Source organism: Homo sapiens, chromosome Y, assembly GCF_000001405.40.
Source record: "Homo sapiens chromosome Y, GRCh38.p14 Primary Assembly".
Lineage (NCBI taxonomy): Eukaryota > Metazoa > Chordata > Mammalia > Primates > Hominidae > Homo > Homo sapiens.
Genome location: NC_000024.10, coordinates 23078156 through 23200051, shown reverse-complemented (window position 1 = coordinate 23200051; position 121896 = coordinate 23078156). Strand labels below are relative to the sequence as shown.

The 121896-nt window shown below is 38.1% G+C and overlaps 1 protein-coding gene and 1 long non-coding RNA gene across 4 annotated transcripts; both read left to right on the top strand.

Annotated features, from left to right (window-relative positions):
* Nucleotides 958-70697, top strand: DAZ1 (deleted in azoospermia 1). Of its 2 annotated transcripts, NM_004081.7 has the most exons (28): nt 1044-1254; nt 7854-8000; nt 8275-8366; nt 8927-8978; nt 9415-9478; nt 9568-9707; nt 18702-18848; nt 19123-19214; nt 19775-19826; nt 20263-20326; nt 20416-20555; nt 29542-29688; nt 29963-30054; nt 30615-30666; nt 31103-31166; nt 31256-31395; nt 32796-32867; nt 35241-35312; nt 37632-37703; nt 40028-40099; nt 42411-42482; nt 44807-44878; nt 47184-47255; nt 56970-57041; nt 59355-59426; nt 60171-60205; nt 64779-64877; nt 68841-70697. In NM_004081.7, exons 1-27 carry the CDS (start codon nt 1252-1254, stop codon nt 64840-64842), a joined length of 2235 nt encoding a protein of 744 aa, NP_004072.3. In that variant the 5' UTR covers nt 1044-1251; the 3' UTR covers nt 64843-64877; nt 68841-70697. The 2 variants fall into 2 exon arrangements, with proteins under 2 accessions (NP_001375425.1, NP_004072.3); NM_001388496.1 differs by lacking the exons at nt 18702-18848; nt 19123-19214; nt 19775-19826; ... (6 more) ...; nt 31256-31395; nt 56970-57041 and having other exon boundaries at nt 958-1254.
* LOC105377238 (uncharacterized) lies at nt 90314-93655 on the top strand. 2 transcript variants are annotated; one of them, XR_938664.2, is made up of 3 exons: nt 90314-90496; nt 91159-91196; nt 93555-93655. It is a non-coding gene; the product is annotated as an uncharacterized LOC105377238 (long non-coding RNA). The 2 variants fall into 2 exon arrangements; XR_938663.2 differs by having other exon boundaries at nt 91159-91223.
* The last annotated feature ends 28241 nt before the right edge of the window (nt 93656-121896 follow it).

The window sequence follows — 121896 nt, the reverse complement described above, 5'->3', positions numbered from 1 at the left end:
TTTGAACAATTCATTGCTCTGGTTTTCAGTTGATTTTTGGTTCTTGGAATTTCCCTTCTTTTTTTATGGGCTTATCTGCCTATTGGAAACAAAACGTTATTTTTTTTTATCCCGCATTACTAGATGTCAGTAGTGAGACACGTCTCACGTTATAGCAGTCCAGCATTTTGCCAGTTCAAAAAGTCACATTTTAATTCTTTCCGTCAGTACAGAAGTGAAGTTTGAGGATAAAGGTCATAGCCACGTAGCCCTGTGTGCATAACCAGGTGCTGGAGTGGTCCCCAAAGTTATGTGATTGGCTCCACCACCTGCCCCACAGCTTGCTCCCGCTCTAGGCCCTTGCTCTGATCTTGAGAATGTTCTGTAAGTCTCTAGGCAGGCCTAGCGTCTTTCTGTAAGTCCTAGAAGGTGAAGTCTTCCATTAAAATGTAAAATCCCTGAGCAAAGAGATATTATTTTATTCTGTTCACTCCTGCATCTGCAGTACCTGGTAATCACAGGCACTCAGTAACTATCTCTTGAAAGAAGGAACATCCTGAATGTCAAAACTGGCGTTCCCTCCCATCCAACCCCTTATATCTCAAACTTGACAGAAAGGAGTCCAAGTTTCTGGCCTGTTGATGTCTCCCTCCGTTTTCCACAGACTTGCTACTATTTATTTCTGCAGGTACTTTAAAAGATTTTGGGGTGGGTGTGACGCTAACAGTGATTGTGCTAAACCTGTGCATTCCGGAAGCCATTTTGAAACTACAGCCCAGACACATTATCATTTTTTAAAACTATACCATATATTTCAGTATGCATACTTATTTCAAGGGTGTTTTGGAGGCGGTGCCTGCCTGGAACCCAGGCACTGGCCAGCACACACGCACGGCATACCCTGCGTACTCTACGCACCCACAGCGTGGGGGACGGCCGTCATCCCCCGCAGGCCTCCACCCTCCAGGGGGCGGGTGTGCTGCCACCCATTGGCTCAGGCCGATACCACGCGCCCCGATACCCGGCACAGGAGCCACCTCCCAGAGCCCCGCAGTCCATGCCTCAGTCGGCCTGCGCTCCTCAGCCTGGCGGTTCTACCTCCGAGGGTTCGCCCGCCCTTGGTTTTCCTTACACCTTAGCCTTTGGCTCCTTTGACCACTCGAAGCCCCACAGCGTGTTCCAGCGGACTTCACCAGCAGACCCAGAAGTGGTGGGTGAAACACTGCCTCTGTTCCTCCTTGAGCCTGTCGGGAGCTGCTGCCTGCCACCACCATGGTGAGTTGAAGGAAAGACCTGAGGGGCAAGGCCTGTGGGGTCTTCACCGGTGGGTGAAACCAGGCTCCGCCTTATCCTCGGTTTTCCTGTTTCGGGGCCACCCCGCTGAATGCATTAGGAGCCGTGGCCCGCAGGGTGGGGTGAGGCGGCCTGGCAGCAGCGCGGCCTATACAGAGAGGCAGGCACAGAAGTGGCGGGACAGCAAGCATGGCGTGGGTCCCCAGGACGCCCTGCCTCACAGTTCACTTACAAGGGCCACGGCCTCCTTGCGGAACCCATTTCCTGCCCCGGGTTCTCTCCTGGCAGCGGTTTGGGGTGCGGGTTCCCCACCCCCACGCGTCCCCACCCCCACTCCTAGGCGCCCTTTCCCCCTTCCCCCACTCCCACGCGCCCCCACCCCGCCAACTTCACTTCTGACGCTCTCCTGGTGGCTCCGCAAGATGGCGGCGGGCCTGCTGAGAGACTTGCCTCCTTGGATTGGGAGGGCCGGAACTTCTTCAGGAAGTGGTTCCCTCCTGGTCCTTGTACTACTGGGTGGGGTGGGTTGGTGGGGTTTGTGGGGGCCTGAGTGTGGCGGGTGGGGCGGCCTGAAGGCGCGGCCCACTAGCTGAGGGGGCTGGGTGGGAAGTGCCTCTGATCCTTTCGCGGCTAGCAGCTGCTGGGGGCTTGGCTGATGGCGGCTGGCTGATGGCGGCTCCCTACTGCGGCGGCGACAGGCACAAAAGCTCACTCGACGCCATCTTTGTGGCAAGAGGTTGGCTTCGGCAGTTACCATTGAGAATTTTAGAATTTTTAAACTCCAGGCACAATCTTTCCCCCGTAGATAAACCAGGAAACTTTGACTAAATGTCCAATTGGTAGATAATGTTGGGTGTGCATTTCTGTGAGTTTGGTAAATGCCCAGCGTTCATTGAGCGCCATCACAGATGTGGCTCTGAATACGCTGACCAAACACTGAGTCACAAACACGCGTGTTACATGCTGTGTGCGTATCTGCATTGATAATTTTGTCTTTTCGTTTTTGGAAATAAAAGGAGGAGTTTTATACACGGTTTATATTACCATGTATAAACATTAAAAATACATAAGCAACTATAATGTGTAATAAGTGTGCAACATGTTACCCATGCTAATGAAAAAATCACCTTGAGTTATAAGTTATAATTATTTACAATAATACTTTTCATTTTTAGAGGTAGAGGGAAGAAATGCTTATCGTTTCATTAGGTTTTTTTCCTGATTATAAAAGTAGTGTAGTATATTTACTCATTTGAAAACAATCACACTAAGAAAATAGCAGTCCATGTTAATACCAACACATAAAACCACAGTTAAGTTTTGATACATGAATGCCTTTCCAACTTATTTTTATGCATGTATTGCAATTGCATATAGATAGGCCAGCTTTTACAAAAGTTACATAGTGCTGCTTAATACTATTTTACAACTGGCAGCTTTCAATTAATGTGGGTATTATTCTGAAGATAACTTTAATTTTCAGTATATCATGTTAAAAATTGTACTGTTGTTTTACTGAATTCCCTTATGATGAATACTTTTTCAGTATTAAAACTATCATGGGCTGGGCGCGGTGGCTCACGCCTGTAATCCCAACACTTTGGGAGACTGAGGCGGGCGGATCACTTGAGGTCAGGATTTCGAGAGCAGCCCGATTAACATGGTGAAACCCCATCTCTACTAAAAATACGAAAAATTAGCCAGGCGTGGTGGCGTGCACTTGTAATCCCAGCTACTCGGGAGGCTGAGGCAGGAGAATCATTTGAACCTGGGAAGCAGGTTGCAGTGAGCTGAGATGGTGCCACTGCAGTCCAGCCTAGGCAACAAAGGGAGACTCAGTCTCAAAACAAAATTTAAAAAATGCCATGAATGTCCTTGTGTAAATATCTTGGCACACTTGTACTTAATTATTAATTCCTTGAGATTAATTGCTGTAAGTGGCATTGCTGGGTGGAAGTGCTTTTGCCCTTTCATAACAATTTTAAATTATGCTCCTCATTAGTATAGTGGTGAGTATCCCCCTGTCAAATTATGATACACCTTTTCCAAGGTGCTCTTGGTAAAGCATGTATCAGTATTTTCCCACTGATGGTGTGTAGAGTGATCTCTGTTGCACACCCTTTCTAATGAACGGTATTAGGATTTTGTACATCGTCAGCCTAATAGCTGGATAATGTTACACTATGTTGATGTGCACTTTTTTGAATCATCAGTGAAGTTGAGCATTGATCATTAGCTTTTTAAATTTCCTTTTTTAATTTTATTTTTCTTACTGACTCATAAAAACCCTGTATTAATATTCGCATTTGTCATACATAGTGGGAAAATATATATAGTAGTAATGATGAGGTGCCATGGTGCCCTTACCTCATTCCTATTTTCAGTGGAGATGGCTCTAGTATTTCACTGTAAGCTTCATGATAGGGTAGAATTAGATTGATAGAAAGCAAGAATCCTCTATTTCTATTTTACTTAGGTTTTAAAAAAATTTAAAAATGAATGCTGTATTTTATTAAATACTTTTTCAATGACGAATTAAAGTAACGTATCCTGCGAATGCAGTATTCTTGCATTGCCAATATAAACTATATTCTTTCCTACTGGAATTTTGCATTTGTGTTGAGGAGAGGGTTGGACCATCTTGATGAGGCTTTGTTGCTTATGTGTTGTTAACCTTTGTAAAATGCATTGAGAAGTACTTTTTTCCTCTTTGAAAATTGAAGAAAAGAGTTTACATTTCTTAATCTCTTCTTCTATCTTTACTTCAGGTTTCTGGCGTCTGTGTGCACCTCTCTGTGACACACCACATACACCCAAGTTACCTGTTTCTTTACAAGTTGAAAAAACTCCCAGGGAAACTAAGCCAAATACCATTGGGTGTTCTTTTTCAAGATTGTTTGGGAAGAATTAAAATTTCTGTACAAGTTGACCATGTCGTTGATTTCAAAATTTATTCCTATAGAGTTTGAGCATAACATTCTTTTATAACCACGGGCCACAACCCATTTTTCAGGTCTCATATATTTTTGCTTTTTCTTGCTTAGTTTTGCAAGGATTGTGTATTGCTTGAATTTCATCCTTGCCACCCACCACTCCCCGGGACTCTGTTCTTGGATTAACTTCTGATTTTCACGTCATATTTTCTTAATTTTAGCATTCTCTTTATTTGCTCCTCTTCCTATTGCTGTGAATGTAACTTTGATGACTACAAATGATAGGCTTTTTCCTGGCCAGTTTATGTAAATAACAATTTGCTTACATGTTCACATAGTAATTGCATTAGATAGTACTGGCAGAGGAGCTGACATGGCAGGAGTTTAATGATAATTTTTTCCAGCTTTTAGCTGTCTTTGTCACTTGATTGTCCGCATATAACAAGGAATATGTTTGCTAGAAATAGCAATGAGAGTTGTGATTATGACGGTCTTGAAGCTCACCCCTGTTTACTATTGCAACATTTCTCATTTGAAAATTCAACAACTCACTTGAAGATACGGTTAAGAAAATTACTTCTTGTGTTTTGTGTTTTTTTGTTTGTTTGTTTGTTTTATTTTATTTTATTTTTTTGAGACGGAGTCTCGCTCTGTCGCCCAGGCCGGACTGCGGACTGCAGTGGCGCAATCTCGGCTCACTGCAAGCTCCGCTTCCCGGGTTCACGCCATTCTCCTGCCTCAGCCTCCCGAGTAGCTGGGACTACAGGCGCCCGCCACCGCGCCCGGCTAATTTTTTGTATTTTTAGTAGAGACGGGGTTTCACCTTGTTAGCCAGGATGGTCTCGATCTCCTGACCTCATGATCCACCCGCCTCGGCCTCCCAAAGTGCTGGGATTACAGGCGTGAGCCACCGCGCCCGGCCAAGAAAATTACTTCTTTAATGCAGTTTGTTTTCAGGATGCCATTGACGGTTACGATGGTACTTTCTTTCAAACTAAACTTTTGCTTATCCGAAGCATTCATTTATATTTTTGGCCGTAGTTTAAAACTAACCAAAGTTTGTCTGTTGATTGTGGATTTTTATATATACATTATATAATTATGTATAAGTACACAGTCGGAATTGAACAATCCCTGCTACTCGAGCCATGGTAAAAGTGAAGTACGTTGCAGAAAACGAGGTACATTGCTTACCTTGTTAGCTTTGAGCGCCACCTGCTGGCTGAGGACTAGGACATGATCATTACTTCCTTCATTTAAAGTATTATGACGCTGTTAGAGAGATTCAGTGAATTTTATATGTACGATTCCAGTTAAGCAGGCAGCCGGTTTGTAAGATCCAAGCTAAAGTCAAACTTCTTAATAATATCAAATGCCTTTTTTCTTCTTTACCAAACTACGGTTATTTCGAGTATCCAAATGAGTATGAGAATCAGAAGAGACACCCGAGGTCTTTTCCGGCCATTCGTTTTCAAGCAAGGAAACTGAAACCGAGGTCATGAAAAGATTCACTTTAGTGAGCGATGGAAATCAGGTTCTTCCCAAAGAAGAATTTTCCTCTTCAATTCTTGTGGCACGGTGACAAGGTTTCTTAACCAGACCCTTTTCAAATTGTGCACCAAATACTTCCTTATGGTAGGAGGCTGTCTTTACACTGTAGGATGCGCAGTAGTGTGCCTGGCCTTCGGCCCATCAGATTCCAGGAATACATCTCAGTTGTGACAGCCAATCTCTAAACGTCGCTAAATGCCCCTGGGGCTCAAAAATCTTGCCCAGTTGAGAATCAGTGCATTTCCGTAACCTCTCGTAGTCTGACACAGTTTTCTGCCAGATGTTACATTTCTAAATTAAAATACATCCAAACACTATGGTGCAGAGACGATACTGTAATATAGCTTGTTTATCAAGGAAACACATACCCAAAGTTCATCCACAAATCAAGGAGGAATTGGAAAGGAGAAAAAGAAACTACAAGAATTTCAGAATTTGTTTTGTTTTGTTTTATTCTGTTTGGGATTTCTGAATGAACTGAGAAGGAATTGGTAAATTGTCTATAGGGAAGGGAGATCTAATCAGGTTCCCAGTAGTTCAAGGTAGTGCAGCTTAATGTCATTTGGAAAAAGCAATAATGTGAGACATTTTTGAAAGGAAGAACTTTAAAAATAGTGTTTTAAATTTTTCTTTCACATCATTGTCATGAAATAACGCTGTTAAAGGAAAGAATTAGGAATTAGTTACAGACCCAAAATAGCAAGTACAAGCACGAAAGAATAGAGAAATGCAGTAACCTCGGCTTTAGTTGATTTGACAATTTAGATTTGATCTCTAGTAAAGCTGTGTAGAATCAGTAACTTCTAGGCTCTAATTAACAAAGCAGGAACCCTCCTTTCTTATTAACTTCTGTAACATTACTGTGTTCAAAAAGATAACGCAGTTTCTTTTGTCTTTTGTTTTCTTTCAGACAGGTATATGTGTAATAGCTTTCTCTTTTGCAGCATTTTGTACTGACATTTGTGAAGTCAACAGCACTTCACCAATGATTTTTAAATTAATGATGTGTCATAGTTTCCTGATGTGTCAATTAGTTCTTAATTAAAATTTTTTCAAAATAAGTCAGCTAAATAGTGAAGCCAAAAAAGAAACTTGAAAACAAATCGGCTGAAAATAAATTCAAATAACAGGACACTAACTTACATTGGCACACCACTTGTACCACTTTATACGTACAAAATGAATTCACAGATGTGATCTCATGTCATTCTCAAAGCACTTTGCCCACAGATACATAGCTGGCAAGTAGGTGGCTTATAACCACTTACCTGTAAGGGACATAAACCTAGATCTCCTGACTGAATTAATTTTTGTTTCACTATGCTATATTGTTTCTCCAACGTATATATTACTTATGAATACTACTTCAGAAAATTTTACATTAACCTTAGAGTCTGCTGTGGAAAGAATAAAGACAGTTCTGATCAGAATCTAGAAAATTAGTGAGTTATATGTATGTGTTTTTTTATCTGAAAATAAAGATGGTATCATTTATATCTATCAGCCCACTGTGAAAATCAGAATTATCAGTCAGACTGATTCCGTGTTACTCAGGAAGAAAAATGTTATTTCAAAAGATGCTTTGAACACCCTAGCGTTAGGGAAGAGGATTGTAACAAATTGGTTTAAAACGTTGAGGCTTATTTTCTTTTTGGTGGGGCTTTTTTTTTTTTTTTTTTTTTTTAAGATTTATCTTTAGTCTACTCAGTAAAGTGAAAAGTTGTTTATGAATATAGAACAGGATGATTTTAATAACTTTAATTTTTACAAATCTAAACTCTCTAGTTTTGGGTGTCTTTTTTAACTACTTCACGTAGTACTTTCACAAATACTAAATGGGTATTCTTCCACAGCATTATACAAGACTCGGTGATGAGCGGCACTAGGTTTAAGAAAGTACTGTATCCTTCGGTTAAAATTCCATGCTGATGTACTCTGATAAGTTTAAATCCTGAGCCTGAACTGAGCTGCACTGGTGACTGAATTACAATGAAAGTAATTTATATAAAATATACTTAAAATACAAAAATGGTATTTCACATTATGTATGGGTTTTGCCTGCATACGTAATTATGATGTCTACTTTCCAAATTACAGTCTGCTGCAAATCCTGAGACTCCAAACTCAACCATCTCCAGAGAGGCCAGCACCCAGTCTTCATCAGCTGCAGCTAGCCAAGGCTGGGTGTTACCAGAAGGCAAAATCGTGCCAAACACTGTTTTTGTTGGTGGAATTGATGCTAGGGTATTGTATTCGTACCTCATTTTTACCTTAACATACATCATGAACAATGGGATGTGGGCCCTGTTACAAACTTAAATTTTTTTTTGTACTTCCTGGAGGTTTAGAATTGCTTTTAGGTTTGACCCATAGGTACTAAAAATATCTTTGACAAAGGGCTGCTGGTCATTCGGGGATAAATGGGGGAGAAATTTCCACCTCATGGTAGTAAAATTGTAGTAAAGTTGAAATTTTTGAATGCTGAATTTTTACTCTGACGTTCAGTTCTTTTCCATAGATGGATGAAACTGAGATTGGAAGCTGCTTTGGTAGATACGGTTCAGTGAAAGAAGTGAAGATAATCACGAATCGAACTGGTGTGTCCAAAGGGTGAGTAATTTTATCAAAAATATGTGAACTCCAGTCACCTATTCTATAAGTATCAGACAAGACTTCAAAACTGATATTCTGACCCTTGTATAAATGCAATATTCTGCAGTGTTAATTTCTTTCACGTAGGGGATAAAAGGCTATTACCAGTTCTTCTATTTGACCATTTTTCTAATGTTTGTATTTAAATGTCTCCAGTTTCTATTTCATACAGATGAGTTAATCAGTTTTCTCAAATAATTGTTTTCTTCATACACTGCAGAGCATCTTAAATTTTAACCACCTTGTCTTAGACAGTAAGTTAAACTCAGGTTCACAGATATGAATTCTTTGCTAATCAATAAAGTTGTCACACTGCCCTAATCCTAGCACATTTTGACATAGTTCTGCTTAAGAAAAAGTGGTATTTGTAGAGGATCTGTCATGTACATCTTAGCAAATACTTATCATGGTATATTATTCGTCTTTTGTCATGACCACTTCTGTATATAGAATAGTAGACCTTCTGAACCACGTACTGTATGATGGTGATTTTATGCTTCATTTGTCTGCCTTTATAGCTATGGATTTGTTTCGTTTGTTAATGACGTGGATGTCCAGAAGATAGTAGGAGTAAGTAATCTAATAGAAAAATCTCTTATTTATCTTATTGCTACAACGTTTAGTGTCAGTGATACACTCGGACTTGTGTAAAATTTGGGGAAAGACACACTTCCTGTTCAAAATCCAAACTCAGAGTAACCTCACGTAGCTTGTTTGATCCTGTTTATTTTTGACTGGACACCTAGTTTCATGAACTACAGACAGGAAGGGTTGGAGACAGGGTGATGGAAAGTTTTTGATCAACTTTCACTTGATGCCTCTTGACACTGATTAGAGTAGTAAGGGTAAGTAAGGTAGCTTCGTGATGACAAATTTTAATTTGGTGCGTAGTTGTCCCCGATCTTCTATGATGATAGGTACTTTAGAAGACTTCAGGTGTTTACCCAAGTCTTGGAAGCTAACACTTGAAAATTGATTCTAGTTTTGTTAACGGTTCTATTTTCAGTCACAGATACATTTCCATGGTAAAAAGCTGAAGCTGGGCCCTGCAATCAGGAAACAAAAGTTATGTGAGTAGGAAAAGAAATGGTTCTTTTCTGACCCGTGTAGCTTTTCAAATAACTAAAAATAGGCTTTTTTCTTCTTGCTTTTTAAAAAGGTGCTCGTCATGTGCAGCCACGTCCTTTGGTAGTTAATCCTCCTCCTCCACCACAGTTTCAGAACGTCTGGCGGAATCCAAACACTGAAACCTACCTGCAGCCCCAAATCACGCCGAATCCTGTAACTCAGCACGTTCAGGTAAGAACTGCTTATGTTCCTGTTCTCTTGTTTATTCTAGTCATCCTTCCCTCTGTGGAATTGTATCTACACTTTCCATAGTAAGTGGCAATAGAATCCCTGTTTGAACAGTGTGAGTAACGGGAAATCTGTTACTTTTGTTAGAAATTTCTTATTCTTCGTGTTCGTCATTTGAGCTAAGAATCTTCTGTATACTTGGCGAAGCTTTCTCTTAGAAATGACCTCTGTAGACACATGAACAAATCTCTTCCTATCTCTGCCTCTTTCACCTCATATAACTAGTTCCTAAAGTATTTGGAAGCAGCCCTCCTTATGTGTCTGCCTAGTTTATTGTTCTCTAAGGTTAGCAGTTAACCTAGCTATTCTTTACTTGCAGTGATTTCCAGATGCCTCCTCATATAAATTGCTTGACTTCTGGGTATATTCTGGTTCTGGGATGGGTAGATTTCTGATCTCTTTTGCTCTATCTAGAAATCCCGTGAGTTTCTGGCACGTAATTTCTCTGATGCTGGTTGCTTTGATATTTAAAGTAGGATTTGACATACTCTTGTCACTTACTGGTGATAAATAACGTTTAGTTTGTTCTTCGTTCATTTTATTTATGTGTTAGTTTTTAAAAAGAGGTTTTCTTCGATGGAAAATAAAGTAACCAAATAGTAGTGAATTAGTTCTTCAGTGTCTCTCATTTGTTGACATTTTCCGTGTACTTGAAACGTGTGGGGTACACCTCTTCTTCTTTTTCCTTCTCTGAGCAATGGCTAGAAGAAAAGCCCTACTTGTTTGTAGCATTTACTGTGAGCCATTACTGAATGTGGGTGTATTGATGAATGATGCTACCTGTATGTTTTTAATCAGTAAGTATTTATTGAAAAGTAGAAGACATTATACTGTCTCTTTTCCAGCTGTGGCTTACTTACTGCCCTTAATTTGTGGAAAAGAAGTACAGAGAAAGCCGTAACATCTGCCGAAGAACTACAGTATTACCCTATAATATCATCAGATAGCAAACAGTCTAGAAGTATTTTGCCAAAGAAAGAGCAAATGTATTATTTTAACTTACGTTGAAATCTATCTTAATAGAGCCTTATCAGCAGCGTAAGAAATAACTTCTGGGTGGGCATAAGTACACAGTATAAATATGGTAGACTTTGGCCGGTGCAACAGTCACTTGTTTTGTCATTTGTCTCTTCCCCCTCCCCGCCCAAAGGGTAGCACTTGACAGAGAATATTTGTTTCTTCATGTCAGTCATTCATTTAGAAATCTGTATTTCTGTATGTAGAAAAATAATTACCATTTCAAGGTTTTTCGTATTTTTGTTATTTTGGGAATGGTATTTCTTTCTAGTTAAAAAAAAAAACACATTTTACCGTATTAATCCATTCCTTCTGTAAACTTTATTCTCGGCTTATTCTCCTTATCCAAACTCACCAGGTCAGGTCATCACTGGGTATCAGTTGCCTGTGTATAATTATCAGGTGATTGAAGAGGGAGTAAAATGATTTACTTTCAGCTACTACTGAGGCCTTCAACTTGTTTATACAAATTGCCTGAATAGTTTGTCCTTTTAAACTAGTGAACTGTACCTAAAATTTAAGAAAACACTTAGAATTAGTGTAATGAAGACCTCTGTAGTATGTAGAAGTGATGAAATAATATTTTGACAGGAGGGTACTTAGCAGTAACTTTTCTGCAGAACAGTTTCTGAGATTTGGTGTTCCTGTCTTGGTTTCAGCATGAATTTTGTTATCTTTGCTGTCAAAGAGCTGAAACATGGCAGACTGTCTTTCGTGAATTTTGTAGAGATACAGAGTGAAATAAAAGCTTTACCCAATTCTTAGAGCGCAGAATTCCAATTGTGTTTTTATTTTAGCTTGCTGCTTCATGATAAAGACTTCTCTGGGTCTCTTTTCAACGATACGAGTATATCTATGACCAATAATCGTATCTGTGGTAACAAATTCAAAGAATTAGTATCTTTGAGAGTTCCACAATGCCATTTGCAGAAAATTGGGAAAAAGGTGAGGTTTTCTATGTAGAAGGAGCAACAAGAACTTCAGGGATTAGAAACCTAAAGTACTTCTTTTTTTCTATTCTGTTTCTTTCGTTATATTAACCAAGGAGCCAGCATGAGAAGTACTTCAGTATTGTGTATCTCATGTGTTTTTGAAAAAGTACAGGAATATTTGAATAATATTGGTTTCCTTTTTTTTTTTTTTTTTTCAAGTTGCCACCGCAGTGGCCTGTTGGGGAGCAAAGGAGTTATGCTGTACTTCAGATAAAGTGAATGCGCCGAACCTATACTCCCTGTTCTTTCTTTTTTTTCTGTGTCATATATGCCTATAAATTTTTTAAATCGTTCTTTGTATTAATGTGGCACATTTTGTTACTTTCTTTTTAACCCAATTTTAAACTCCTATGGGAGCAACAGTGCCTTTTTCTCTGTCAGGTTTTTGCGTGCTTAAGGAATGGCTCGTACACATGATGATAAGAAAGAATTCAGTAGCTTTTTGATAGACTATACACTCCATGAAAGGTAGTATTAATAGTGGCTTTAGAATGAGCATGTATCTGCCTGGAATCTGCCTCTGGCTTTACCCTCCGTAAAAAAAAAAAAAAAAAAAAAAAAAAAAAAAAGTGTTCAAGAGAAACAGAAATGTTTTGCTATTAATTACTCTTAAATAAGAGTAGGAAGAAAAAAGAGTATTACCTCTAAAACACCCGAACTGCTTTCCCCCCACATAACTAGTTCCGAAAATATTTGAAAGCAGCTGTCTTCGTGTGTCTGCCTAGTTTATTCTTCCCGAAGGTTAGCAATTCATCCAGCTGTTCTTTACTTGCAATGATTTCCAGATGTCTCCTCATATAGATTGCTGACTTCTGGATATATTCTGGTTCTGGAATGGGTAGATTTCTGATGTGTTTTCCTATATTTATAAATCCCGTGAGTTTCGGGCATGTGATTTCTCTGATGCTGGTTACCTTGATATTTAAAGTAGGATTTGACATACTCTGTCACTTACTGGGGATAAGTAATGTTTATTTTCTTTTTAGTTTGTTTTATTGATGTCTTAGTTTAAAAGACATTTTCTTTGATGGAAAATAAAGTAACAAAATAGTGGTGAAATAGTTCTTCAGTGTCTCTCGTTTGTTGACGTTTTCCATGTGCTTGAAACAGGTAGGGTATACCTCTGCTTCTTTTTTGTCCTCTGAACGATGGCTAGCAAAAAAGCCCTGTTTCTCACATTTACGGTGAGCCATTACGTAATCTGGGTGTATTCATGTGTGATGCTACGTATAGTTTTCAATCAGTAAGTATTTATTGAAACGTAGAAGACACCATACTGTCTCTTTTCCAGCTGTGGATCATATACTGCCCTTAGTTTTTTGAAATGAAGTACAGAAAAAGCCGTAACATTTGTAGGAGAACGTCGTATTACCCTATAATATTGTCAAATAGAAAACCCTTTAGAAGTATTTTAACAAAGAAATAGCAAATGGATTAATTTAACTTACAATTGAAGTCTGTCTTAATAGAGCCTTATCACCAGCGTAAGAAATAACTTCTGGGCGGGCGTAAGTACACAGTATAAATAAGGTAAACTTGTCTGGTGAAATAGTCCCTTCTTTTGTCATTTGTCTGTTCCCCTTCCCCAGCCAAAGGGCCTCACTTGACAGAATATTTCTTCTTCATAAAATCAGTCACTCATTTAGAATTCTGCAGTGCTGTATATAGAAAAGTAATGTTTTAAAACTTTTTCATAGTTTTTTATATTGGGAATAGTATTTCTAATTAACAAAATGTTTTACCGTATTCATTCATTCTTACTGTAAACTTTATTTATAGGCACACACTACTCACCCAAATTCAGCAGTTCACGGCATCACTAGATATCATTTGCCTGTATATAATTATCAGGTAATTTAAGAGGGAGTAAAATGATTTACTTTCAGATATTATTGAGCCCTTTGTTTATACAAATTGCTTGAATAGTTTGCCATTTTAAAGAAGTGAAATGTACCTAAAATTTAAGACAACACTTCAAATTAGTCTAGAATGAAGGCCTCTGTATTATTTAGAAGTAATTGAGTAATATTTTGACAGGAATGTACTTAGCAAAAACTTTACTGTAGAATAGGTTTTTGAGATTTGGTGTCCCCTTCTATATTGTAGCATGTTTTTTTTTTTTTTTTTTTTTTTTAAATCTTTGCCGTCAAATAGCCGAAACATCCAGACTGACTTTTATCAGTTTTTTAGAGAGACAGAGTGAAATAAAATTATTACCCACTTTTTAGAGCACAGAATTTGAATTATATTTTTATTTTAGCTGGCTGCTTCACAATAGTAGTCCTCTGTGTCTCTTTTCATAGATATGACTGTATATATGACCCATGATCATATCTATGGTAATACATTCAAAGAACTAATATCCTTGAGATTTCCACAATACCAACCCCAGAAAATTGGGAAAAAGTTGAGGTTTTACATATAAAAGTAACAACAAGAACGTCAGGGATTAGAAACTTGAAGTAATTCTTTTTTCCATTCTGTTTCTTTTATTGTAATAACAAATTAAAGGAACCAGCGTATGTACTTCAATGTTGTGTTATCTCATGTGTTTTTGAAAATGTGAAGGAATATTTGAATGATTTTTGTTTCCTGTCTCTACTAAAAATACAAAAAATTTAGCCAGGCGTGGTGGCGCACACTTGTAATCCCAGCTACTCGGGAGGCTGAGGCAGCAGCATCACGTGATCCTGGGGCGCAGATTGCTGTGAGCTGAGATTGTGCCACTGCACTCCAGCCTAGGCGGCAAAGAGAGACTCAGTCTCAAAAAGAACAATGCTGTGAATATCTTTGTGTAAATATCTTGGCACGCTTGTACTATTAATTTCTTGAGATGAATTGCTATAAGTGGAATTGCTAGGTGAAAGCACTTTGCCCCTTGTATAACAATTTTATAATGAATTCTCCTTTTTAGTATAGTGGTGAGTATCCCCGCTTATCAAATTATGATACAGCTTTTCCAAAGTACTCTTGGTAAATCACGTATTAGTATTTTCTCACTGATGGTGTGTAGAGTGCTGTCTTTTCCACACCCATTCCAGTGAAAGTTATTAGTATTTTTTAAATTGTCAGCGTAATAGCTGGAAAATATTACATTATGTTGATGTGCACTTTTAAAAATCATCATTGAAGTTGATCATTGATCTTTAGCTTTTAAAATTACCTTTTTAATTTTATTTTTCTTACTGATTCATAAGAATACTTTGTATTAGTATTCACTTTTGTCATACACAGTGGAAAACATATGCAGGAGTAATAAGGAGGTGCCCTGGTGCCCTTACCTCATTCCTACTTTCAATTGAGTTGACTCAACTATTTCACTTGTAAGCTTGATGATAGGGTAGAATGAGATTGATAGAAAATAAGATTCCTCTACCTCTATTTTACTTGGGTTTTTAAAAAATTTAAATTATGAGTGCTGTATTTTATCAAATGATTTTCAGTGATGAACTAAAGTAATGTATCCTGCGAATGGAGTATTCTTGCATTCCCAATGTAAACTTAGACTCTTTATATACTGCTGGAATTTTGCATTTGTGTTGAGGGCAGGGATGGATCATCTGGATGAGGCTTTGTTACCTATATGCTTTTAGCTTTGTAAAACGCGTTGAGAAATACTTTCTTCCTCATTGAAAATAGAGTTTCTGCTTAGCATTCTTCTATTATCTGTGGCCGCAACCCATTTTTCAGGTCTCATGTATACTTTTGCTTTCTTGTGTTTTCTTGCTTTGTTTTGCCAGGATTGTTTATTGCTTGAATTTCATCCTCCCCACGCACCACTCCCCGAGAATCTGCTCTTTGATTTGCTTAAGGTTTTGATTCTGATTTTCCTGTCATATTTTCTTAATTTTATCACTCTCTTTATTTGCTCCTCTTCTATTGCTGTGAATGTAACTTTGCTGACTACAAATGATAGGCTTTTTCCTGGTCAGTTTATATAAGTATCAGTTTGCTTACAGGTTGACATAGTAATTGAATTAGATAATACTGGCAAAGGAGCTGACATGCCAGGAGTTTAAATAACGATAATTTTTTTGCAGCTTTTAGCTGTCGTTGTCACTTGGTTGTCCACATGTAACAAGGAATGTATTTGCCCTATGTAGCAGTGAGAGTTGCGTGTATGATGGTGTTGAAGCTCACCCCTGTTTACTATTGCAACATTTCTCATTTGAAAATTCAACAACTCACTTGAAGATACGGTTAAGAAAATTACTTCTTTAATGCAGTTTGTTTTCAGGATGCCATTGACGGTTACGATGGTACTTTCTTTCAAACTAAACTTTTGCTTATCCGAAGCATTCATTTATATTTTTGGCCGTAGTTTAAAACTAACCAAAGATTGTCTGTTGATTGTGGATTTTTATATATACATTATATAATTATGTATAAGTACACAGTCGGAATTGAACAATCCCTGCTACTCGAGCCATGGTAAAAGTGAAGTACGTTGCAGAAAACGAGGTACATTGCTTACCTTGTTAGCTTTGAGCGCCACCTGCTGGCTGAGGACTAGGACATGATCATTACTTCCTTCATTTAAAGTATTATGACGCTGTTAGAGAGATTCAGTGAATTTTATATGTACGATTCCAGTTAAGCAGGCAGCCGGTTTGTAAGATCCAAGCTAAAGTCAAACTTCTTAATAATATCAAATGCCTTTTTTCTTCTTTACCAAACTACGGTTATTTCGAGTATCCAAATGAGTATGAGAATCAGAAGAGACACCCGAGGTCTTTTCCGGCCATTCGTTTTCAAGCAAGGAAACTGAAACCGAGGTCATGAAAAGATTCACTTTAGTGAGCGATGGAAATCAGGTTCTTCCCAAAGAAGAATTTTCCTCTTCAATTCTTGTGGCACGGTGACAAGGTTTCTTAACCAGACCCTTTTCAAATTGTGCACCAAATACTTCCTTATGGTAGGAGGCTGTCTTTACACTGTAGGATGCGCAGTAGTGTGCCTGGCCTTCGGCCCATCAGATTCCAGGAATACATCTCAGTTGTGACAGCCAATCTCTAAACGTCGCTAAATGCCCCTGGGGCTCAAAAATCTTGCCCAGTTGAGAATCAGTGCATTTCCATAACCTCTCGTAGTCTGACACAGTTTTCTGCCAGATGTTACATTTCTAAATTAAAATACATCCAAACACTATGGTGCAGAGACGATACTGTAATATAGCTTGTTTATCAAGGAAACACATACCCAAAGTTCATCCACAAATCAAGGAGGAATTGGAAAGGAGAAAAAGAAACTACAAGAATTTCAGAATTTGTTTTGTTTTGTTTTATTCTGTTTGGGATTTCTGAATGAACTGAGAAGGAATTGGTAAATTGTCTATAGGGAAGGGAGATCTAATCAGGTTCCCAGTAGTTCAAGGTAGTGCAGCTTAATGTCATTTGGAAAAAGCAATAATGTGAGACATTTTTGAAAGGAAGAACTTTAAAAATAGTGTTTTAAATTTTTCTTTCACATCATTGTCATGAAATAACGCTGTTAAAGGAAAGAGTTAGGAATTAGTTACAGACCCAAAATAGCAAGTACAAGCACGAAAGAATAGAGAAATGCAGTAACCTCGGCTTTAGTTGATTTGACAATTTAGATTTGATCTCTAGTAAAGCTGTGTAGAATCAGTAACTTCTAGGCTCTAATTAACAAAGCAGGAACCCTCCTTTCTTATTAACTTCTATAACATTACTGTGTTCAAAAAGATAACGCAGTTTCTTTTGTCTTTTGTTTTCTTTCAGACAGGTATATGTGTAATAGCTTTCTCTTTTGCAGCATTTTGTACTGACATTTGTGAAGTCAACAGCACTTCACCAATGATTTTTAAATTAATGATGTGTCATAGTTTCCTGATGTGTCAATTAGTTCTTAATTAAAATTTTTTCAAAATAAGTCAGCTAAATAGTGAAGCCAAAAAAGAAACTTGAAAACAAATCGGCTGAAAATAAATTCAAATAACAGGACACTAACTTACATTGGCACACCACTTGTACCACTTTATACGTACAAAATGAATTCACAGATGTGATCTCATGTCATTCTCAAAGCACTTTGCCCACAGATACATAGCTGGCAAGTAGGTGGCTTATAACCACTTACCTGTAAGGGACATAAACCTAGATCTCCTGACTGAATTAATTTTTGTTTCACTATGCTATATTGTTTCTCCAACGTATATATTACTTATGAATACTACTTCAGAAAATTTTACATTAACCTTAGAGTCTGCTGTGGAAAGAATAAAGACAGTTCTGATCAGAATCTAGAAAATTAGTGAGTTATATGTATGTGTTTTTTTATCTGAAAATAAAGATGGTATCATTTATATCTATCAGCCCACTGTGAAAATCAGAATTATCAGTCAGACTGATTCCGTGTTACTCAGGAAGAAAAATGTTATTTCAAAAGATGCTTTGAACACCCTAGCGTTAGGGAAGAGGATTGTAACAAATTGGTTTAAAACGTTGAGGCTTATTTTCTTTTTGGTGGGGCTTTTTTTTTTTTTTTTTTTTTTTAAGATTTATCTTTAGTCTACTCAGTAAAGTGAAAAGTTGTTTATGAATATAGAACAGGATGATTTTAATAACTTTAATTTTTACAAATCTAAACTCTCTAGTTTTGGGTGTCTTTTTTAACTACTTCACGTAGTACTTTCACAAATACTAAATGGGTATTCTTCCACAGCATTATACAAGACTCGGTGATGAGCGGCACTAGGTTTAAGAAAGTACTGTATCCTTCGGTTAAAATTCCATGCTGATGTACTCTGATAAGTTTAAATCCTGAGCCTGAACTGAGCTGCACTGGTGACTGAATTACAATGAAAGTAATTTATATAAAATATACTTAAAATACAAAAATGGTATTTCACATTATGTATGGGTTTTGCCTGCATACGTAATTATGATGTCTACTTTCCAAATTACAGTCTGCTGCAAATCCTGAGACTCCAAACTCAACCATCTCCAGAGAGGCCAGCACCCAGTCTTCATCAGCTGCAGCTAGCCAAGGCTGGGTGTTACCAGAAGGCAAAATCGTGCCAAACACTGTTTTTGTTGGTGGAATTGATGCTAGGGTATTGTATTCGTACCTCATTTTTACCTTAACATACATCATGAACAATGGGATGTGGGCCCTGTTACAAACTTAAATTTTTTTTTGTACTTCCTGGAGGTTTAGAATTGCTTTTAGGTTTGACCCATAGGTACTAAAAATATCTTTGACAAAGGGCTGCTGGTCATTCGGGGATAAATGGGGGAGAAATTTCCACCTCATGGTAGTAAAATTGTAGTAAAGTTGAAATTTTTGAATGCTGAATTTTTACTCTGACGTTCAGTTCTTTTCCATAGATGGATGAAACTGAGATTGGAAGCTGCTTTGGTAGATACGGTTCAGTGAAAGAAGTGAAGATAATCACGAATCGAACTGGTGTGTCCAAAGGGTGAGTAATTTTATCAAAAATATGTGAACTCCAGTCACCTATTCTATAAGTATCAGACAAGACTTCAAAACTGATATTCTGACCCTTGTATAAATGCAATATTCTGCAGTGTTAATTTCTTTCACGTAGGGGATAAAAGGCTATTACCAGTTCTTCTATTTGACCATTTTTCTAATGTTTGTATTTAAATGTCTCCAGTTTCTATTTCATACAGATGAGTTAATCAGTTTTCTCAAATAATTGTTTTCTTCATACACTGCAGAGCATCTTAAATTTTAACCACCTTGTCTTAGACAGTAAGTTAAACTCAGGTTCACAGATATGAATTCTTTGCTAATCAATAAAGTTGTCACACTGCCCTAATCCTAGCACATTTTGACATAGTTCTGCTTAAGAAAAAGTGGTATTTGTAGAGGATCTGTCATGTACATCTTAGCAAATACTTATCATGGTATATTATTCGTCTTTTGTCATGACCACTTCTGTATATAGAATAGTAGACCTTCTGAACCACGTACTGTATGATGGTGATTTTATGCTTCATTTGTCTGCCTTTATAGCTATGGATTTGTTTCGTTTGTTAATGACGTGGATGTCCAGAAGATAGTAGGAGTAAGTAATCTAATAGAAAAATCTCTTATTTATCTTATTGCTACAACGTTTAGTGTCAGTGATACACTCGGACTTGTGTAAAATTTGGGGAAAGACACACTTCCTGTTCAAAATCCAAACTCAGAGTAACCTCACGTAGCTTGTTTGATCCTGTTTATTTTTGACTGGACACCTAGTTTCATGAACTACAGACAGGAAGGGTTGGAGACAGGGTGATGGAAAGTTTTTGATCAACTTTCACTTGATGCCTCTTGACACTGATTAGAGTAGTAAGGGTAAGTAAGGTAGCTTCGTGATGACAAATTTTAATTTGGTGCGTAGTTGTCCCCGATCTTCTATGATGATAGGTACTTTAGAAGACTTCAGGTGTTTACCCAAGTCTTGGAAGCTAACACTTGAAAATTGATTCTAGTTTTGTTAACGGTTCTATTTTCAGTCACAGATACATTTCCATGGTAAAAAGCTGAAGCTGGGCCCTGCAATCAGGAAACAAAAGTTATGTGAGTAGGAAAAGAAATGGTTCTTTTCTGACCCGTGTAGCTTTTCAAATAACTAAAAATAGGCTTTTTTCTTCTTGCTTTTTAAAAAGGTGCTCGTCATGTGCAGCCACGTCCTTTGGTAGTTAATCCTCCTCCTCCACCACAGTTTCAGAACGTCTGGCGGAATCCAAACACTGAAACCTACCTGCAGCCCCAAATCACGCCGAATCCTGTAACTCAGCACGTTCAGGTAAGAACTGCTTATGTTCCTGTTCTCTTGTTTATTCTAGTCATCCTTCCCTCTGTGGAATTGTATCTACACTTTCCATAGTAAGTGGCAATAGAATCCCTGTTTGAACAGTGTGAGTAACGGGAAATCTGTTACTTTTGTTAGAAATTTCTTATTCTTCGTGTTCGTCATTTGAGCTAAGAATCTTCTGTATACTTGGCGAAGCTTTCTCTTAGAAATGACCTCTGTAGACACATGAACAAATCTCTTCCTATCTCTGCCTCTTTCACCTCATATAACTAGTTCCTAAAGTATTTGGAAGCAGCCCTCCTTATGTGTCTGCCTAGTTTATTGTTCTCTAAGGTTAGCAGTTAACCTAGCTATTCTTTACTTGCAGTGATTTCCAGATGCCTCCTCATATAAATTGCTTGACTTCTGGGTATATTCTGGTTCTGGGATGGGTAGATTTCTGATCTCTTTTGCTCTATCTAGAAATCCCGTGAGTTTCTGGCACGTAATTTCTCTGATGCTGGTTGCTTTGATATTTAAAGTAGGATTTGACATACTCTTGTCACTTACTGGTGATAAATAACGTTTAGTTTGTTCTTCGTTCATTTTATTTATGTGTTAGTTTTTAAAAAGAGGTTTTCTTCGATGGAAAATAAAGTAACCAAATAGTAGTGAATTAGTTCTTCAGTGTCTCTCATTTGTTGACATTTTCCATGTACTTGAAACGTGTGGGGTACACCTCTTCTTCTTTTTCCTTCTCTGAGCAATGGCTAGAAGAAAAGCCCTACTTGTTTGTAGCATTTACTGTGAGCCATTACTGAATGTGGGTGTATTGATGAATGATGCTACCTGTATGTTTTTAATCAGTAAGTATTTATTGAAAAGTAGAAGACATTATACTGTCTCTTTTCCAGCTGTGGCTTATTTACTGCCCTTAATTTGTGGAAAAGAAGTACAGAGAAAGCCGTAACATCTGCCGAAGAACTACAGTATTACCCTATAATATCATCAGATAGCAAACAGTCTAGAAGTATTTTGCCAAAGAAAGAGCAAATGTATTATTTTAACTTACGTTGAAATCTATCTTAATAGAGCCTTATCAGCAGCGTAAGAAATAACTTCTGGGTGGGCATAAGTACACAGTATAAATATGGTAGACTTTGGCCGGTGCAACAGTCACTTGTTTTGTCATTTGTCTCTTCCCCCTCCCCGCCCAAAGGGTAGCACTTGACAGAGAATATTTGTTTCTTCATGTCAGTCATTCATTTAGAAATCTGTATTTCTGTATGTAGAAAAATAATTACCATTTCAAGGTTTTTCGTATTTTTGTTATTTTGGGAATGGTATTTCTTTCTAGTTAAAAAAAAAAACACATTTTACCGTATTAATCCATTCCTTCTGTAAACTTTATTCTCGGCTTATTCTCCTTATCCAAACTCACCAGGTCAGGTCATCACTGGGTATCAGTTGCCTGTGTATAATTATCAGGTGATTGAAGAGGGAGTAAAATGATTTACTTTCAGCTACTACTGAGGCCTTCAACTTGTTTATACAAATTGCCTGAATAGTTTGTCCTTTTAAACTAGTGAACTGTACCTAAAATTTAAGAAAACACTTAGAATTAGTGTAATGAAGACCTCTGTAGTATGTAGAAGTGATGAAATAATATTTTGACAGGAGGGTACTTAGCAGTAACTTTTCTGCAGAACAGTTTCTGAGATTTGGTGTTCCTGTCTTGGTTTCAGCATGAATTTTGTTATCTTTGCTGTCAAAGAGCTGAAACATGGCAGACTGTCTTTCGTGAATTTTGTAGAGATACAGAGTGAAATAAAAGCTTTACCCAATTCTTAGAGCGCAGAATTCCAATTGTGTTTTTATTTTAGCTTGCTGCTTCATGATAAAGACTTCTCTGGGTCTCTTTTCAACGATACGAGTATATCTATGACCGATAATCGTATCTGTGGTAACAAATTCAAAGAATTAGTATCTTTGAGAGTTCCACAATGCCATTTGCAGAAAATTGGGAAAAAGGTGAGGTTTTCTATGTAGAAGGAGCAACAAGAACTTCAGGGATTAGAAACCTAAAGTACTTCTTTTTTTCTATTCTGTTTCTTTCGTTATATTAACCAAGGAGCCAGCATGAGAAGTACTTCAGTATTGTGTATCTCATGTGTTTTTGAAAAAGTACAGGAATATTTGAATAATATTGGTTTCCTTTTTTTTTTTTTTTTTCAAGTTGCCACCGCAGTGGCCTGTTGGGGAGCAAAGGAGTTATGCTGTACTTCAGATAAAGTGAATGCGCCGAACCTATACTCCCTGTTCTTTCTTTTTTTTCTGTGTCATATATGCCTATAAATTTTTTAAATCGTTCTTTGTATTAATGTGGCACATTTTGTTACTTTCTTTTTAACCCAATTTTAAACTCCTATGGGAGCAACAGTGCCTTTTTCTCTGTCAGGTTTTTGCGTGCTTAAGGAATGGCTCGTACACATGATGATAAGAAAGAATTCAGTAACTTTTTGATAGACTATACACTCCATGAAAGGTAGTATTAATAGTGGCTTTAGAATGAGCATGTATCTGCCTGGAATCTGCCTCTGGCTTTACCCTCCGTAAAAAAAAAAAAAAAAAAAAAAAAAAAAAAGTGTTCAAGAGAAACAGAAATGTTTTGCTATTAATTACTCTTAAATAAGAGTAGGAAGAAAAAAGAGTATTACCTCTAAAACACCCGAACTGCTTTCCCCCCACATAACTAGTTCCGAAAATATTTGAAAGCAGCTGTCTTCGTGTGTCTGCCTAGTTTATTCTTCCCGAAGGTTAGCAATTCATCCAGCTGTTCTTTACTTGCAATGATTTCCAGATGTCTCCTCATATAGATTGCTGACTTCTGGATATATTCTGGTTCTGGAATGGGTAGATTTCTGATGTGTTTTCCTATATTTATAAATCCCGTGAGTTTCGGGCATGTGATTTCTCTGATGCTGGTTACCTTGATATTTAAAGTAGGATTTGACATACTCTGTCACTTACTGGGGATAAGTAATGTTTATTTTCTTTTTAGTTTGTTTTATTGATGTCTTAGTTTAAAAGACATTTTCTTTGATGGAAAATAAAGTAACAAAATAGTGGTGAAATAGTTCTTCAGTGTCTCTCGTTTGTTGACGTTTTCCATGTGCTTGAAACAGGTAGGGTATACCTCTGCTTCTTTTTTGTCCTCTGAACGATGGCTAGCAAAAAAGCCCTGTTTCTCACATTTACGGTGAGCCATTACGTAATCTGGGTGTATTCATGTGTGATGCTACGTATAGTTTTCAATCAGTAAGTATTTATTGAAACGTAGAAGACACCATACTGTCTCTTTTCCAGCTGTGGATCATATACTGCCCTTAGTTTTTTGAAATGAAGTACAGAAAAAGCCGTAACATTTGTAGGAGAACGTCGTATTACCCTATAATATTGTCAAATAGAAAACCCTTTAGAAGTATTTTAACAAAGAAATAGCAAATGGATTAATTTAACTTACAATTGAAGTCTGTCTTAATAGAGCCTTATCACCAGCGTAAGAAATAACTTCTGGGCGGGCGTAAGTACACAGTATAAATAAGGTAAACTTGTCTGGTGAAATAGTCCCTTCTTTTGTCATTTGTCTGTTCCCCTTCCCCAGCCAAAGGGCCTCACTTGACAGAATATTTCTTCTTCATAAAATCAGTCACTCATTTAGAATTCTGCAGTGCTGTATATAGAAAAGTAATGTTTTAAAACTTTTTCATAGTTTTTTATATTGGGAATAGTATTTCTAATTAACAAAATGTTTTACCGTATTCATTCATTCTTACTGTAAACTTTATTTATAGGCACACACTACTCACCCAAATTCAGCAGTTCACGGCATCACTAGATATCATTTGCCTGTATATAATTATCAGGTAATTTAAGAGGGAGTAAAATGATTTACTTTCAGATATTATTGAGCCCTTTGTTTATACAAATTGCTTGAATAGTTTGCCATTTTAAAGAAGTGAAATGTACCTAAAATTTAAGACAACACTTCAAATTAGTCTAGAATGAAGGCCTCTGTATTATTTAGAAGTAATTGAGTAATATTTTGACAGGAATGTACTTAGCAAAAACTTTACTGTAGAATAGGTTTTTGAGATTTGGTGTCCCCTTCTATATTGTAGCATGTTTTTTTTTTTTTTTTTTTTTTTTAAATCTTTGCCGTCAAATAGCCGAAACATCCAGACTGACTTTTATCAGTTTTTTAGAGAGACAGAGTGAAATAAAATTATTACCCACTTTTTAGAGCACAGAATTTGAATTATATTTTTATTTTAGCTGGCTGCTTCACAATAGTAGTCCTCTGTGTCTCTTTTCATAGATATGACTGTATATATGACCCATGATCATATCTATGGTAATACATTCAAAGAACTAATATCCTTGAGATTTCCACAATACCAACCCCAGAAAATTGGGAAAAAGTTGAGGTTTTACATATAAAAGTAACAACAAGAACGTCAGGGATTAGAAACTTGAAGTAATTCTTTTTTCCATTCTGTTTCTTTTATTGTAATAACAAATTAAAGGAACCAGCGTATGTACTTCAATGTTGTGTTATCTCATGTGTTTTTGAAAATGTGAAGGAATATTTGAATGATTTTTGTTTCCTGTCTCTACTAAAAATACAAAAAATTTAGCCAGGCGTGGTGGCGCACACTTGTAATCCCAGCTACTCGGGAGGCTGAGGCAGCAGCATCACGTGATCCTGGGGCGCAGATTGCTGTGAGCTGAGATTGTGCCACTGCACTCCAGCCTAGGCGGCAAAGAGAGACTCAGTCTCAAAAAGAACAATGCTGTGAATATCTTTGTGTAAATATCTTGGCACGCTTGTACTATTAATTTCTTGAGATGAATTGCTATAAGTGGAATTGCTAGGTGAAAGCACTTTGCCCCTTGTATAACAATTTTATAATGAATTCTCCTTTTTAGTATAGTGGTGAGTATCCCCGCTTATCAAATTATGATACAGCTTTTCCAAAGTACTCTTGGTAAATCACGTATTAGTATTTTCTCACTGATGGTGTGTAGAGTGCTGTCTTTTCCACACCCATTCCAGTGAAAGTTATTAGTATTTTTTAAATTGTCAGCGTAATAGCTGGAAAATATTACATTATGTTGATGTGCACTTTTAAAAATCATCATTGAAGTTGATCATTGATCTTTAGCTTTTAAAATTACCTTTTTAATTTTATTTTTCTTACTGATTCATAAGAATACTTTGTATTAGTATTCACTTTTGTCATACACAGTGGAAAACATATGCAGGAGTAATAAGGAGGTGCCCTGGTGCCCTTACCTCATTCCTACTTTCAATTGAGTTGACTCAACTATTTCACTTGTAAGCTTGATGATAGGGTAGAATGAGATTGATAGAAAATAAGATTCCTCTACCTCTATTTTACTTGGGTTTTTAAAAAATTTAAATTATGAGTGCTGTATTTTATCAAATGATTTTCAGTGATGAACTAAAGTAATGTATCCTGCGAATGGAGTATTCTTGCATTCCCAATGTAAACTTAGACTCTTTATATACTGCTGGAATTTTGCATTTGTGTTGAGGGCAGGGATGGATCATCTGGATGAGGCTTTGTTACCTATATGCTTTTAGCTTTGTAAAACGCGTTGAGAAATACTTTCTTCCTCATTGAAAATAGAGTTTCTGCTTAGCATTCTTCTATTATCTGTGGCCGCAACCCATTTTTCAGGTCTCATGTATACTTTTGCTTTCTTGTGTTTTCTTGCTTTGTTTTGCCAGGATTGTTTATTGCTTGAATTTCATCCTCCCCACGCACCACTCCCCGAGAATCTGCTCTTTGATTTGCTTAAGGTTTTGATTCTGATTTTCCTGTCATATTTTCTTAATTTTATCACTCTCTTTATTTGCTCCTCTTCTATTGCTGTGAATGTAACTTTGCTGACTACAAATGATAGGCTTTTTCCTGGTCAGTTTATATAAGTATCAGTTTGCTTACAGGTTGACATAGTAATTGAATTAGATAATACTGGCAAAGGAGCTGACATGCCAGGAGTTTAAATAACGATAATTTTTTTGCAGCTTTTAGCTGTCGTTGTCACTTGGTTGTCCACATGTAACAAGGAATGTATTTGCCCTATGTAGCAGTGAGAGTTGCGTGTATGATGGTGTTGAAGCTCACCCCTGTTTACTATTGCAACATTTCTCATTTGAAAATTCAACAACTCACTTGAAGATACGGTTAAGAAAATTACTTCTTTAATGCAGTTTGTTTTCAGGATGCCATTGACGGTTACGATGGTACTTTCTTTCAAACTAAACTTTTGCTTATCCGAAGCATTCATTTATATTTTTGGCCGTAGTTTAAAACTAACCAAAGATTGTCTGTTGATTGTGGATTTTTATATATACATTATATAATTATGTATAAGTACACAGTCGGAATTGAACAATCCCTGCTACTCGAGCCATGGTAAAAGTGAAGTACGTTGCAGAAAACGAGGTACATTGCTTACCTTGTTAGCTTTGAGCGCCACCTGCTGGCTGAGGACTAGGACATGATCATTACTTCCTTCATTTAAAGTATTATGACGCTGTTAGAGAGATTCAGTGAATTTTATATGTACGATTCCAGTTAAGCAGGCAGCCGGTTTGTAAGATCCAAGCTAAAGTCAAACTTCTTAATAATATCAAATGCCTTTTTTCTTCTTTACCAAACTACGGTTATTTCGAGTATCCAAATGAGTATGAGAATCAGAAGAGACACCCGAGGTCTTTTCCGGCCATTCGTTTTCAAGCAAGGAAACTGAAACCGAGGTCATGAAAAGATTCACTTTAGTGAGCGATGGAAATCAGGTTCTTCCCAAAGAAGAATTTTCCTCTTCAATTCTTGTGGCACGGTGACAAGGTTTCTTAACCAGACCCTTTTCAAATTGTGCACCAAATACTTCCTTATGGTAGGAGGCTGTCTTTACACTGTAGGATGCGCAGTAGTGTGCCTGGCCTTCGGCCCATCAGATTCCAGGAATACATCTCAGTTGTGACAGCCAATCTCTAAACGTCGCTAAATGCCCCTGGGGCTCAAAAATCTTGCCCAGTTGAGAATCAGTGCATTTCCATAACCTCTCGTAGTCTGACACAGTTTTCTGCCAGATGTTACATTTCTAAATTAAAATACATCCAAACACTATGGTGCAGAGACGATACTGTAATATAGCTTGTTTATCAAGGAAACACATACCCAAAGTTCATCCACAAATCAAGGAGGAATTGGAAAGGAGAAAAAGAAACTACAAGAATTTCAGAATTTGTTTTGTTTTGTTTTATTCTGTTTGGGATTTCTGAATGAACTGAGAAGGAATTGGTAAATTGTCTATAGGGAAGGGAGATCTAATCAGGTTCCCAGTAGTTCAAGGTAGTGCAGCTTAATGTCATTTGGAAAAAGCAATAATGTGAGACATTTTTGAAAGGAAGAACTTTAAAAATAGTGTTTTAAATTTTTCTTTCACATCATTGTCATGAAATAACGCTGTTAAAGGAAAGAATTAGGAATTAGTTACAGACCCAAAATAGCAAGTACAAGCACGAAAGAATAGAGAAATGCAGTAACCTCGGCTTTAGTTGATTTGACAATTTAGATTTGATCTCTAGTAAAGCTGTGTAGAATCAGTAACTTCTAGGCTCTAATTAACAAAGCAGGAACCCTCCTTTCTTATTAACTTCTATAACATTACTGTGTTCAAAAAGATAACGCAGTTTCTTTTGTCTTTTGTTTTCTTTCAGACAGGTATATGTGTAATAGCTTTCTCTTTTGCAGCATTTTGTACTGACATTTGTGAAGTCAACAGCACTTCACCAATGATTTTTAAATTAATGATGTGTCATAGTTTCCTGATGTGTCAATTAGTTCTTAATTAAAATTTTTTCAAAATAAGTCAGCTAAATAGTGAAGCCAAAAAAGAAACTTGAAAACAAATCGGCTGAAAATAAATTCAAATAACAGGACACTAACTTACATTGGCACACCACTTGTACCACTTTATACGTACAAAATGAATTCACAGATGTGATCTCATGTCATTCTCAAAGCACTTTGCCCACAGATACATAGCTGGCAAGTAGGTGGCTTATAACCACTTACCTGTAAGGGACATAAACCTAGATCTCCTGACTGAATTATTTGTTTCACTATGCTATATTGTTTCTCCAACGTATATATTACTTATGAATACTACTTCAGAAAATTTTACATTAACCTTAGAGTCTGCTGTGGAAAGAATAAAGACAGTTCTGATCAGAATCTAGAAAATTAGTGAGTTATATGTATGTGTTTTTTTATCTGAAAATAAAGATGGTATCATTTATATCTATCAGCCCACTGTGAAAATCAGAATTATCAGTCAGACTGATTCCGTGTTACTCAGGAAGAAAAATGTTATTTCAAAAGATGCTTTGAACACCCTAGCGTTAGGGAAGAGGATTGTAACAAATTGGTTTAAAACGTTGAGGCTTATTTTCTTTTTGGTGGGGCTTTTTTTTTTTTTTTTTTTTTAAGATTTATCTTTAGTCTACTCAGTAAAGTGAAAAGTTGTTTATGAATATAGAACAGGATGATTTTAATAACTTTAATTTTTACAAATCTAAACTCTCTAGTTTTGGGTGTCTTTTTTAACTACTTCACGTAGTACTTTCACAAATACTAAATGGGTATTCTTCCACAGCATTATACAAGACTCGGTGATGAGCGGCACTAGGTTTAAGAAAGTACTGTATCCTTCGGTTAAAATTCCATGCTGATGTACTCTGATAAGTTTAAATCCTGAGCCTGAACTGAGCTGCACTGGTGACTGAATTACAATGAAAGTAATTTATATAAAATATACTTAAAATACAAAAATGGTATTTCACATTATGTATGGGTTTTGCCTGCATACGTAATTATGATGTCTACTTTCCAAATTACAGTCTGCTGCAAATCCTGAGACTCCAAACTCAACCATCTCCAGAGAGGCCAGCACCCAGTCTTCATCAGCTGCAGCTAGCCAAGGCTGGGTGTTACCAGAAGGCAAAATCGTGCCAAACACTGTTTTTGTTGGTGGAATTGATGCTAGGGTATTGTATTCGTACCTCATTTTTACCTTAACATACATCATGAACAATGGGATGTGGGCCCTGTTACAAACTTAAATTTTTTTTTGTACTTCCTGGAGGTTTAGAATTGCTTTTAGGTTTGACCCATAGGTACTAAAAATATCTTTGACAAAGGGCTGCTGGTCATTCGGGGATAAATGGGGGAGAAATTTCCACCTCATGGTAGTAAAATTGTAGTAAAGTTGAAATTTTTGAATGCTGAATTTTTACTCTGACGTTCAGTTCTTTTCCATAGATGGATGAAACTGAGATTGGAAGCTGCTTTGGTAGATACGGTTCAGTGAAAGAAGTGAAGATAATCACGAATCGAACTGGTGTGTCCAAAGGGTGAGTAATTTTATCAAAAATATGTGAACTCCAGTCACCTATTCTATAAGTATCAGACAAGACTTCAAAACTGATATTCTGACCCTTGTATAAATGCAATATTCTGCAGTGTTAATTTCTTTCACGTAGGGGATAAAAGGCTATTACCAGTTCTTCTATTTGACCATTTTTCTAATGTTTGTATTTAAATGTCTCCAGTTTCTATTTCATACAGATGAGTTAATCAGTTTTCTCAAATAATTGTTTTCTTCATACACTGCAGAGCATCTTAAATTTTAACCACCTTGTCTTAGACAGTAAGTTAAACTCAGGTTCACAGATATGAATTCTTTGCTAATCAATAAAGTTGTCACACTGCCCTAATCCTAGCACATTTTGACATAGTTCTGCTTAAGAAAAAGTGGTATTTGTAGAGGATCTGTCATGTACATCTTAGCAAATACTTATCATGGTATATTATTCGTCTTTTGTCATGACCACTTCTGTATATAGAATAGTAGACCTTCTGAACCACGTACTGTATGATGGTGATTTTATGCTTCATTTGTCTGCCTTTATAGCTATGGATTTGTTTCGTTTGTTAATGACGTGGATGTCCAGAAGATAGTAGGAGTAAGTAATCTAATAGAAAAATCTCTTATTTATCTTATTGCTACAACGTTTAGTGTCAGTGATACACTCGGACTTGTGTAAAATTTGGGGAAAGACACACTTCCTGTTCAAAATCCAAACTCAGAGTAACCTCACGTAGCTTGTTTGATCCTGTTTATTTTTGACTGGACACCTAGTTTCATGAACTACAGACAGGAAGGGTTGGAGACAGGGTGATGGAAAGTTTTTGATCAACTTTCACTTGATGCCTCTTGACACTGATTAGAGTAGTAAGGGTAAGTAAGGTAGCTTCGTGATGACAAATTTTAATTTGGTGCGTAGTTGTCCCCGATCTTCTATGATGATAGGTACTTTAGAAGACTTCAGGTGTTTACCCAAGTCTTGGAAGCTAACACTTGAAAATTGATTCTAGTTTTGTTAACGGTTCTATTTTCAGTCACAGATACATTTCCATGGTAAAAAGCTGAAGCTGGGCCCTGCAATCAGGAAACAAAAGTTATGTGAGTAGGAAAAGAAATGGTTCTTTTCTGACCCGTGTAGCTTTTCAAATAACTAAAAATAGGCTTTTTTCTTCTTGCTTTTTAAAAAGGTGCTCGTCATGTGCAGCCACGTCCTTTGGTAGTTAATCCTCCTCCTCCACCACAGTTTCAGAACGTCTGGCGGAATCCAAACACTGAAACCTACCTGCAGCCCCAAATCACGCCGAATCCTGTAACTCAGCACGTTCAGGTAAGAACTGCTTATGTTCCTGTTCTCTTGTTTATTCTAGTCATCCTTCCCTCTGTGGAATTGTATCTACACTTTCCATAGTAAGTGGCAATAGAATCCCTGTTTGAACAGTGTGAGTAACGGGAAATCTGTTACTTTTGTTAGAAATTTCTTATTCTTCGTGTTCGTCATTTGAGCTAAGAATCTTCTGTATACTTGGCGAAGCTTTCTCTTAGAAATGACCTCTGTAGACACATGAACAAATCTCTTCCTATCTCTGCCTCTTTCACCTCATATAACTAGTTCCTAAAGTATTTGGAAGCAGCCCTCCTTATGTGTCTGCCTAGTTTATTGTTCTCTAAGGTTAGCAGTTAACCTAGCTATTCTTTACTTGCAGTGATTTCCAGATGCCTCCTCATATAAATTGCTTGACTTCTGGGTATATTCTGGTTCTGGGATGGGTAGATTTCTGATCTCTTTTGCTCTATCTAGAAATCCCGTGAGTTTCTGGCACGTAATTTCTCTGATGCTGGTTGCTTTGATATTTAAAGTAGGATTTGACATACTCTTGTCACTTACTGGTGATAAATAACGTTTAGTTTGTTCTTCGTTCATTTTATTTATGTGTTAGTTTTTAAAAAGAGGTTTTCTTCGATGGAAAATAAAGTAACCAAATAGTAGTGAATTAGTTCTTCAATGTCTCTCATTTGTTGACATTTTCCATGTACTTGAAACGTGTGGGGTACACCTCTTCTTCTTTTTCCTTCTCTGAGCAATGGCTAGAAGAAAAGCCCTACTTGTTTGTAGCATTTACTGTGAGCCATTACTGAATGTGGGTGTATTGATGAATGATGCTACCTGTATGTTTTTAATCAGTAAGTATTTATTGAAAAGTAGAAGACATTATACTGTCTCTTTTCCAGCTGTGGCTTACTTACTGCCCTTAATTTGTGGAAAAGAAGTACAGAGAAAGCCGTAACATCTGCCGAAGAACTACAGTATTACCCTATAATATCATCAGATAGCAAACAGTCTAGAAGTATTTTGCCAAAGAAAGAGCAAATGTATTATTTTAACTTACGTTGAAATCTATCTTAATAGAGCCTTATCAGCAGCGTAAGAAATAACTTCTGGGTGGGCATAAGTACACAGTATAAATATGGTAGACTTTGGCCGGTGCAACAGTCACTTGTTTTGTCATTTGTCTCTTCCCCCTCCCCGCCCAAAGGGTAGCACTTGACAGAGAATATTTGTTTCTTCATGTCAGTCATTCATTTAGAAATCTGTATTTCTGTATGTAGAAAAATAATTACCATTTCAAGGTTTTTCGTATTTTTGTTATTTTGGGAATGATATTTCTTTCTAGTTAAAGAAAATGTTTTACCGTATTAATCCATTCTTTCTGTAAACTTTATTTTCAGGCTTACTCTGCTTATCCACATTCACCAGGTCAGGTCATCACTGGATGTCAGTTGCTTGTATATAATTATCAGGTAATTGAAGAGGGAGTAAGATGATTTACTTTCAGCTACTATTGAGGCCTCAACTTGCTTATACAAATTGCTTGAATAGGTTGTCCTTTTAAACTAGTGAACTGTACCTAAAATTTAAGAAATCACTTAGAATTAGTGTAATGAGGACCTCTGTTTTGTTTAGAAGTGATGAAATAAGATTTTGACAGGAGGGTACTTAGCAATAACTTTTCCGTAGAACAATTTCTGAGATTTGGTGTTCCCTTCTTTGTTTCAGCATGTATTTTGTTATCTTTGCTGTCAAAGAGCTGAAACATCCAGACTGACTTTCCTGAATCTTGTAGAGATACAGAGTGAAATAAAAGCTTTACCGAATTCTTAGAGCACAGAATTTCAGTTGTATTTTTATTTTAGCTTGCTGCTTCATGATAGCAGTTCTCTGGGTCTCTTTTCAATGGTACAACTATTATCTGTGACCCATAATTGTATCTGTGGTAACAAATTCAAAGAATTAATATCTTTGAGGGTTCCACAATTCTGTTTCCATAAAATTGGGAAAAAGGTGAGGTTTTCTGTGTAGAAGTAACAACAAGAACTTTGGGGATTAGAAACCTAAAGTACTTCTTTTTTCTATTCTGTTTCTTTTATTATAACAAAGGAGCCATCATGATAAATACTCCAATATTATGTAACTCATGTGTTTTTGAAAACGTGTAGGAGTATTTAAATAATTGTGGTTACTTTTTTTTTTTTTTTTTTTTTTTTTAATTTAAGATTCCACTGCACTGGCCTGTTGGGGCGCAAAGGAGTTATGTTGTTCCTCCGGTAAAGCGAATGAGTGAAACATATACCTGCTCTTCTTTCTTGATTTTTTGTGTGGCACATATGCCTATAAATATTTTTAATGATTCTTTATATTGATGTGTTAACGTTTTGTTACTTTCTTTTTAACCCAATTATAATCTCCCATGGGAGAAACAGTGCCTTTTTCTCTCTCAGGTTTTTGTATGCTTAAGCAATGGCTTCTCCAAATTATGACAAGTGTTCAGTTACTTGTCGATAGATTATTTAATCTAAGAAAGGTAGTCCTAATGTGGCTTTATCTAAGAAAGGTAGTATTAATTTGGCTTTAGAATAGCATGTATCTGATGAGAATCTGCATCTGGATGTACCAACCATAAAAAATTTCATAAAGAGAAACAGAAATGTTTTGCTGTTAATTACTCTTAAATAAGAATAGGATTAAAAAGAGTATTACCTCTATAACACCTGAGCTGCTTTCCCCCATATAACTAAAATATTTAAAAGCAGTTCTCCTCATGTGTCTGCCTGCTTTATTCTTCTCTAAGTTTAGCAGTTAATCCAGGTATTCTTTATTTGAAATGATTTCCAGATGCCTCTGCATATTAAATTGCTGACTTCCAGATATATTCTGGTTCTGGAATGGGTAGATTTCTGATATGTTTTAGGTATCTGTAAATCCCGCAAGTTTCTGGCATGTAGTGTCTCTGATCCTTGTTAGTTTGCTATTTAAAGTAGATTTGACATATTCTGTCACTTACTGGTGGTAAATAACGTTTATTTTCTTCTTAGTTCATTTTATTTATATCTTAGTTTAAAAGACATTTTCTTTGATGGAAAATAAAGTAACAGAATAGTAGTGAAGTAGTTATATTCAGTGTTTCTCATTTGTTGACATTTTCCCTGTACTTGAAACATGTACGGTATACCTCATCTTCTTTTTCCTTCTGTGAACAATGGCTGGAATAAAAGCCCTACTTCTATCATTTACTGTGAGCCATTACTGAATCTGGGTGTATTGATGCATGCTGCTTACCTATATGTGTTGAAACAATAAGTATTTATTGAAACATATGAGACATTATACTGTCTCTTTTCCAGTATTGGATTCTATACTGCACTTAGTTTTTCAACATGAAGTACAGAAAACGCCGTAAATTCTGCAGAACTACGTATTACCTTATAATATTGTCAAATACACATCAGTCTGGAAGCATTTTTACAGGGAAATAGCAAATGTATTAATTTAACTTACATTGAACTCTGTCTTAATGCAGCCTTATCACCAGTGCAAGAAATAACTTCTGGGTGGGCATAAGTACACAATATAAGTAAGGTTAACTTTGCCTGGTGTCATAGCCAGTTCTTTTGACATTTGTCTGTTCCCCCTCCACGCCCAACCATAGCACTTGACCGAGAATAATACGTTCTTCATAAATCAGTCAGTCACTTACAATTCTACATTGTTGCAGATAGAAAAATAATTAGTATTTCGAAATTTTTCATAGTTTTGTTATATTGGGACTAATTCTTCCTAATTAAAAATAATGTTTTAACGTATTAATTCATTCTTTCTGTATAATTTATTTTCAGGAATATCCTACTTATCCCGATTCAGCATTTCAGGTCACCACTGGATATCAGTTGCCTGTATATAATTATCAGGTAATGTAAGAGGGAGTAAAATGATTTGCTTTCAGGTATTATTGGGGCCTTTAACTTTTTTAGACAAATTTCCTGAACAGTTGGTCATTTTAAACTAGTGAAGTGTACCTAAAATTTAAGGAAACACTTAGAATTAGTGTAGAATGAAGACATCTGTCTTATTTAGAAGTAATGAAGTAGTATTTTGAGAGGAATATACCTGGCAATAACATTTCTGTAGAAGAGATTTCTGAGATGTGGTGTTCTCTCCTTTACTTCTGGATGTAGTTTTCATCTTTACTGTGAAATAGCTGAATGAAACATCCAAACTGACTTTCATGAATTTTCTTAGGGAGATAGAGTGAAATAAATTTCTGCTGCACTTTTCAGAGCACAGAATCCCAATTACATTTTCATTTTAGCTGGCTGTTTGAAGATAGTAATTCTCTGGATCTCTTTTCATAGATACAAGTATATCTATGACCCATAATTATATCTATGGTAATAAACTGAAAGAGGTAGTATCTTGGAGGTTTCCACATTGCCAACTCCTGAAAATTTGGAGAAAGATGAAGTTTCAAATATAAAAGTAAGAAGAATGTCATGGACTAGAAACATGATGTACTTAAGTTTTCCTTTCTGTTACTTTTATTATAATAAAAAAGGAGACAGCAGGATAAGGACTTCAATATTGTGTTTCTCATGAGTTTTTGAAAATGTGTAGGAATACTTTAATAGTTTTGGTGTCCTTTTTTTTTTTTTTTTTTTTTTTTTTAAGATGCCACCATAGGGGCCTGTTGGGGAGCAAAGGGATTCCGTTCTTGACGTTAAGTGAATTAGCCAAACATAGACTTCCTGTTCATTCTTGATTTTTTTCCATGTCATATATGCCTATAAATATTTTTAAGTGATTCTTTATATTAATTTTTTTGTCGTTGTTACTTTCTTGTTAACCCGATTATGAACTCCCATGGGAGCAAGAGTGCCTTTTTTGCCCTCAGGTTTTTATGTGCCTAAGCAATGGCAGGTCCACATAATGATAGACTATATAATCACAGAAAAGTAGTATTCACTTGACTTTAGAATTATCACGTATCTGCCAATAATCTGCCTCTGGCTTTACCAGCAATAGAAAATTTATAGAAGAGAAACAGAATTGCTTTGCTGTTAATGACGCTTAAATAAGAACAGGAGTGAACGAGAGTATTACCTCCAAATCACCGGAGCTGCTTTCCCCCTTATAAGCAGTTCCTAAAGTGAATGAAAGCAGCTCTCCTTATGTGTCTGCCTACTTTATTCTTCGGTAAGTTTAGCAGTTCATCTAGCTATCCTTTATTTGAAATGATTTCCAGATGCCTCCTCATATAAATTGCTGACTTCTGGATATTTCCTGGTTCTGGAATGGGTAGATTTCTGATGTGGTTTAGTATATATATGTAAACCCCGTGAGCTTCTGGCATCTAATTTCTCTGATCCTGGTTACATTGATATTTAAAGTAGGGTTTGACATACTCTGTCACCTACTGTTGATAAATAACGTTTATATTCTTCTTAGTTCATTTTATTGACGTGTTAGCTTTAAAGACATTTTCTTTGACGGAAAATGAAGTAACAAAATAATAGTGAAATAGTTATGCAGTGTCTCTAATTTGTTGATATTTTCCATGTACTTGAAACTTGTATGGTATACCTCTTCTTTTTCCTTCTCTGAACAATGGCTAGAAAAAAAGTCCTACTTTTTTCTGTCATTTACTGTGAGGCATCACTGATTCTGGGTGTATTCATGTATGCTGCTACCTGTATGTTTTCAAACAATAAGAATTTATTGAAACATGTAAGACATTATACTTTCTCTTCTCCAGTATTGGATCATAGACTGCACTTAGTTTTTCGTAATGAAGTACAGACAAAGCCATAACATCTGTCGAACTACATATTACCCTATAATATTGTCTGATACAAAACAGTCTAGAAATATTCTTACAGAGAAATTGCAAATGTATTAATTTAACTTACCTTGCAATCTCTCTTAATGGAGCCTTACCACCAGTGTAAGAAATAACGTCTGGGTGTGAATAAGTACACAGTATAAGGTAAACTTTGGTGAAGTAGTCAATTCTTTTGTCATTTGTTCCCCCTTCACACCCATAGTGTAGCACTTGACCTAGAATCTTTCTTTCTTCATAAAGTCAGTCATTCATTTGGAATTCTGCATTGTTGTACGTAGAAAAAGGATATTTTACCTTTTGTAATATTTTTGTTATATTGGGAATTATATTTCTTTGTAATTTTAAAAAGTGGTTTACCATATTCATTTTTTTCTGCAACCTTTCTTTTCAGCCATTTCCTGCTTATCCAAGATCACCATTTCAGGTCACTGCTGGATATCAGTTGCCTGTATATAATTATCAGGTAATGTAAGAAGGAGTAAAATGATTTACTTTCAGGTATTACTGAGGCATTCAACTTGTTTATACAAATTTCCTGAATAGTTGGTCATTTTAAATTAGTGAAGTGTACCTAAAATTTAAGGAAACACGTAGAAGTAGTGTAGAATGAAGACCTCTGTCTTATTTAGAAGTAATGAAGTAGTATTTTGAGAGGAATATACTTGGCAATAACTTTTCTGTAGAAGAGATTTCTGAGATGTGGTGTTCTCTTCTTTATTTCTGGATGCAGTTTTCATCTTTACTGTGAAATAGCTGAATGAAACATCCAAACTGACTTTCATGAATTTTCTTAGGGAGATAGAGTGAAATAAATTTATGCTGCACTTTTCAGAGCACAGAATCCCAATTACATTTTCATTTTAGCTGGCTGTTTGAAGATAGTAATGCTCTGGATCTCTTTTCATAGATACAAGTATATCTATGACCCATAATTACATCTATGGTAAGAAACTGAAAGAGGTAGTATCTTTGAGGTTTCCACCTTGCCAACTCCCGAAAATTTGGAGAAAGGTGAAGTTTCCAATATAAAAGTAACAAGAATGTCATGGACTAGAAACATAAAGTACTTAAGTTTTCCTTTCTGTTACTTTTATTATAATGAAAAAGGAGACAGCTGGATAAGTACTTCAATGTTGTATTTCTCATGTGTTTTTGAAAATGTGTAGGAATACATATAATACTTTCGGTGTCCTTTTTTTTTCTTTCTTTTTCTTTCTTTTTTTTTTTTAAGATGCCACCATAAGGTCCTGTTGGGGAGCAAAGGATTATGTTGTCCTTGACGTTAAGTGAATTAGCCAAACATAGATTTTCTGTTCATTCTTGATTTTTTTCCATGTCATATATGCCTATAAATATTTTTAAGTGATTCTTTATATTAATTTTTTTGTTGTTGTTACTTTCTTGTTAACCCGATTATAAACTCCCATGGGAGCAAGAGTGCCTTTTTTGCCCTCAGGTTTTTATGTGGTTAAGCAATGGCAGGTCCATATAATGACAGACTATATAATCAAAGAAAGGTAGTGTTCATGTGACTTTACAATTAGCATGTATCTGCATAGAATCTGCCTCTGGCTTTACCAGCAATAGAATATTTATAGAAGAGAAACAGAAATGCTTTGCTGTTAATGACGCTTAAATGAGAATAGGAGTAAACGAGAGTATTACCGCCAAATCACCGGAGCTGCTTTCCCCCTTATAACCAGTTCCTAAAGTGAATGAAAGCAGCTCCCCTTATGTGTCTGCCTACTTTATTCTTTGGTAAGTTTAGCAGTTCATCTAGCTATTCTTTATTTGAAATGATTTCCGGATGCCTCCTCATATAAATTGCTGACTTCTGGAAATATTCTTCTTCTGGAATGGGTAGATTTCTGATGTGGTTTAGTATATATATAAACCCCGTGAGCTTCTGGCGTCTAATTTCTCTGATTCTGGTTACACTGATATTTAAAGTAGGGTTTGACATACTCCATCACTTAATGTTGATAACTAACCTTTATATTCTTCTTAGTTCGTTTTATTTATGTGTTAGCTTAAAAGACATTTTCTTTGATGGAAAATGAAGTAACAAAATAATAGTGAAATAGTTCTGCGGTTGTCTCTAATTTCGTGATATTTTCCATGTACTTGAAACATGTATGGTATACCTCTTCTTTTTCCTTCTCTGAACAATGGCTAGAAAAAAAGCCTTACTTGTTTCTGTCATTTACTGTGAGCGATTACTGAATCTGGGTGTATTCATGTATGCTGCTACCTGTATGTTTTCAGATAATAAAAATTTTTTGAAACATATAAGACATTATACTTTCTCTTGTCCAGTATTGGATTATAGACTGCACTTAGTTTTTCGTAATGAAGTACAGACAAAGCCATAACATCTGTCAAACTATATATTGTCCTATAATATTGTCTGATACAAAACAGTCTAGAAATATTCTGACAGGGAAATAGCAAATGTATTAATTTAACTTACCTTGCAATCTCTCTTAATGGAGCCTTACCACCAGTGTAAGAAATAACTTCTGGGTGTGAATAAGTACACAGTATAAGGTAAACTTTGGTGAAATAGTCAATTCTTTTGTCATTAGTTCCCCCTTCACTCCCAAAGTGTAGCACTTGTCATAGAATCTTTCTTTCTTCATAAAGTCAGTCATTCATTTAGAATTCTGCATTATTGTATGTAGAAAAACAATATTTTACCTATTTTTGTTATATTCAGAATTATATTTCTTTCTAATTTTAAAAAAATGGTTTACCGTATTCATTTTTTTCTGGAACCTTTCTTTTCAGGCATTTCCTGCTTATCCAAATTCACCATTTCAAGTCGCCACTGGATATCAGTTCCCTGTATACAATTATCAGGTAATGTCAGAGGGAGTAAAATGATTTGCTTTTAGGTATTATTGAGGCCTTTAACTTGTTCATACAAATTTCCTGAATAGTTGCTCATTTTAAACTAGTGAATTGTACCTAAAATTTAAGGAAACACTTAGTGTAGAATGAAGACCTCTGTGTTATTTAGAATAATGAGGTAGTATTTTGACAGGAATATACTTGGCAATAACTTTTCTGTAGAACAGATTTCTGAGATTTGGTGTTCTCTTCTTCATTTCTGGATGTAGTTTTCATCTTTACTGTCAAATAGCTAAATGAAACGTCCAAAGTGTCTTTCATGAATTTTCTTAGGGAGATAGACTGAAATAAAATTATGCTGCACTTTTCAGAGCACAGAATCCCAATTACATTTTCATTTTAGCTGGCTGTTTGAAGATAGTAATGCTCTGGATCTCTTTTCATAGATACAAGTGTATCTGTGACCCATAATTATATCTATGGTAATAAACTGAAAGAGCTAGTATCTTTGAGGTTTCCACATTGCGAAATCCCGAAAATGTGGAGAGAGCTGAAGTTTCCAATGTAAAAGTAACAAGAATGTCATGGACTAGAAACATAAAGTATTTGAGTTTTCCTTTCTGTTACTTTTATTACAATAAAAAAGGAGACAGCAGGATAAGTACTTTAATATTGTGTTTCTCATGTGTTTTTGAAAATGTGTAGCAATACTTCAATAGTTTTGGTTTCCTTTTATTTATTGATTGATTTTTTAAGATTCCACCTTAGGGGCCTGTTGGGTAGCAAAGGGATTATGTTGTCCTTGACGTTAAGGGAATTAGCCAAACATAGACTTCCTGTTCATTCTTGATTTTTTTCCATGTCATATATGCCTACAAATATTTTTAAGTGACTTTTTATGTTAATTTTTTTTTGTTGTTGTTTCCTTCTTGTTAACCCGATTATAAACTCCCATGGCAGCAACAGTGCCTTTTTTGTCCTCAGGTTTTTATGTGCTTAAGCAATGGCAGGTCTACATAATGATAGACTATATAATCAAAGAAAGGGAGTATTCACGTGACTTTAGAATTAGCATGTGTCTGCATAGAATATGCCTCTGGCTTTACCAGCAGTAGAAAATTTATAGAAGAGAAACAGAAATGCTTTGCTGTTAATGACGCCTAAATAAGAAGAGGAGTAAAGGAGAGTATTACCTCCAAATCACCGGAGCTGCTTTCCCCCTTATAAGCAGTTCCTAAAGTGAATGAAAGCAGCTCTCCTTATGTGTCTGCCTACTTTATTCTTCGGTAAGTTTAGCAGTTCATCTAGCTATCCTTTATTTGAAATGATTTCCAGATGCCTCCTCATATAAATTGCTGACTTCTGGATATTTCCTGGTTCTGGAATGGGTAGATTTCTGATGTGGTTTAGTATATATATGTAAACCCCGTGAGCTTCTGGCATCTAATTTCTCTGATCCTGGTTACATTGATATTTAAAGTAGGGTTTGACATACTCTGTCACCTACTGTTGATAAATAACGTTTATATTCTTCTTAGTTCATTTTATTGACGTGTTAGCTTTAAAGACATTTTCTTTGACGGAAAATGAAGTAACAAAATAATAGTGAAATAGTTATGCAGTGTCTCTAATTTGTTGATATTTTCCATGTACTTGAAACTTGTATGGTATACCTCTTCTTTTTCCTTCTCTGAACAATGGCTAGAAAAAAAGTCCTACTTTTTTCTGTCATTTACTGTGAGGCATCACTGATTCTGGGTGTATTCATGTATGCTGCTACCTGTATGTTTTCAAACAATAAGAATTTATTGAAACATGTAAGACATTATACTTTCTCTTCTCCAGTATTGGATCATAGACTGCACTTAGTTTTTCGTAATGAAGTACAGACAAAGCCATAACATCTGTCGAACTACATATTACCCTATAATATTGTCTGATACAAAACAGTCTAGAAATATTCTTACAGAGAAATTGCAAATGTATTAATTTAACTTACCTTGCAATCTCTCTTAATGGAGCCTTACCACCAGTGTAAGAAATAACGTCTGGGTGTGAATAAGTACACAGTATAAGGTAAACTTTGGTGAAGTAGTCAATTTTGTCATTTGTTCCCCCTTCACACCCATAGTGTAGCACTTGACCTAGAATCTTTCTTTCTTCATAAAGTCAGTCATTCATTTGGAATTCTGCATTGTTGTACGTAGAAAAAGGATATTTTACCTTTTGTAATATTTTTGTTATATTGGGAATTATATTTCTTTGTAATTTTAAAAAGTGGTTTACCATATTCATTTTTTTCTGCAACCTTTCTTTTCAGCCATTTCCTGCTTATCCAAGTTCACCATTTCAGGTCACTGCTGGATATCAGTTGCCTGTATATAATTATCAGGTAATGTAAGAAGGAGTAAAATGATTTACTTTCAGGTATTATTGAGGCATTCAACTTGTTTATACAAATTTCCTGAATAGCTGGTCATTTTAAATTAGTGAAGTGTACCTAAAATTTAAGGAAACACGTAGAAGTAGTGTAGAATGAAGACCTCTGTCTTATTTAGAAGTAATGAAGTAGTATTTTGAGAGGAATATACTTGGCAATAACTTTTCTGTAGAAGAGATTTCTGAGATGTGGTGTTCTCTTCTTTATTTCTGGATGCAGTTTTCATCTTTACTGTGAAATAGCTGAATGAAACATCCAAACTGACTTTCATGAATTTTCTTAGGGAGATAGAGTGAAATAAATTTATGCTGCACTTTTCAGAGCACAGAATCCCAATTACATTTTCATTTTAGCTGGCTGTTTGAAGATAGTAATGCTCTGGATCTCTTTTCATAGATACAAGTATATCTATGACCCATAATTACATCTATGGTAAGAAACTGAAAGAGGTAGTATCTTTGAGGTTTCCACGTTGCCAACTCCCGAAAATTTGGAGAAAGGTGAAGTTTCCAATATAAAAGTAACAAGAATGTCATGGACTAGAAACATAAAGTACTTAAGTTTTCCTTTCTGTTACTTTTATTATAATGAAAAAGGAGACAGCTGGATAAGTACTTCAATGTTGTATTTCTCATGTGTTTTTGAAAATGTGTAGGAATACATATAATACTTTCGGTGTCCTTTTTTTTTCTTTCTTTTTCTTTCTTTTTTTTTTTTAAGATGCCACCATAAGGTCCTGTTGGGGAGCAAAGGATTATGTTGTCCTTGACGTTAAGTGAATTAGCCAAACATAGATTTCCTGTTCATTCTTGATTTTTTTCCATGTCATATATGCCTATAAATATTTTTAAGTGATTCTTTATATTAATTTTTTTGTTGTTGTTACTTTCTTGTTAACCCGATTATAAACTCCCATGGGAGCAAGAGTGCCTTTTTAGCCCTCAGGTTTTTATGTGGTTAAGCAATGGCAGGTCCATATAATGACAGACTATATAATCAAAGAAAGGTAGTGTTCATGTGACTTTACAATTAGCATGTATCTGCATAGAATCTGCCTCTGGCTTTACCAGCAATAGAATATTTATAGAAGAGAAACAGAAATGCTTTGCTGTTAATGACGCTTAAATGAGAATAGGAGTAAACGAGAGTATTACCGCCAAATCACCGGAGCTGCTTTCCCCCTTATAACCAGTTCCTAAAGTGAATGAAAGCAGCTCCCCTTATGTGTCTGCCTACTTTATTCTTTGGTAAGTTTAGCAGTTCATCTAGCTATTCTTTATTTGAAATGATTTCCGGATGCCTCCTCATATAAATTGCTGACTTCTGGAAATATTCTTCTTCTGGAATGGGTAGATTTCTGATGTGGTTTAGTATATATATAAACCCCGTGAGCTTCTGGCGTCTAATTTCTCTGATTCTGGTTACACTGATATTTAAAGTAGGGTTTGACATACTCCATCACTTAATGTTGATAACTAACCTTTATATTCTTCTTAGTTCGTTTTATTTATGTGTTAGCTTAAAAGACATTTTCTTTGATGGAAAATGAAGTAACAAAATAATAGTGAAATAGTTCTGCGGTTGTCTCTAATTTCGTGATATTTTCCATGTACTTGAAACATGTATGGTATACCTCTTCTTTTTCCTTCTCTGAACAATGGCTAGAAAAAAAGCCTTACTTGTTTCTGTCATTTACTGTGAGCGATTACTGAATCTGGGTGTATTCATGTATGCTGCTACCTGTATGTTTTCAGATAATAAAAATTTTTTGAAATATATAAGACATTATACTTTCTCTTGTCCAGTATTGGATTATAGACTGCACTTAGTTTTTCGTAATGAAGTACAGACAAAGCCATAACATCTGTCAAACTATATATTGTCCTATAATATTGTCTGATACAAAACAGTCTAGAAATATTCTGACAGGGAAATAGCAAATGTATTAATTTAACTTACCTTGCAATCTCTCTTAATGGAGCCTTACCACCAGTGTAAGAAATAACTTCTGGGTGTGAATAAGTACACAGTATAAGGTAAACTTTGGTGAAATAGTCAATTCTTTTGTCATTAGTTCCCCCTTCACTCCCAAAGTGTAGCACTTGTCATAGAATCTTTCTTTCTTCATAAAGTCAGTCATTCATTTAGAATTCTGCATTATTGTATGTAGAAAAACAATATTTTACCTATTTTTGTTATATTCAGAATTATATTTCTTTCTAATTTTAAAAAAATGGTTTACCGTATTCATTTTTTTCTGGAACCTTTCTTTTCAGGCATTTCCTGCTTATCCAAATTCACCATTTCAAGTCGCCACTGGATATCAGTTCCCTGTATACAATTATCAGGTAATGTCAGAGGGAGTAAAATGATTTGCTTTTAGGTATTATTGAGGCCTTTAACTTGTTCATACAAATTTCCTGAATAGTTGCTCATTTTAAACTAGTGAATTGTACCTAAAATTTAAGGAAACACTTAGTGTAGAATGAAGACCTCTGTGTTATTTAGAATAATGAGGTAGTATTTTGACAGGAATATACTTGGCAATAACTTTTCTGTAGAACAGATTTCTGAGATTTGGTGTTCTCTTCTTCATTTCTGGATGTAGTTTTCATCTTTACTGTCAAATAGCTAAATGAAACGTCCAAAGTGTCTTTCATGAATTTTCTTAGGGAGATAGACTGAAATAAAATTATGCTGCACTTTTCAGAGCACAGAATCCCAATTACATTTTCATTTTAGCTGGCTGTTTGACGATAGTAATGCTCTGGATCTCTTTTCATAGATACAAGTGTATCTGTGACCCATAATTATATCTACGGTAATAAACTGAAAGAGCTAGTATCTTTGAGGTTTCCACATTGCGAAATCCCGAAAATGTGGAGAAAGCTGAAGTTTCCAATGTAAAAGTAACAAGAATGTCATGGACTAGAAACATAAAGTATTTGAGTTTTCCTTTCTGTTACTTTTATTACAATAAAAAAGGAGACAGCAGGATAAGTACTTTAATATTGTGTTTCTCATGTGTTTTTGAAAATGTGTAGTAATACTTCAATAGTTTTGGTTTCCTTTTATTTATTAATTGATTTTTTAAGATTCCACCTTAGGGGCCTGTTGGGTAGCAAAGGGATTATGTTGTCCTTGACATTAAGGGAATTAGCCAAACATAGACTTCCTGTTCATTCTTGATTTTTTTCCATGTCATATATGCCTACAAATATTTTTAAGTGACTTTTTATGTTAATGTTTTTTTTGTTGTTGTTTCCTTCTTGTTAACCCGATTATAAACTCCCATGGCAGCAACAGTGCCTTTTTTGTCCTCAGGTTTTTATGTGCTTAAGCAATGGCAGGTCTACATAATGATAGACTATATAATCAAAGAAAGGGAGTATTCACGTGACTTTAGAATTAGCATGTGTCTGCACAGAATATGCCTCTGGCTTTACCAGCAGTAGAAAATTTATAGAAGAGAAACAGAAATGCTTTGCTGTTAATGACGCCTAAATAAGAATAGGAGTAAAGGAGAGTATTACCTCCAACTCACCGGAGCTGCTTTCCCCCTTATAAGCAGTTCCTAAAGTGAATGAAAGCAGCTCTCCTTATGTGTCTGCCTACTTTATTCTTCGGTAAGTTTAGCAGTTTATCTAGCTATCCTTTATTTGAAATGATTGCCACATGCCTCCTCATATAAATGGCTGACTTCTGGATATATTCTGGTTCTGGAATGGGCAGATTTCTGACGTGGTTTAGTATATATATATAAACCCGGTGAGTTTCTGGCATGTAATTTCTCTGATCGTGGTTACATTGATATTTAAAGTAGGGTTTGACATAGTGTGTCACTTACTGTTGATAAATATCGTTTATTTTCTTCTTAGTTCATTTCATTGATGTGTTAGCTTAAAAGACATTTTCTTTGACAGAAAATGAAGTAATGAAATAATAGTGAAATCGTTCTGCTGTGTCTCTAATTTGTTGATATTTTCCATGTACTTGAAACATGTATGGTATACCTCTTCTTTTTCCTTCTCTGAACCATGGCTAGAAAAAAAGCCCTACTTGTTTCTCTCGTTTACTGTGAGGCATTAGTGATTCTGGGTGTATTCATGTATGCTGCTACCTGTATGTTTTCAAACAATAAGAATTTGTTGAAACATGTCAGACATTATACTTTTTATTCTCCAGTATTGGAATATAGACTGCAATTAGTTTTTTGGAATGAAATACAGACAAAGCCATAACATCTATAGAACTACATATTACCCTACAATATTGTCTGATACAAAACAGTCTGGAAATATTCTTACAGCGAAATTGCAAATGTATTGATTTACCTTACATTGCAATCTGTCTTAGTGGAACCTTATCACCAGTGTAAGACATAATTTCTGGGTGTGAATAAGTACACAGTATAAGGTAAATTTTGGTGAAGTAGTCAGTTCTTTGTCATTTGTTCCCCCTTCACACCCAAAGTGTAGCACTTGACATAGAATCTTTCTTTCCTCATAAAGTCATTCATTTGGAATTCTGCATTGTTGTATGTAGAAAAAGGATATTTTCCGTTTTGTAATATTTTTCTTATATTGGGAATTATATTTCTTTCTAATTTTAAAATGTGGTTTACCATATTCATTTTTTCTGCAACCTTTTCAGGCATTTCCTGCTTATCCAAATTCACCAGTTCAGGTCACCACTGGATATCAGTTGCCTGTATACAATTATCAGGTAATGTAAGAGGTAGTAAAATGGTTTGCTTTCAGGTATTATTGAGGCCTTTAACTTGTTTATAGAAATTTCCTGAATAGTTGGTCATTTTTAACTAGTGAAGTGTCCCTAAAATTTAAGGAAAGACTTAGTGTAGAATGAAGACCTCTGTCTTATTTAGAAGTAATGAAGTAATATTTTTACAGGAATATCCTTGGCAATAACATTTGTGTAGAAGAGATTTCTGAGATTTGGTGTCCCCTTCTTCATTTGTGGATATAGTTTTCATCTTTGCTGTCAAATAGCTGAATGAAACATCCAAACTGACTTTCATGAATTTTTTTAGGGAGATAGAGTGAAATAAAATTATGATCCACTTTTCAGAGCACAGAATTCCAATTATATTTTCATTTTAGCTGGCTGTTTGACGGTAGTCATTCTCAGGATCTCTTCTCATAGATACAAGTATATCTATGACCCATAACTATATCTATGGTAATAAACTGAAAGAGCTAGTATTTTTGAGGTTTCCACATTGCCAACTCCCAAAAATTTGGAGAAAGGTGAAGATTCAAATTTAAAGTAACAAGAATGTCATGGACAAGAAACATAAAGTACTTAAGTTTTCCTTTCTGTTACTTTTATTATAATAAAAAAGGAGACAGCGGAATAAGTACTTCAATACTGTGTTTCTCATGTGTGTTTGAAAATATGTAGGAATAGTTTAATAGTTTTGGTTTCCTTTTTTTTTTTTTTTTTTAAAGATGCCACCTTAGGGGCCTGTTGGGGAGCAAAGGGATTATGTTGTCCTTGACGTTAAGGGAATTAGCCAAACATAGACTTCCTGTTCATTCTTGATTTTTTTTCCATGTCATATATGCCTATAAATATTTTTAAGTGACTCTCTATATTAATGTTTGTTGTTGTTGTTGTTACTTTCTTGTTAACCCGAGTATAAACTCCCATGGCAGCAACAGTGCCTTTTTTGCCCTCAGGGTTTTATGTGCTTAAGCAATGGCAGCTCCACATAATGATAGACTATATAATCAAAGAAAGGTAATATTCACGTGACTTTAGAATTAGCATGTAGCTGCATAGAATCTGCCTCTGGCTTTACCAGCAGTAGTAAATTTATAGAAGAGAAACAGAAATGCTTTGCTGTTAATTATGCTTAAATAAGAATAGAAGTAAAGGAGAGTATTACCTGCAAATCACCAGAGCAGCTTTCCCCCGTATAAGCAGTTCCTAAAGTGAATGAAAGCAGCTCTCCTTATGTGTCTGCCTACTTTATTCTTCCGTAAGTTTAGCAATTCATCTAGCTATCCTTTATTTGAAATGATTTCCAGATGCCTCCTCATATAAATTGCTGACTTCTGGATATATTCTGGTTCTGGAATGGGTAGATTTCTGATGTGATTTAGTATATATATATAAACCGCTTGAGTTTCTGGCATCTAATTTCTCTGATCCTGGTGACATTGATATTTAAAGTAGGGTTTGACATACTCTATCACTTACTGTTGATAAATAACGTTTATATTCTTCTTAGTTCATTTCATTGATGTGTTAGCTTAAAAGACATTTTCTTTGATGGAAAATGTAGTAACAAAATAATAGTGAAATAGTTCTGCAGTGTTTCTAATTTGTTGATATTTTCCATGTACTTGAAACATGTATGGTATACCTCTTATTTTTCCTTCTCTGAACAATGGGTAGAAGAAAAGCTCTACTTGTTACTGTCATTTACTGTGAGCCATTACTGAATCTGGGTGTATTCATGTATGCTACTGCCTGTATGTTTTCAAACAATAAGCATTTATTGAAACATATAAGACATTATACTTCCTCTTCTCCAGTATTGGATTATAGACTGCACTTAGTTTTTTGGAATGAAGTACAGACAAAGCCATAACATCTATAGAACTACATATTACCCTATAATATTGTCTGATACAAAACAGTCTAGAAATATTCTTACAGCAAATTGCAAATGTATTAATTTAACTTACATTGCAATCTGTCTTAATGGAGCCTTATCACCAGTGTAAGAAATAACTTCTGGGTGTGAATAAGTACACAGTATAAGGTAAACTTTGGTGAAGTAGTCAATTCTTTTTTTTTTTTAAATTATGCTTTAAGTTTTAGGGTCCATGTGCACATTGTGCAGGTTAGTTCCATATGTATACATGTGCCATGCTGGTGCTCTGCACCCTCTAACTCCTCATCTAGCATTAGGTATATCTCCCAGTGCTATCCCTCCCCCCTCCCCCCACCCCACAACAGTCCCCAGAGTGTGATATATCCCTTCCTGTGTCCATGTGATCTCATTGTTCAATTCCCACCTATGAGTGAGAATATGCGGTGTTTGGTTTTTTGTTCTTGCGATAGTTTACTGAGAATGATGATTTCCAATTTCATCCATGTCCCTACAAAGGACATGAAGTCATCATTTTTTATGGCGGCATAGTATTCCATGGTGTATATGTGCCACATTTTCTTAATCCAGTCTATCATTGTTGGACATTTGGGTTGGTTCCAAGTCTTTGCTATTGTGAATAATGCCGCAATAAACATACGTGTGCATGTGTCTTTATAGCAGCATGATTTATAGTCCTTTGTGTATACACCCAGTAATGGGATGGCTGGGTCAAATGCTATTTCCAGTTCTAGATCCCTGAGGAATCGCCACACTGACTTCCACAATGGTTGAACTAGTTTACAGTCCCGCCAACAGTGTAAAAGTGTTCCTGTTTCTCCACATCTTCTCCAGCACCTGTTGTCTCCTGACTTTTAAATGATTGCCATTCTAACTGGTGTGAGATGGTATCTCACTGTGGTTTTGATTTGCATTTCTCTGATGGCCAGTGATGATGAGCATTTTTTCATGTGTTTTTTGGCTGCATAAATGTCTTCTTTTGAGAAGTGTCTGTTCATGTCCTTCACCCACTTTTTGATGAGGTTGTTTGTTTTTTCTTGTAAATTTGTTTTAGCTCATTGTAGATTCTGGATATTAGCCCTTTGTCAGATGAGTAGGTTGTGAAAATTTTCTCCCATTTTGTAGGTTGCCTGTTCACTCTGATGGTAGTTTCTTTTTCTGTGCAGAAGCTCTTTAGTTTAATTAGATCCCATTTGTCAATTTTGTCTTTTATTGCCATTGCTTTTGGTGTTTTAGACGTGAAGTCCTCGCCTATGCCTATGTCCTGAATGGTAATGCCTAGGTTTTCTTCTAGGGTTTTTATGGTTTTACGTCTAACGTTTAAGTCTTTAATCCATCTTGAATTGATTTTTGTATAAGGTGTAAGGAAGGGATCCAGTTTCAGCTTTCTACATATGGCTAGCCAGTTTTCCCAGCACCATTTATTAAATAGGGAATCCTTTCCCCATTGCTTGTTTTTCTCAGGTTTGTCAAAGATCAGATAGTTGTAGATATGCGGCGTTATTTCTGAGGGCTCTGTTCTGTTCCATTGATCTATATCTCTGTTTTGGTACCAGTACCATGCTGTTTTGGTTACTGTAGCCTTGTAGTATAGTTTGAAGTCAGGTAGTGTGATGCCTCCAGCTTTGTTCTTTTGGCTTAGGATTGACTTGGCAATGCGGGCTCTTTTTTGGTTCCATGTGAACTTTAAAGTAGTTTTTTCCAATTCTGTGAAGAAAGGCATTGGTAGCTTGATGGGGATGGCATTGAATCTGTAAATTACCTTGGGCAGTATGGCCATTTTCACGATATTGATTCTTCCTACTCATGAGCATGGAATGTTCTTCCATTTGTTTGTATCCTCTTTTATTTCCTTGAGCAGTGGTTTGTAGTTCTCCTTGAAGAGGTCCTTCACATCCCTTGTAAGTTGATTTCCTAGGCATTTTATTCCCTTTGAAGCAATTGTGAATGGGAGTTCACTCATGATTGGGCTCTCTGTTTGTCTGTTGTTGGTGTATAAGAAAGCTTGTGATTTTTGTACATTGATTTTGTATCCTGAGACTTTGCTGAAGTTGCTTATCAGCTTAAGGAGATTTTGGGCTGAGACAATGGGGTTTTCTAGATATATAATCATGTTGTCTGCAAACAGGGACAATTTGACTTCCTCCTTTCCTAATTGAATACCCTTTATTTCCTTCTCCTGCCTAATTGCCCTGGCCAGAACTTCCAACACTATGTTGAATAGGAGTGGTGAGAGAGGGCATCCCTCTCTTGTGCCAGTTTTCAAAGGGAATGCTTCCAGTTTTTGCCCATTCAGTATGATATTGGCTGTGGGTTTGTCATAGATAGCTCTTACTATTTTGAAATACGTCCCATCAATACCTAATTTATTGAGAGTTTTTAGCATGAAGGGTTGTTGAATTTTGTCAAGGGCTTTTTCTGCATCTATTGAGATAATCATGTGTTTTTTGTCTTTGGTTCTGTTTATATGCTGGATTACATTTATTGATTTGCGTATATTGAACCAGCCTTGCATCCCAGCGATGAAGCCCACTTGATCATGGTGGATAAGCTTTTTGATGTGCCGCTGGATTCGTTTTGCCAGTATTTTATTGAGGATTTTTGCATCAATGTTCATCAAGGATATTGGTCTAAAATTCTCTTTTTTGGTTGTGTCTCTGCCTGGCTTTGGTATCAGAATGATGCTGGCCTCATAAAATGAGTTAGGGAGGATTCTGTCTTTTTCTGTTGATTGGAATAGTTTCAGAAGGAATGGTACCAGTTCCTCCTTGTACCTCTGGTAGAATTCGGCTGTGAATCCATCTGGTCCTGGACTCTTTTTGGTTGGTGAGCTATTGATTATTGCCACAATTTCAGCTCCTGTTATTGGTCTATTCAGAGATTCAACTTCTTCCTGGTTTAGTCTTGGGAGAGTGTATGTGTCGAGGAGTTTATCCATTTCTTCTAGATTTTCTAGTTTATTTGCGTAGAGGTGTTTGTAGTATTCTCTGATGGTAGTTTGTATTTCTGTGTGATCAGTGGCGATATCCCCTTTATCATTTTTTATTGCGTCTATTGGATTCTTCTCTCTTTTTTTCTTTATTAGTCTTGCTAGCGGTCTGTCACTTTTGTTGATCCTTTCAAAAAACCAGCTCCTGGATTCATTAATTTTTTGAAGGGTTTTTTGTGTCTCTATTTCCTTCAGTTCTGCTCTGATCTTAGTTATTTCTTGCCTTCTGCTAGCTTTTGACTGTGTTTGCTCTTGCTTTTCTAGTTCTTTTAATTGTGATGTTACGGTGTCAATTTTGGATCTTTCCTGCTTTCTCTTGTGGGCATTTAGTGCTATAAATTTCCCTCTACACACTGCTTTGAATGCATCCCAGAGATTCCGGTATGTTGTGTCTTTGTTCTCGTTGGTTTCAAAGAACATCTTTATTTCTGCCTTCATTTTGTTATGTACCCAGTAGTCATTCAGGAGCAGGTTGTTCAGTTTCCATGTAGTTGAGTGGTTTTGAGTGAGATTCTTAATCCTGAGTTCTAGTTTGATTGCACTGTGGTCTGAGAGATAGTTTGTTATAATTTCTGTTCTTTTACATCCGCTGAGGAGAGCTTTACTTCCCAGTATGTGGTCAGTTTTGGAATAGGTGTGGTGTGGTGCTGAAAAAAAATGTATATTCTGTTGATTTGGGGTGGAGAGTTCTGTAGATGTCTATTAGGTCCACTTGGTGCAGAGCTGAGTTCAATTCCTGGGTATCCTTGTTGACTTTCTGTCTCGTTGATCTGTCTAATGTTGACAGTGGGGTGTTAAAGTCTCCCATTATTAATGTGTGGGAGTCTAAGTCTCTTTGTAGGTCACTCAGGACTTGCTTTATGAATCTTGGTGCTCCTGTATTGGGTGCATATATATTTAGGATAGTTAGCTCTTCTTGTTGAATTGATCCCTTTACCATTATGTAATGGCCTTCTTTGTCTCTTTCGATCTTTGTTGGTTTAAAGTCTGTTTTATCAGAGACTAGGATTGCAACCCCTGCCTTTTTTTGTTTTCCATTTGCTTGGTAGATCTTCCTGCATCCTTTTATTTTGAGCCTATGTGTGTCTCTGCACGTGAGATGGGTTTCCTGAATACAGCACACTGATGGGTCTTGACTCTTTATCCAGTTTGCCAGTCTGTGTCTTTTAATTGGAGCATTTAGTCCATTGACATTTAAAGTTAATATTGTTATGTATGAATTTGATCCTGTCATTATGATGTTAGCTGGTTATTTTGCTTGTTAGTTGATGCAGTTTCTTCCTAGTCTCGATGGTCTTTACATTTTGGCATGATTTTGCAGCGGCTGGTACCGGTTGTTCCTTTCCATGTTTAGTGCTTCCTTCAGGAGCTCTTATAAGGCAGGCTTGGTGGTGACAAAATCTCTCAGCATTTGCTTGTCTGTAAAGTATTTTATTTCTCCTTCGCTTATGAAGCTTAGTTTGGCTGGATATGAAATTCTGGGTTGAAAATTATTTTCTTTAAGAATGTTGAATATTGGCCCCCACTCTCTTCTGGCTTGTAGGGTTTCTGCCGAGAGATCCACTGTTAGTCTGATGGGCTTCCCTTTGAGGGTAACCCGACCTTTCTCTCTGGCTGCCCTTAACATTTTTTCCTTCATTTCAACTTTGGTGAATCTGACAATTATGTGTCTTGGAGTTGCTCTTCTCGAGGAGTATCTTTGTGGTGTTCTCTGTATTTCCTGAATCTGAACGTTGGCCTGCCTTGCTAGATTGGGGAAGTTCTCCTGGATAATATCCTGCAGAGTGTTTTCCAGCTTGGTTCCATTCTCCCGATCACTTTCAGGTACACCAAGCAGACGTAGATTTGGTCTTTTCACATAGTCCCATATTTCTTGGAGGCTTTGCTCATTTCGTTTTATTCTTTTTTCTCCAAACTTCCCTTCTCACTTCATTTCATTCATTTCATCTTCCATTGCTGATACCCTTTCTTCCAGTTGATCGCATCAGCTCCTGAGGCTTCTGCATTCTTCACGTAGTTCTTGAGCCTTGGTTTTCAGCTCCATCAGCTCCTTTAAGCACTTCTCTGTATTGGTTATTCTAGTTATACATTCTTCTACATTTTTTTTTTCCAAAGTTTTCAACTTCTTTGCCTTTGGTTTGAATGTCCTCCCGTAGCTCAGAGTAATTTGATCGTCTGAAGCCTTCTTCTCTCAGCTCGTCAAAGTCATTCTCCATCCAGCTTTGTTCCGTTGCTGGTGAGGAACTGCGTTCCTTTGGAGGAGGAGAGGTGCTCTGCTTTTTAGAGTTTCCAGTTTTTCTGTTCTGTTTTTTCCCCCTCTTTGTGGTTTTATCTACTTTTGGTCTTTGATGATGGTGATGTACAGATGGGTTTTTGGTGTGGATGTCCTTTCTGTTTGTTAGTTTTCCTTCTAACTGAGAGGACCCTCAGCTGCAGGTCTGTTGGAATACCCTGCCGTGTGAGGTGTCAGTGTGCCCCTGCTGGGGGGTGCCTCCCAGTTAGGCTGCTCGGGGGGTCAGGGGTCAGGGACCCACTTGAGGAGGCAGTCTGCCCGTTCTCAGATCTCCAGCTGCGTGCTGGGAGAACCACTGCTCTCTTCAAAGCTGTCAGACAGGGTCATTTAAGTCTGCAGAGGTTACTGCTGTCTTTTTGTTTGTCTGTGCCCTGCCCCTAGAGGTGGAGCCTACAGAGGCAGGCAGGCCTCCTTGAGCTGTGGTGGGCTCCACCCAGTTGGAGCTTCCCTGCGGCTTTGTTTACCTAATCAAGCCTGGGCAATGGCGGGCGCCCCTCCCCCAGCCTCGTTGCCGCCTTGCAGTTTGATCTCAGACTGCTGTGCTAGCAATCAGTGAGACTGCGTGGGCGTAGGACCCTCCGAGCCAGGTGCGGGATATAATCTAGTGGTGTGCCGTTTTTTAAGCCCGTCGGAAAAGCGCAGTATTCGGGTGGGAGTGACCCGATTCTCCAGGTGGCATCCGTCACCCCTTTCTTTGACTCAGAAGGGAACTCCCTGACCGCTTGCGCGTCCCAAGTGAGGCAATGCCTCGCCCTGCTTCCGCTCGCACGCGGTGAGCCCACCCACTGACCTGCGCCCACTGTCTGGCACTCCCTAGTGAGATGAACCCGGTACCTCAGATGGAAATGCAGAAATCACCCGTCTTCGGCGTCGCTCACGCTGGGAGCTGTAGACTGGAGCTGTTCCTATTCGGCCATCTTGGCTCCTCCCCCACCCCCCTTTTTTTTTCAAGATGCCACCATAGGGGCCTGTTGGGGAGCAAAGGGATTATGTTTTCCTTGATGTTAAGTGAATTAGCCAAACATAGACTTCCTGTTCATTCTTGGTTTTTTTCCACGTCGTATATGCCTATTACTATTTTTAAGTGATTTTTATATCAATGTTTTAGTTTATTTTTTTACTTTCTTGTTAACCCGATTATAAACTCCCATGGGAGCAACAGTGCCTTTTTTGCCCTGAGGTTTTTATTTGCTTAAGCAATGGCAGGTCCACTTAATGATAGACCATATCATCAAAGAAAGGTAGTATTCATGTGGCTTTTGAATTAGCATGCATCTGCGTAGATTCTGCCTCTGGCTTTACCAGCAACAGAAAATTTGTAGAACAGAGACAGAAATGCTTTGCTGTTAATTGCGCTTAAATAAGAATAGGAGTAAACGAGAGTATTACCTCCAAAGCACCAGAGCTGCTTTCCTCCTTATAACCAGTTCCTAAAGTGAATGAAAGCAGCTCTCCTTATGTGTCTGCCTACTTCATTCTTCGGTAAGTTTAACAGTTCATCTAGCTACCCTTTATTTGAAATGATTTCCAGATGCCTCCTCATATAAATTGCTGACTTCTGGATATATTCTGGTTCGGGAATGGGTAGATTTCTGATGTGGTTTAGTAGGTATATAAATCCCGTGAGCTTCTTGCATCTAATTTCTCTGATCCTGCTTACACTGATATTTAAAGTAGGTTTTGACATACTCCATCACTTAATGTTGATAAAGGACGTTTATATTCTTCTTAGTTCGTTTTATTTATGTGTTAGCTTTAAAGACATTTTCTTTGACGGAAAGTGAAGTAACAAAATAATAGTCGAATAGTTCTGCCGTGTCTCTAATTTGTTGATATTTTCCATGTACTTGAAACATGTATGGTACACCTCTTCTTTTTCCTTCTCTGAACAATGGCTAGAAAAAAAACCCTACTTCTTTCTGTCATTTACTGTGAGGCATTACTGAATCTGGGTGTATTCATGTATGCTGCTACCTGTATGTTTTCAAACAATAAGAATTCATTGAAACATATAAGACATTATACTTTCTCTTCTCCAGTATTGGATTATAGACTGCACTTAGTTTTCCGGAATGAAGTACAGACAAAGCCATAACGCGTGTACAACTACACATTGTCCTATAATATTGTCTGATAAAAAACAGTGTAGAAATATTCTGACAGGGAAATAGCAAATGTATTAATTTAACTTACCTTGCAATCTCTCTTAATGGAGCCTTATCACCAGTGTAAGAAATAACGTCTGGGTGTGAATACGTACACAGTATAAGGTAAACTTTGGTGAAGTCGTCAATTCTTTTGTCATTTCTTCCCCCTTCACAGCCAAAGTGTAGCACTTGACATGGAATCTTTCTTTCTTCATAAATCAGTCATTCATTTGGAATTCTGCATTGTTGTATGTAGAAAAACGATATTTTCCCTTCTGTAATATTGTTGTTATATTGGGAATTATATTTCTTTGTAATTTTAAAAAGTGGTTTACCATATTCATTTTTTTCTGCCAACCTTTCTTTTCAGGCATTTCCTGCTTATCCAAGTTCACCATTTCAGGTCACCACTGGATATCAGTTGCCTGTATATAATTATCAGGTAATGTAAGAAGGAGTAAAATTATTTGCTTTCAGGTATTATTGAGGCCTTTAACTTGTTTATACAAATTTCCGGAATAGTTGGTCATTTTAAACTAGTGAAGTGTACCTAAAATTTAAGGAAACACTTAGAATTAGTGTAGAATGAAGACCTCTGTCTTATTGAGAAGTAATGAAGTCGAATTTTGACAGGAATATACTTGGGAATAACTTTCCTGTAGAACAGATTTCTGAGATTTGGTGTCCCATTCTTCATTTCTGGATGTAGTTTTCATCTTTACTGTCAAATAACTGAATGAAACATCCAAACTGACTTTCATGAATTTTCTTAGGGAGATAGAGTGAAATAAAATTATGACCCACTTTGCAGAGCACAGAATTCCAACTATATTTTCATTTTAGCTGGCTGTTTCACGATAGCAATTCTCTGGGTCTCTTTTCACAGATACAAGTACATCTATGCCCAATAATTATATCTATGGTAATAAACTGAAAGAGCTAGTATCTTTGAGGTTTCCACATTGCCAACTCCCGAAAATGTGGAGAAGGGTGAAGTTTCTAATATAAAAGTAACAAGAATGTCATGGACTAGAAACATAAAGTACTCAAGTTTTCCTTTCTGTTACTTGTATTATAATAAAAAAGGAGACAGCAGGATAAGTGCTTCAATATTGTGTTTCTCATGTGTTTTTGAAAATGTGTAGGAATATTTTAATAGTTTTGGTTTCCTTTTTTTTTTTTTTTTTAAGATGCCACCATAGGGGCCTGTTGGGGAGCAAAGGGATTATGTTTTCCTTGATGTTAAGTGAATTAGCCAAACATAGACTTCCTGTTCATTCTTGGTTTTTTTCCACGTCGTATATGCCTATTACTATTTTTAAGTGATTTTTATATCAATGTTTTAGTTTATTTTTTTACTTTCTTGTTAACCCGATTATAAACTCCCATGGGAGCAACAGTGCCTTTTTTGCCCTGAGGTTTTTATTTGCTTAAGCAATGGCAGGTCCACTTAATGATAGACCATATCATCAAAGAAAGGTAGTATTCATGTGGCTTTTGAATTAGCATGCATCTGCGTAGATTCTGCCTCTGGCTTTACCAGCAACAGAAAATTTGTAGAACAGAGACAGAAATGCTTTGCTGTTAATTGCGCTTAAATAAGAATAGGAGTAAACGAGAGTATTACCTCCAAAGCACCAGAGCTGCTTTCCTCCTTATAACCAGTTCCTAAAGTGAATGAAAGCAGCTCTCCTTATGTGTCTGCCTACTTCATTCTTCGGTAAGTTTAACAGTTCATCTAGCTACCCTTTATTTGAAATGATTTCCAGATGCCTCCTCATATAAATTGCTGACTTCTGGATATATTCTGGTTCGGGAATGGGTAGATTTCTGATGTGGTTTAGTAGGTATATAAATCCCGTGAGCTTCTTGCATCTAATTTCTCTGATCCTGCTTACACTGATATTTAAAGTAGGTTTTGACATACTCCATCACTTAATGTTGATAAAGGACGTTTATATTCTTCTTAGTTCGTTTTATTTATGTGTTAGCTTTAAAGACATTTTCTTTGACGGAAAATGAAGTAACAAAATAATAGTCCAATAGTTCTGCAGTGTCTCTAATTTGTTGATGTTTTCCATGTACTTGAAACATGTGTGGTATACCTCTTCTTTTTCCTTCTCTGAACAATGGCTGGAAAAAAAGCCCTACTTGTTTCTGTCATTTACTGTGCGGCATTACTGAATCAGGGCATATTCATGTGTGCTGCTACCTGTATGTTTTCAAACAATAAGAATTCATTGAAACATATAAGACATTATACTTTCTCTTCTCCAGTATTGGATTATAGACTGCACTTAGTTTTTTGGAATGAAGTACAAACATAGCACTAATATCTATAGAACTACATATTACCCTTTAATATTGTCTGATACAAAACAGTCTAGAAATATTCTGACATTGAAATAGCAAATGTATAAATTTAACTTACATTGCAATCTGTCTTAATGGAGCCTTATCACCGGTGTAAGAAAGAATTTCTGGGTGTGAATAAGTACACAGTATAAGGTAAACTTTGGTGAAATAGTCAATTCTTTTGTCATTTGTTCCCCCTTCACACCCAAAGTGTGGCACATGACATAGACTATTTCTTTCTTCATAAAGTCAGTCATTCATTTAGAATTCTGCATTGTTGTATGTAGAAAAATGATATTTTAACGTTTTTAATATTTTTGTTACATTGGGAATGATATTTCTTTCTAATTTTAAAAAATGGTTTACCATATTCTTTTTTTTCTGCCACCTTTCTTTTCAGGCATTTCCTGCTTATCCAAATTCAGCAGTTCAGGTCACCACTGGATATCAGTTCCATGTATACAATTACCAGGTAATGTAAGAAGGAATGAAATGATTTGCTTTCAGGTATTATTGAGGCCTTTAACTTGTTTATACAAATTTCCTGAATAGTTGGTCATTTTAAACTAGTGAAGTGTACCTAATATTTAAGGAAACACTTAGAATTAGTGTAGAATGAAGACCTCTGTCTGATTTAGAAGTAATGAGGTAATATTTTGACAGGAATGTACTTGGCAATAACTTTTCTGTAGAACAGTTTTCTGAGATTTGACCCTTCTATATTTCAGGATATAGTTTTCATCTTTGCTGTCAAATAGCTGAATGAAACCTCCAGGATGACTTTCATGAATTTTTTAGGGATATAGAGTAAATAAAATTATTACCCAATTCTTAGAGCACATAATTCAAATTATAGTTTCATTTAGTAGGCTGTTTCCCGACAATTGTTGTCTGGTTCTCTTTTCATAGTAGAGAGGACTCTATCTATGACCAATAATCATATGTAGCATAATAAGTTCAAAGTAGTAACATCTTTGAGATTTCCACAATGCCAAATCCAAAAATTGGGGAAAAGGTGTGGTTTCGTATTTGTATGTGGAAGTAACAACAAGAATGTCAGGAATTAGAACCATAAAGTACTTCTTTTTTCCATTGTCTTTCTTTTATTATAATAACAAAGGAGCCAGCATAGGTACTTCAATATTTTATATATCATTTGTTTTTGAAAATGTTTATGAATATTTGAATAATTTTGTTTTCCTATTTTTTTTTTAAGATGCCACCGCAGTGCCCTGTTGGGGAGCAAAGGAGGTAGGTTGTACCTCTGGTAAAGTGAATTAGCCTACCATGTACTTCTGTTCTTTCTGGATTATTTTCCATATCATTTATGCCTTATAAATATTTTAAATGATTCTTTATATTAATGTGTTACATTTTGTTACTTTCTTTTTAACCCAGTTACAATCTCCCATGGGTGCAACAGTGCCTTTTTCTCTCTCAGGTTTTTGTGTGCTTAAGGAGTGGCTGGTCCACATAATAAGTGTTCAGTTACTTGTTGATAGACTGTGTAATCTAAGAAAGATAGTATTAATGTCACTTTAGAATTAGCATGTATCTGCGTAGGGTCTGCCTCTGGTTTTACCAGCCACAAAAAATTTGTTGAAGAGAAACAGAAATGTTTTGCTGTTAATTACTCTTAAATAAGAATAGGAATAAAAAAAGAGTATTACCTCTAAAATACCTGAACTTCTTTCCCCCATTATACCTAGTTCTGAAAACATTTGAAAGCAGCTGTTCTAATGTTTCTGCCTAGTTTATTCTTTAAGGATAGCGATTAATCTAGCTCTTCTTTACTTGCAATGATTTCCAGTTGACTCCTCATATAAACTGCTGACTTCGGGATATATTCTCGGTCTGGAATGTATAGATTTCTGACCTATTTTACTGTACCTATAAATCCTGTGAATTTCTGGCATGTAATTTCTCTGATCCTGATTACTTTGATATTTAAAGTAGGATTTGACATACTCTATCACTTATTGGTGATAAATAACGTCTGTTTTCTTCTTAGTCCATTTTATTTATGTGTTAGTTTAAAAGACATTTTCTTTGATGGAAAATAAAGTAACAAAATAGTAGTGAAATAGTTCTTCAGTGTCTCTCATTTATTGACATTTTCTGTGTACTTGAAATGTGTAGGATATACCTCTTCTTCTTTTTTCTTCTCTGAACAATGGCTAGAGACAAAGCCCTACTTGTTTCTAACATTTACGGTGAGCCATTACTGAATTTGGGTGTATTCATGTATGCTGCTTCCTATATGTTTTCAAACAATAAGTATTTATCGAAACATATAAGACATCGTACTGTCCTTCTCCAGTTTTGGATTGTACACTGCCCTTAGTTTTTCGAAATGAAGTACAGAAAAAAAACATAACATCTGTAGGAGAACTACATATTACCCTGTAATATTGTCAAACACAAAACTATCTGGAAGTATATTGACAAAGAAATAGCAAATGTATTAACTTAACTTACATTGAGATCTGTCTTAATGGAGCCTTACCAGCAGTGTAAGAAACAACTTCTGGGTGGGCATAAGTACACAGTGTCAGTAAGGTGAACTTTGCCTGGTGAAATAGTCACTACTTTGTCATTTGTGTGTTCCCCCGCCCCACCCAAAGGGGCTTAGCACTTGACAGAGAATATTTATTTCTTCCTGAAGTCATTCATTCATTTAGAATTCTGCATTGTTTTATATAGAAAATTAATAAATATTTTAAAGTTTTTCATTTTTTTTATTTTGGGAATAATATTTTTTTCTAATTTAAAAAGATGTTTTACCATATTCATTCTTTCTGTAAACTTACTTTCAGACATATCCTACTTATCCAAATTCACCAGGTCAGGTCACCACTGGGTGTCAGTTGCCTGTATGTAATTATCAGGTAATTGAAGAGGGAGTAAAATGATTTGTTTTCAGATATTATTGAAGCCTTTAACTTGTTTATATGAATTTCCCAAATAGTGTGTCATTTTAAACTAGTGAAATGTACCTAAAATTTAGGAAAACACTTGCAATGGTCTAGAATGAAGCCCTCTGTATTATTTAGAAGTAATGAATTAACATTTTGACAGGGATATACTTAGCAATAACTTTTCTGTAAAACAGTTTTCTGAGATTCGTTGTCCCCTTCTATATTTCAGCGTGTATTTTTTCATCTTTTTCATCTTTTTATCATCCCATTCTTAGAGCACAGAATTCCAATTATATTTTTATTTTAAGCTTGCTGCTTCATGATAGTAGTTCTCTGGGCCTCTTTTCATAGATATGACTACATCTGTGACCCATAATCATATCTATGGTGATAAGTAATAAATTGAAAAAACTAGTATCCTTGAGATTTCCACAATGCCAACTCCAGAAAATTGGGAAAATGGCGAGGTTTTATGTATAAAAGTAACAAGAACATCAGGGATTAGAAACATAAAGTACTTCTTTTTTTTTTTTTACTCTGTTTCTTTCACTTTAATAACAAATGAGCCAGCATGATAAGTGCTTCAATATTGTGTATCTCATGAGTTTTTGAAAATGTGTAGGAATATTTTAATAGTTTTGGTTTCCTTCTTTTTATTTTTTTAAGGTGCTACCGCAGTGGCCTGTTGGGGAGCAAAAGGGGTTATGGAGTAAAGTGAATTAGTGAAACGTATACTTCCTCATCTTTCTTGACTTTTTTCTATGCCATATATGCCTGTAGATATTTTTAAATGGTTCTTTATATTAATGTTTTATGTTTTGTTACTTTATTTTTAACCCAATTATAAACTCCCATGGGAGCAACAGTGCCTTTTTGTCTCTCACATTTTTGTGTGCTGAAACAGTGGCTGGTCCACATAATGATAAGTGTTCAGTTACTTGTTGATAGATTATATAATCCAGGAATGGCGGTATTAACTGGCTTTAGAATTAGCATGTATCTGCCTAGAATATGCCTCTGGCTTTACTAGCCATAAAACATTTGTTGAGGAGAAACCGAAATGTTTTGCTATTAATTACTCTTAAAGAGGAATAGGAATAAAACAAGAGTATTACCTCTAATACAACAGAGCTGCTGTCTTACATCACGATTGGATATTTGAAGGATATAGTAAGTGTTAAAATTCTCAAACACTCCCTTAACTACATTTGTTTCTTAGAATCCTTCTACCTCTGATTATGTTGATACCTGGAAGACGTTTTAAAACAAAAGGCTGCCTTAATGCATTTCAACTTTTCGTTTAAAACAAGGTTTCTGAAGTAACACAATTGAATTTCAACACAACCTACATTGAAACTTTTGATACCAGCTCACCTTTTTGAGGAATAAATAAGTAGCTTTTAAACGTATCTGTATTATCTGTTTAATTACACTTTCATTATTTTAAATATAGGCTTATTCAGCTCTTAACTGTCACTGTAGTGAAGTTGATACAGGAGGTGATGTTGTGCTAAATGAATGCTCAATTCATGAAGCTACCCCACCCTCTGGAAATGGCCCACAAAAGGCAAACATCTAATTTTGAATTTTTTTTACAATATATATTTCATATTTTTTTCTAATTTGAATGACTTTTTTTGAGAAGCAAACATTTTTGCCCAAATTTAAAAATGTTAGCCATAAATCATGGAGCTTAAATAATGGACTGATAGTCAGCAGTTAATGTAAAGGTTGTTGAAATTTCAGATACCCCAAATTTTCAGTATATACCTAAAGTTTCTGATTCAGCAAGTCCTTTCCTGTATTTCAGTTTCACTAATTTTAAAAAGCCATTCTTTAATAAATACTGTATTAATATGATTTGGCAGAATGCTATGGGAGGGTTTCCTCTAGAATTCTACTCAAAAGAAGAATTAGTACGAATTGTATGTCCCTTTTCTTTTACAACAGTTTTGATCTTAAGCAGTGAAAAATACCATTTAAATAAGCATTCTCTCCATAACATTATATGTGGCAGAAGTTTCCAACAGTGGTGAAGTCAGTAGTAATTATTCAAACACTGAAATAGACAGGGTTGTTTCTTTTTTTTATCATTAGTGCAAATTTCTGTAATAACAGTACTGTCACTCCTGGCGTCACATATGTTCTGTTAGATAGGTGGGCGTGTGGAAGTAGTTGATGTGCTGGTAATATGTATAATACCCAAGAAGTCCCATTGCAGTGTAAATTCCTTGATTTGATATTGGATTTTAAAATGTGAATAAATATGAAAACATAACTCTTACAGTATAATTGTCTGGTTTTGTTCTGAGTATGTTTTCTTGAAACATTGGAATTCACTTAGGGATTTAACAAATTCAGCTTTTTAAACCAGTATTCTATCGCTAAGGTTCTAAAATAATTCTTCGATTTGTCAGAAAACGTACATACTGAGGATATGTGGCAGGAATTATGAATCACATTTTTATGAATTTCTTTTTTTTTTTGAGACAGGGTCTTGCGGTGTCGCCCAGGCTGGAAGTGCAGTGGTGTGATCTCGGCTCACTGCAACTTCTGTCTCCTAGGTTCCAGTAATTCTCCCTGCCTCAGCCTCCCCAATAGGTGGAATTACAGGCACCCGTCACCCAGCTAATTTTTGTATTTTTTAGTGGAGAAGGGGTTTCGCCATGTTGGCCAGGATAGTCTTGAACTCCTGATATCAGGTGATGCGTCCTCCTCGGCCTCCCAAAGTGCTGGGATTAGAGGTGTGAGCCACTGCTCCCAGCCTCTTTTAGCATTTTTGCATTTCTTTGGAAATAAACTGATATGTTCATTAAACCATCAAAAGAAAAACCAAAACACACCCTTATTAAGAGTGAGTGAAAGAAAGAGTTGTCTTTACATTACTGAAAACTTCTGTGTTTCAGAAATCTGTGGACCGAAGCATACAAATGGTGGTATCTTGTCTGTTTAATCCAGAGAAGAGACTGATAAATTCCGTTGTTACTCAAGATGACTGCTTCAAGGTATGAAAGGAATGGCATGCATAATTAAAAAGCACACTTGTTCCCTCTCAAGTTAGCTGTTTTCCTTGTGGCACATGTATTTTGGGCTTTCTTAGAGGAATTTTTTTTCTTTTTTTTTTGTTTTGAGACGGAGTCTCCTCTGTCGCCCAGGCTGGAGTGCAGTGAGTGGCCCCATCTAGGCTCACTGCAAGCTCCACCTCCCAGGTTTACTTAACGCCATTCTCCTGCCTCAGCCTTCCGAGTAGCTGGGACTACAGGCGCCCACCACCACGCCCAGCTAATTTTTTGTATTTTTAGTAGAGACGGGGTTTCACCGTGTTAGCCAGGATGGTCTCGATCTCCTGACCTCGTGATCCACCTGCCTCAGCCTCCCAAAGTGCTGGGATTACAGGCATGAGCCACCGTGCCCGGCCTAGAACATTTAATTGAACTGTTGGCATTTGACTGTAACCCAGTAAACCAGTGTGGGTTTTACCTGGCAGTATATTTTCTGCTGCCGAGCCTTGATATAATGTAGTCAAATTTAGGGAAGAATCCTGCAGCAGAAATTTGTAATTGAAAGGGTTTACTAGAGAAGAGAGTTAGTTGACTACCTTGACCAAATAGTAAAATAAAATTTTAGATACAGAAAGGAGATCTTGGCTGGGTGCAGAGGCTCACGCCTGTAATCCCAACACTTTGGGGGGCTGAGGTGGGTGGATTGCTTGAGCTCAGGAGTTCGAGGCCACCCTGGGTAACAAGGCAAAACACCATCTCTACAAAAAAATACAAAAATCAGCCAGTTGTGATGGTACATGCCTGTAGTGCCAACTACTCCAGAGGAGTCTGAGGCAGGAGGATCGCTTGAGCCTGGGAAGTTGAGGCTGCACTGAGCCATGATTGTGCCGTTGTAGTCCAGCCTGGGCAACAGAGTGAGAGACCTTGTCTCAAAAAAAAAAAAAAAAAAAAAAAAAAGTAGAACTTAATACATGCATATTGGACTAAAGAGAAGAAAAGAAATGATTTACTCAGATGATACACCTGAACAGTGTGAAGGGAGAAAAGGGGTAAAATGAAGCAGTAAAAAGTTGAGTAGAAAGAGAGGTTGATTCAGAGTTGGTGAAGCGGAAGAGAATGTGGCTAGTTGAATTCCAGAAAGATCTGACTTCTGATCCCACTTTCTATCCATGTTGGATAGATAAATCTTTTATTAAGGCTCTAATTCTTACAAGTCTAAAATGAGAAGGTACAGGACTAAAGGTTTCTGGGTCCCTGTGGTTCTAAGTCTATAAATACGAAAAAGAACTAACTTGGTCAGTCCGGTGGGAGAAAAATATTATGGTTAATAAAGGGAAGGTGTTTTTTAAATAACAATTTTATTAAAATAATACCAGTAATACAATTTATGTATTTAAAATGTGCACTTCACTGTTTTTTCATATATTCAAAGTTGTGCAACCATGTCCACAATCAATTTTAGAATATTTAAATCACCTCAAAAATCACCCCCGTACCTTAGCAGTCACCTGCTATTTTCCTGGAACTTGTGTGTATCCCTAGGCAAACACTAATTTACTTTTTTCCTCTAAGGATTTTCCTGTCCTGGAGATTTCTTGTATATGGAATCATACATAATGATGTGGCATTTTGTGACTGGATTTTTTCACTCAGCATAATGTTTGTAAGGTTCATCAATATTCTAGCACGTATCAGAACTTAATCATTTCTTTTTATTTGTAGATATTACCTTATTCTGTTTATGCATTCATCTGTTAAAGACATTTGGATTATTTCCACTTTTTAGCTGTTATAACTAATGCTGTGAACATTCATGTACAAGTTACTGTGGGGACATACGTGCTTACCTCTCTTGCGTATATACTTGGGAATGGAATTGCTAAGTCATATTTAACCTTTAGTGGAACTGCCAGATTTGTCAAAACTGGCTACACACTTTACATTCAAAAGAAAATGTTTAACCATCACTTTGTGTCTTACAACAGAACTAGCTTATTTTTGTCTGTGAATGGATATGGGATGAAGCCTAAGCCTTTTTAAAGGGTTATATTATGAATCTTCTGTATAATGTAGAAGAGTAGAGCCAGATAGCAGAATTAAGTTCTTAACATCTTTGCAACATGGAGTAAATATATTTAAATTTGACATTTGTTCTCTTGTTGCTTCGTTCTATATAGATAGTACAATTTAGAAAAGAAAGAACTGGAATTGTACATCAGCTTATCTTGCCGAAAATTCTGATTACATTGGTGTCTACAGTAGTACTTAAGTGATTTTCAAAGCAGAAGATAGTTTTTTGTGTTTCTTTCTTTCTTTCTTTTTTTTTTTTTTGAGGTGACCTCATTTGGTCATCCAGGCTGGAGTGCAGTGTCGCAATCACAGCTTACTACAACCTCAAACTCCTGCACTCAAGGGATCCTTCTGCCTCAGCGTCCCAAATAGGACGACAGACGTGCACCACCACACTTAGCTAGTTAAAAAGAAATTTTTTTTTTTTTTTTTTGAGACAGAGTCCCACTGTGTCACCCAGGTTGGAGTGCAGTGGTGCGATCTTGGCTCACTGCAAGTTCTGCCTCCCAGGTTCATGCCATTCTCCTGCCTCAGCCTCCCGAGTGGCTGGGACTACAGGTGCCTGCCACCACGCCCAGCTAATTTTTTGTGTTTTTAGTAGAGATGGGGTTTCATCGTGTTAGCCAGGATGGTCTCGATCTCCTGACCTTGTGATCTGCCCGCCTCGGCCTCCCAAATTGCTGGGATTACAGGTGTGAGCCACCGTGCCCAGCCAAAAGATTTTTTTTTAAGAGAGAATCTTACTATATTGCCCTGGCTCGTCTTGAACTCCTGGGCTCAAGTGATCCTCCTGCCTCAGCCTCCCAAAGTGCTGGGATTACAGGCGTATGCCACCATGTCCAGCCCAGAAAATATTTTTTTAAACTTGAGTTCTCACCTGGTGGTAGACAAAAGACTCGCTTTGAAACTTCCAGAGTTTTCTGCTTATTTGGGAGAGGAATCAGAAGTTGGCATCCTGCAGTTGTCTGACATTTAGACCTATTTTAATTGACTGCACGTTGTTATATTGAATTAGAATGCCTGAGATATTTTTGAATGTATTTACAATTTCCATAGCCGATTTCTCTTCATTGTCTTAGTTATCTAGCCCTTTCACAATCTTGTTTCCTACATGACCTCTGAATATACATGTTGGTGACCAGTTTTCTAGATTTTAACCTAAATTGATTATCACTCTTTTGACAGATGAGGTAACTTCCAGAAGCCACTTTTATTTATATGAAAATGAAACTGAAGTCTTAAAAAAAGGGCACAGCTTTGTAGAAAAGGAAATGTTATTACTCGTTCACTCATTCCCATTCCTCCTTGTAAGACCTCTCACTTCTCTCTGCACGTCTGCAGGCAACATAGAGTGAAAAGAAAGTTTTGCATGTATTTTAAAGTTTTATCTTCCTTTCTAAAGAATGATATGTCTTCACAGGTTAATGATATGTTCTTCAAATGCCAAAACTTACATATTTTAATCTAAAAACACGAAATTTCAGATTGGAGAGCAGTTCGCAAGCTGTAGTTGGTATTAAATGCAGTTCAATTAGTGAAAAAAGTATTCTTTACAATTACATTTTCTACCAGCTGTCTTTGGGACATTACTGCAAAATTATTAACTAAGAAGTACATAAAATGATACTGAGTTTAAGTCCTTTTATTTCTCAGTTTACTGGAATTTGTTTTATTTAATTATTGATTTCTTTTTTTAACTGTTTAATAAAACTAGCCATCTTGGTACATTTGTTATCCCAGTGTTCAAATATGCTTCCTGAAAAGAATCATCTTTTTTTCTCATTATTTATAATGTTTAAACCCAAAACAAATGGTTTAAGTTTTGACAACTTTCAGATCCATAGTAGTCATCAGAAATTTTCAGTAAAATAAAAGGACTATTTCTGTCTTTTCCAGGGTAAAAGAGTGCATCGCTTTAGAAGAAGTTTGGCAGTATTTAAATCTGTTGGATCCTCTCAGCTATCTAGTTTCATGGGAAGTTGCTGGTTTTGAATATTAAGCTAAAAGTTTTCCACTATTACAGAAATTCTGAATTTTGGTAAATCACACTGAAACTTTCTGTATAACTTGTATTATTAGACTCTCTAGTTTTATCTTAACACTGAAACTGTTCTTCATTAGATGTTTATTTAGAACCTGGTTCTGTGTTTAATATATAGTTTAAAGTAACAAATAATCGAGACTGAAAGAATGTTAAGATTTATCTGCAAGGATTTTTAAAAAATTGAAACTTGCATTTTAAGTGTTTAAAAGCAAATACTGACTTTCAAAAAAGTTTTTAAAACCTGATTTGAAAGCTAACAATTTTGATAGTCTGAACACAAGCATTTCACTTCTCCAAGAAGTACCTGTGAACAGTACAATATTTCAGTATTGAGCTTTGCATTTATGATTTATCTAGAAATTTACCTCAAAAGCAGAATTTTTAAAACTGCATTTTTAATCAGTGGAACTCAATGTATAGTTAGCTTTATTGAAGTCTTATCCAAACCCAGTAAAACAGATTCTAAGCAAACAGTCCAATCAGTGAGTCATAATGTTTATTCAAAGTATTTTATCTTTTATCTAGAATCCACATATGTATGTCCAATTTGATTGGGATAGTAGTTAGGATAACTAAAATTCTGGGCCTAATTTTTTAAAGAATCCAAGACAAACTAAACTTTACTGGGTATATAACCTTCTCAATGAGTTACCATTCTTTTTTATAAAAAAAATTGTTCCTTGAAATGCTAAACTTAATGGCTGTATGTGAAATTTGCAAAATACTGGTATTAAAGAACGCTGCAGCTTTTTTATGTCACTCAAAGGTTAATCGGAGTATCTGAAAGGAATTGTTTTTATAAAAACATTGAAGTATTAGTTACTTGCTATAAATAGATTTTTATTTTTGTTTTTTAGCCTGTTATATTTCCTTCTGTAAAATAAAATATGTCCAGAAGAGGCATGTTGTTTCTAGATTAGGTAGTGTCCTCATTTTATATTGTGACCACACAGCTAGAGCACCAGAGCCCTTTTGCTATACTCACAGTCTTGTTTTCCCAGCCTCTTTTACTAGTCTTTCAGGAGGTTTGCTCTTAGAACTGGTGATGTAAAGAATGGAAGTAGCTGTATGAGCAGTTCAAAGGCCAAGCCGTGGAATGGTAGCAATGGGATATAATACCTTTCTAAGGGAAACATTTGTATCAGTATCATTTGATCTGCCATGGACATGTGTTTAAAGTGGCTTTCTGGCCCTTCTTTCAATGGCTTCTTCCCTAAAACGTGGAGACTCTAAGTTAATGTCGTTACTATGGGCCATATTACTAATGCCCACTGGGGTCTATGATTTCTCAAAATTTTCATTCGGAATCCGAAGGATACAGTCTTTAAACTTTAGAATTCCCAAGAAGGCTTTATTACACCTCAGAAATTGAAAGCACCATGACTTTGTCCATTAAAAAATTATCCATAGTTTTTTTAGTGCTTTTAACATTCCGACATACATCATTCTGTGATTAAATCTCCAGATTTCTGTAAATGATACCTACATTCTAAAGAGTTAATTCTAATTATTCCGATATGACCTTAAGGAAAAGTAAAGGAATAAATTTTTGTCTTTGTTGAAGTATTTAATAGAGTAAGGTAAAGAAGATATTAAGTCCCTTTCAAAATGGAAAATTAATTCTAAACTGAGAAAAATGTTCCTACTACCTATTGCTGATACTGTCTTTGCATAAATGAATAAAAATAAACTTTTTTTCTTCAAATGTGTTTTTGGCTTTCCGATGTAATAATGTAAAATGGTGGGGAGTTGCGTGGGAACTGTGTAACAAGGTTTAAATTCGTATAACAAGCTTTAGATTCTTAAAATGCAGAAGTATAAAGTTCAGTATACTAATCTGTCTGAGTTAGCCCATAAAAGCAAATGTAGGTACAAAGATAAGTTTAAGAGGTGCATCAACAGCAGTGCAGACTAGGAATGCTGATGAACACATCCGACTCTGCTATCTCACGGCTAAGGTCCCTCACATTTTGGACCCTATGAAGCATTTTGTCTACTGTACACTTTGGGCCTAGTCTCTAGATCATTTATTTCGGGGTATTGCAGTTGCCTAAGGGAGCTTAATTTTTTTATATTGCAGGTACTTCCTGTGGATACCATAAAAAAAAAAAATCAGTACCGCTTCTTCTAGCTTTAGTGTTAGTACTCAGTTCTATAAGCTGAGTCCAGTGGAGAGGAAACTCCTCAGACACTCCTGTATTTCATTAGTTAGTAAGCTTGCTGATTCATAACCAGAAAGTTGACTCCAAGGATACGCAGGATAGCAAACAGTGCTTTCTGCATCACCAAAGATTAAATTGTGATGTTTAGTGTCCAATAATAGGCAAAAAATTAGTAATTCTTTTATGTGCCTATGTGTATATATGTGTACATATGTGTCTATATATGCATATATTTATGGTTATGTACATACTAACGATTATCCAGAATATTTGGTTCTAGCTGATCAAGCTAGTAGGTTTTCAGTATTTTCAGACCCCAAAACTAGACTACATATGGTTTAAGATAGTTGCTTTACACCAGCTTGTTTCTAGTTTCCTATTAAATTATTACCACAAAAATCTTTGGAATTGAAAAATAACAGTTAAGCACTTTTTTGTAAAAAGTTCAAGTTATGGTGAAATCAAGCAGCTCTAAAAAGGTTGGTCACCTCCTTAAGTGTATTCTGCATGTTGGTTTTTTTCTTTTTCTAAAATCAGATTACCTTTAATTCAAAATAACTTCAGAATTGGTAGTACCTGTCTGGCAAGGAAGTCATTGACTCTTAAAAATAAATACTCCACAGCATTTCCCTCTCGTTATAAAGCACCTCTAGCCCCCTCTTCACTAAATTTTTCTTGGCTTTTTTTTAAAGGTAAACTGATAAAAATGGGCTGCCACATTGCTTAATCGCCTTGCCTGCTTTCCTTGCTGTCAGTTGAGGGTAATGAGGAGCAGCAACGATAAGGCAGCGTGCCACCTTGCTTTCACAAAGATGCCAATAGAGAAAGTGGGGAAACATAAGGGAGAAAAAAGTAGCAGTATTTTACATTGACCAAGTCTTGTGAATGGGCCAGCTATTGAGTATGATCATTTGGAATCCCTAGATAAGGATTGCTCCTGTACATATTTTGATAAGTGTAATCTATCCCTTCCCAACATGTGTAGTATGTCTCTGTATGTAACTGATTGTTGTGAGCAATTCCTTGCCACTCACCAAAGACAGAACTTTCCATCTGTAGACAGTACATTTTGTAGTAGAAAACAATAGACATAAGAAGTTCAAACTATAAACATGTTTTTGAATGCTCATGAAAGATAATCTGCATAGCAAAGAAATAATAGACAATTCAACATTGCATTTAGAGTTAAAAACATCTGTCCAGTATGGATGTAGCTGTGGGCCAATCCTAAGTAAACGCAAAAAAAAAAAAAAAAAAAAATTGTCTCTTGGTACAGAAGTTGAAACTACCACTCTACCACTGTACAATTAAACTCTATGGTCGCTGTATTTTACGTTTTTAACTGGTCTGAAACAGTTCTCTAGTTAAGTCTGTAGTTCGTTTTCCCAAGACAAGGCTTTGTATCTTACGTGCACCTTCATTAATGCTGCATGCCAGGAATTCCACATGAAACTTCAAGATGCCGGTTCACTAGGTCTTTTCCACATGAAACTTCAAGATACCGGTTCACTAGGTCTTTAACAATAGAACAAATACTTGCATGACTGGGATATTCAGGTCATGAACACTCCTTATAAATTTGAAGCAATAGTAACATTTTAAGCACTTTGGAAAATTGGAGGTTTCATAACCCTCAATCAGATCTTTTTATAGAATAACAAAAATACACTAAGGTTCTAATCACATCTATTGTCTTTGCCCAAAATAACATGGATAGAGACACACTCCATTCTGGCTCAATCTTAGATGAAACTCCAGAAGAAAGGCAGTTGATAATGATACAGCCAGGCCAGCTGTTTAAGTGGACGTGTCCCCTCTGCCCTTGTACATTTGTTTAAAAATTTTGATAGGACTCTTCCCGCCTCCTTCACACCCTCCATAAATCTGACTAGGCCCATAAGAATGGAGAGAGGTAATTTAAAAGGCAGAGGACATTTTTCTCCTTGTTTTTACCTATGCTGATCCCCTACCTGGTGTTGGAGCAGCTTCACTGTGAGTAAAATCTGAACAGTGTTTAAGCAGTAAACCCACTATATTGAGGAAAGCGTGACCTGCACTTTTTTTTTTTTTTTTTTTCCTGAACATGACTTGGTTGTTGCTCATCATTTTGGTTGGTGATGGGTCTTTGACAAACCGATATGCTCACCATCCAAAGTTGTGTCCATGTTTAGATCAGCGCAGTATTCGATAGGGCACGTTTCCTCAAGATACCAATTTTACAGGGAAGTCAAAGAGCATCAGAGCTATCATAAGGGGTGTTTTTCAGAAGCCAAATCCTGGGCCCCATTCTCAGATGCTCTTATTCTAATGCTCTGGATGGGCCCAGTAATCTGCATTTTTAACATGTGCCCCAGGTGATTCTGACCACCGTAACATACTTTGAGAAATATGGCCTCAGCTGGGGAGCTCTCATTAGATCATCTCAAGCTACCCCTGGATTTAGGATAGAAACAGCCCTGTCAGGTCAACTATGACTTTCATAAAGGATTCCGTTGGCTTAATTCACCGAATTCATCTTTCCCTGCCAAGCCCGTGCCTGGGAATGCCAGCTGTCCACAGGCAAGAGTGACTCATGAATGGGCTGAAATAGATTGAATAGAAAGTTTGAAAACCAAGACTTGTGGCCAGAAATCAGTGACAGGAGGGAGTGACTACAGAGGCAAAGCTGGATTCCAAGGCCAAGAGCAGGCAAGCCAAGGGTGAGGGACTAGGCTCGAGTGGGAAAGGGCAGAGTGGATATCCTGGGGACAGAGACACTGTGTTTGCCTCCTGGAGTGAAGAACTATGCCTTTGACTCACTTGACACACTTTACAAATAGTATTACCCATGGTTTTTAGAAAAGTATGGCCTGTCATTGCTCCTTTTCCTGCTGTGGAATTAACTAATACCTCTTAACACCTTTAAGCAAGAATGATAATAACAGATCAATATCAAAAAAATATGTTGAGATCAAGTTCCAGAGACAGCCTTAGGCATTTGATATCCATATTCTTTTTGTATATGTCTGTGTTTTAAAATTTCACATTTAGTTCACTCAAAAGTATAAAAATATTTATTTAAAGAATAATAAATACCCAAGTTGGCTTGAGAAATAGAACATTTCATTAATTAAAAAATATGCCCTCCCTGATCACACCCTCTTCCTCCCCAAGAAGAAGAAACCACCTAAATTGAATTTTGGTTTAATCATCTGCTGAATAAAATGTTTCTTTTCACAATATTTTGAACTTTAAGAGAACATATACTGAAACTATTTTTTTTTTTTTTTTTTTTTTGGCACATTGTTAGACTCATCCGTGTTGACTGGGAGATTCTATTTATTTTCACTGCTTTTTAGTTGTATCAGTTGAATATTTTACGGTTTGTTATTTCCCTTGCTGGGGGACAATTGACTTTTATTTTTTGTTTTAAAATTTTAAATGTAAATTGTGTTGATTCGTTGATTGCTGTTACAAACTATGCTCCTACGAACATTGTTAAATGCCTCTGATCACTTAGGTACTAGAATGTCATAAAAAAGAGTGAACTTTAAATCCCAGCCCCAAATACTTCCTGAGTAAGCTTGGACGAGCTTCTCACTGAGTCTTGGTTTCCTCCTCTGTAAAACAACAATACTAGTATCTACTTTATAGTGTTACTATGAGATTATTTGGGGCAACACATCAATGTGGTTAGCTTCCCATCCACAGATCTACCCACCTGCATCCCACTCAAACCCACCTAAGTTTTCTGCAGCCTTTACATTTCAGTAACTAGAACTTCCCACGTGGTCTGTGTATAGAGCAGCCATGGTTTGGTGAATGACTGTGTCCTGAAATGTAGTCTTTTGCGTATCTTCTTTGGTAGTAGGAAACAGCTCATTATGCTAGGCTCTTCAGGATATTTTCTAGAATAGTTCCCTTTTTTCTGAGAGGGCCTTGAATGAGTAGAACACTAACAAATGAGTGAAATAATGGTACATAGGCCAGCATTCCCTAAGCACAATTTCTGTTTTTCCTTCATGAAATGCTGGAGGTGGCAGGCAGGATTTCATATCCCATTCTTCTCATCACATGCATACTCCCTGAAATTTGTATAGGATTTTAGGGTTTTCAGAGCTACTTCGTATATATGATTTCGTTTGGTCTTCGTCAACTCCTTTGAAGTGCTAGACATGTCTAGGTTTTAGGTGTGATTTTCTTAAATTTACACACCCTGGGATTCAGATAAATAAGAAACTGAGACTTGACATCTGGGCCATTGCTTTTTATACTATCTCATAGATAGCAGACTCTCCAAATCAAAATACAGAAATATTTTTACTAATACATAATAATTATACACATTTATGGGATATCTGTGACAATTTCATGCTTCCATGCAATGTGTGGTGATCAAAACAGGGTAACTGGGATATCCATCACCTCAAACATTTATCATTTCTTTGTGTGGGGAGCATTTTCTACCTATTTGGAACTACACAATAAATTATTGTTAACTATAGTCACCCTCCTGTGCTGTCAAACACTAGAACTTATTCCTTCTAACTGTATTTTTGTATCCAGTAAACAACCTCCCTTAATTCCCGTCCCCCAACCCCAACACTCACTCTCTATAGCCTCTGTTAACTACTGTTCTACACTTTACCTCCATGAGATCAATTATTTTGGCTCCCACATATGAGTGAGAATAAAGACATTTGTCTTTCTGTGCCTGGTTTATTTCACTTAAAATAATGTCCTTGGTTCCATCCGTGTTGCTGCAAATGACCGGACCTCATCCTTTTTAACGGCTCAATAGTACTCCATTGTGTAGATGTACCACATTTTCTTTATGCATTCATCTGTTGACGGATACTTAGGCTGGTTCCAAATCTTGGATATTGTGAACAGTACTGCAATAAACGTGAGAGTGCAGAGATCTCTTCAACATGCCATGCTGTTTTTGTTACTACTACAGTTTTGCAGTACATTTTGAAATTCGCTAGCGTGATGCCTTCAGCTTTATTCTTTTGACTCAGTATTGCTTTCGCTACTTGGAGTCTTTTGTGGTTCCATAGAATTTTATGATTTTTTTTTCTAATTTCTATGAAGAAGTATTTGGCATTTTCACGGGGATTGCATGAAATCTGTAGATCACTTTTGGCAGAATTGGTTATTTTAACAATATTAATTCTTCCAACCTGTGAACATGGGGTTGGGGTGTCTTTCTACTTTTTTGTGTAATCTTTAATTTATTTTGTAAGTTTTTTAATAGTTTTCCTTGTAGAGGTTTTTATCTCATTGGTTAAATTTATTCCTAGATACTTTATTTTATTTTTTATACCTATTATAAACGGGATTGCTTTCTTGATTATTTTTTCCTGCTGGCTGCTTGTTGGTACACAGAAAGTCTAGTGGTTTTTGTATATTAATTTTGTGTACTGCAAATTTACTGAATTCACTTATCACTTCTGAAAGTTTTTTTGGTGGAGTTTTAAGGGTTTTGTGTCTGCAAACAAATTTACTGAATTCATTTATGACTACTGAAAGTTTTTTGGTGGAGTTTTAAAGGTTTTATATCTGCAAACAGGGACAATTTGACTTCTTCCTTTCCAATCTGGATGCTCTTTTTTTTCCCTTGCCTAATTGCTGTGGCTAGAACTTCTGGTACTATGCTGAATAAAAGTTGTGAAGTGGATATTTTTGTCTCTTCCGTATGTTAGAGGAAATCCTTTGAATTTTTCCCTGTTCAGTATGATGTTGGTTGTGGGTTTATTATATATGGCCTTTATTGTGTTCAGATATATTCCTTTTACGTCTGACTTGTGGAGAGTTTTTATCATGAAGCCCTGTTGAATTTTATCAAATGTTTTTTCTGCATCTATTGAGATGATCACATGGTTTTTGTTCTTCACTCTGTCAATGCGATGTATCATATTTAAGTTGGTTTGCATATGTGGAAACATCCTGTCATTTTGTTAATTATTTTCTGGTTGGTTTCTATAACCTTTGTTGATTTCTTTCTTATTGTTTATCATTGCAGTTTAGTATTTTCCTGTAGTGATAAAGTTTGATTGTTTTTCCTTTCTCCCTTGTATATCTGCTCTACTGGGATGAATCCCTTGCATCCCTGGGATAAATCCCACTTGGTCATGGGGAATGATCTTTTTAATGTGCTGTTGGTTTCAGTTTCTTAGTATTTGGTTGAGGTTTTTTGCGTTTCTGTTAATCAGAGATACTGGTCTATAGTTTTCTTTTTTTGTTGTGTCCTTGTCTGGATTTGGTATCAGAGTAATGCTGACCTCAAATAATGAACTTTGAAGAATTCTCTTCAACTTTCTGGAAGGGTTTGAGAAGAATTGCTATTATTTATTTAAATTTGTGGTGTAATTCAGCATTGAAGCCCTCAGTTCCTCAGTTATTTGATGGGAGGCTGTTTATTACAGATTCAATCTTCTTACTCATAATTGGTCTGTTCAGGTTTTCTATTTCTTTTTTTTTTTTTTTTTTTTTTTTTTTTTTTGAGAGGGAGTCTCTCTCTGTCACCCAGGCTGGAGTGCAGTGGTGCAATCTCGGCTCACTGCAAACTCCTCCTTCCGGGTTCATGCCAGTCTCCTGCCTCAGACTCCTGAGTAGCTGGGACTACGGGCACCTGTCATGATGCCCAGCTAACTTTTTTGTATTTTTAGTAGAGATGGGGTTTCACCGTGTTAGCCAGGATGGTCTCCATCTCCTGACCTCATTATCCGCCCGCCTCTGCCTCTCAAAGTGCTGGGATTACAGCTGTGAGCCACCGTGCCCGGCCCGTGTTTTCTATTTCTTACTGGTTCAATCTTGGTAGGTTTTATGTGTCCAGGAATTTGTCTATTTCTTTCTGCTAGGTTCTCTGATTTTTTGGTGTATAGTTGTTCAGAATAGTCTGTAATGATCCTTTATATTTCTCTGGTAGTCTCCTATTTCATTTCTGATTTTATTTATTTGAGTCTTTTTCTCTTTTATTCTTGGTTTGTGTAGCTAACCGTTTGCAAATTTTGTTTACCTTTTCACAAAACCAACTTTTTCTTTTGTTGATCTTCTGTATTTTTATAGTCCCCATTTTATTTCTGCTCTGATCTTCATTATGTTTTTCTTCTACTAATTTTGGTCATGGTTTGCGCTTACTTTTCTAGTTCCTTGATATGCATCGTTAGGTTTTTAATTTTATTTCCACTTTTCGGATACAGGTATTTATTGCTGTAAGTTTTCCTCTTAAAATGGCTTTGTTGTATCGCATAGGTTTTCAAATGTTGCTGTTTTCATTTGTTTCCAGAAATTTTTAAATTATCGTTTTAATTTTTTCATTTGACTTCTCATTCAGGAGCATGTTGTTTAATTTCCATGTATTTGTGTAATTTCAAAAGTTACTCTTGTTATCGATTTCTAGTTTTATTCCATTGTGATTAAGAGAAGATACTTACCATGATTTCAGTTCATTTAAATTTGTTGAAACTTAATTGTGTGGATGAACATGTGGTCTGTCCCCAAGAACAGTCCATGTGCAGAATTTACTGATGAAAAGCATGTGTATTCTGCAGCTATTGGATGAAATGTTCTAGAAATGTCTGTTAGGTCTGTCTGGTCTCAGATTCATTTCCTGTTAAATGTTTCTTTGTTGGTTTCTGTATATATATATATATATATATGTATATATATAGATATCTGTCTAATGCAGAGAGTGAGTGTTGGAAGTCCCCAACTATTACTATATTGAAGTCTATCTCACCCTTTAGATTTAATAATATTTGGTTTTTATATATCTGGGTGCTCTGATGTTGGGTGAATATATATTCACAATTGTTATATCCTCTGGCTCAATTGGACCCTTTATCATTACATAATGACCTTTTTGGTCTCTTTTTACAGTTTTTGACTTGAAGTCTGTTTCATTTGATATGTATAGCTACTCTAATTCACTTTTGGTTTTGGTTCACATGGAATATCTTTTTCTGTTCCTTCACTTTCAGTCTATGTAATCACACAAGTGTCTTTACAGGTGAAGTCAGTTACTTGTAGGCAGCATCCAGTTGGGTAATTTTTTTTTTTTTTTTTCAATCCATTCTGCTAGCCTAAGTCTTTTATGTGAGGAATTTAATCTGTTTACATTCAAGGTATTACTGATAGGTGAGGACTTACTCCTGTCATTTTGTTAATTATTTTCTTGTTGTTTTGTATATCCTTTGTTCATTTATTTCTGCCTTATTGTTTATCGTTGCAGTTTGGTCATTTCTATAGTGATACGATTTGATTATTATTCCTTTTGTTGTATATCTGCTCTACCAGTGATCTTTATACTTGTATATGTCTCTGTAATAGTGATCATCATCTTTTTACTTCCAGATGTAGGACTTCCTTAACCATTTCTTGTAAGGCCAGTCTAGCACTGATGGACTCCCTCAGTTTTTGCTTGCTTTAGGCAGACTTTATTTCTCCCTCATTTATGAAGGATTGCTTTGCTGGGAATAGCATTCTTGACTGAATTTTCTTTTTTTTTTTTTTTTTTTTTAGCACGTTGAATTATATCATCTCATTTTCTCCTGGCCTGTAAGACTTCTGCAGAGAAATCCACTACTAGTCTAATGGAGATGCCCTTATATGTGACTTGATGCTTTTCTCTTGCTTTTGTAGAGAAAGACTTTCACGTGCATCTGAGTTTTAGTGTGCCAGTTGAGAAGGGTGCAGTGACTCTTTTTCAAGATAGTTGAAGTGGTATGGCCTCATTCAGCTTCTTTGGCTGCATTCAATATCAGCAGTAGCTGTGAGTACCTCAGTTGCCTAGGCCATACAAGTTTGTGGTAGTGATGATGGCATAAGTTGTTAATAACCTCCATATCAAAGGCTTTGGGGGTTTTCTTCATTCTCATTTTCCACACACTGGGGAGATTTAGACAAGAGTATCCTTTCTGGATTCAGGTCTGACATGGCCTATAAGTAGCTATAGCAGTGCTGGGTTCCAGGTTTAGGTGCTCCAAATGGCTATGGTGCTAGGGTCCTAGGCTCAAGGTTTCATGAACTATGTGTGGCACTTGGGTCTTGGGGTGCCTGTTTATTCTCTGTGGTGAGGTTGAATGCAGGTTGCCCAAAGAGCCAGGATCTGTGACTCTGAGGTACCCCCTAGCAGCTTGGTTACAGGGATTTGGGTTGTAGCTGTGATTCTATCCCTAGTGGCCAGGGAGCAGCACTGGACCAACTCTGGAGAAGAAGGGGTGCTCTGGATGTTTGGGCCTAGGGAGCAGGGTAGTGCTGCAATTCAGGAACCCAAGCCAATAGGTATCAGTGGCAATGTGGGTCCCATTGTAGTAGTAGTAGTGGTGGTAGTAGTAGTAGTAGTAGTAGTAGTAGTTGTTGTAGCTGTAGTAGTAGTAGTAGTTGTTGTAGTTGTTGTAGTTGTAGTAGTAATAGTTGTTGTAGTGGCAGTAGTAGTGACTCTAGACCTTGTGATGGTGGAGTCAGCAGTATTCCAGATTCTGTGAGGCCAGGTGTAGCAGTAGCAAGTACCCTGAATAGTGGAGCACAGCTGTCCTTTGGGCCCTGTTAGGCAGGAAACAGCACTGTGATGATTTTACTTTCCAGGGAGAGGGGTGTCTCAGCAGCTCCCGCTCTTGGTGGCTAGTCCAGCTCTCCAGGGAATTAGGATACTAGAGTTGTTTGGCCTGTAGGGCAGACTGTCTCAGTTCAGCCACGGTTTTGCCTCTCTGTGATGCAAGGTACTACAGCAGTTTAGCTCAGCTTGGCCAGGGCACTGATTCCCCAGGTGGCCCAGAGACCATTTTCTGGGATACAGGGCACTGCTAAAACTTAGGCACAGGGAGGCATGACTGCTCAAAGTGACTAAGGTATTGTTTTCTTGGAGGCAGGGTACTGTTTCAGATCTGGCCTGAGGAGTTAGGGGAAGAGTAGGTGGATCAGCTCCACCTCCACTTGGCCCCAGGAGAAGTGTGTAAGAGATGCTTATAGCTCACCTTGGGGATGTTCAGTCACTAGGCTGGGGGTGTTTTGGTGGCAGTTTAGCCTCAGGGATGAAGGGGACCTGTGCCTACTTGAACCCTGAGCACGACACACTCCAGCCGTAGGTCTAGCTGCAAGATGGTATAGCACAGTAGACATGTGGGCCACAGAGGAGAACATAGTGTTAGCTACTTCTCTGAAGGGAGCACAGCTTTGTGAACTCTAGACAGCTCCTTCAGGTGGGCTTAGGTAGTGCCTGTGAGGACCGTAGGGCACCTCTGCCATGGTGAGGTCTGTGGATGTCCAAGGTGTTGATCGGGGTTGCTGGTGTTCTCTTGCTTACCTCCTCACTGTATGAAGAAGTTCCTCTTTGTTCCTAGCTTATCTCAATTTGGGGATGGAGTGGTGAAGGCCTGGCATTTCCTTCCATTCTCTTTGTGGCTGTTCTGTTTCTGTGCTCATCAGGGTTCCTGCTATTCCTCTGAGTTTCTCTGGAACTCTCCTTCAGTTACTCTCATTAAAACGTAGTGTTTTTTTAGTCTTTCTGGCATCTGTGATGGAGACAAGCTCTAGGGGCTTCTAGTCAGCCTTGCTCTTAATTAATCCAAGAGACAGAAATATTTTTGACTGGGCTTTATGAAAGCTATAACTAGGACTATAATGCGAAATGGACAACTTAAAATTGGAGGGAGAAAAAAATTCAGTTAGAATAGGTTGAGCTAAAATTTACCATGTGTCAGCAGGCTCTGTACAAAATTGCATTAAGTAACTCCCCTCATTTAATCCTTACAACACCCTAGTGAAGTTAGATATTGTTCTTATTTTTTATATATGGGAACACAAATACTTACACTATAAAATATCTTACCTAATGTCACAGAGCTAGTTAGCTACAGAGTCAGGGGTCTGACTGCAGAGCCCCGCAGTTTACCACCCTAAATTCCTCTGTCACTTAAACTTCAATCCCATCTCACTCCATGCCCTTTTCTTAGAAGGCAGTGGTTTACACAGAACAGATCTGATTTGTTTAGAATATGGAGAATCTTTTAAAAAAATAATTTGTTGAGGTGAAATTAAAATAATGAAATTAACCATTTTAAAGTAGCACTAAGTAGATTCATAATGTCTTACAAACAGCACCTCTATCTTAGTTCTAAAATGTTTTCATCATGCCGAAGTAAAAATACCTTTAAGCCGTTTTCCCCCATCCCTCTGCAACTGCAATCGCTGGAAACCACCTAGGTGCACTCTTACCTTTTCTGGATATTTCGTATAAATTGAATCATGCAGTATGTGATGTTTTATCTGCTTTCACTTAGCATGTTTTCTTCACTTAGCATACATTGCAGCAGGTATCCAATACTTCATTCCTTTTCATGGTTGAATAATATTCCGTTCCGTGAATATACCACATTATGTTTATCCATTCCCCCTGCTGGACTTTTGGGCTGTTTCTACCTTTTGATTATTGTAAATAGTGCTGCTATGAACATGTGTGCACATGTACTTATTTATGAGTCCCTATTTTCTTCTTTTTTAATACTTTTATTTTAGGTTTGGGGGTACATGTGAAGGCGTGTTACACAGATAAACTCATGTCATGGGAGTGTTTGTTGTACAGATTATTTCATCACCCAGGAATTAAACCCAGTACCCAACAGTTACCTTTTCTGCTCCTCTCTCTCCTCCCACCCTCCTGCCTGAAGTGCGCCTCAGTGCCTGTTGTTTCCTTCTTTGTATTCACAAGTTCTCATCATTTAGCTCCCACTTATAAGTGAGAACATGCAGTATTTGGTTTTCTGTTCCTGCACTAGTTTGCTGAGGATAATGGCCTCCAGCTCCATCCACTTCCTGCAAAAGACATGATCTTGTTCTTTCTGTATGGCTACGTAGTATTTGATAGTGTATACGTACCACATTTGCTTTATCCAATTTGTCATTGATGGGCATTTAGGTTGATTCCTTGTTTTTGCTATTGTGAATAGTGCTGCAATGAACATTTGTGTGCATTTGTCTTTAAGGCAGAATGATTTATATTCCTCTGGGTATATTCCCAGTAATTGGATTGTTGGGTCGAATGGCAGTTCTGCTTTTAGCTGTTTGAGGGATTGCCGTACCGCTTTTCATAAGGGTTGAATGAATTTACACTCCACCAATGGTGTATAAGGGTTCCCTTTTCTCTGCAACCTCACTAGCATCTGTTATTTTTTGTTGAGTTCCGATTTTTAATTCTCTGGGGTGTATACACAGCAATGAACTTAAGGGTCGTATGGTAATTGTGTGTTTAATCATTTGAGAGATTGCCAAACTGTTTTCCACAGCAGCTGAACCATATTACGTTATAACCAGCAATGTACAAGTTCTGATTTCTCACCAGCACTTGTTAATTTTCCATTTAAAAAAAGTATAGCTATCCTAGAGGCTGTGAAGTGATACTTTATTGTGGCCTTTATTTGCATTTCCCTACTGACTAATGGTATTGAACATTTGTAAAACATGTTTGTTTGCCATTTGTATATATTCTTTATAGAAATATCTATTCAGTCCTTTGCTCCTTTTTAAATTGGATTGTTAGGTTTTTTGTAGTTGAGTTGTTAAAAGTTGTTTATATGTATGTTCTCAATACTAGATCTTTATTAAAATATGATTCACAATTATTTTCACCCATTTTGTAGGCTGGATTTTTACTTTCTTGGTAATGTCCTTCCTTTGATGCATAAAATTTTAAAATTTTGACAAAATATAATTTATCTATTTTTGTTTTTCATGCTTTTGGTGTCATATGTAATAATCTATTGCTGAATCCACTTTGAAGAAGATTTACACCTGTGTTTTCTTCGAAGGGGTACAGTTTTAGCTTTTATATTTAGGTTATTGATTCATCTTGAGTTAACATTTTATATAGTATGAAGTAGGGTCTCGACTTTCTTCTTTTGCATTTGGATATTCAGTTGTCCCAGCATCATTAAAGACAATTCTTTCCCCCACTGAAAGGTCTTGGTACCTTTTTGTTTGTTGAATAGTGATTGAAATCACTTTAGCTTAATCCAAACAATCAGTGAGACAAGGAAGTGCTGGGACTCTGCCCCATGTTTTCTTGATATGTCTGTCATCCATGCAGGTTCTTCTCAAGGTTCAAAGAAGAACCCAAGTTCTTCTTTGAACCCAAGGTTCAAAGCCCCATCCCAAGTGTCCTCCTCTCCACTGGCTGCTTCTCCTATTAGTAACAGACTCTAAAGTTGAGGAAGTCACCAGATTCTTCTCCCTAGTCCAGACCCACAAGATGGTTCCTTGTTGTTAGCAAGGATACCAACTGGATGCCATGGGTCTCATTCAGGCCCATTCACAGCCTTGTTGGTTTCACTATTTTTTCCTTCCTCCTTTTAATTTTAACAGGTTCATTGCAATATAATTACTGTACATAAACTGCACATATTAAAATTGTACACCTTGCTGAGTTTTGACATATGTATACAACTGTGAAACCATCACAACAGTGAAGATAAGAAACATTCCCATCATCTCATTGTAATTCATTCCCCAACCCACCCTCAACTAATAATCTGTTTTCTGTCACTATGAATTACTTCAAGCTTTCTAGAAGTTTATATAAATGGAATCATACAGTATATACCCTTTAGTCTGTGAATTCTCTCATTTCTCATAATGATTTTTAGATTCGTCTGTGTTGTTGCATGTATCAATAGTTTCTTCCTTTTTATTGCTGAGTAGTATTTCATAATAAAGATTTTACACAATTTGTGTATCCGTTCTTATACTGATGGTCATTTGGGCTATTTCACGTTTGGGGCTATTGCAAACAAAGGTGCTACTAACATTAGTGTGTAAGTCTTTGTGTAGATGTATGCTTTTATTTCTTTTGGGCAAAGACCCAGGAATTGAACAGCAAGGTCCTATGTTAGGTGCATTTTAAGTTTTTAAAGAAATTTCCACGCATTTTCTGGAAACACACAAGAATAAATTAACATATTCTTATCTCTTGTCATCTTTGTGCTACTATAATATTTGGAGGTTCTTTTAAAAATAAATGTGTACATCTTTGTCTCCTATGCCTTTGATTGCCTGGAGCAGATTTGTTTGTTCTTTTTTGCACCTTCAATTCCTAAGACAGTCCTTTGCATAAAAGGATGGTTAATCAGCTTTGGATGAACGAATGTCAGATAATGGCTTATCTGAACCAAAATGAATGAGAGGGCAAAATTGGAGAGGATGAGAGGAGTAGAATAGGTAAATAAATAAAATAACACTGTCTTTTAAAATTATGCACATAATTCATGATGGAAAAAGATCCAAAAATAAAGAGTAGCTTAAAGAAGAAAATAAAAATCATCCATGATCCTTCATAGTCACTCTTTAAAAAATTATTTTGTTGTTTTATTTTCTCCCCAATATTCTCTTAAAGTTAAGGCCACTAGTTCTCAACTCTTCCTACACATCAGACTACTCAGGAAGCTCTTTTAAATAGGTCCAATGTCTGGATTCCATTAGAGATTCTAATTTTAATTGGTCTGAGGTGGAATCTGGGTGTCAATAGTTTTTTTTTTTTTAATCAATCTTTCAAAGGTAGTGATTTACATACAACAAAATGCATTTATTTTAAGTGTACAGTTCAATGAGTTTTGACAAGTATGTATCCTCCCTATAAACACTGCTCTAATCAAGTATACAATATTTCCATCATCTTCAAATACCCCACATTTCATCCCAGGCAACCCCTGATCTGGCTTGTTACTATAGATTAATGGTGATTATTCAAGAATTTCATATAAACAGAACCTAACAGTCTGGCTTCTTTCACTCAGCATGTTTATCAGAGTCATCATATTGTTACATATATCCATAGTTTATTCTTTTTCACTACTGATTAGTATTTCATTGTATGGAGGTACCACATTTTGTTTATCCATTCACCTCTTGATGGACATCTGGGCTGTTTGCACGTATTGACTGTTAGGAATAGAGCTTCTATGTGCGTTCTTATAAGTCTTTGTGTGGAGATATGTTTTCATTTCTCTTGGGTAAATGTGTAGGAGTAGAATTGCTGGGTCTTATGGTAAGTGTCTGTTTAACTTTATAAGAAATTTACAAATCATTTTTCTTTTTTTCTTTTTTTTCCAAGACAGAATCTTGTTCTGCCTCCCAGACTTGAGTGCAATGGCACGATCTCGACTCACTGCAACCTCGGCCTCCCAGGTTCAAGCAATTCTCCTGCCTCAGTCTTCTGAATAGCTGGGATTACAGGCACGTGCCACCATGCCCGGGTAATTTTTGTGTTTTTAGTAGAGGCGTTGTTTTCACCATGTTGGCCAGGCTGGTCTCCAACTCCTAACCTCGTGATCTACCCTCCTCGGCCTACCAAAGTGCTGGGATTACAGCCATGAGCCACTGTGCCTAACCTCCAAACCATTTTTCAAAGTAGTTGTACTATTTCACACATCCACCAGTGATGTGTGAGTGTTCAGTTGTCCTACATTTTTGCCACACCACCAATATTGTCAGTATCTTAAATTTAAACCATTATAGGGGTCATTAGCAGTTTCTAAAAGCTCCCCTAGAAATGTGTACTTCTCTGTATATAATACATAGTAAAAAGTGAAGAAAAAATAACTCTCGAAATGATTGTAATGTGCAGTCAATATTGAGAACCACTGAGAACCACTGAGCAAGACTAGACCGACAAGTCCCAAGTATTTAAATAATGACATATTTTCATTTGTGCGTTATTTTTTTCTTACCCATTCATTTATTCAAAAATAACTATACTAGCTCTATACTAAGTGTTGGCAACATAGAGATCTACAACAATATTTTTCTGCCCTCAAGAAGCTGACAAATTTCTTTTTTCTCTTAAGAAAACAAAATTTCACCTGTGTGACCACAGTCATTTCAGACAATTTAGTTTTTAATTGGTCTTTCTCAGTATTGTGCAGCCCAGGCCTTGAGTCGATCTTGATGAGGGGGAAAAAGTAACGGGATCATTCATGGTATTTGAGATGTTGCTTTCTTGATTTTACTCTTTTCCTTCCCTGCTTCCTGTCTCCCGTATTTGCTTTCATACATAATTCAGCTTTGGGAACAGTGTCTTTAAATGAAGTCACCACATGAGCCATAACAATATAAATAAAACAAAAATACTTTGCCTCTGGAATTGGCACTTTGGTGACTGCACTCCATAGAGGCTATGGCTGATTTCTAATTTTTGTATTTTATTTTTCTCCTTTGTTTCTTTGATATAGGAAATCTTCAGTAAAAAGCATATTCTAATAAAAATAAGACTAACTAGTGTAACATTATAAAATCCTCTCCAGAAGCCTATTAAATAAGTATAGTAGATGGGTAAAAAATAATATGGCCCATAAACCCTACAAAACTCACAAGTAAAATTATGTAATCAAATTGTAAAATATTCTCTTATTTGCTATTAAATGTACACTATAAAAAAGACTTTGAAATTGTACAATAATGTTTACCTCCTTGGAATTGTTAGAAATAAGTACATAATACTTAATTTCTGTGCAGAATTTTTTTAATATTCTAAGAATTGTTAAGGTCAGTGTGAGAAGTGTTAACATTGGCTGCCACTTGCTTACAAAAGAGGTTCTACATACAGCAACTGATAGGAGATTCCATTTTCCTTTTTACTGGGGCTTTAGTGATTTCAGAGACTCCAACATTCTTGTGAAAAATTGACTATAGAAGTCCAATAATGAGTAGAAAGTTATTTGTCTAGCTGTCGGTTTAAAGAAATTTCATCCCCAACATAGGTGGCTTTCCATCAAGAAAATATTTTCCAGCACAATCTCAAGCCAATTTAATCCCTTGATTGTATTCTGTACCATGCAGCAAAGCCAGTTTCCATGTTTGCTGTGTTTAATTTTATTTCACTGAACTTTCTTTTCACTGCAATTCTTTCCTTATTTTCATTGTTTTTACACAAATTAGATTCATTGATCAGTTTTTTTGTATCACATTAATTTTTCCTTATTTAGTTTCAACCACTGCAATTTTTGCTTTTGTTTTCCAAATCCAAATCTCTCTGACATCAAATTTTGCAAGTCTAAATGTAAAGAAAATGTCTTTTGCAGCAACTTGGGTGTAACTGGAGGCCATTATTCCAAATGAAGTAACTTAAGAATGGAGATGCAGAAACCATGTGTTCTCAGTTATAAGTGAGAGCTAAGCTATAAGGACACAAAGACATTCAGAGTTATACAATGGACATCAGAGAATCAAAAGGGGGAGAAGGTGGGTGAGGCATGAGGGCTAAAAGCTGCATATTGGGTACGATATACACTACTCAGGTGATGGGTGCACTAAAATTTCAGACTTCACCACTATACAATTCATCCATGTAACAAAAAACCACGTGCACCCCTAAAGCTATCGAAATAAAAAATAAAAACAAAAACAAAAAATAAAATTTGAATGCATTTTATCAAAAGGATGCGAGCCTTCTTTCCATTTTTAATCAATAGCATTGTTGCCATGTGTGGTATCATCTGTTGTCAGTTTTATTTTATGCTGATTATTTCTACCAGCCGTAACAATTGGGAAATAGGCAAAAAGTTGGTTGTATTTATTTCCTAGATAATCAATAACAAACTTCAGAGCAATCTAATGAGACAGAGTTATAGGTGCACAGAAGAAGAAGAAAAGCTACAGTTGTGTGGAGCATGGATGGCTAAACTCCTGGTTAACTCGATGGGGTCAAAAGGACAAATGTGGGGCAGAGTTCAGATCTTTTGACAGGGTCAACGGATCTGGCATCAGTCCCTGGCTGCTCTCTTCTAAGTTTTCAGTCGTGCTCTTCTCCATTCCTCACCAGACCCCTGGCCTCTTTGGAGCTGCCTGGACAGGAGCTCTCCTGGCCTCTGGCAAACTCCTGGCTGGGTTGCGGATGGAAATTCCTGGTACCCTTAGTTGAGTTCATACAAGCTGAACGTTTTCAAAAGGAACTAATTTTACTTGAGCCAACTAAACAAAACTGAAATACACACAGAAAATACAAAAGCACAGAAATAGATGAGGGTTCCATGCCATGGGCATTTTAATCATGTGTATCAAGAACCTTTATAGAGTTCATGTCTGGCCCAGCCAATCCACTTCTAGGAAGTTATCTCAAGGTGATGTACTGGATATGAGTTGAAAGATGTGTATACGACGTATTTATCAACAAAAATTGGAACAAGGTAAATATGTTCTGATAGAGGAATAATTCAAATAGAGTATTTTCATACCATTTAATACTCAGCTACGAAGCAGGGCTGGTAAACTTTTCTGGAAAAGAATAGATAGTAAGTATTGTAGATTTGTGGGCCATATGGTGTCTGTCAGAAATAATCGATTCTGCTATTGTAGCACAGCAATGGGCATAGATAGTACATAAAGGAATCAGCACATTCATGTTCCAATAAAACTTTGTTAATTTACCAAAAAAAAAAAAAAACACAAAACCCAGGTGGAATTGGCTTATGAGCCTTAATTTGCAGACCCCTGGTTTACAGAGATGATATGGATTTGTATTTACTGACAAAGAGAGCTGATTATAATATACTATTGGGCAAAAACAAAAGCAGATACTAGTATAGCATTTATGGTATGATGTCACTTATGCAAAATGAAGATTGATATATATATATATATATATATATATATATATATATATATATCAGTAGAGAAGTGTCTAGAAGGATGTTCAGCAAATACTAATGAAGATATTATCACTAGGTTGAAGAATTTGAGATGATTTTTTTCCTTTATTTGTTTTCACATTTTTTCATTACTAGAAAAAATATTTTTATTTAATAATTCATACTCTTTGACAGAGTACTTCCACGGTTGTTGTTGGGGTTGCCGCACAGCTGTGAAGCCTGTGCAGTTGCACACTTCCAGGAGATGCCATCACATGGACTACAATGTGAAGGATTCCCCCAGAGTTGTGTGGCGAGGCAGTCTTCCCACCTCCCATTCTCTGTTCAGCTCTGTCCAATTAATTCAGCAAGCATTTGTTTGTCATCTACTACACTAGACATTGTTCTAGACAGAAATATCGGGAAACAAAGCATACAAAAATGTTTGCCCTTGTAGTGCTTTATGTTCTAGTGAAGGAGAAAGATGATAAGGAGAATAAAGAGTGACACATATGCAAGCTTCCTGGAGGTCAAGTAGCCCAGTTTTTGGCAGAGGGAATAGCCAGTGGGAAGAAGGCAGGCAGGGCAAATATTTACAACCCTCGTTTTACAGAAGAGAACATTGGAACTTAGGGAGGTTTAAGGGATGGCTGAGGGTCAGAACGTGGTCAGCACCAGAAGCAAGGCCTTTCAATTGCAAGGTCAGGGTTCCTTCCACACTGGGACAAGAGGCAGCACCTGCAAGATAAGGTAGAGGTGAATGAACCTAGGTGGCTTTAGTTAGATTCTGCAGACTTTTATGACAGGCCAATGCATATAAATGATAATAGCTGACATCACATTAAGAAAAAGATGCAGCATCTCATGAGATCTACTACATGCTCCTGATTAGGAAAAGGAATGTTGAAAAATAGCACTGAGTTTATAAAAATAGCGTTTAGGGTGTAATTCTCATTTTTTTAGTACATGAATGCTTAAGAAAGATGTTCATCAAATGTTAGCAATGCTTATTACTTGATGGTAGGATTTCAAAGAGTTTTAAATTTTCTTCTTTATTCTTTTCTGAATTGTTTGAGTTTTTTGCAATGAGAGTGTGAAAACAGAAGAAATAAAAAAGTTTGATGTTAGAAAGATACCATTAAGCTAACATTTACACACTCTGTGCTGTTCCACAGCACCTGTAGTACCACTATTTCTTTGTAAATTCTTCCAGGGCAGAGACTGTGTTTTATTCATTCTTCTTTGCCCAGCATGTGGAACCTCCTACAAAACAAGCATTCAACAGGGTTTGTGGAACAAATGCAAAGTGCATTTGCGAACTGCAGCTTATATAATCTACAATAGACACCTAGGGGGGCTCAGGAATGACACGAACAGTTTCCAGCCGAAGGGAATTTCATTTTCTTTTCTAGTTGGAGTTTCCATGGCACCCAGAAGACCAGGGATCCTGGTAAGAAAGTTTTAAAACGCTGAAGTGGTAAGTTTGTAAATTTGTGATACCTGGTGTCAAGTCCTACTTCAGGAATCTACAAAAATTGGGCCTTTTGAATAGAAGTGTTTTAGTGAATAATGAGTGATGTGGCAACTTATTCTGATAATATTTCAATCTAGCTTTTTGCTTTTAATGGTAGTTGCCATTTCTATTGGGCTGCATCATTCCCAGGAAAGCCTTCTTTTAAAATCAGTACAGGATGTGTGCATCCTAATACAAAAATCCCAAATCCAGAAATGCCCCTGAATCTGAAAGTTTTTCAGTGCTAATATGAGATAGTGAAACCTTTGCTTTCAGATGGTTCAGTGTACAAAAACATTGTTTCATAGACAAAATTATTTAAGGTGTTGTATAAAATTACTTTCAGACTATGTGCCTAAGGTATATATGAAACATAAATGAATTCCATGTTTAGATTTGGGTCTCACTCCCAGATATCTCATTATATATATGCAAATATTCCAAAATCAAAATCAAAAACAAACAAACAAAAAAACCGCCAAATCCGAAACACTTCTGGTTTCAAGCATTTTGGAGAAGGGATTTTCAGCCTCTCCCTAGAGATTAATTTGTTTGATGTGGTCAATTGCCTGATTATTCAAACTCCTCAAAAAGTGCAGGTCTTTCCTCCATACCACCTGTTTAGGTTTTGAATAGTTTAGAAAAAAAAATAAGTGACTGTCTTTAAGTCATTGATTAAAAGTTAATAGCCTTAAAATGTTTCCATTCCTATTTTATTACAAAGTATTGCTCGAAACAAGTTTTAATAGTGAGAAGGAAAGTTGTCACCCATAGGTTTAGGCACAATTTTTCAGTCTCCTTTACTCACTTAGCATTAGACTAGAAACACTTTCCCAATGATTTTTTGAATACTTGTGTAGCATTTGAACTTGTAGATGACCACACTGTACAAAACCATTGCAGAATTAGCATACATTCATATTAGTGTTAGTTTTTTAGTGATTTTTAATTGAACAGGGAAATTTTACATATTTGGCTCTATTCTGTAACTACAAGCAAAATTCTAACTGACTTTTCCCTCTTTCAGATTCTTAATTATTAAACTCATCTGACCATTTTTATTTTTATTTATTTAATTGACAAAGAGCGTATATACTCAAGGTGTACAATGCAATTATTTGATATGCCTAAATTAGGTTGGTGCAATTAGTTTGCACCAACCTAATACATTGTATAATTACTACAATCAAATTAATTAATACATACATTATCACCCATGCTATACATTAGATTCTCAGAAATTGCTCATCTTATAACTGAAAGTTTGTCCCCTTTGGTCAAAATCTACCCATTTCCCCCACCGCCATTCCCTGGCAACTGCCATGGTACTCTATGTTTTGATGAGTTCAACTCTCTTATATTCTGCATATAATACACTGTTGACCCTTGAACAGCGTGGAGTTTGAGCACTGACCCCTGCATAGTCGGAAATCAGCATATAACTTTTTCTTAAGGCATGGGGTCTCACTATGTTTCCCAGACTGGGCCTTGAATTACCTTGGCCTTAAAACTTGATTCTCCAAAAGCTTAACTACTAATAGCCTACTATTGACCAATAGCCTTACCAATAACGTAAACACTTGATTAACATGTATTTTGTATATGTATTATATACTGTATTTGTACGCTAAAGTAAACTATAGAAAAGATGGTGTTATTAAGAAAATCATAAGGAAAAGAAAATATATTTACTATTCCTTAAGTCAAAGCGGAGAGGTCTTCATACTCCTTGTGTTCCTATTGGGTAGACTGAGGAAGAGAAGGAAGAGGAGGATTGGTCTTGCTGTCTCAGATGTGACAGAAACAGAAGAAAATTCACATATAAGTGGACCTGTACCATTCAAACTCATGATGTTCTATTAGTCTATGTGTTTGTTTTTATGCCAGTACCATACTCTTTAGATTAACATAGCTTTGTAACATAGTTTGAAATCAGGAAATGTGATGCCTCCAGCTTCGCTCTTCTTTCTCAAGATTGCTTTGGTCAGGTTTTTTTGTGGTTCCATATGAATCTTAGAATTATTTTTTCTCTATCTGTGAAGAATGCTGCCATTGGAATTTTGATAGAGTTTGCAATGAACCTATAGATCACCTTGGGTAGTATGGATATTTTAATAATATTAATTCTGATACATGAACATGTGATGTCTTTCTTTTTATTTGTGTCATCTTCAATTTATTTTCTCAGTGTTTTATATGCTGATATTTAAACTTCTTGGTTAAATGTATTCCTAAGTAATTTTATTGTGCTTGTTGCTATTGTAAGTAGGATTGTTTTCTTTCTTTCTTTTTCAGATAATTTGTTGGTGCTGTATAGAAGTGCAATTCATTGTTCAATTCCCACCAGTGATTGAGAACGTGCGGTGTTTGGTTTTTTGTCCTTGCGATAGTTTGCTGAGAATGATGGTTTCCAGCTTCATCCATGTCTCTACAAAGGACATGAACTCATCATTTTTTATGGCAGCATAGTATTCCATGGTGTATATGTGCCACATTTTCTTAATCCAGTCTATCATTGTTGGAGTTAATGGGTGCAGCACACCAACATGGCACATGTATACATATGTAACAAACCTGCACGTTGTGCACATGTACCCTAAAACTTAAAGTATAATAATAATAATAATAATAATAATAATAATAATAATAATGAAAGAATTGCAATTCAATTTTAATGTTGATTTTGGTATTCTGGAACTTTACTGAATTCTCTTTTTAGGTCTAACAGTTTTTTGGTGGAGTTTCTGTATACAAGGTCATGTCATCTACGGAGACAATTTTGCTTCTTCCTTTCTGATTTGGATATTTTTTATTTCTTTTTCTTGCCTAACTGCTCTAGGTAGCACTTGTGGTACTATGCACAATAGAAGTGGTGAGTGTGGGCACCCTTGTTCCTGATCATAGAAGAAAAGCTTTCTGCTTTTTACCATTGGGTATGATGTTGGCTGTGGGCTTGTCCAATATGGCATTTATTCTGTTGAGGAACATTCCTTGCATACCTAATTTGGTGAGAGTTTTAACAGCATTTTGAAGTATAAGTGACATAAAATAAACAGCATATGTATCTAGTGTACAATTTGATAAGTTTTGACATACGTATATACCCATGAAGCCGATCAATATAGTGAACATAAACATCATCCCAAAAGGTATCCTTGTGCTCCTTTGTAATCTCTCCTTCCTGTCTCTCTCCATGTACCCTCTTCTCAGGCAACCACTGATCTCCTTTCTGTCATACAGATTGGTTTTAATTGTCTAGAGGCATATACCAATGTAATAATACAATAAGTAGTTTATTTTGGTGTGGCTTCTTTTATTCAGCATAATTACTTTAACATTCATTCATATTGTTGTATGTATCCATAGACCTTTTTTTTTTTTTTTTTTTTTTTTTTGCTGAATAGTATTTCATTGTATGAATACACCAACATTTCTTTATCTAGTTACCTGTTATGGACATTTGGGTTGTTTTCAGTGTGAGACTTTTACAAATAAAGCTGCTATAAACATTTATATATGAGTCACTTTATGATACGCTTTTAGTTCTCTTGGATATACAAGTGCTGGATCACATAGCAGGAATACGTCTGACTTTTTAAGAAACTGCAGGTTTTCCATTTTTCGTTTCCAACAGTATATCAGTTCTAATTCCTCCACCTCCTTGACAACATTTGGTATTGTCAATCTTTTTAAATTTAGCTATTGTGGTAGGCATATAATGCTTTTAACTTGTATTTTCCTAACTACTAATGATTTTGAACATCTTTTCATATGCTTATTTCCCATCCCTGTATCTTCTTTGTGGAAGTATCTGTTCAAGTATTTTGCCCATTGTTTTATTGTTTTTCTAACTCGATTTTGAGAGTACTTTATACATTCTGGATGAAGGTTGTTATCAGACATATTCTGTGCAAATATTTTCTCCCAGTCTGGCTTGTTTTCTCATTCTCTTAGTAGCATCATCTGAAGAACAGAAGTTTTGAATTTTGATGAAATCCAGTTTATCAGTTTGTTCTTTTATGGATCATGCTTTTGGTGTTACAGCTAAGAAATCTTTGCCCAGTGCAAAGTCACAAAGATTTTCTTTTAGAAATGTTATCGTTTTTGGTTTCTAACTTAGGCCTGTGACCCATTTTTCAGTTCATTTCTAGGTATAGTGTGAAGTATGGATTTTGCATATGGTAACCAATTATTCTAGCACCATTTGTTGAAAAGACTGTCCTTTCTCCACTTAATTACATTTGCACATTTGTAAACACAAACACACAGACAGACAGACAGACAGACACACACACACACACACACACACACACACACACACACACACCCCATATATATTTAGGTCTCTTTCTGGGCTCTCTATATTTTTTAATGATATCCCTTGTCTATTGTGATGTCAATACCCACTATTTTGGTTACTGTAGCTTAGTAATAAGTCTTGACGTGAGACAGTGTTAATCCGCCTAGTTCTTCTTTTCCCAAATTGTTTTGTCTAGTATGGTTCCTTTTCATTTCCACATTAATCTTAGAGTCAGCTTGTCAATTTCTATAAAATGTCTGCTAGGGTTTTGATTGTGATTCCATTGAATCCATAATTTGGAGATAATTGGCATATTAATAATAATGAGTCTTTTAATCCATAAACATGGTCTATCTCTCCATTTATATAGGTCCTTAATTTCTTTTGGCAATGTATTATAGTTTATAGTGTACACATCTTTCACATTTTATGTCAGATTTATCCCTATGTATTTCATATTTTTATGTTATTCAAAGTATTTTTAAAATTTCAACTTGTGATTGTTCTTTGCTAGTCTGTAGAAATACAGTTGATTTTTTATTGATATTTTATCCTAAAACCTTAGCTAAAATCAATTATTACTTCTAACTTTTTTGTGTTTCTATTAGATTTTCTAGATAGATAGTCATGTTGGCTATATATAAAGACAGTTTTATTTCTTCCATTCTGGATGCATTTTTTTCATGTCTGATTATATGTTCCAGTATCTCCAGCACAAGGTTGAATACAAGTGGTGAGAGCAGACATCCTTGTCTTAGTCCTGATCACAGAGGAAATGCATTCAGTCTTTTATCATGAAGTAAGTTTTTAGCTATAGATTTTTCATAGATGCTGTATTATTCAGGAGTCTCCAGAGGAACAGAACTAATAGGAGAGATGTGTATATGAAAGGGAATTTATTAAGGAGTATTGACTCACATGATCACAAGGTGAAATCCCATGATAGGCCGTCTACAAGCTGACGAGCAAGAAAGCCCAGTCCAAGCCCCAAAACCTCAAAAATAGGGAAGCCAACAGTGCCGCCTTCAGTCTGTGGCCGAAGGCCTGAGAGCCCTTAGCAAACCACTGGCATCAAGCCTGAGACTCCAAAAGCTGAAAAACATGCACTCCGATGTTTGAGGGCAGGAAGCATCCAGCACAGGAGAAAGATGAAAGCCGGAAGGCTCAGCAAGTCTAGTTCTTCCATGTTCTTCTGCCTGCTTTATTCTAGCTGTGCTGGCAGCTGATTAGATTGTGGCCACCCAGAATGAGGGTGGGTCTGCCTCTCCCAGTCTACTGACTCAAATGTTAATCTCCTTTGGCAACACCCTCACAGACACACCCAGGAACACTACTTCGCATCCTTCAAGCTAGTCAAGTTAATACTCAGTATTAACCATCACAGATGCCCTTTATCAGTTTGAGGAAATGCTTTTCTATGCTTAGTTTGCTGAAAGTTTTTATTTAATAATACATGTTAGATTTTTGTTACCTGCTTTTTCTGTGTCTTTTGAGATGATCATGTGATTTATCTCTTTGCTAACATGGAGAATTGTACTGATTTATTTTCAGTGTAAAATCATCCTGAATTCCTAGGAAGTAAAATCCCAATTTATCATGATATTGTATTCTTTTTATAGATTTTGAATTCAGCTTGCTAAAATTTTAATTTTTTTCTTCTATATTCATGAAGAATCTTGGCCTATAGTTTGCTTTTTTGTTAACATCTTAGTAAGGTTTTTGTGCCATGGTAATTCTGGTCTCTTACAAATATTCCCTGCCTCATAAGTTCTCTGGGATAGTTTGTATAGAATTGGTATTATTTCTTCATTAAATGTTTGGCAGAATTCACTGGCAAAGCTATCTGGGTCTCAAATCTCCTTTGTGGGAAGATTTCTAACTACAAATTGAAAATTTTTACATTTATTTTTATTTGTACATTTATTTATTTTCTGAGATGGAGTGTCTCTCTGTCACCTAGGCTGGAGCCCAGTGGTGCGATCTCAGCTCACTGCAACCTCTGTCTCCTGGGTTCAAGCAATTCTTCTGCCCCAGTCTCCCTTGCAGCTGGGATTACAGGTGTGTGCCACCATGCCCAGCTAATTTGTTTGAATTTTTAATAGAGACAGGGTTTTGCCATGTTAGTCAGGCTGGTCTTGAACTTCTGACCTCAGATGATCCACCTGTCTCAGCCTCCCAGTGTGTTGGGATTACAGGCGTGAGCCACCGTGCACACCCTATATTGATTTTTTTTTTTAAATATAAGGCTATTATCTGTTTCTTTGTGACTGAGCTTTGATATTTTATATGTTTTAGGACATTTGTTAATTTCATTTCCATTGTAAAATTTATGGGCATAAAATTTTACAAGTGATATTCCCTTTTTATACTTTTTAATATCTTAGAAACCACTGATACCCATTCTCTCATTCCTAATGTGAAAAATTTTGATCTCTCCTTTTTCCTAATCAATCTATCTTGAGATTTATCCATTTTCTTTTGCTTTGTTTTTTTTTTTTTTTCCTCTCTGAGATGGAGATTCAGTCTTGTTGCCCAGGCTGCAGTGCAATGGGTTGATCTCGGCTCAATGGGGCAACCTCCGCCTCCTGGGTTCAGGCAATTCTCCTGCGTCAACATCCTGAGTAGTTGGGATTACAGGTGTGCACCACCAAGCCCAGCTAATTTTTGCATTTTTCAGTAGAGATGGTGTCTCACCATATTGGTCAGGCTCATTTAGAACTCCTGACCTCAGGTGATCCACCTGCCCTGGCCTTCCAAAGTGTTGGGATTTCAGGCATGAGCCAGTGTGCCCAACTCCATTTTATTTTTCTTGTCAAGAAACCAACTTTGTTTTTGTTGATTTTCTCTATTTTTGTCTTCTATTTTATTGATTTCTCTTTTGATCTTTATTATTTCCTACTGTCTGCTTCCTTTGAGTTTAATGTGCACTCTTGTTTTTATTATTTATTTCTTGTGATGGATCCTGAGGTCATTGCCTTGAATCATTTTTTTTTTTTTTTGTAAAATAGGTATTTGGTGTTATACAGTTCCATTAGTATTAGTATTAGATGCCAAACATTAGTGGCATCCTACAAATTCTTATATACTGTATTTTCATTTTCACTCACCTCAGAATATTTTGTAATTTCCCTTTTGATTTCTTCTTTGAACTGTGAGTTATTTAGAAGCATGTTATTTAGTTTCTAGATATTTGGGTATTTTTCAGTTATCCCTCTTCTATTGATTTCTAATTTAATTTCACTGTGGTCAAAGAACATATTTGTATGACTTGAATCTTTTTACGTATATTGAGAATGGTTTTATGGCTCAGAATGTAGTTGGTCTTTGTAAATGGCCCATGTGTACTTGAAAATAATATATATTCTGCTGCCATTGGATGGAGTGTTGTAAAAATGTCAATTAGGAGTTGTTTGATAGTATTGTTCAAATCTGTTATATCCTTGCTGATTTTCTGTCCACTTGTTCTATTAATTATCGAGAAAGGATTATTGAAATTCCCAGCTACAATTATGGATGTGTTTATTTCTCCTTACAATCTATTAGTTTTTGCCTCATGTATTTGAAGCACTGTTATGAAGTACCTAAACCCTTAGGATTGTCACATTTTCATTAACTGACCAATTTGTCATGCTGAAATGACTCTCTGCCTACGGTAACATTTTTCACTCTAAGATTTACTTCTTTTAGTATATTAATATAGCCTCTGTCGAGGGCTCAGCTGGAGAGAGAGCTGAGCTGCCAGGTTTTAACGTGGTCAGTTAAGAAAACGGCCAAACTTAAAAAGAAAAAAAAAAAAGAAACCATCAAGACTTTATTCACTTATGCAACAGTATAAGCAAGAAGCAAAAAAGGAAGAAGTGCCAGCTCCCAGAATGTTCCATGTTTTCCCCCATGGAGCAGCTCAGAGGAGGGGAGTTTGGGGTATGGGGATGATCATCTCCCTGCTTAGCGAGACGGACTGCCGAACATGAGCCTCCTGCTATTTCGCTGTTGCTGGGAATTTATGGACCCTGTGGTGAAGGGTGGGAGTTTGGGGAAGGCTAGGAGTGGAAGATACTTAATACTGAGGACCGCGGAGGCGGAGGTTGTTGCAGTGAGCCGAGATCGCGCCACTGCACTCCATCCTAAGCGACAGCATGAGACTCAGTCTCAAAAAAAAAAAAAAAAAAAAAAAAAAAAAAAAAAAAAAAAAGAAGAAGAAGAGGAGGAGGAGGAGGGAGGGGGAGGAGGAGGAGGAGGAGAATGAGAAGAAAAGAAAAAAGAAGAAGAGGAAGAAGGGGAAGAAGAAGAGAAGGAAGCGGAAGAGGAAGAAGAAGAAGGAGAAGAGGAAGAAGAAGAAGAAGCAGAAGAAGAAGAAGAGGAGGAAGAAGAAGAAGAAGAGAGAAAAGCATGTTTTTCAGGTTACCCTCAAGAAGTTGGTGTCTAGTAGAGGCAGCCAAGAAAGACCTCTGCCAGGACCCTCCTGATCCGGGGACCTCTGCATGGACGTATCTGGGCTGGGAATGCAGGTATGTGTAAGAACATAAGTGCGGGGGGACGTGAGTCTTTGATACAACTCCCCTAGGGGACTGTGTGCTCTGGTTCTGGTTGTGCACCGAGGCCGGTGGGGAGGACCCATGGAACAAACTTGTGGTAAGGCCTTTGTAGTGGCTGAAAACTCACACACAGAGTTGGGTTTTGGCTCTCAGAAAACTGCTCAGCCACTCCAGCTTCCTCTTGGCCAGTGTCAGCAATGGCATACCCTTGTCAAAACTTAGACTATTTGGCCAGGCCCCGTGGCTCATGCCTGTAATGCCGGTACTTTGGGAGGCTGGGGCAGGTGGATCCTGAGCGCAGGAGTTTGAGAACAGCCTGGCCTCAAGAAAAGAAAATTTTTTTTCACTTTTAACCCATTTGTGTCTTTATATTTTAAAGTGCATCTCTTGCAGGCAGCACAAAGTTGTCTTGCATTTTTATCCAATCTGACAGTCTGCCTTTTAATGGGGCTAATTGGACTATTTTTATTTAAACTTTTTATCTGTAATGGCTAACTTTCACTCTATCACATTGGCATTTGTTTCTTATTTGTTCCACCTGTTCTTTGTTCCTTTTTTCCTCCCTCTCTGTCTTATTTTAGATTAATTGGATTAATTTAGATTAACTGGATTGATTTGAATTAGTTGAGTATTTTTATGATCCATTTTTATCTCCTTTATAGACTTATTAGCTTTAACTCTTTGTTTTATTATTTTAGTGGTAGCATACATCTTTTCTTATCACGATATATTTTGAGGGATACTATACCTCTTCATATGTGGTATGATATCCTCAAATGGGTATACTTCTATTTCTCCCCCCACCAGCCTTTATGTTATTGTTTTTGTCTTCCAATTTATATAAGTCATAACCCCTATAATACATGGTTATTATTTATGTTTAAATAGCCAATTATCTCTTATTTGGTAATTTTTATTGTGATAAAATATACATAACATAAAATTTACCATTTTAACTGTTATCAGTGGTGAATCCACACAAGACTGCAGCAACCTCAATTCTTACCTCCTTCAGAAGAAAGAATTCAACCAAAGGGAATAAGGCAGAGGGAGAAACTGAGGCAAGCTTAAGGGAAGGAGTGAAAGTTTATTAAGAAGTTTTAGAGCAAGAATGAAAGGAAGTGAAGTACACTTGGAAGAGGGGCAAGCGGGTGACTTGAGAGATCAAGTGCAAGGTTTGACCGTTGACTTGGGTTTTTATGCTTCTGGGGTGATTGTGCCCTTCTCCCCTGATCCTTCCCTTGGGGTGGCCTGCCAGCACTTAGGAGGGGCCACGTGTGCAGTGTGTTTACTAAAGTTGTATTCAGGCCGCCTTGAAACATTTTTCCCTTACCGGTTGAGTATTCCCTAAGGAAGGTGAGGTACCAGTTAATTCCACCATTTTGCCTCTTAGTGTGCATGCTTGAGTTCACTCACCCAACTCCTGCCATCTAATCAGGAAGCTGCTGATCATCAGTTTCAGGTGTTTTCTATCTATTGGGAGACTGCGTTTCCCTGGCGCTGGCTGCAACCAATTATTATTTTAGAGACAGTTTAACAACCACCTCACTATCACCTTATGGTCGCCTGACATTCCTGGTGAAGAGGGCCCTCTCCTTCCCTGCTCATGTCTGCCTAACTACCTATGGTAACAAAAGCTTTTTTTTTTTTTTTTTTTTTGAGGCAAGGTCTTGCTCTGTCACCCCAGGTGTCGTGCAGTGGGGCAATCATGGTTCACTGCAACCTCAACCTCCAGGGCTCAATTGATCCTCCCACCTTAGCCTCCTGAGTAGCCAGGACTACGGGTGTGTGCCACCACACCTGGCTAATTTCTGTATTTTTTGTAGAGACAGGATTTGCCTTGTTGCTTAGGCTGGTCTTGAATTCCTGGGGTCAAGCTATCTGTTGGTCTCTGCCTCCCAAAGTGTTGGGATTATAGGTGTGAACCACTGTGCCTAGACCCCCAAATTATCTTTTTTTCAGAGACAGTGTGATAGTTCTCAAACTATCACCTAACATTCCTGGTAGGAGAGGAAAGATCTCTCTCTTGCCCCAGTCATGCCTGTCTAACTACGTGTAACTAGTTAGCTCAGCTTACTGTTATAATTTTTCTCACTGATAGAATTTTTGCAAAGACACTTTCAATACTACCAAAATAAATAGTAATCAACCACTTGGAAAGCATTTAGAAGTAACTGAAGTCCCTACTTACACCAAATGAGGAAAAGCCAAACTACACTGTGGGACACACTGTAAGTCCCTGCATCAGTCAGCTGTTGCTGTGCAAACACCTCCTCAAGACTCGGCAGGATAAAGCAATGACCATTTATAATTGCTCACATGTCTGCAGGTCAGCTGCTTTTTGGCTGACCGAGGCAGGGCTTAGCTAGGCTGGCTCTGCAGCGTGTGTCTCTCATTCTCCTCCTGTGGCAAACAATGGCAGATGACAATGGCAAATGTGGAAAGCCTTTAAAGAAGAAATCTCATAAGGAGTTCCCTGTCACTCCCATTCATCTCAGTCTTTCAGCCAAAGCAAGTGATATGGCCAAACCCCATATCAAGGGGTGGGGAAATATAATTTGCTTATTTATTAGGAGCAAAGTCACATGGTGGTCATTGCAGAATGGGTTGAATGACATAACCTATCATCAGCCCTGAAGAAACTCATCATTCATTTCCTTCCTCAAGACTCCCCTCATCCGGGCATCTCCAGATCTTACTCTTTCCCACACTCTGTATCAAACAGTCCACTCACACTAGCTACCCTGCTTCCTTTGGCACCCTCTTTCCACTAGATAACCTGTTCACTCAGCATTTCTATTTTCATTTGCATCTCCACCCTTTGCCCATTACCCCAGCAGCTCACAGAGGACCCTGACAGAATAGGCAAAACCCAGAAGTTGGGTGGGTAGATAATGTGTGAAAGCTCACACGGTTCTGACGCCTCCTTGACGCAGCACATTACTAGCGAATGACATGTATAGGGCCTGGGGTGTTTGCAGAACCAAATCAGGTGTGGAGGAAATTATATGTAAATACCTCCATGGGTGTGTGATTGTATCATACCTCACCATAACAAAGCTCAAATGACATTTCATTTCCAAATGTGGCTAGGTTTCCCTGTGTTATATGTCGTTGAAAGCCAGTATAAATAAATATCTGTGAAAGTCCTAGCTGACTGCCTGCTTTGTTTCTGCCACTAAACTGTAAGCTCCTCATGAACAGAGTGTTTCTGTACAATTCACTAGCTGTCTCTATCTTTACCTCACAGCCAATCCACAAATGAACGCTGTCAGCCTTGCCCCCCATCATATCCCAACCATCCATGTCTGGCTACTCCATTGCTAGTCCAACCGAAGCCCCTTGCATCTCATGCCTGGGTTATTTCACAGCCTTCTAGGCTGGTAACTCCCGCTGCTACTGTGCCTGGCTCCAGTCTATTCTGTACATGGTGAAGAGGATCCTTTGAAAAATGGATAAAATGAGTAGCAAATTGTGTTTCTCCTGCACTCAGAATCCTCCTCTGGCTCCTCACTGTAACCTCTGGCTTCAGTAGTTACGGCAAATATTTAAAAGTCAGCCTGCAGGAAGAACCCTGATTTACTGAGTTTTCCAATGTTAGTAGTATAAATACTCATCATGGCCAATTTTAAGCTGGCTTCTTTCCTTCACTCCGTCCCTCCCTCCTCCCCTTCTCCCCTCCTTCTCTTCTCCCCTCTTTCCTTCATTTCCTCCCTCCCTCCCTCATTTCTTCTGTCCTTCTCTCCTTCCCTTCCTTTCCTTCTCACGTCCTTCTTTCCTTTCTTCCCTCCTCCCGTCCTTTCTTCCCTATTCTCTGCCTCCTACTCTAGAATTGACATTTCATGACAGGCAATCCATGTCTGTCTTAGTTATTGCTTAGAAGTACCTGGCACATAATGGAAGGCTCAGTACATATTTCTTGAACAAATAGTTGACTAATTGAATAGATGATCCTTTCTTAATTCTGTACCAGGATTTAAGAATTATTCAAAGAAGATGTCATTGTTTTAAAATGACCAAGTACTGCTCAGCACTTTCAAGTTCACAAAGCATGCCTCATGCATCATCTCTATGATCTGTACCCGGGTGCCATCCTGAGAAGCTGGGAAAGGCTTTTCTCTTCCTCCTCACTTTACAAATGAGGAAACAAAGACTCAGAGGGATGGAGGTTCCCGCTCAAGGCCAAACAGTAAGTATGTATCCACAAGTCTGACTCTCAGTCTGGCAGTCTTCTCAGTGGTCTCCAGGAACTGTTTAGCTCTTGGGGGGATCTCATAAGGGAAGCCTGGAGGCTTCAGGGAGAGCTGTCCCAAGGAAGAGGAGAGAAACACATGGTGGCGAGGAAGGAGGATTGACGACCAGGGAAGGCCTTACGTAGGCCTCTACCAGGCTGAGCCTCTGGTGTCAGGCCAGTAACATAGTAATTCAGGTCCCCAATCCTGATTCTGTCTCTAGATTCCCACTAACCTCCCCACAGACATGGAGCATTGAGCCCCCCTTCCCCACTTATAGAGTACCCCAGATAGCATAGGCTCCACACCTAGCACCCACCTTCTTGCAAGTCTATAGCAATGAGCAGCAGAGCGCCAGCTGAGATCCACAAGCTGAACCTGGTCCCCAGGGATAATTTCTTTAGCCCCTGTAGTGTTTAAAAAATTGGGCCAGCATTTACAAGCAGGATATCCCAAGTGGTTGGTTGATTTTGGTAAACAGAAAGATCTTGCCACACATCCTGGCCATTCTGGGCTGACAGCAGTCATCCACCTGAGACCAGATAAGTGTTGTCCTGTTCAATGCAGCCACTCAAACCAGTTCAATGCAGTCCAGTTCAATGCAGTTTCCTATCACCTCTCCAACTTCCAGGGCAGCCATTGACTGCAGTTTATTTCCATGCTGGAAGTTTTACTTGTGTCAAAAAACATACCTCTGAAACCGAAACTTATACCAAAAGAAGAAAAAATATGTAGGGCTTCATGATTTTACTACATGGACTGACAGAACCCTGAGTTTACGAGCTTTGGGCTATGCCTCAGTTTAAAATACATGCCTGCCTTCCTTCCTTCCTTCCTTCCTTCCTTCCTTCCTTCCTTCCTTCCTTCCTTCCTTCCTTCCTTCCTTCTTTCCTTCCTTCTTCCCTTCTCTTCCTTCCTCCCTCCATCCCTCCCTTCCTTCCTTTGTTCCCTCCTTCCTTCCTTCCTTCTTTCCTTCCTTTCTCTCCTTCCTTCCTCCTTCTCTCTTCTCTTTTTTCTTTTCTTCCCTGAAAGAGTCTCTCTGTTACCCAGGTATGGTGTATAATACATGCTAACACCACCACACCCAGCTAATTTTTTAATTTCTATTTTGAAGAAATGAGATCTTGCCATCTTGCCCAGGCTGGTCTCTAACTCCTGGCCTCAAGTGATCCTCCTGCTTCAGCCTCCTAAAGCATTGGGATTGCAGGCATGAGCCACCTAGCCCAGTTAAGTACACCTTTTCCTAGTTCTGTCAACAATCTCACAAAGCTGGCATCCAGAACCCTCCTTTAGGTGAGGATCCTTGAGTTAAGAGGCGTTGAGGGACTTGGCCAAGGTTAAATAACTAGAAGTAGACACAGAATGTGAAGATAACATCTCATCCAGCGCAGGCATCCCCATAAATTGCATTCCCACCCACACACCACCAGTGTGTTCATTGTGACAGGATGTGTGACCTGACACAACAGCCCTTGTGTAATCTGACACATTCCCATTAGGTAGCGACATAAACCAACAAAGCTTTCCAGGACAATGCCTTTGTGGAAATTGGTTTTCTTGCATTACTAGGGATTTTAAGGCACAACAGGTTTTCCCCTCTTTCTGTCTCTCAAAAAAAAAAAAAAAAAAAAAAGTCCTTTCAATACCCAATATTGCATGGCTTTCATGCCAGGCATAAAATGAAATTTGCCATAATCCATTGCCTAGGGAGAAAGTCGTATGTGTGTGTCACAACTGACATCTGTTAAATTAAATAAGCAAGCAATAAGAAGGTCTGAAATATGTTCTTTGTTCAGGAATTCGTGCAGACACTGATCAGCTGCTCTGTACAATTGAGAAGAGAACAAGTGCCTTTTCTTCCCCCAACATGTGCCACTGAAAGCCTCCAAGGAGGACAAAAGCAGAGGATGGATGAACTTGCACACCGTGAAGTTAACACTTCTGTTTGAAGTTCAAGCAAATTGGCTGAGCACAGCAGGAATGACCACATTGCCAGCTCCATCATACCTGCTCCCTCCCCAGGGCTGAACAGGAGCTCAGGCTAGTCCTTCCTTACCTGCTACTTCTTTTGCAAAGTGTAGGAAGGTGTGAGGCTTCATCCAGACTGCCTGATCAGTTTTGACCATCAGCATGTTATTATGGTGGATCTATTCTTAAAATACAGTTGTTCTTTTGTTTTCCTCACTGGCAAGGAATTTTGAACCAATAGCTCCAGAGTTAGCCCTTGTAATTTATTAATCAAGCTTCATTATTAATATGAGAATGAGAACAGATGTAATTCCAATGTGCAGCTGGAATATCAGCCAAGATGTGGTCCTTATAGAGATATACTAGGATCATCAAACGAGAAAGAGAAGCTTTGCCTATGCAACCAATTATAATTGTGGGATGGTGTATTTTGGGTATTGGAATTTTTTTGATAAACATGAGGATAGGCAGAAAGCCCTTCAGTTTCAATCCTTTGTTTTGTCCTTTCCCTCATCCCTAGAAATAGGTTATGTATCTATGACAATAACAGTGAGTGCCTCCCAAAAAACCACACACGTTTTCAAACCTCCCCTGCAGTTGAATTGAACCATGTGGATGGGTTCTGATAAATGGGAAAATATTTACTTATATTTTCTTTGAGTTCTATTGCGGTTTTATTTTTGTGTTTAATCCACGTGGAATTTATTTTAGTATATTAGTTTCAAGGCAGTTGTTCCCGGACTATTTAATTAATCTTTCCTTTTCCTACCGATTGCAAATACCAATCAGTATATGACAAATTCTGATTTCTGGTTCGGTAATCAATTTTCTCATTCCTATGTTGGTATCAAATTCCTAAATTATAGTAATTTTAAAATATATCTTACTATCTAGTAAGAGCTATCCCCTTTAATTTTTTAAATGGGGTCTCACTGTGTTGTCCAGGCTGGTCTTAAACTTCTGGGCTCAAGCAACCTTTCTATCTCAGCTCAGGCTCCAGAGTAGCTGGGACTACAGGCTCATACCACCACACCTGGCTCCTTTAAAAAAATTAATTCAGTTGCTTTTACAAATGTATTCTTTGAGTAGAATTTAAAAATCAGTTTGCTAAGTTAAAAAATTAAAGATTGATTAAATTCACAGGGTGACTGGGAAATAATTGATATCTTGTCAGGCCTGAGCCTGCTCATTCACGTGTGTGATGTTTCCCTTCATTTCATGTCTTCTTCCGTGTCCTTAGGCCGTTTTGTATTTCTTCTGTGTTTGATTCTGAGTATTCTGTGATTTTGGTTGCTTTTGTAAATGGGATATTTTTCTCATTTCCCATCATTTTTTCTAATTTATTATGGCTGAATGTTATTCGACTGTATGTATATATCACAATTTATTTATCCATTCATCCATCAATGGACATGTGGTTTGCTTCCACCTTTTGGCTGCTGTGCTGCTATCAACATGTGTATGCATGTACTTGCATCCCTGTTTTCAATTCTTTTGGGTACAGACGCCTGGGAGTGGAATTGCAGGGTCCTGTGATAATTCTGTGTTGAGTCATCTGAGGAACCACCAACTGTTTCCTGCAGTGGCTGAACCATATTACATTCCCACCAGCAATATACAAATTCCAGTTTCTCCACATCCTCACCAATACTTGCTGTTTTCTGTTTTCTTTTTAAAAAGTCATTACCATCCTAATGGGTGTACAGTGGTGCCTCCTTTTTATTTGCATTTCCCTAATGATGAATGATGCTGAGAATGTTTTCATGTGTTTGTGGGCCATGGCCTCTCTTCTTTGGAGAAATATCCACTCAAGTCCTTTTTCCACTGTTTAAGGGATGGTTTGTGTTTTTGTTGTTAGTTTCCTAACTTTCTGACAGGAAAACATTAACCGAAAGTTGCTGTGTTACATAGGATACTTTCAAAAGCAACAACTAGAAGATGCAACTCAAAATGGCTTAAATGATGAAAGAATGTTAAATGTTTGAGTGATCAGGTATGGTTCTAGCACTGTCCACGTATTAATTCATTTAATTCTAACAAGAATACTACAGGGTAGGTACACAAATCAGAAATATGAGGCACAGAGAAGTCCAAAGTCACACAGCTGGTAAGTGGTAAAGTTGGAATTTGAACCTAGGAAGTCTGACTCCATAGTCTCATCTGTGAGTGACCAGGTAATAAGTCTACAGGGAGGCAGTACTGGCACTGATTGGTTTAGCACATCAACCTAATACGGAGTCTAGATTTGTCAATGTTCCTATTCTGTTACCCTAAGCATGTTGCCTTTGCCTCAGGGTCCTCCCCTCATGGTTGCAAAATGGCCGCAACAGCTCCAAGCATCACATTATCTCCCAGCAACATCCAAATGACAGAAACAGAAAGTCTCTTTGGTTTCTTCTTTTTTAAAAGTAAGGAAAACTCTTCTAGAAGTACCTCTAGCAGACTTCTCATTGATCAGAATTGTGGCACATGCCCCATCGTAAACCAATCACTAACAAGGGACACAGAACTACAATTTTGGACACAGACTAATCAAGGTTGACACCTTGAAACTTCAATGGGGTCCAGATTCTAAAAACTATCTGCTGCTCAGTTCCTGAACAGAAATCATTTTCTGTTAACAAAGAAGAAGGAGGTAATCACTGTTGAGTTGGTGACCAACAGCTGCTGCCACAAGCTGTCATTTACTTCTGTTAGCCTCAAGGTTAGTGATATCTTCTCTGTGGGCTGGTGACTTCTCACCCTTGATTTCTCCTAGGCCATGTGTCTGATATCTTCTAGGCCACAGATGCAACACGTACATGAAAACCTGAATCCCCACCACACATTTGTTTGCAAAACTCTGTTTGCCGTTTCTCTCTACTTCTGACAGCTACCCCTACAGATCACAGGGGCATGCATCTCTTTAGGGTGACCTTTGCATGTTTATGCTAATTGCAGATTAAATCTGTAAGCCCTAACACTCATAATCTCCTAGCTTCCCTCTGTAAAAAGTCCCCCTTAGTGATACTTAATTTCACATGCTTGCCAAATCTTAAATCCAAAAGCAGAAGTCGATTTACCTCTGTACTGAAATTAAAGCTATACAAAGTTTTTGGCTTTGGGGGCACACTTCACTGTTCTCAATGGCCCTTTGTAGGTCAGATTTAAGTTAAGAGTCTCCCTGACATTTCAAAATGTCATCAAATGATCCTGGCTAAAAAGAAATGAAGACGCTTTCTTCCACATTTATGCAAGTCACAGGAAATCTTTCTAAGTGGACAAAGTGAAATAATCTTGGGACAAACATTTTATTCCATGTTTATACAATGAATACACTGCACTGAGCATCAGTGAATTTTTCTGCACATGGCTCCTAATCCAATTTTAATGTATTTCTGGTCACAAAAACAAAAACAAACACACTTAACCTTCAAAAGGGAAGATGAATGACACTGACTTCAGGTTTTTCACAAATATCTGTAAATAGCAGAACAACACAATCTACGTGATGATCTTTCTGCTATTGCTGGATGAGTCAGGTTCTCCCTTCCCATTTACTCTGGAGCTTATGTGAGATGGCTGTGATTTAACCAGAGGAAGCTCAAGTCATAGGGCTTTGTGGTAGTGAGTTTTTCCTCAAAGAAAGGTAGTAAGTTTCCCATAATAGCAAGGATTCAAGCAGAGGGTAGACGACCTTTCAGGATTGTGCATAGTAGAGGTTGAACTTAGAGAACTTATTGAAGGTCTCTTATTGAAGGTCTCTTTCAAAAGGTCCTAAGATAAGTCAGGAAAACAATCCTTATACACCTGTGGTGTTTTACGAATCAGAAAACCCTTAGACACATGCTTTGTCTCATTTAAGTATCAAAACAACCCTATGAGGTAGGTGGGTTGATTATTCTTGTTTTACAGATGATGAAATTGAGGTTCCGGTAGAGGTTAAGCAACTTATCTAGGGTCACACATTTAGGAAGTGAGGTCCTAGGACCTCCAGGTCAGAGATATCTCCATCCTCAGGACAAGGCAGAGAGGAGGCAGGCCCATTCTGCATGGCTGGAGCATTGCTAGGCGGGTGGCTACACTGCTGGGCACAGAGAAGTGGCTGTGGCTGCTCCGGCCTTTCTCTTTCTCCTATACCCTAAGGCTGGTCATCAACAAAGCTCTCTGTCCTCAAGGACCCCTATGTATTCTTTCTCAGCTGCTGCAGGTTGGAGCTGACCTGCCTCCCAAAAGGCAAGTGTGTGAAGCCTGTGATTTACACTTGCTTGGTGTTTCAACCCATGCCCCGAATACACCCTTTTTAAAAGGACCACCGCAGAAACACCTCCAAAGCAGGGGGCTATCAGGCGGGTTCTCTCTCAGCCCACAGTTTTGGCAAGGGAGAAGGGGAACACTTCTGCTCAGTAGGGTCATTCCAGTCATTCCGTACAGGCTACTCCACCTAGTCTGAATTGTGTGAGAACACAAAAGAAAATGCCACTGCTTCGTGGGGAAAGAATGTTGGTGGAGGGGACAGGATGTTCCGTTGCAATCTCCTCATAGTCCCCAGGCTCTGACATAGATGGGAGCACAGAGTTGCTTGTGTGAGGGCCTGGGAGCTGAGCTTTCTTCCACGTAGTTCTCCCAATCACATTGTGCCCTTTTCTGGTAATTGAGTGGGAAACGAATCCACCCAAGAATCTGGGCTGTCCCACAAAAGGAAGGTAAATATCCCAAAGAAAAAAATTATTGCCAATTACAGAGACCATGTGTTCACAGGAATAAACAGGAATACAGCTGAGCGGAAAAATGGGCGTATCACCACACATTCCATCTGAGCAGGCAAGAGCCGGGCCAGAAACGAGTTTCGTATCTTTTTTCATTTGGGTCAGCCAGGAGGGGTATGTATGAAAGGGAATAAAGTATACACAGATAGCTTCAAAAATAATATCTCTAAGCTTTTAGAAAGCCAGCCAGTCTTGCTACTCCTAATGCAACAGGAAGTTGTTGCATTTGCATTGAATCCAGAAGATTTTTCTCTCTCTGCTTGACTGTATTTGACCATACAGGATGAGCCTTGGGCCTGCTGGCAGTATGTTTTCTAACTCTGAGGGCCTGAGGAAACTGATGTTTGGAGAGAGGTCAGTGGCTTGCCCAGGGTTACACAGCTTGGAAATGAGAGGTCAGGACTTTCCCTGTCAGGTGCATCCCACACACCTGGACAAGACCCAGGCATGAGAGGAGCCAGACACCCACTGCACACCAAGGTGATGCGCGGGTCCTGATTTCCTCACTATTTTCACCCCAAGGGCTTTCTCCCATTGGAGCTACACTGGGAGGTATCTGCTGTCTAAAAGGAGGGATGCTGGGGAATATGAAGAGAAACTCATGTTTTCTGTTTCCACACCAAAGGTTTGAGATGCAGGAGCTTAAAACCCTGACCCTTACAGTTCAGGTACTAAGTTGATGCCAGAAGCATTTGACTTGGAAGAGTAAATAAAGTTGGAAGAACTGGTTCTTCTCACTCCAGAGAGCGGGAGAGAACAGAGACTAGGGACCACGAGAGTTTGGCTGTTGGTAAATGTCACTGAGAAAAGGGACTGTGCCTCATTCCTGTCACAGACCTTTCATAGCAGCACCCAAGGGAGATGTGGGAATTGCTGAGATGATTCACTCCAGCCTCAGAAAGCCCTGGCTGATGGGGCTAAGGCAGATGAGGTCTTCGTGGACCAGTGATGGAGAGCATAGGAGAGCAAGGACATCTCGGAGGCACAACAGAGTGGGTGGTGATGGAAACCAGGTGGCCCCTGGGATCATGACTGTCACAAACCCTGGGAGTGATGGAGACAAATTATCATCTGGGCCATATGTAGTTGCAATTTTTATAGTTTAGAAATGATCAAATAGCAGCAATTTCATATTGTTTTGTGTAACATCATGGGAAAGCCTGAACTGCCTGCTATTTCATTTCTACCATGCAGTAGAATAAGAGTTTGAAGTGGAACCAAATTCAGTCTTAGTCAAAGACAATCAGGCTTCTCACCCATCTGCATAGAGGCTATGTGTAGCACTAACCACACTGAAATGCCTCGACACTACCTCGCCACCAAGCAGTTCTTCAGGTGCCTGATGGTTCAGATCTCCTTCCCCAGGAGGATCCTGGGATGTCTTCATAACATTCGACTCTAATTTGAACGGATTCTCCTCCACACCCTGCTGTTTAAGATTTACACATAGTTTCCAGTATTCAGATGGGACGTGCTTGGGAGCTGGGGAAAACTTGTTCTTTCCTCACAATTCAATCCAGTTTTCAGTCTTACCTATGTCACATGCCTGTGAGCACAGGATGAGAGGAATATAGGTAATTTCAGAAAACATGCAGGAGCCTACCATCATCACCTTTACTTTTTAAATGGGTTTGGTTTTGCTTCATGTTGGGAAGCTTGGTTCCTCCTGGCTGAGGAATGGTAGCCAGGAAACTGCTGGTCAAATCATCAGCCCTTTGTCCTCCTGGCATGACACAGGAGCCTGTAAAGGACAGAGGAAGTGACTGCTAGGCAGGTTAGAAGGCATTACTCCTCCAGCACAGCCATATCTAGACATAGCATGGTGACTTGTATGCCATGGTTCTCAAATTGTTGCTGAGGCTCTCTGAGGTGCCTCAGTGAACACATCAGAACACTGCAAGGTAGTTTAGACTTTTGAAGGAAACTCATTAACATCCGTCAGATACTGTGCAAAAACACTGGTTTTGATGGTTTTGCACAGTATCTGAGTTTCAGACAGTTGCTATGATAAAAAAGACGCATTGTGAAAAAAATCAACGTGAAATAGGAAATGAGAATGGCAGTATCCAATCTGAGTCCAAGGTCTGAGTAATTGTTCAGTGCCCAACAGGCACACACCTCACATTATTAAGAAATTGTGGCTGGGCACGGTGGCTCCTGCCTGTAATCCCAGCGCTTTCGGAGGCCGAGGTGGGCGGATCATGAGGTCAGGAGATTGAGACCATCCTGGCTAACACGGTGAAACCCCGTCTCCACTAAAAATACAAAAAAAAAAGAAAAAACAGCCAGGCATGGTGGCCGGCGCCTGTGATCCCAGCTACTCGGGAGGCTGACGCAGGACAATGGTGTGAACCCGGGAGGCGGAGATTGCAGTGAGCCGAGATTGGCCCACTGCACTCCGGCCTGGGCAACAGAGTGAGACTCCGTCTCAAAAAAAAAAAAAAAAAAAAAAAAAAAATTGTGATCATTTGAAAATAAAGTAAATGTATTTTTACTTCAGTCTGTCTGTATTATTTTTTCCTGAAGTGGCCACTGTGTTTTCAGGACATAAATAATTGGTAAATTATTTGGGCCTGACTAATTCATAAACAAATTTTGGGGTATTTATTTTGACCTGTATGTGCCATGAAAAAATTATAGAGATACTAGGGGAGCTGTGAACTGGAAAAACTTGAGAATCTCTGTCTTAGTGAGAGGTGACAGCGTGCTGGCAGCCCTCGCTTGCTCGCGGTGCCTCCCCGGCCCCAGTGCTCATTCTGGCTGCACTTGAGGAGCCCTTCAGCCTGCCGCTGCACCATGGGAGCTCTTCTCTGGGCTGGCCGAGGCTGGAGGCGGCTCCCTCCGCTTGTGGGAGGTATGGAGGGGGAGGCACGGCGGGGGGATCCGGGGCTGCTCCCGGCGCTTGCGGGCCCGCTTGAGTTCCGGGTGGGTGTGGGCTTGGCAGGCCCGCACTCGGAGCAGCCAGCCAGACGGCCCTGCTGTACCCAGGCAGTGAGGTGCTTAGCACCCAGGCCAGCAGCTGTGAGGGTGCACCGGGTCCCCCAGCACGGCTGGCCCACTGGTGCTGCCCTCGATTTCTCGCCGGGCCTTAGCTGCCTCCCCGTGCGGTAGGGCTCCAGACGTGCAGCCCCCCATGCCTGAGGCTCCACACCCGTACCGCCGCCCGCCCTCCGCCGCTGTCCTCACAAAACCGCCCCCCCCAACCGCTCCCACCCACCCAATCCCTCCTGCCACCCCCCTCAGTCCCCGCCATCACCCCCCCTCCCCACCATGGGTTCCTGCCTGGCCTGAGCCTCCCCAGTGAGCACCGCCCCCTGTTCAAGGGCACCCGGTCCCATTGACCACTCAAGGGCTGAGGAGTGTGGGTGCATGGTGAGGGACTGGTGGGCAGCTCCACCTGCCTCCCGGTGTGAAATCCACTGGGTGAGGCCAGCTGGGCTCCTGAATCTAGTGGGGACTTGGAGAACCTTTGTGTCTAGCTAAGGGATTGTGAGTGCACCAATGAGCACTCTGTGTCTAGCTCAAGGTTTGTGAACACACCAGTCAGCACCCTTTGTCTAGCTCAGGGTTTGTGGATGCACCAACCGACACTCTGTATCTAGCTAATCTGGTGGGGACTTGGAGCATCTTTATGTCCAGCTAAGGGATTGTGACTGCACCAGTCCACACTCTGTGTCTAGCTCAAGGTTTGTAAATGCACCAAATCAGAGCTCTGTATCTAGCTAATCTGGTGGGGACTTGGAAAATCTTTATGTCTAGCTAAGGGATTGTGAATGCACCAGTCGGCACTCTGTATCTAGCTCAAGGTTTGTAAATGCACCAATCAGCACTCTGTGTCTAGCTCAGGGTTTTTAAATACACCAATCGACACTCTGTATCTAGCTAATCTAGTGGGGAGGTGGAGAACATTTGCGTCTAGCTCAGGGATTGTAAATGCACCAATCGGCACCCTGTCAAAACAGACCAATCAGCTCTCTGTAAAACAGACCAATTGGCTCTCTGTAAAACAGACCAATCGGCTCTCTCTAAAATGGACCAATCAGCAGGATGTGGGTGGGGTCAGATAACAGAATAAAAGCAGGCTGCCTGAGCCCACAGTGGCAACCTGCTCGGGTCCCCTTCCACTCTGTGGAAGCTTTGTTCTTTTGCTCTTTGCAATAAATCTTGCTACTGCTCACTCTTTGGGTCCACACTGCCTTTATGAGCTGTGACACTCACTGCAAAGGTCTGGAGCTTCACTCCTGAAGCCAGCGAGACCATGAACCCACTGGGAGGAACGAACAACTCCAGACGTGCTGCCTTAAGTGCTGTAACACTCACCGCGAAAGTCTGCAGCTTCACTCATCAGCCAGCGAGACCACAAACCCACCAGAAGGAAGAAACTCCAAACACATCCGCACACCAGAAGGGAAAATCTCCGGACATGCTGCCTTTAAGAACTGTAACACTCACCACAAGGGTCCACGGCTTCATTCTTGAAGTCAGTGAGACCAAGAACCCACCAATTCCGGACACATTTTGGTGACCACGAAGGGACTATCGCCAAGCGGTGAGACTGTCGCCTGTCACCAAGCAGTGAGTACCATCAGACCCCTTTCACTTGCTATTCTATCCTATTTTCCTTAGAATTCGGGGGTTAAATATCGGGCACCTGTCGGCCAGCTAAAAGCGACTAGTGTGGCCACCGGACTAAAGACACGGGTGTCAGGCTTTCTGGAAATGGGCTCTCTAACAACCCCCAGCTCTTCGGAGTTGGGAGCGTTGGTTTGCCTAGAACAAGCTTCTGCTTTTCCTGTACTTCTGGGCTCAGCCGAGGGTCAACAGAGAGGAAAGCCATTCAGCTCCGGGGTCCCGACAACACGTTGGTTGACCCTACGGCCATGAGTGGAACTCTCAAAGGCATGTCGCCCAAGCGAGACTCACCCATCTATCTTATCTATCCCTGACCCTTGCCCTCTGTGTCCAAATGCTTGCCACACAAACTTCCTCTTGACTCTCTTCTCTGAGGTTAGTCCTCCTTCTAAAAATTGTTACCTGTCTCTGGTGCTTTTCTAGTTTCTCCTATAAGAATGATTTCTAGTATAAAGTCCAGGACTCTGTTACTTTCTTCAGGCACCTGGGCTCACCAATCAGAAAGACATAACTTTTGCCCAAAGCCCTGTCGTAGTGGGGACTACCTGGAATTTTAGGATCCCTCCTCCGACTAATAGGCCTAACAAAAACTATTCCTGAAGCTAGGATATGGGGAGCCTCAGAAATTGTATCCTTCCTATTCATGTAAGTGAGGACAAAATGTGTCACTCTTCCACCCTGGAGATCCCCTCCCTCCCTCAGGGTATGGCCCTCCACTTCATTTTTGGGGCATAACATCTGTATAGGACAGGGGTAAAGTCCCAACACTAAAAGGTGAATGCTTAGGACTCTAACAGGTTTTTAAGAATGTGTCGGTAAGGGCCACTAAATCCGATTTTTCTCAGTCTGTCCTCTTTGTGGTCTAGGAGGACAGGCAAGGGTGCAGGTTTTTGAGAATGCATCGGTAAGGACCGACCTTCCTCAGTCCTCCATGTGGTCTGGAAGGAAAGCTAGTGTTTCCGCTGCAGCGTCGGTGAGCACAACTATTCTGACCAGCAGGGTCCAGGGACCATTGTGGGTTCCTGGGCAGGGGTTGTTTCTGCTGATGCGTTGGTGAGTGCAACTATTCTGATCAGCAGGGTCCAGGGACCGTTGCGGGTTCTAGGGCAGGGGGAGAAACAAAACAAACCAAAACCGCAGGCGGTTTTGTCTTTCAGATGGGAAACACTCAGGCATCAACAGGCTCACCCTTGAAATGCATGCTAAACCATTGGGACCAATTTAACCCACAAACCCTGAAAAAGAGGTGGCTCATTTTTTTTCTGCACTACGGCTTGGTCCCAATATTCCCTCTTTGATGGGGAAAAATGGCCACGTGAGGGAAGTAGAAATTACAATACTATCCTGCATCCTGACCTTTTCTGTAAGAGGGAAGGCAAATGGAGTGAAATACCTTATGTCCAAGCTTTCTTTTCATTGAGGGAGAATACACAACTATGCAAAGCTTACAATTTACATCCCACAGGAGGACCTCTCAGCTTACCCCCATATCCTAGCCTCCCTATAGCTCCCCTTCCTATGAATGATAATCCTCCTCTAATCTCCCCTGCCCAGAAGGAAATAAGCAAAGAAATCTCCAGAGGACCACAACCCGCCCCCCAGGCAATCGGTTATGTCCCCTTCAAGCTGTAGGGGGCAGAGAACTTGGCCCAACCCAGGTGCATGTCCCCTTCTCCCTCTCTGATTTAAAGCAGATCAAGGCAGACCTGGGGAAGTTTTCAGATGATCCTGATAGGTACGTAGATGTCCTACAGGGTCTAGGGCAAACCTTTGACCTCGCTTGGAGAGATGTCATGCTACTCTTAGATCAAACCCTGGTCTTTAATGAAAAGAATGTGGCTTTAGCTGCAGCCTGAGAGTTTGGAGATACCTGGTATCTTAGTCAGTAAATGATAGAATGACAGCTGAAGAAAGGCACAAATTCCCTACTGGTCAGCAAGCCATCCCCAGTATGGATCCCCACTGGGACCTTGACTCAGATCATGGGGACTGGAGTTGTAAACATCTGTTGACCTGTGTTCTAGAGGGACTACGGAGGATTAGAAAAAAGCCCATGAATTATTCAGTGATGTCCACCATAACACAGGGAAAGGAATAAAATCCTTCTGCCTTCCTCGAGCAGCTACGAGAGGTCTTAAGAATATATACTCCCCTCTCGCCTGAATCCCTCGAGGGTCAATTGATTCTAAAAGATAAATTTATTACCCAATCAGCCACAGCTATCAGGAGAAAGCTCCAAAAGCAAGCCCTGGGCCCTGAACAAAATCTAGAGGCATTATTAAACCTGGCAAACCTCGTCGTTCTATAATAGGGACCAAGAGGAACAGGCCCAAAAGGAAAAGCGAGGTCAGAGAAAGGCTGCAGCCTTAGTCCTGGCCCTGAGATAAACAAACCTTGGTGATTCAGAGAGGACAGAAAATGGAGCAGTCCAATCACCTGGTAGGGCTTGTTATCAGTGTGGCTTACTAGGACACGTTAAAAAAGATTGTCCAATGAGAAACAAGCTGCCCCCTCGTCCATGTCCACTACACTGAGACAATCACTGGAAGGTGCACTGCCCCAGAGGATGAAGTTTTCCTGGGTCAGAAGCCCCCAACCAGATAATCCAACAACAGGACTGAGGGTGCCCCGGGCAAGCACCAGCTCATGCCATCACCCACACTGAGCCCCGGGTATGTTTAACTATTGAGGGCCCGGAAATTGACTTCATCCTGGACACTGGTGCGGCATTCTCAGTGTTAATCTCTGGTCCTGGACGACTGTCCTCAAGGTCCGTTACCATCTGAGGAATCCTGGGACAACCTGTTACCAGGTATTTCTCCCACCTCCTGAGTTGTAATTGGGAGACTTTGGTCTTTTCACATCCCTTTCTTGTTATGCCTGAAAGTCCCACACCCTTATTAGGGAGGGGTATATTAGCCAAGGCTGGAGCTATTATCTACATGAATATGGGGAAGAACTTACCCATTTGTTGTCCCCTACTTGAGGAGGGAATCAACCCTGAAGTCTGGGCATTGGAAGGACAATTTGGAAGGGCAAAAAATGCCCACCCAGTCCAAATCAGTTTAAAAGATCCCACCACTTTTCCTTATCAAAGACTATCCCTTAAGGCCTGAAGCTAATAAAGGGCTACAGAATATTGTTAAACATTTGAAAGCTCAAGGCTCAGTAAGGAAATGCAGCCATCCCTGCAACACCCCAATCCTAGGAGTAGGAAAAGCAAACGGTCAGTGGAGACTAGTGCAAGATCTTAGACTCATCAATGAGGCAGTAATTCCTCTATATCCAGTTGTACCCAACCCCGATACCCTGCTCTCAAATACCAGAGGAAGCAAAATGGTTCATGCTTCTGGACCTCAAGGATGCCTTCTTCTGTATTCCCCTGCACTCTGACTCCCAGTTCCTCTTTGCCTTTGAGGATCCCACAAACCACATGTCCCAACTTAACATGGACGGTCTTGCCCCAAGGGTTTAGGGATAGCCCTCACCTGTTTGATCAGGCACTGGCCCAAGATCTTGGCCACTTCTCAAGTCCAGGCACTCTGGTCCTTTGGTATGTGGATGATTTATTTTGGCTACCAGTTTGGAAGCCTCATGCCAGCAGGCTACTCTAGATCTCTTGAACTTTCTAGCTAATCAAGGGTACAAGGTGTCTAGGTCGAAGGCCCAGCTTTGCCTAGAGCAGGTCAAATATCTAGGCCTAATCTTAGCCAGAGGGACCAGGGCCCTCAGCAAGGAATGAATACAGCCTCTACTGGCTTATCCCCACCCTAAAACATTAAAACAGTTGCGGGGTTCCTTGGAATTACTGGCTTTTGCCGACTGTGGATCCCCAGATGCAACAAGATAGCCAGGCCCCTCTATACTCTAATCAAGGAAACCCAGAAGGCAAATACTCATCTAGTAGAATGGGAACCAGAGGCAGAAACAGCCTTCAAAACCTTAAAGCAGGCCCTAGTAGAAGCTCCAGCTTTAAGCCTTCCCACAGGACAAAACTTCTCTTTATACTTCACAAAGAGAGCTAGGATAGCTCTTGGAGTCATTACTCAGACTCGTGGGACAACCCCACAACCAGGGGCATACCTAGGTAAGGAAATTGATGTAGTAGCAAAAGGCTGCCCTCACTGTTTAAGGGTAGCTGCAGCAGTGGCCGTCTTAGTGTCAGAGGCTATCAAAATAATACAAGGAAAGGATCTCACTGTCTGGACTACTCATGATGTAAATGGCATACTAGGTGCCAAAGGAAGTTTGTGGCTATCAGACAACCACCTACTTAGATACCAGGTGCTACTCCTTGAGGGACTGGCGCTTCAAATACTCATGTGCATGGCCCTCAACCCTGCCACTTTTCTCCCAGAGGATGGGGAACCAATCGAGCATGACTGCCAACAAATTATAGTCCAGACTTTTGCCGCCTGAGATGATCTCTTAGAAGTCCCTTTAACTAATCCTGACCTTAACCTATATACCGACGGAAGTTCATTTATGGAGAATGGGATACGAAGGGCAGGTTATGCCATAGTTAGTGATGTATCCATACTTGAAAGTAAGCCTCTTCCCCCAGGGACCAGTGCCCAGTTAGCAGCACTAGTGGCACTTACCCGAGCCTTAGAACTGGGAAAGGGAAAAAGAATAAATGTGTATACAGATAGCAAATATGCTTATCTAATCCTACATGCCCATGCTGCAATATGGAAAGAGAGGGAGTTCCTAACCTCTGGGGGAACCCCTGTTAAATGCCACAAGGAAATTATAGAATTATTGCATGCAATGCAAAAACACAAGTAGGTGGCACTCTTACACTGCCAAAGCCATCAAAATGGGAAGAAGAGGGGAGAACAGCAGCATGAGTGACTGGCAGAGGTAGGGAAAGACCAGCAAGAAGGAGAGAAAAAGAAAGTCAGAGAAAGAGAGAGAGAGAGGAAGGAACAGAGGGACAAAGAGAAGGAGTCAGAGAGAAAGAGGGACAGACACAGAAAGTCAAAGAGAGAGTTAAAAAGAGAGGAAGAGACAAAGAAGGAGTTGAAGAGAGAAAGAGAGAGAAAGAAATAGTAAAGAAAAAAAAACAGTGTACACTATTCCTTTAAAAGCCAGGGTTAAGTTCTGTCTACCCAGACAAGGCAGATTCTTCTTATGTGGAACAACGACCTGTATCTGCCTCCCCACTAACTTGACAGGCACCTGCACCTTAGTCTAAGTCCCAACATTATCATTGCCGCAGGAAATCAGACCTTATCAGTACCCCTCAAAGCTCAAGTCTGTCAGTGCAGAGCCATACAACTAATACCCCTCCTTAAAGGGTTAGGAATGGCTATGGCTACAGGAACCAGAATATGTGGTTTATCTACTTCATTATCCTACTACCACACACTCTCCAAGGATATCTCAGACAGTTTGCAAGAAATAGCGAAATCTGTTCTTACTTTATAATCCCAAATAGACTCTTTGGCAGCAGTGACTCTCCAAAACTGCCAGGGGGGATTGAGAGGTGACAGCATGCTGACAGCCCTGGCTCACTCTCGGTGCCTCCTCAGCCTCAGCGCCCATTCTGGCCATGCTTGAGGAGCCCTTCAGCCTTCCACTGCACCATGGGAGCCCTTGTGTGGGCTGGCCGAGGCCGGAGCCAGCTCCCTCAGCTTGCGGGGAGGTGTGGAGGGAGAGGCAGGGGTGGGAGCCAGGGCTGCGTGCAGTGCTTGTGGGCCAGCTAGAGTTCTGGGTGGGTGTGGGCTTGCTGATCCCTGCACTTGCAGTGGCCGGCCAGCCCTGCCAGCCCCAGGCAGTGAGGGACTTAGTACCCAGGCCAGCAGCTGCAGAGGGTGTGCCGGGTCCCCCAGCAGTGCTGACCCACCAGCGCTGTGCTGGATTTCTCACCCGGCCTTAGCTGCCTCCCCACGGGGCAGGGCTTGGGACCTGCAGCCCACCATGCCTGAGTCTCCCCCAACCGCCATGGGCTCCTGCATGGCCTGAGCCTCCTGGACGAGCGCCACCCCCTACTCCATGGTGCCTGGTCCCATCGGCCGCCCAAGGGCTGAGGAGTGCAGGCGCACGGTGAGTGACTGGCGGGCAGCTCCACCTGTGGCCCTGGTATAAGATCCACTGGGTGAGGCCAGCTGGGCTCCTGAGTCTAGTGGGGACTTGGAGAACCTCTGTGTCTAGCTAAGGGATTGTGAGTGCACCAATCAGCACACTGTGTCTAGCTCAAGGTTTGTGAACACACCAATC

Coding starts and splice junctions, on each gene's coding strand:
- DAZ1 (NM_004081.7), top strand. Junction 8,001..8,274: donor TTGGTGGAATTGATGCTAGG/GTATTGTATTCG, acceptor TCTTTTCCATAG/ATGGATGAAACTGAGATTGG. Junction 8,979..9,414: donor ATGTCCAGAAGATAGTAGGA/GTAAGTAATCTA, acceptor TTCTATTTTCAG/TCACAGATACATTTCCATGG.